This window comes from Triturus cristatus, chromosome 8, assembly GCF_964204655.1.
Source record: "Triturus cristatus chromosome 8, aTriCri1.1, whole genome shotgun sequence".
Lineage (NCBI taxonomy): Eukaryota > Metazoa > Chordata > Amphibia > Caudata > Salamandridae > Triturus > Triturus cristatus.
Genome location: NC_140591.1, coordinates 272,139,924 through 272,261,819, shown reverse-complemented (window position 1 = coordinate 272,261,819; position 121,896 = coordinate 272,139,924). Strand labels below are relative to the sequence as shown.

General features: G+C 48.5%; 1 long non-coding RNA gene across 1 annotated transcript; it reads left to right on the top strand.

Moving 5' to 3' along the window:
* The first annotated feature begins 2,810 nt into the window (after positions 1-2,810).
* LOC146801962 (uncharacterized) lies at positions 2,811-106,541 on the top strand. Its single transcript, XR_014968083.1, has 3 exons — positions 2,811-3,157; positions 38,339-38,437; positions 106,351-106,541. It is a non-coding gene; the product is annotated as an uncharacterized LOC146801962 (long non-coding RNA).
* The last annotated feature ends 15,355 nt before the right edge of the window (positions 106,542-121,896 follow it).

The following is a 121,896-nucleotide window of genomic DNA, read 5'->3' as shown; positions in this document are numbered from 1 at the left end:
GGCATACCAATGCTGAGGGAGATCGGGTCCAGCGGAGACTGCAGAGGAAGAGGCTGAGGAGGGGGCGGCGGGGGAGACAGTGAAAGGGCGAGAGAAGAGGCAGAGCTGAAGCCTGCCGGTAAAAAAAAAGCAAGAAAACACGAAATTCTGAACGGAAATTCATATCTTTACCGGACTTGTGAAAACTGTGCTGTACTATATCCTGAATCACACAGACGCCCTTTTTGAGCTAAGCTTGAACTGTTAGTCAATAGTTGCCATGAGAGTCTAGGAAACTGGATACATTCACTTTCTGTTGCAGCTGGGAGTCAAGTACCCCCGTTAGCAGGGAGCATGCGCAGCTTACAGACTCAGCCGATTGTCCTTGCAACTTGGAATGTTAGAGTAGAGCAATTAAGTTCATATTTTAAAACTTTCTACAGAAAGAATGCCTGAAGTAGTAGCAATGCTCGCATGCCGAAAGCCGTGAATGCTGGGCCAATGAATCAGCAATGCAAGGTTCGACAAATAAAAATAAAAGATTTCCGGTCTATGCATCTGATGCCCTTGTTAAGGGCCGACGCCCAGCATATAGGAGAAAGCGCCCCTGACACAGACCCTGTTAAGAACCACAGTGGGGCCCACGCAGCAACCCTTCCTGGTCTTGTCACCCCTTCTATCCCCCAGAGACCTTCTGCGGTCAATCTCAGCTGACCCCGGGCGTGACGAAGCCGCTCCTACTAAATGGACTGTGTAAAGTTAAAGCATATCAAACGGCCACATGCCAGAGTTTAAGAGACGAGCGTATATCAAGCAGAGCTCGGAGCTGCCAGGAGGCAGATCAAAAACAAACACGGCAATATGTTATAGCAAAAGAAAACAAGGCAGAGCAAAAGGCACACCACCGCCTTTCTCCGAGGCCAAGAAGAAATGCCTCGGAGAAAGGCAGTGGCATTTTCGGATTCGGGGGCGTGTTTGTCTTTTCTCTCCTCCAGCCATTGGCTGGAGGAGAGAATGCGAAAAGTTGCAAAAAACACGCCCCCCGATCCGAAAAGGACGGGGCATAATCGGAGTGACTGGACCTCTTCTCCAGTGGCTGGCCAGCATTTAAGAGGCCAGCCAATGGAGAACAGGAGAGAAGAGGGGCAGGTGCAAGCCCCTCTTCTCAAAGACATTAAATCTCCGGACTTCCGGTCTGCCGACCGGATGGTCCCGAGACCTAAAAACTAATCTCCTGGTTCCATATTTCCAAATAGTCCACTAGACCACAACTGGGGTGTCCGTGATTCTCATGGCAAGGCGAAGGAACTGCCCCTCCCAGGGAATCACCACTTTGTTATCGGTTCTGCTCAGCTTAAGCACAAGGTGATTATTTCCATCATAAAACTGAGATTAGATGTCAAATATCCTTGTTCCATGGTTAAAACGTGCCAGTTGAACCAGGTCCTGTGGCAGTGGATACTTGCTAGAAAATATGCAGTATGCTGGACAGTGGTAGATACTGATATTTCCCACTTCTGTTTCAAAGCTTAAGACTATTTCATCCTGTTTGAATACCAGAGTTCATTTTCTAAACTTGTCTCTCAAAATGTGCAATTGCAAGCAGTTAAGGCTTACTCCAGGAGGTGGTAAAGGGATTAGAACTCAAATATAGTATGACAAGTTATCACGCTCAATAAACTTAATCTCCAACTGAGTTATCTTTTAACATGACCCGTTTTAGAATGGGGATTTAGAATGAAACCCCAAAAATCTACTATGTGACTCTTAGTTCTCCTGCTCTCCAATAAACTCTGCACACAAAATGTGACTCCACACATGCATTGTTTTTCCAAAGGCATACATTGTCCTTTGAAGTGATAATGGAAAATTGCCCTCCCTACTTGGTTCTTACAGTGGTGGCTGGGAGGCCCAGGAAAGGGGTTCGCCTCCTGGTTCTTGCAGCACCAGACAGTGGATGTGAGGCCAGAGGGTGGGATAACACTACCATGGGCATTCCAGCTGGTAGGGTGGTCCATGGAAGGGAACATCCTTCCCCTGGGCTTGCTGTGCTATTCACAATTGTTGTGAGGGCTATGGTAGAGGGCTCCTCTAACCTGGGTCCCCTCTCCAGCGCCTCACAGCTCTAGACCATGATTGTGAGGCCGAAGGAAATGGAGGCCCCTAACCTATGCCTCATAGCCATGATGTAGTCTTTGGGGGGGGAGGGGGGGGGGCGGGGGGGGGTTCAACCCTGTTACACAATCGTAAATAGACTACTACTTCGTCAGCTGTGGGTTGTTTTTTGGAGGCAAAAAATACGTTTCAAGAAAAATATCGGCAGGTCAAACCTGCGGTTATTTATCGGTGAAAAAATCCAATTTTTCTCTGACCATGCGGGTTTTGGTGCGAAAAGAACTAACAATCCGCAAGTTATTCCTACGACAGCCATCATGGCTGCTCGGAGCTGAAGCTCCGTAGAAGCCCCGTGCACAGCAACCAAGAGCGGTACTTCAACACACCAAAACCAGCAGAAAAAACTCACTCCCTACATCGGAGCACTGGGAGCGCCTGACGCTGTGTGCGCCATTCCCCCAAACTGCCTTGTCGCCGTGAAATCGGCTAAAATATCGCCAGGCAATCGCGCCTCAAAATGGCGCATGAGGCGGAGTGGACTCGCTTTTCTGTGTAACAAAGCGGGGGCCACGAAATCAGGAGCGGGCCCCCGGGAGACTACATCAGAGGAGCGACGTGTCCCGGTGCTACATCCTCTGCATCCCTGAGAATTTGCGCCGTTCGATGGGGGGTGTTGCTCCACTGCTTCGACTAGCTCAGTGCATGAAAAGCACTTCCCATTTAAGTATTTTTAGACTCCGGTGAGGCTTCCGATACTCCGGTGTGAGCAGATGCTGATTCCGACCCGAGAGCGGAAAATAGTGTGGCGAGGACTTCCGTGACGCCTGGAGTATCGGGAGAAGCGGGAGGCGGTGAGCCCAGCAAAGAGTGCCCTGTGCGAATTGGTGCAGAGAAACGGCCTGATTTGCAATCTAAAGAGGCTGGTGCGGGCCCCGGCGTGGACGGACAAACGGGAATTGCTGCAGCAAGTGAAGAGGGCGGCAGGGGGTCCCTCCACTGGCAGACTGTCTGAGAGACCTAGCGCGAACTCACGGCTGACACTCACCGAGACACCACATCGGAGGTGAGCTGGTGGTAGAGCGGCTTTACTAGCGAGAGGTTGTGCCAGTGGAGTCTAGGACCCCATCATGGGGCTTCCGGGGCCGTGCGCCAGCGGTAGAGACAAGCTGCTGACAGGAGCATAGAAAGGAGGTGGAGTACGACGACAAGCCTGGGAACAGTGGAGGAGGGTAGCCCTGCAATACAGGAGATCCCTGCATCACCAGAACACACAGGGTAGAAGAGACCTGCAGAATGGGGGTGAAGGGTAGGACGAGAATGTGCATTTTACAGGGGTATATGTGTGTGTGTTTTCATCACCTGGAAGCTGAAAACCTCTCCTTTGGTTGAGGTGCGATGGGTCTTTTCCTCTTACTACAGGTGCAGACAGTGCAAGCTCCTCACAGTTCAAACAGGTATACCACCAAAATGCCCCTATGAACAATCATTTTTACTGCTAGTGTGCCCATCTAACTCATCCCATTCCTTCCTTGGTGAGATGCAACACTTGACAGAACAGGTATTCCTCGGCTGTATTCATTTTAATGAAGATTCATGTTAAGCAACTAGCTCACTTTTTTCTGCTTATGGATATACCCAAAGCCAAACACCAGTGACAGAGCTTCATGCATATCCACCTGACGCATAGTATAACTGGCTTGGGCAGAGGGTTAGGCAAGAGTCGGTGACAACCACTCAAATACCCCACACTCACCACTGCTCCTGAGAATGGGGAAGATCTGCGGACTTTGGAACTGTCCCTTCCACCACTCCTCTCTCCATTCTTGACCTGGAGGCGAGCTGGAGGATGAGGCGGACGGTGTTTACCAGCAACACCATGACTGGTGCTCTTGATGGAACTTTAACGATGCCCCCGGGGCGGAAACCAAAAACTGGCTGATCTTACCGCAGGGCCTGAGGAACTTTGGGTGATGCCCGTTGGAGCTGTCACATGCAGCTATAGAGGAGTTTGGCTCTGGTTCACCCCTTGGCCGGCACCTACCCAGCCGAACATCGGACATCGTTTTCCTCGCCTCCCCATTGTGGTTTCCTACCTGCATTCCCTACCCCCGTTTACCACTCCCCCTCTTCCTCTTCACTCCCCATAAGCCGCATGTAAAGCGCTCTGATACCTCCGGGTCTAGCCAGCGCTATATACAACTTTGCAAATAATACCACGGTGCCCGAGCTACTTTGGCTGATGCCCGGTGGAGCTGTCATATGCACCCAGTCGGACATCGGACATCGTTTTCCTTGCCTCCCCGTTGTGTTTTCCTACCTGCATTCCCTACCCCCATCTACCATTCCCTGACCGTCACCTACCCAGCCGTACTTTGGGCACAGTTTTTCTCCCCGTCTCCCTGTCTCGCCCACCCCCCATCGTATTTCTGTTACTCTGCTTTTTCCTTGTCTCCTATCTATCTATCTGTTCCCATTCAGCATTCTTTCGCTCTTTGTCAACTTCCTTTGCACCTATACTCTCTTACCTGAATCTTTCCCCTTGCCCGCTACACCGCCTAGCCTCCTGTCCTTTTGTGCCCTTTGACTAAGCACTCCTTCTCTCCTTGTTGGGGAAAGATCCAAGATATATACGCTGGAGTCTCAGCGTACCCGCTGAGAGAGTCCACAGCGCCAAGGGAGCCACTCACAATTGAGGTATGGTATGGCACCCCTTGCCAAAGCACTCCCTCTCCCCTTTTTGGGGAAGGATCCAGTAAGTAGGCCTTGGAGTCTCAGAGACCCCCTCTGAGAGAGTCCACTGCGCTTAGGAAGCCTCTCGCAATAGAGATGGGGAAAGGATACCACTCCCCCTGGTATCACAGCTTGCTGGTCTTTGGGCGCAGCTTTGACTCGTCTACCGGTTTGTGTCCCCGTCACCCTCCCCCTCCTCTTGCCATGGTGTCTCTCTCACCCTCCCCTCCTCTTTCCCTCCTCCATTCTCTGTCTACTTTCCCTGCTCTTATTCTCCCCCCCCCCCCCCTGGAATCTCTCCCCTTGCCTGCTTTTTCCCTTACCTATATGTTCCTTTTTGTTTGTCTCAACCTTATTTTTCACTATGTTGCCATGCTCTAATAACTGTGTAACCTTTGTAAAGATGTAACCTGCAGTTATTGTCTGATACTCATGTAAAGCGCTCTGATACCTCCGGGTCTAGCCAGCGCTATATAAAACCTTTTAAATAAAATAAAATAAATTGCCAGGCCATGGGGAGGGCCACTCTTCCCTGGGCCTTGCAGCCATGCTTATGTGCTGCGAGGCTCATGGGTTAGTGGGCTCCATCCCCAATCCTTTCAGCACACACCCTGTCTGAGAAGCCCAGGAGGTGGGGGGTGCCTCATGTGGGCTCCTCCCTGTGCACCACTGAAACTGTCTGACAACTCTGTACCTTGGCTCTGTGCATAGGTGGATGTCAAGGTCCATGTCCTTTGATGCCATTTCCTGTGATTTCATGTTGCATGCAAATTAGAGGGGCCTAACACATTCCCTTTTTGAGCGGGCATAGCAATTGGTCAAGGGTATAGCCATCAGTAGTGCAGCAGGTGCCCAATTCTTCCAAAATATAGCTTTATTTTACTGTTCAGCCAGTGGGCAAGAGTGAGGGGGTGCTTTCACTTTTTACCAACACCCACGGCACCATTGCTGTGCTACTTGACTTTCTTCCATGGACATTGCAGCCATGTTCTAGAACTGCGAGGCCTGGGAGAGGCCCTTCCTCCTTTGGGCATTGCAGCCAGCCATAGTTGGACACTCAGGAGAGGAGCCACCAGTCCATGAGCTTAGCAGAGCAGGATTATGGCTGTGAGGTTCACTGGTAGTGCAGCAGGCGCAGTGGCACCAGGGCTTTTAGATGTTCTGGACCCAATGCACCCAGATTATAGCTGCTTTTTACTGCGGCATTATTTTCTTGCATCACGGCCCATAGCTACCTTACTATACCACTGGTCCCTTCTCTCATGCACCGCACAGCCATGATCCAGAGCTGCAAAGTCCATCCTCGGGGGCTTGGCCAACCAGGCCAAGATGGTAGACATGCATGTTAGTGATCTGCAACATCCACACTGTAATCTTAAATCCAGACTCTGGGCCTGGCATCAGCACCAACTTACCCTCTGCTAAGGCAGCACCCACCGACACGGGCCATCTTTGTTGGCTGGGGTGCCCTACGTGCCCTCGATGCACCTCCAACAGCTGTAGGAGAAGCCGCACTGGGCAGGCAGTTGTGGCCTGCACTGGGGCCTACTGTGCTGATGCAGGAACAGAGAGCCCCAGCCCGAGTGGGACTGCGTGCAGCAAAGTCAGTGCCTGGATCGTGGCACAGCAGGAGAGCCCGCCGTGCCACCAGCCGTGCAGTGGAGGCCTCATTGCTCGGGGCCGCACGGTGCCGCGGGCCAGAGATTGGCAAGCTGAGGCATGGAACACACCACAAGGCCAACTTCCAATTATCTTGATGGTTACCTCTCATGTCCTGTTTGGACGTACCACCAGTTGCGGTAGGCTCTACAGGTTTTTGTTCATACCTGTTAGTACCCGTACAAACCTTCTCCCCACATGAGGCACTGAAAAATACATATGTCAGACAACACATGTAGCTCAGGGAGATGGGGGTACCCGCCGGAACCCCATGGGTTCTTGGAATTTAGTTAGACTAATTGTACACGTAATGGCTTAGCTCACTTATCACTAGGTTCCTCACTTTTAACGTCATGGGGATGCACACCGTACGGAAACACTACTCAACATTTTCCTATATTCAGAGACAACAGGTGCAAATAGTGTTCCTGCAAGAGACGCACACTACAACTGGAGAGCTGCTGCGACTTTTAAACCGATGGCGGGGGTCCAGACATGCTACCACATACTCAGCATATGCCAAGAGGGTCCTAGTCTGGATTCATCTAGGTCTTTCAGGTGCTTGACATGACCATTGGCAAGAAGGGATGCTTTGTTCTACTTGAGGAGTGGATCGATGGCTCCCACGTTCTACTGGGGAGCATATATGGCCCAAACACCGACCAGGAGACGTTCTGGACAACGCTCTCAGGAGTATTGGCACATAAAACCCAAAGTCGTAGATACAAGGGGGCGGCTATAACTGTGTACTCGATGTGCACCTGTACGGCTCCCGCCCACTTATTCCGTGCACATTCCCCTACACACAGGTGGAACGTTTTGCAGGGTGGGTGAGGCATTGGGCACTGGCAGATGTGGAGGGCCATAAATCCCAACTCACGGGTCTACTCATTCCACTCTGCACCACAAAACGTATATGTGTGTCTCGACCGTATCTTGTGCTCACTCCCCCTTCTGCCCTTAGTCCGCAACACGGAATATCTTGGCCGCGTGCCAATGTAGTTGATGTGCAATGGAATGTCCCTTGTCCACCAACTCCCATGTAACGACTTCCCCCAAGACTGCCTGGATGAACCCATATTCAGGGATACCCAAGAACTCCACATACAGAGCTAGTTTACAGAGAATGGAAACAAGGCCTCCATCAGACCAGTCGAATGGGACACCTTCAAGGAGGTCACTCGAGCTATTTGCATACAAGAAATCGTGGGGGTCTGAAGGACCCTTGAAAAGGAAATAGCAGAAGCAGAGCAGCGCTTACCATCAATGGGGCGAGTGGCAGAGCAGGATGCCTCCCAACTTCCTGCGTTGGACGATGCCAAACACCAGCATGCGGCTCTTCTGGAGTGCCTGCCGTGCTTTAACCGCACTGTTCATGTGGCTAAGACCCACAGAGAGGGAGACACATCTCGCCGTCTCCTTACCTTGTTGATTCATCAGGAGCAATGACAGACTTCCAGCCTGGAGCTCAGTTCCTGCTCCAGCACACCGCTATATGCACAACAAGTCATTCTCCCGAATTTTTACTGGTATTACTCTGGAGTTTACGAGGCTCCCCCCCAGGAGCTGAGGTACACGAAGGAGCGGTTCCTATTGCTTCTTCGCCTCCCTCAGATCTCTGCAGACCAATGGGACAGCCTTAATACTATGATCACAGCTGCAGATGTAAATCAGGCTATTCGGGAACTCGACAGGAATAAATCCTCAGGCTCAGACGGCCTTCCCACGGAGTATTATAGCACTTTTGCTGGCAGCCTGACGCCTCGATTAGCAGAAATGTACAATGTTTACCGAAAATCTTTGGAGCTACCACCTTACCTCCAGAAGTCATTGTTAGTGTCCATTACTAATCCAGACACAGACTTCACTTGCGTTTCCCCATATCGACCGATTGCCATACTAAAAGCAGACTATAAATACTGGAAAAAAGTTATCCATTAGATACACCCAGGTCCTTCCAGAACTCATCCGTTCAGACCAAAAAGAATTTGTCCCGGTATATAGTACCTCACAAAACATTAGGCGTCTCTTTCACATCCAAGATCAGGTCCGGGTGGGGGGGCGTGGCCGAGCCGAGCTGCAAGATGGCCGCCGTGTAACGGGGCTCTGCCGGCCGGACATCTAATCCGACAGACCATCCGGCTAATGCATTGATTTTTGTGACGGGGTAATACAGCGGGAGGTGCCCCGGCGACGAGGATTCTAGCCGTGCTGCTGTGGCGAAAATCGGCGGCGGAGATCCGAAGCTACGTCTCCGAGCAGATCAGGCGGACGGGAGGCACCGCGCGGGGCGGCGTCCTCTACTACGCAAGGCCCTGGTCGCGGGCCGTGGACCGTCAGGCGCGCGGAGGCTGTCGTTGACCCTGGTGGGACGTTGTACGCCTTGCAACTGGCGCCCGTGTGACTGCGTTGGGCCCCTGATGGGCGGAGGACAGCCTTCGTTGAGAGACTGGCGCTCGACATCTGCTGAGCTGACGGGCGCACTGCCTGGGCCTCCGCGGCGTGGCCGTGCACTGCTCTGCACCCTGTGCCGCTGCTCCGGCTGGGGTGAGACGGCCGGGGACGGGAGCTGCGGCGCCTGATAGGTGAGGCCCGATCCCACCCTGCAGCGAGTGAAATCTGGCTGTCGGGCCTGTGGAAGCCATACTCTGAACACTGTATGCCTGCCGGCTGGGGAGCTGATGAGGTGGTGGTGAGGAGAGCGCGAGGGGCCGGCCGGGTTGCCTACCGGGCCGCTGCCCGAACGCAGTGAGACCGTCATTGGTACATGATTGACGCAGGCCCGAGACCTGAGTACGCCGAGAGCTGGCCTGGACTTACCTACTTGGAGGTGAGCTTCGAGGGGCGTGGGCGGCGAGAGGGGCCGCTTGGTGGTGTGATCACTCGGCCTGCACGATCCTTGCGCTTGGTGAGGCCTGTGGCCTGCGGTGTGCCTGCTGTCTCCCGCCGTCGCTGTCGGTGGGTGGCAGCCCCTCGCAGGAGCCATGGGGAAGTCGGACACCAAACAGAGGAAGCTCCACTTTGAGAAGCAGACTTTGCGCGGCGCCGATGCGGTGCCGGCGTCGCAGACTGTGGTCCCCGAAACGCAGTTAGACCAAACACCGGATGATGATGTCAAAAGCATGTTCCGCGACCTTAAGGGCTGCCTCAAAGAAATTTACGGCAAACTCGACTCCATGGCCCGGCGGCTTGATGGCATATCGCACAGGGTCGACCAGCATGAGGAGCGTATCACGGTGGTGGAAGCGCGAATTGCCGACTGCGAAGAAAGCCATGGAGACACCCAGGAGAAGTTACTTCGCATGGACAGGGTCCTGGAGGTGATACGAGGGCGCAACGAGGATTTGGAAGCTCGCTCCCGCAGGAATAACGTAAGAATTATTGGTGTTGCGGAATCCACCAACATTGGAAATATGGAACAATTCGTTGAAGGTATGTTCCGCGAACTGTTTGGGGAGGACCTGTCGGCCATGTTCTTGGTCGAACGTGCACATCGCACGCTAGGGCCGTGACCTGTGCCGGGAGCTCCGCCACGACCGATCCTGGCCCGTGTTCTAAACTACCGCGACAGGGATACTATCCTGAGGTTGGCTCGTGAAAAGGGTGAGCTAACTTTCCAAAATATGGCCATCTCCCTATTTCCGGATTTTACACAAGCTGTGCAGGCCGCGAGGCGAGAATTCATACCGGCTAAAAAAATCTTCCAGAAGGTGGGAATTAAGTATGCAATGCTGTACCCGGCCAAGTTGCGGATCCACAGTAAAGGGAAGCCAATGGTATTTACAGCGGCGGCGGACGCGCTCAAATTTGCTAGACAGGCGGAACGATCGCAGCGAGAGCAGCGAGATGAGCAAGATACTCCTCTGATGGGCCAGTTAAGTGACATTGAATAGCACAACACTACAACACGATGAGACGTGCTGGGACGCCGGACACCGTGACTGTCGGGTGCACGACCTGTACCCACCTGTGGGGGTCCCCGGGGCCTTCAGAGGGTGATGGATCTGTCCCGGAACTGTGGGAGAAGTCTGATCTCGCATGGTTAACATTGCCGATACCCTGCGGAGCACTGTAGGGGGAGGAATGCAGGGCCTCCCTAGCTGTGAGTTGAGGTACTGCGTTAGTAACGGGCAGAACTGTCCGGCCACCCGGTCGTCTTCAGACTGGGGAGTGAGCCGATGACCCCACGCCCCTGTGGGATGATTCCCGAGATACTATTGCAGGACAGTTACAGTTGGATGGGGTGGCGGGGGGGGGACGGTATCTCAACCCGATTGGGGGGTTGGAGTGGGTGGAGGGGGGTTGGGGTTCTTGTTGGTTGGTTCTATTACATTGTACTTTATGTCTACACCACTGAATGATGATGCAGTCTTGCCACATGCCGACTTACTATGGTTGCTGATCCAAGGGAATGTGGCGAGGGGTAACCACGGGTGGGCCCTCCTACGGGGACCGTCGGTGACCGCGCCACTACATAGGACACACGCATACAAGCCACCCTGACCGCACTGCGCTGCCTTACATGGAATATCCGTGGTCTTAACGATCACCGGAAGATACGCTTGACCCATGCACATCTGTCACGACACCAAATCGACATATGTTTCCTACAGGAAACACATTTGACTCGCAACGCCGGGGAAAAGCTTAGAAGTGCTCGGTGGGGCGAGATTCACACCTCTGGTTGCTCCAATTACTCCCGGGGAGTGGCGATTCTTATCCGTAAAGGCCTTCCCTGGCAAACAGTTAAGGTGCACGCTGATTCTGAGGGGCGATACATCATACTGCTAGGGCAGCTATTTCATATGCCGATCGCATTAGTTAATACATATGGCCCCAACTCGGATGACCCTGGATTTTTCCGGCATGTCTGGCACCTGACACAATCACTGGGCGTAGGGGCATGCATGTGGGGAGGAGATTTCAATGCCGTACTTTCGCTGGAGCTAGATAGGGAGGGGGCCGCTCGCACGCATCACCCGCTAGCTGCTGGTCTCCTCCGTGGCCTAATGGCAGACTACACTCTACTAGACTCGTGGCGCGTATTGCATCCCGCGGTTAGGGAAGGCACCTGCTTCACCCCGCACAGAGGAGCCTGGTCCCTCTTGGACTTTTGGCTCTTGACCCCACAGGTGCATGCCTGGGTGTCTGCAGTCACTCACAAGGCGCGCACCCTCTCAGATCACTCCCCGGTTGAACTAACTCTAAATATCCCCAAGCCATACATTACACCCTTCACGTGGCGGTTGCCGGCACATGCCCTGTCGGATCAGGTGTTTCGGGAGGATATCCATCAACACATACTAGATTACTTTGAGCTTAATGAGGGCTCCGTGGCATCGTTGGGCACTTTGTGGGACGCATTTAAGGTGGTGATCAGGGGCCACTGCATTGCGGGTCAGGCCAAAGTCCTTAAGACTATAAGGGGTACGCTAGGTAAATTGGAGGATCGCCTGCATTCTCTAGAGGTGCAGTACTGTTCGGACCCCTCGGCTGCCACCTTGGCTGCAACTCGCACCACGCTTACTGAATATCAGGCGGAGGCTGATAGGGAGATTAAGTTCCTGTCTAAGCATGCTGTGGCCCGCAGATATGGGGAGGGGGATCGCCCGGGTAGGACGCTCGCCCTCCTCCTGCGCTCACAACGACCCTCTCCCTTCGTGTCCTCAGTGATGACGCAGGGAGGTGATAGCGTATATACCCCCCCGGAAATACTGGATACATTTCGGACCTTTTACAGGGACCTGTACAGGGCACGGGCGGCCCACTCGCCGGCGGAGCTTTCTGAATATTTTGATACGGTACAGCTTATATGGTTCAATGCGCACCAACAAGGTTACTTCGATCGGCCCTTTACAGCGGACGATGTACGGGAGGCAATAGGGTCGTTGGCGGCCGGCAAGGCGCCGGGACCGGACGGCCTTCCGGCGCAGTTTTACAAGGAATACGCAGATCTCCTGGCCCCCCGACTGTTGGCAGTGTATGCTGAGGCGGTCGAGTCGGGCATACTTCCAGAATCAATGAGAGAGGCTGTCATCATTACCCTCCTGAAACCGGACAAAGATGTCCAACAATGCGACTCCTACAGGCCACTCTCTTTAATTAACACTGACGCGAAGATCTTTTCAAAAATGCTTGCAACTCGGCTACAGCCGGTGTTGCCCCTCATGATCCGCCCGGATCAGTCGGGCTTTGTGCCGGGCCGCTCGACGTCCCACAACCTCCGCACCCTCTTCGGGGTACTGCACTATTTGGCCCCACATGTTAAGGCTGCGGCGGTACTGTTGGACGCCACCAAAGCGTTCGACTCCCTGGAGTGGGGGTTCCTGTTCCCTCTGCTGCAGCGCATGGGTGTGAGTGAGGCCTTTATCAGATACATTAGACTGCTATATACCGGCATCACTGCCAGGGGGAGAGTGAACGGGCTCGTCTCTGCGCCATTTGCCATTCGGAGGGGTACGAGACAGGGCTGCCCCCTGTCGCCTCTGCTCTTTGCTATCGCCACAGAACCTTTGGCTGCTCGCATCCGGCAGCATCATGCGGCCAGGGGCATTGGTTACTCGTCACGGGCGTTGACCATATCACTGTATGCTGATGATATTACACTATATGTTTCTGATCCTCAGGTGAACCTCTCCCCTCTGACGGGAGAACTGATGGAATATGGTCGGTTGTCGGGAGTGAATATCAATTGGGAGAAATCGGTCATTCTGCCCCTGACGGCCGGGACTCCCCGCTTTACCCCGGACTGCCCGCTGAAATGGGCGGACGGCCCGGTGCGGTACCTGGGGATTTGGATAAGCACGGACAAGCAGCAGATATGGACGGAGAATTATGGGCGGGTAATGGGCTGGGTGGAAGAGAGGGTCGGCCGCTGGAAGCACTTGCCCCTTTCTCTGGCTGGCAGAATTGCTGTGGCTAAAATGGTGATCCTGCCTAAACTCCTATACTTGTTCGTGAATGTCCCACTGCCTCTGACTGCACATTTTTTGCGACAGATACGCTCGCAGATGGTGGAGCTGGCCTGGGGGGGTAAACAACCGAGGGTGGCATGGGAGACTCTTACACTCCCACAGCGACAGGGAGGCCTGGCCGCACCGGACTTCTCCTTATATGCCTACTGTGCACAGGCACAGTTCCTACACTACTGGGCACACCCCACACCGTTTCAACCGCACGTGGCGGTAGAGACTGATAGAGCGGCCCCGCTGCCGCTGACTGTGGCACTCTACTCGCCACACACCCGGAGATGCACGGACGTCGACCCGGTGCACGCACTCAGGTGGGCCTGGGATGGGCTGCGACGGAGGGCCGGACTGGACCTTCTTTATACCCGATCTGTGCCTCTGCGCGGGAACCCGATGTGGCCACCGCTGCGAAATATGCGGACCGGGGAGCGAGCCGCGGAGCTGGGCCTCCGCACGGGGGGCGATTTGTTTCCAGGGGACACCTTCCTCACGCCGGAGCAGATGTGTGGCGCGGAAGCCCCGACGATACTGGACACGCTTCTTTATTATCAGCTCCGCCACTCGTGCCGGAGGTTGTTCCCCACGTTCCCGGCGCCGCCGCCGGATCTACTTGCCCTGGAAAATGTGCTATCTGTGGAGTCCGGGCGCAAACTTGTATCCAGATTATATGTGCGAATGCAAGCGAACCACCCCGTGGCTCTTCCGGCGGCGCGGGGCTTGTGGGCGGCAGAACTGGGTGCGGATATTTCTGATGTGCATTGGGACTTGTGTTGTAGGACTCTCGAGATTTTATCCCCCAACTACAGGCTATGCCTGATCCACTTCAAATATATACACATGATGTACCGCAGCCCTAGCCGGTTGCACCGCATGGGCTTAAGAGACACAGATGATTGCTGGCGCTGTTACACTCATGGAGCCACCTTTCTGCATATGGCATGGGACTGTCACACATTGGCGTCCTTCTGGATAAGGGTGGTGGAGATTATATGCGAAATCACTGGCCTACAGATCCCATGCACACCACAGGTTGCGCTGCTGGGAATTCTACACATGGTTGAGCCCAAGCACCGTAAGCTGCCAGCGATGCTATTGTTACTGGCCAAAAGACAAGTTGCCATGCATTGGGGAGTTGTTACGTCACCTAGCATTCGGGAATGGGTTAAAAGCGCGGTCTATTGCCAGACACAGCTCGCCCTGTACTGGGAGCTTATGCCGATGCGATCAAGGCCTAAGGACATATGGGGGCCCTTCACACACTGGTTGGAGCACGCTCTGATACAGGCGCTGTAGCTCGATGCTATCCCCTAAAGCGGAAAGGAGATGGCGATGATTGCACTTGTCAGGGGGGCATATTGGTAGACGTGGGGGTTGGGGGTGGCGCGTGCGGGTGGGGGGAGAAGATGGACTGCTGGGTAACGAGCAGATTGTCCTGTGACACTGAGTTGGTATCCTCGCAACCCCATATTTGGTGATATGTTTGGTGGGGAGACGTATCGGCATTGTTTGTCGTATGTACACGAAAATGAGTGGTACTGTTTTAAGTTTGTTCTTGAAAAATGCAAATAAAAAGAATTAAAAAAAAAAAAAAGATCAGGTCCAGGTGCGGTTTCCTCAGGCAGTGTGCATAGTGCTTGACTTGGAAAAGGCGTTTGACTTGCTAACATGGGATTACCTGTACCAAGTCCTAGCGCAGATGGGTGTGGGCACATGCCTCCTAGCTTATACGTGGTTATTATGTACTGGTCCTTTCATCCACATTCAGTTGGGGTGCTACATTTCATCCACGTACCTGGTAGGGCGCAGCACTCGACTGGGTTGACCCCTTATCCCCCTGTTATTTGCAATATCAATAGAGCAGCGTGCCACTATGCTATGGAGGGATGGTCAATCCTGGAGTATACTTCTCGCATTCAGAAGACATGCGGTGTCACCGTACGCCGATGATTTGCTCCTTTACCTGTTGGTTGTCCTCCATCCAGAATGTGCTCAGCCCTCAGTGTCAATGGAGGGGGAAGTCCTCCGTGTTTCTGTTGCACCCCGACTTGGCCGCACACAAAATATGCCTAGGAGGGTCACTGCTCTGCTGGGGGAACTCTGCCGTCCGAAACCTATGGGTTTTCTACTACCACTCCCCGGCAGACTTCTTTGATGGCAACTTTTATTTATTAATTTTGTGGCATACAAACTTACGCAGTACATTTTGTGTCCAGCAATATTACAAGCATAATTAGTGCATATCAATCTCAAGTACAAACCTAGATAGAGGCTCTGTAAGTACAAACAGGGATGTATGATATTACAACGCGGGTTTTTACCACGCGTGCAGTTACATCGCATGCGTTACAACGCATGCGATGTTACAACGCTATGCCATTAGAACGCAAGTCTTTACATCGACTTGCGCTAGATGGCGTGCTGACATTAAAAAAGTGTAATTTACTATTCCAACTCCAGTCCACTTAACAGTAGGGAAGGTGTTGGGATAGTAAACTACACTATTTGTAATGTTAGCACGCCATCTAGCGCAAGTCGATGTACAGACTTGCGTTCTAATGGCATAGCGTTGTAACATCGCATGCGTTGTAACGCATGCGATGTAACTGCACAGCGTGGTAATAACCGCGTTGTAATGGCTGTTCCCCTACAGTAGTGGAGAGAACATGAGTTCAAAGAAACACTTGATGATTGTTTCACACCGTACTGACTACGTGGCGTACACGCCTCACAGGTCTGTATCACGAAGGGGTACTTACCCGTTTAAAGCATTCAGAGTGTTTATACTCACTTTTCCCGTACAGCCGGGACGGAATTACAACCGGCGGAGAGATCATCTGTTCTTTCCCTGGTAGCCTGATAGCCCTGAAGAAGTCGTGGGTTCACACCCTGACGAAACACGTGTCGGCTGGGCAACGGATCCATATTAAAACAAGAAAGATACACCTACTGGATTCATCAAGTGTTTCTTTGAACTCATGTTCTCTCCACTACTGTTTGTACTTACAAAGTATTACTTGTTAACGTGTGCATAGGCATCCCATGTTCAATTGTTATAGACCTTGGTCTACTTAGGGGGTTTAGGGTTTGGATTTTTCCCCCGTCCTTTTTGCACCGTTGGATTGTTCGCCTTTAAACTCCTACGCACACACCAGTGGGCGCCGTCGCATACCGCAACTCTTAAAACCCCCCTCTAGTATTTATTCTAGATAGAGGCTCATTGAGCGAACAAAAACATCCAATTTTTGCAGTACATACAGCATTATCAGATTTTATGTCAGTGTAGCAGCCAACGAGCGTGTGTATCCTGGAGAACTTCTCCCAAATCTTAATTTTTTGTTTCTCCACTAGCCGTTTGGTCAGTAATGTAGAGACAGCGACTAGCCTCCTGTTGCAGGGTTTTAGCGGTTTAGTTATTCCCAGCAGACAGATATTCATAGGGCAATTCACAGTTTCCAACACCATTTATGTTAAACTCGACGTTACTTTTACCCTCTTTGATGGCAACTTGAGGCCTGCGCTGACAGCCCTAAAAGGAAGTGGCTGCCGCTTGCTACCTTGGGGAAGATAGCATTGTCAAAGATGGTGATCTTACCCAGGCATCTAAACTACTTCACAAACCTACCCGTGGTACCTCCCTGGGGCTTCTTCCACAAACTAGTTACATTACTGGGAGAACTTATTTGGGGAAAAGGGTGCCACCGCATGACTCTGAAATAACTGCAGCTGCCCACCAGGTGGAGGTCTAGGTGCCCGTCGTTTGAAGCCATCTACCTGGGGGCACAACTGCAATGGGTTGCTAGGTGGCTGGTGAGACGTAACCTGGAGAGGAAGTACTATGGCCCGCAACCTCCGACGACCTTCATAATTTGCAACTTCCTGCTTCCTAAAGTTTTGTCTAACTACCTGCGATCCTTGTAGGTGCAGGTGGCCTAGAGTGCAGCTTCTCACGCAGCACATATGCTACGGGGGTCCATTACTAGGCCTTCCGCGATATCCTGGGACGTAGTCAGCTGCAGAATAGCGTAGCTGGCAAGACCGTTCGCTGACCTCAGTCGGAGACCTTTTCTCAGATGGCCACCTCCTTTCCTTTGAACAGCTCCAGTCAGACTATGACCTTCTGCTGGGACAGTTCCTTACATGCTGCCAATTACATGATACATGTCTCACTCTCTGGTATAAACGGGATGAGGAGCCCATGACTGACGCCATCCTTCAAGCGCTCCTTACCATGGGGGAGGGAGGTCATCTTATCACATGGCTTTACAGAGCAGTACAAAGCCAGACAGGCACTTCCCTAGGGCCCGTATGCACTAAATGGAAGACTGACTTGGGGAGGCTGCTGAATGACCCTGAGTGGGATCAGGATTTAGCATTTCCACAAGAAGTCTAAAGAAGCACCAAATTTAAGAGTATACAATTTTCCATACTACATCGCAAGAACTTGATCCCTGCACAGCTCGACCAATATTTCCCCGCCACAGACCTGCAATGCCCCTGTTGTAATTCGGGGGACTTGAATCTCCATCACGTTATGTTCCTGCCCAGCCTTTATAATCTACTGGTGGGCAGTGCATGAGGCACTGCGAGAGGTCACATCACACACAGACATATACACTTGGGAGGATTGGGCCTTAGGTATCTTCAAACGTACGAAAAGGTGGAAAGTATGGTTTTGCTTCGCAGGCGTATCCCTCTTATTTGCTAAAAGAACACTTACCCTCTTGTTGAGGACTCCAGTTGCCCCGCCGGTGGTAGCATGGCAGGGTTCAGTACGCAAATGGAGAAAGGCAGAGGGTGAAGCCCTACGACATGAAGAGGTCCGCCACCTGCGCAAGCGCCCAATCTCCCAGGAGTGGGACACACTTTTAACTAATTTCCTATAACTTATGTCCCCTGATGATCTCCCCCCATGAGCCTAACGGACCTGAAGGCTGACCCTAGGCGGTCCCCGCAGCCCCTCTCATGCAGGTCACCACAGCCCATGAGGGCCCCGTGCCCCTATCCCCCCTCTCCTCCTTTGCCCACAGGCAGTGAAGAGCAGACTTCCAAGCCTTTCCGCCAAGCCTTCTTCGGTTGCTGCCATCACACCATTCCTACTGCTAGGCACTAGAAATCCTACGTCACAGCATGATCTACCTCTAGCAAGCTTTGTCTTCCCACACCCCCCCCCCCCCTCCTCCCACGTTGCAGAACCCAATCCGCTGGGTACTTAAAAATTTGCTGCAGTTACATGTTCAGTTTGTTGTATTCTGATGTACAATGTCTGTTCTTACGCCAATGGCTATAAGGTGGAGACACGCTAAGGATACCTTATTAATATATTGCATACTCATTCTTGTAACTCTGTACCCAGGGATTTATTCTGTACTGCTATATTCATATTTATTAGTAAACTCCAATAAAAACATTTATAAAAAAAAAAAGGAAAAGTCCATCCTCTCTCATGGTCCAGTGCTGGGATGGCCAAAGTGAGCTGTTCTGGGCCTTGCGATACCAAAGGGGATGATGGACAAAGCGTTAGAGCAAATCAAACACTCACCCCCAGTCAACTGATCTGGGTTTAATCCATCATCATTCTTTAGCTCACTCCACCACCCCAAATCAGACATGGCCATATGCAAATCAGTCTGACCCTGTGCCTCATGGGAACAGTCCAGCCCGAACTGCCAAGCCATGTCTTCCCTGGACCGGAAACAAGCATCCTGGGACCGGTTTCGGGTTCATAACCCTCGTCAGCCAGGCTATCTGGAATCTAGTGGCAAAGTGAGCAAGGGACCCACGTCTGGGCATACCCTGCCAACTTAGGGCGATCAAAGCGATACCAAAGGGGATGATGGACGGAGCGTTAGAGCAAATCAAACACTCACCCTCAGTCAACTGATCTGGGTTTAATACATCATCATTCTTTAGCTCACTCCACCACCCCAGTTCAGACATGGCCATATGCAAATCAGTCTGACCCTGTGCCTCATGGGAACAGTCCAGCCCGAACTGCCAAGCCATGTCTTCCCTGGACCGGAAACAAGCATCCTGGGACCGGTTTCGGGTTCATAACCCTCGTCAGCCAGCCTATCTTGAATCCAGTGGCAAAGTGAGTAAGGGACCTACGTCTGGGCATACCCTGCCAACTTAGGGCGAACAAAGCGATACCAAAGGGGATGATGGACGGAGCGTTAGAGCAAATCAAACACTCACCCCCAGCCAACTGATCTGGGTTTAATCCATCATCATTCTTTAGCTCACTCCACCACCCCAGTTCAGACATGGCCATATGCAAATCAGTCTGACCCTGTGCCTCGTGGGAACAGTCCAGCCCGAACTGCCAAGCCATGTCTTCCCTGGACCGGAAACAAGCATCCTAGGACTGGTTTCAGGTTCATAACCCTCGTCAGCCAGGCTATCTTGAATCCAGTGGCAAAGTGAGCAAGGGACCCACGTCTGGGCATACCCTGCCAACTTAGGGCGAACAAAGCGATACCAAAGGGGATGATGGACGGAGCGTTAGAGCAAATCAAACACTCACCCCCAGTCAACTGATCTGGGTTTAATCCATCATCATTCTTTAGCTCACTCCACCACCCCAGTTCAGACATGGCCATATGCAAATCAGTCTGACCCTGAGCCTCATGGGAACAGTCCAGCCCAAACTGCCAAGCCATGTCTTCCCTGGACCGGAAACAAGCATCCTGGGACCGGTTTCGGGTTCATAACTCTCGTCAGCCAGGCTATCTTGAATCCAGTGGCAAAGTGAGCAAGGGACCCACGTCTGGGCATACCCTGCCAACTTAGGGCGAACAAAGCGATGCCAAAGGGGATGATGGACGGAGCGTTAGAGCAAATCAAACACTCACCCCCAGTCAACTGATCTGGGTTTAATCCATCATCATTCTTTAGCTCACTCAACCACCCCAGTTCAGACATGGCCATATGCAAATCAGTCTGACCCTGAGCCTCATGGGAACAGTCCAGCCGGAACTGCCAAGCCATGTCTTCCCTGGACCGGAAACAAGCACCCTGGGACCGCTTTCGGGTTCATAACCCTCGTCAGCCAGGCTATCTTGAATCCAGTGGCAAAGTGAGCAAGGGACCCACGTCTGGGCATACCCTGCCAACTTAGGGCGAACAAAGCGATACCTTGCAGCACAGGTCCATGGCTGCAAGGCTGAGGACAAGAGGCCCCTCTGAAGGGCATAGCTATCAATAGTGCAGCAAGTACAGGGGGACCGTGGCATCGTGGGTTTATGGGTCCTATGCGCCCAAATTATTGCTGTATTTTACTGTACAAGAAAAAGCTATGCAAAAAGTGATTGATGGAATGCTTGGATTCATCACAGCAACTGGTATTTACTCAGGCTGCATCCCACGCCATAGTTATTTTGCAAACCATGCAACCTCAGTTTGGACCCAGCTGTATGCAAATCAGTCCTGACCCTGCTCCAATGTCCAGTCCGAACTACCAGGTCAGGTCCTCCCTGACCCAGAATACAAGCAACCCAGGACAGGGGTCCAAGACAGGTGTCGCCCTAGTTAGGGATCATCAGGCAGGTATAGCTTGGTTCCAATGATGCAGTGTGCATGGAACCCACTTCTGGGCAAACCTGTCCCACTTAGGGCGACTCACTAAAGTACACAAAAAAGTGAAGGATGGAATGATTGAATTAATCGCAGCCCTTGGTCAAGCTGATGCCCCTATGATAAATAGAGGTCCACCAGGGGAGCCTCGCCCTAATTTGAAGACCTCTGCCTACACCAGTTGTCTTTATATTTTGTGCACTTCCAATTTGAAAGATTTTACTTAGCTGATGAGGCACAGATATTCTGTTCTATAGTTTTATAGCCCATGAAGATCTATTGAGATATTTTGATCTTTTTTAGACATGAAAACACGATCCTTGACGGTAAAATACTGACCAGACACAACCCTAGAGGCTTGGCCTCTTTCCCATGGGCCTTGTAGCCATAGTCCAGTGCTCTGAGGCCCAAGGAAATTGATCTGTTAGTGGGCATGGATCGCAGAATTATTTAATTGAATTTAAACATGTGCTTTCCAGGCTGTGTTCAAAATTAGGAGAAATCAAATGAGAGGAGATTTATCACAATCTGTTAACCTATGTATTTATTTATTTATTTATTTTGAGTATTATATAGCGCTGGCTAGACCCGGAGGTATCAGAGCGCTTTACATAAGGAACAGCGAGTTGCAAGTTACAAACATTTTACATAAGTTGCACAGTGATTACATAGTAACAACAAGAGTTACTAGCGAATAGCACATAAGGACACATGATGAAGCCACAGTAGTATGCAGCTCTAGTGCGTGGCATAACAGAGAGAGGGAAAGGAAAACAGGGGAGGGGAATGCCGATAGTCAAGGCAGGCAGGAGGGGAAAAGTCCATCAGGGGTAACCAAGCAGTCAGTGTGAAAGACAGATAAACCAAGAAGAACCGTGGAAAACAATGTCCGATGTCTGGCTGGGTAGGTGACGGCCGAGGGGTGAACCAGAACCAGACTATATAGCTGCATAGGACAGCTCCACCGGGCAATGGCCAAGGGTACTCTGTCTCCGAGGTAAGTACAAGCAGTTTCGGTTTCCGCCCATGGGGCAACGTCAGATTTCCATCGATGGTAGCAGTCCCGGTGTTACTAGGAAGTGCCGTCAGCCTCATCCTCCAGCTTGCCCCATGAGAGGAGCGGTGGAACGGACAGCTCCAAAGGTAAGCAGATCGACCCCAATTCCCAGAAGCAGAATTGAGAGTAAGGCAATTGGGAGAAAGGCAATTGAGAGTAAGGCATTGTGGCAACGCTCCATGTGTCGGCGTTGTGAAGGAATTCGGTCCCAGAGTAGGTCCCCCCCAGTGTCTCAAAACTCTGAGTGCTCCGCCCTTCTCATGTGGGCTCTCTTTCCTGAGGGGATGGAGTGATGGAGTCGTGTTGGCACCGTTTATTCAGGCCCCGCCAGATAGGAGATGCCTCTGCCCACCTAATCTGCATTATGCTAATTTACAAAATGAAATGCATTCTGGAACCATGTAATTTTAGACTTATTATCAGAACATTTGAAGGCTTCAGAGGTCAATAATAGTGATGTTGTATTCATGGCTCATGACACATGACATTAAACCCTTTTAGCCTACATAGGATTGTATTTTGGTGATGTCTGGGATTTTTCAGTGACTAGGGTGATGCCTTTAATAGAAGTCAAGCTGTTTTCAACTGTTTTATTTGCTTTCATATCTTTTTTGCACATACCCTATCTTGCAATGGATATCTGGGAAACCATCTTGGAATTATAATCCACACTGGTCCTCTTAAGGGTATTCTACATGCCACAGCACACCTCACTAGGGCATGAAGAAATATGACCACATTATAACACCGTGATGGAACTCCACAGATCCTTCTTGCCGGCCCACACCACCTTCAAGCTCCCCTGCATTTTCTGCAAAGCTATCACAATGCGTTAACAGTCCAAAAACCAGCTACCTTTCCCATCCGTCCTAGACTTTATGCTGGTTATTGACCCTGTATAGAGCTCTGCTGCTTTTGGCTAGGTTTGCAGTATACAACTGACACCCCTGCCTTCAGCAGTGGCTCTCCACACACCCACAGCAAGGATACCTTCAGACAGAAAGAGAAGAAGATGTGCTAAAAAGAGATAAAACAAGAAAAAGGTCTTTCCTGTCTATGCACCAAGGATCTGGAATGTTATTCCCAAATCCATCCGGACCGTGCAAAGTCAGCTTCAATTTAGGAAACAGTGAATACTCAACTTTAAAAAAAACAAAATTATGATGACGTCACGATCCACAAACCATCTACTCCTCCTACCTCATGTTGACTTTGCCTTTGACCCTTTACAGTTCTTAGCAGCTTTTCGACTTGGTTTGCGCTATATAAATACTGTATACACATATACATATCTAAGGCACTAATCTGGAAACAAATTGTTAACATTTGATTGAACTTATAGGTTTTGGAGAGACCTAGGCCAAACGTTTCCATCCAGTGTAACTATTATAATGTATTTCCACTTAATTGAAATTTAAAATATATGTGCTTATTTTATTAGCGTTAATATTTATGTTTTTGCTTTACTGATATCCGCACCAAGAAAGTTGCTTCTTGAAAAGTCGCTCAACAGTAGTCAATTGATGGCACTTCCTATGATGTAATTTTCTGGGATTTCAAGCTTTATGCAAATTGGGGGGGCTTTACACATTCCCTTTCTGCCCAGGGCCCCAAAAGTCCTTGGACCAGCCCTGTCTCCTAGCCCTCAGGTGTGCAGGGTAAAGGCAAAAAAGAGCCTTCCACTACTGAATGACATTTGTCAGCCCTTAACCACACAGCCTCACCAACTGACCCATGACACATCAGTGGTCTACGCAACCTTCCTGAAAGGTCTGTGAGAGACCTTGTTGGCCACTTCAACCCCCAGGCACCTATTCACATCTTGCCAACTTGGATCTCAGCTGCGGGGTCTCTGGAGGAACAATCATCGCCTCTTCCTCGATTAACCCTCTTTTACCAGCTGCTGGACATCAATGAGGAGTTACCTTAGTCTCTGCCTCGTAGGCAGCCCAGCACTGAATCATACCAATGTCAGGTTTCCTGCTGAGTTATACCTCTTTTCAGTCTGCTGCTGTTGCACACCCAGAATACCCATCCACCTGCTCTTCATATAGGGAATACCTTTACACAGACTATCCTTCATTGCTTCTCCGAAACGTTTCTTACTCACAGCATGGGGAACATTAGAAGGGCAAACCTTCAAACTCCAAATGAATGTTGGAAGTCACAGTTAATTATATCTACCCACAAGGTGGTCTTGATTAAACTATTTTTAACTATAATCGAGTAGTTCTATCTGATGGTAGAGTTCACCTTATAAGGACTGAAACGAGGAGGAGTGATGTGGAAGTAAAATGAGTATGGAGGTTTACATAGTGTGAAGCTGTAAGTATAAAGCAGTTTATTGTATTTTAATTGAGTAGTGATGTGCTATATTTTATGGACAATTACTGTTGCACATTTTAATGTTTATTTTTAGCAGAAAGGCTGGTCTCACAGTTCGGCATGTGGGCCCATGTTTTTACCTGTTTTTGGGCCTGTTTAGTGGTCTGGTAGTCATGTACGTCATTTATGTGTCACCAGGGGTTGCAGCTGAGACCCCTAGCTTGCACTTTGCAACCCCTGGCTCTGCCTTTGCGACCCCTGAGCTCAGAGGTGACAAAATCAGGGCCACAAACACAGGGGCATCTTAGCATTCCTTATTTTTAGCCTGTTTTTCTTAATATCAATAGTGAATAATATTCTATTGTTCACTATCATTGTAAAAAAAAGAAGCACGCTTGGCTGAAATTGGACATTTTGTGGCAGCTGTGGTAAGTACAAATGTTTGTAAATGTTTGTGTGCGTGCTTGCAGGTGAGAGTGTATTTATGTGAGAGACTGTGTATGTGTGAGCATGTCTGTATTTGTAAGCATGTTTGTGTGAGTGAGATTAACTGACAAATAGTGAGTGAGATTTTGTGAGACAGAAGCCCTCGTTTACTATTCTTTGACGCAAGGCAACGCTGCAGCAAAGATGCTGTGCTGCGTTGCATCAAAATGAAAGAGAAACCTGTGCGTTGGTGCACTTTTGGCAGCCATACACCAAAGCACACACCATTGCGCCATTGTGAAAAGGTGTGTGTGTTCTCTGAAGCTTAGGTTTTGTACTGGAAGAAGACTATGCTTTAAGGCTTCTCCCACTTTGTATGTGTTCTGTTCAATGTAGCACATGTGCAAAGTTGGAAAACAAAGAGAAATTAAAACATTTTTCCTCATTATGCCTGCCTCGAGGAGTCATAAGAATTTGCCACAAGTTCCTCTCTGTCAATGTTGTAGATGGGGATTTGCATCAAAACCCACGTGTTGCTGCATGAGAGCACCCACGCACCACCCATGGAACGCCCACATTAAGCAAAAGCAGTGTATAGCATAATTGTTTGTTACTTTGGGATATTATCCAACGGAAAGTGACACAAACACCGTGAAAAGCATTAGTAAACTTGAGCTTGAGTGTCAGTAATTATGAGTGAATATGAGTGAGATTAAGAGTGAATGCAAGTGGGTGAGAATGAATAAGAATGAGTGTAAGCGTGAATGTGATGTTATGGTCATGTGTTATGCTTTCCTGGAAAAAATCAGGGTCAAGGTCAAATGATGTTACTTCCTGTGATGTCACTACGGTCACTTCTGCACTCTGGCATTTTAGTGAATCGACGCCCATGCTAGTAGACCGGTTTTACTGTTGATTACCACAAACATTGACTTCAGCGAGCACACATGCGTGCAGTCTGTCATACCTTGCTAAACACTTATGCAACACGCCTCTTCAAGTTCCAAACTGCACCGATTTGCAAGTGTGGGACAGTTTTTCTTATCTATCTGATTTGCTAGTGAAGGAGCACGTTTATTTTGGTGCCCAGTCCCATTTTCTGTCCCAGCCCTACCCGACATGTCTCCGTGGGGATGTCCTGTGCATGACGAAACGAAATGTTGTGTACTTTTTTAATCATCCACTCACCCCGTGCCTCCATTAACCGGCAGGCCCACTTAGCTGACAGCAATCTGTGTTCGCCTGCTAAGGTGAACCACTGCTTCCAAAATGGAGTGCGCGCCCAGCATGTGAAATCGCCTGTTCTTTTGTAAAACGAAATGCTGCCTTTTAAACTAACCACTCTACATAGCAGGGGTCGGATTGCTTGGCTGATAGGATTGGCAAATATCACTGTAACAAATTGCCAGGGTGAAAGGTGGCGAGAGACTGAAACGCGAATGGGCCACAGTGACAGGAGAGATAGCAGAAAGGACGCCCGGGCAAGCAGGAGATCAGGGATGCGACTTTGTCGTTTCACCGAAAAAAAGCTCGCGCAGATGGCGACGCTGCCGCTTCTCTCCTAATCGCTTACGTTCCACCGTAGGAAGCAATTCGCATTTTAGACCGTGTCTAGTGGAGGAGCTCGACATCTGATTCGCTTTAATGGCTGGCCCCATTACATCTCCCTGCGAGATCATTTCGCAGCCTGCCCCAGCCTCACTGTTCAATCTAAGTGTCGAAATGGAGCTTCCATTTGGCTCATGTGTTGATAATGGGTCTCCTCGCGCCACCTGCTGACTTTTAAACTCGGCGTACAGCGTGCGCTCAGAAGCCAGGAGTCATTCAGAAAGTTGCTTCATTTACAAAGTTCACATGAGACGCGTAATTCACTGCAGTCCGAAATTCGTTCTCTAAAAACATTGATGGACTAACTGTTCTGCTTCAATGCGGGACATTTATTAGGAGTCCCAAGGCAGACGCAGGATACTGGGCTCAGATTGTGACCATCGGACATTTTTACTATTGGTGTTGTGGCGCTTGACCAAACATTTGAGCTCGAAAACTGAGCATCAGGTTTACCCCTTTAACCCTTGACCCTCAGGCTAGCGAGGCCAAGCACCGCAATGTTTACTCGGAGACGTTGTGTGGGGTTAGAGACTTAGAGCTCAATAAACCAAGCACTATCAGTCAATAAATCAATGTTCAGGCAGTTCTTTAACTTCTGCACACAATACAAATGGTAGGTTATTGAGTGCATTTCATGTAGTACACTGATCTCTCATGTAACAGTCACAACCTCTGCTGTTTCCCAAAATCACCTGAATTAAGCAAATTCTGCTGATTTGTGCCAGTGCAAAAAAGGACCTTTACTCACTAGAAGGAGTTTTAGGGAGAGCTTCTTCCTACAGGCCTCCTGCGGTATGGCAAGCCCCTTGTATTTACACAGTGTCATAAAATGATGGATCCTTACATCCCAGAGCCACAACTGCACAATGCCTCGTATGCCCTTTTTGGAGTTTGTTAGGCACAGAGCCAGACTGTGGGTGTAAGCAGCAGATGAGGCTCTCGCAGTTCCTGGTGGTTTGGGACCTTCCACAGGCTGCTGAGCAGAGATCACCCCCAACTATGCCACTGCTCAGCCAACATTGACAAGACCCTCGCTCAGTGTGCAGCATGTGCATAAGTGGTTCTGTCAGCACCAGTACTGGTGGTAGACCGGCTCTGCTCGGTTGTATGATGTTACAACGCATGCCATTACTCCGCATGCTGTTGCAATGCAAATCTTAACCCTGACTTGCTGTCGGGGTGCGCTGGAAGTTGGAATAGTTTAATTTAATATTCCAACTCCAGTTTGTGCAACAGTAGGGAAGGTGTTGAAGTTAAATCCAACACCTTCTACCCCCTGCTACACACCTTTCGTGTTACAACGGCATGCGGGGTAATGGCATGCGTTGTAACGGCATGCGTTGTAACGCTTGCGGTGTATCAGCTGTTTCCCCTCTGCTCAGATTGTGCTGCTCATCTGGTGGATCTTACCATCAGCCGTTTGCACAAGAAGTGACATCTCTTATTTCCCACCAACACCATCTTTAAAAGAAGAATCCAGGGGGCGTGGCCTGAGGCGTCAAGATGGCGGTCGCACTCTGAGAGTGCTCCGGACCCCCTCCGTCATCCGCCTTGCATCCGCCGCTGACAGCTGCCATCTGCCCCTGTTTACTGCTGCCAGAGACCCTCTGCCCCTTTTGCTGAGTTCTGGGCTAATTTTTGTGCAGATTGGAGCCTCCATCGGCCAGTTCTGGCTCTGCCCACCGCTGAGTACACAAAATGGCGGTTCCACCGGCGGTCCACTCCGGCGCTGTGGGGCCTGGGCGCCGCTGAATTCTCTTCCTTTAGGGCCCTCCCAGCGGCCGGGGTAGCAGCTGCACCTACCTGCTGATCGGCGCGGCTGGAGATCGAGAGGGAGAATAGACGCGCTGAGACCTGAGGCTGAGAGAGGAGTCGCTTCGTCTGCGCTGGGGAACGGGCGCTGCTCTCCGACCGGGACCAGTCCATCTCTACCAGCCTGTGGTGAGTCGCAGTGCCCGGGGACGAGACGGGGCTCGGCTGCCATTGTCGGGCAGCAGCGCGGGGGGAAGATCGTGGCCAGTGTCCCATCGCGCCTGGAGCCTGCCCTGCCCTGCGGGCCCTCCGAGCGCTGCTGTTCGAGATCTGCCTGCTTCCCTCTCTTTTGACTCTGCCTGGGCCAACGGGGAGTACGGCCTGCTAACTCCTGATGAGACCCGCACAGGCTCTGCCGCCATAACCCTGAGGTGTCCAGCCCCCTGCCTGCGGTACAAAAGGGGGTGGGGATGGACGGAGCATCAGAACCAATCAAACACTCACACCCAGTCAACAGATCCGGGTTTGATCAATCACCGTTCTTTAGCCCATTCTGCCACCCCAGTTCAGACATGGCCATATGCAAATCAGTCTGAACCTGTGCCTCATGGGAACAGTCCAGCCCGAACTGCCAAGTCATGCCTTCCCTGGACCGGAAACAAGCTTCCTAGGACCGGTTTCTGGCATTTCAGCCGTCTTCAGCCAGGCTTGCTTGAATCCAGTGGCAAAGTGAGCAAGGGACTCACGTCTGAGCGTACCCTGCCAACTTATGTCGAACAAAGCGGTACAAAAGGGGGTGGTGATGGACGGAGCATCAGAACCAATCAAACACTCACACCCAGTCAACGGATCCGGGTTTGATCCATCACCATTCTTTAGCCCACTCTGCCACCCCAGTTCAGACATGGCCATATGCAAATCAGTCTGACCCTGTGCCTCATGGGAACAGTCCAGCCCGAACTGCCAAGCCATGCCTTCCCTGGACCGGAAACAAGCTTCGTAGGACCGGTTTCTGGCATTTCAGCCGTCTTCAGCCAGGCTTGCTTAAATCCAGTGGCAAAGTGAGCAAGGGACTCACGTCTGAGCGTACCCTGCCAACTTATGGCGAACAAAGCGGTACAAAAGGGGGTGGTGATGGACGGAGCATCAGAACCAATCAAACACTCACACCCAGTCAACAGATCCGGGTTTGATCCATCACCGTTCTTTAGCCCACTCTGCCACCCCAGTTCAGACATGGCCATATGCAAATCAGTCTGACCCTGTGCCTCATGGGAACAGTCCAGCCCGAACTGCCAAGCCATGCCTTCCCTGGACCGGAAACAAGCTTCCTAGGACCGGTTTCTGGCATTTCAGCCGTCTTCAGCCAGGCTTGCTTGAATCCAGTGGCAAAGTGAGCAAGGGACTCACGTCTGAGCGTACCCTGCCAACTTATGGCGAACAAAGCGGTACAAAAGGGGGTGGTGATGGACGGAGCATCAGAACCAATCAAACACTCACACCCAGTCAACAGATCCGGGTTTGATCCATCACCGTTCTTTAGCCCACTCTGCCACCCCAGTTCAGACATGGCCATATGCAAATCAGTCTGACCCTGTGCCTCAAGGGAACAGTCCAGCCCGAACTGCCAAGCCATGCCTTTCCTGGACCGGAAACAAGCTTCCTAGGACCGGTTTCTGGCATTTCAGCCGTCTTCAGCCAGGCTTGCTTGAATCCAGTGGCAAAGTGAGCAAGGGACTCATGTCTGAGCGTACCCTGCCAACTTATGGCGAACAAAGCAGTACAAAAGGGGGTGGTGATGGACGGAGCATCAGAACCAATCAAACACTCACACCCAGTCAACAGATCCGGATTTGATCCATCACCGTTCTTTAGCCCACTCTGCCACCCCAGTTCAGACATGGCCATATGCAAATCAGTCTGACCCTGTGCCTCAGCCCCCTGCCTGCTGCTGCACTGCTCCCGGGACGCCGGGGCCTTGTCTTGGCCCACTGGGGATTCCTAGCCTGCAGGGGGCGGTGGGCCTTGGTCAGGCCTTCACTGCTGGTCCCCCGCTTTGCTCCTCTCGGCGCCCTGCTTCCCCCCTTCTGCAAGTGACTGGTTCACCGGGAGTGTGGCCCGCTAACTCCTGCCATGACCCGCATGTGCCTGCCGCCACTGCCCTGAGGGGCCCAACCCTCTGACTGCTGCTGCGCTGCCCCCGTGGCGCCGGGGCCTGGTCTAGGCCTGTAAAGGGCTTCTAGCCTGCGGGGGGTGGTGGGCCTTGGCTCGGCCTTCGCTGTTGGTCCTCTGCTTTGTTCTCTCGCCACCCCCACGCCTGCCTGCCGCTGGTGAGGCCCAGCGACCTGGTGGCACATCGACCTTGGCTACCAGAGCGGGTGGCGGTGAGTGTGCCCTTGGCCCAGCTGGGAGCCACGGTCGGGCTCCCGGGGGCTCTGGCTGGTGTGGAGCAGGGGCCGGAACCCTGCTGATAGTGCCGTGGGAGTCACCAGTGAGTGAGACTTGGGTTTGGGGCCACTATGTCGGGTGGCGGGGCGGAGGGGTGACCTGGTGCCCCCACCCCCCCTCCATTGTCCCCCTGCTCTCCCACCCTCCTTGTAATCCTGGGCCTGCTCCTTCAGTCTGCCATCATTGCTGGCCACCGGCCTATCTCCTGACCGGTGTGTGGCCTCCCCGGTCGCGACCGACTGGGCTGCCCAGAGTCTGATCCCCGCGCCACGGTGATACCACGTGGGAGCACCGGCACACCCGATGCTGCCGGGACATCTGGGCCCCATGGTTGCGAGTGACTCTCTTGTCGCCCCGCCGGTGGAAACCTCCGGTGAAGGGGGTCCGGGGGTGTGGTTCGGCCACCGCATCGGGTGGCAGCGAGACGGCGCCTCCACCCCCCTCCTTCTTGGCTACACTGATCCTGCTCCCTTCCACACCACGCTCCCTGTCGGGGGGTGCTTCTTCAGGTCCGACGGGAGGAATCAAAGGGGGCCCCTTCTGCTCCGGACCACGGGCCTTGGCTCCCCCTGGCCCGCTGTCTGATCCAAGCTCTAAAATACTCCCTTGGAGGGGAAGCCGCTTTGGCCGGACTTGGGGACTGGGCTTGGAGACTGTTGCCGTGGCTGTCGCCTGGTCTGACGCGGCCGCCCTCCTCTGTATCATTTCGCCAGGTCCTGCCGTTGGGACTGAGTCACCGAGCTGATCTTGCCTTTCTTGGGGCCTGTGGGGGGGTCGCAGGCGCCCGGACTTGAGTATTGACGGTCTGGGTGTCGAAGGTTCCCCCTCCTCCTCTGCGGGACCATTGTTCGCCCCTGCCTGTGCTAGTCGGAACCTGCCCCTGGTGGCAATGGGCAGAAACCGCACCCTGCAGAATCCTGCCCCCCAAACTCAAACAAAAATGGACCAATTCACCACATCGGACGGGGATCCTGGCGGTGGGACGCCCAACGTGTCTGGCGCCACCGGGGGTGATCTCACCACCATCCTTCAAGCGATAGGCACGTCGCAAGCATCGGTCGAAAACAAGATTGGAGAAGTGAGGGTAGATATGGCTCTCATTCGCCAGGACCTGCGCAATGCGACGGCTCGAGTCACGGAGGCGGAGGCCCGTATCTCCACGGCGGAGGACGCCATTGACCAACTCAAGACTCAGGTGGCGCGTCTCCAGACCCAGGCCTCGGAGCTCCACCGACGGGCTGAGGACGCCAAAAACAGGTCAGGAGGAAACAATCTACGCCTTGTAGGTTTTCCCAAGGGAGTGGAGCAGGGTCACGACGACACATTAGTGGAAACCTGGGTGCGCTCCTGGATGCCCAAAGATTCCCTCTCACCCTGGTTCGCCGTTGAACGGGCTCACCGCTCCTTGGCTCCCAAGCCTCCACCCGGAGCCCCTGCCCGACCCATAATCCTGAGGGTCCTTAATTTCCGGGACAGAGACACCATCCTCAGGGCGGCCAGGGCACAGGGCCCACTGCAGTTTCAGAACGCCAGGATCATGGTCTTCCCGGATTACACCAGGGAGGGACAGGCCCAGCGTCGAACATACAATGAGGTTAAACAAAAGCTCCGTGACATGGGTCTCCACTACGGCCTTCTCTTCCCGGCCCGGCTCAAAGTTATCTTTCAAAACAAGACAGTCTTCTGTGACAGCCCTCAGGCAGAATGGACCTGGCTCACGGAAGAACGGCCCCTCATGAACCGGCCGTTTTCTCCCCCTGTATGCCGAGTCCCCTCACAGCCACTCCCGACTCTGTCTAAGCCCCAGAGATGCCGGACTAGGTCCCGCAAGAAAAATGACCATCGGGGGAGGGGGGGCATCCCGATCACCAGGTGCACCACCCCAGCGCCCTCTCTCCCAGGCTTCAACTTGGGGGTCCGGCACCCCCGGCCCGACCACCTCGCTGACTGACTTGAACGGTATTCCGGGCCCCTCGAAGTCCTTGCGTCAGGCCGTGTCCGACTCAGACCTGTCTAGGAACCCTGCGCTCCACAGATCCGGTGAAGAAGAGGATACTTGAAAGAGGCCGGCATCAGACACTTTCCATTTCACTTCTCAAAGCACCCACAGCAAGACTGCTCTCTTAATCCTTAAGCTGGAGGCGATCCGACTTCAGTACATCTACCGGTTTTGTGATCTATTTCCAAATTCAGTCCCTGGACTCACGGGCAGTCCTTGTTGCATATTAGTCCCAACTGTCTTTGTCCAATGGGGGGGACGATCCGACATCATGGCTTCCTCAAGCTCTGTGACTTACTTCCTACTGCACTCCCTGGACTTACTTGCAGTCCCTGTTGCCTAACTACCCTATGTGTAACTGCAGCTGTTGACGAATCTTTATCTGAACACATGGAGGGGGGTCCATCTCTGCCATGTCCATGTTCCGCTAACCGTTTTAGCTTAGCACCTAGTAATATTGTAGGGTTGTTGTTTTGAATTGTTTTTCTTTCTCAGGGCGACAGATGCTTCATTTTCAGACGTGTACGGTGGGGGGAGTTGGGGGGTGAGGGAGGGGGGGGACCGTTGTCTCCCGAATGTTTGTTGTTTTTAGCCGCCCACAGGCTGCTGTTCCCTGTTTTTATTGGTAGCCACACATGCACGCATGCCTTTGATGACGACAAGAGACTCACCAGATTGCGTGCCCTCTGCCCAGAGGTCCCGGATACGGAACGTTGTCTCCCTTGGGACCCGGGCTTACTTGCGCTTGTGTCCCCTCTCCCACACACTACCCAGCAGGATAGGGTCTACTTTTCATAGGGCCCTCCACATCCTCTCCTGGAACGTTAGCGGTCTATTGGACCAGATCAAACGTACAGCTGTTCTTCGTAGCGCCCAGCGTCACGCGCCAGATATCCTGTTCTTGCAAGAAACACACCTTCTGGGCTCACAATGTCACTTCCTCGCCCGGTATGGGTTTGACAGGGTTTGGCACTCCGGTTTTACCCGGGGCTCCCGGGTGGTGGCCATACTACTTCGGAAGGGGTTTCCCTTCACCCTGGCACAGGCTGAAACAGACACACAAGGCCGCTATGTGGCCCTGACGGGCACGATCGAAGGGCACCCCCTCAATCTTCTGTGTACATACATTCCCCCCGCTACCATGGCCTCTGCCCTCCACCACTTTACGCTTGTTCTCACCTCCTTTCCACAGGGTCTGACGGTTGTTGGGGGCGACTTTAACGCTGTCCTGCAACCCTCGCGCGACACGACCGGTGTTCCATCGGCTTCCCGCCTAACGTCTGCAAAGCGACTGTCTGACTGGTCCTCCGCCCTGGGTCTCTGCGACGCTTGGAGAGTGTGGAACCCCTGCAAGGAACAGTACACACACACTTCAGCAGCTCACCACACTCACTCTCGTATTGACCTATTCCTGCTATCCACCACAGATTGTCACTTGATGTCCGTGGCCACGGTCTTACCCAGGGGCATCTCAGATCACTCCCCTGTCTCCCTCCGGCTCGGGAACACTCCTAACGGCACTCATACGGCATGGCGGATGAACGCCTGGTTCCTGCAGGATGCAGACTTTGTCGAATCCCTCGGGCTCAGTCTCCTCGCCGGGAACCCTATGGGAAGCCGGCAAGGCTGTGATACGAGGGGTGGGTAGAGGATGGTACACGCGAAACATATGGAATAGTCCGCCTGGCTCACACAGCTGGAGGCCCAGGCGGCACAGCTGGAAGGCGCCCAGGATACCAATGATGACGATGACTCCGCTCGACAACTCACACTGATCCAAGAAGAGATTTGCCAGATCTCGCTGGAGTCCGCTAAAATGCTCTGGCACTCCTCTGTGGCGCGCGTGTATGGCTGGGGCGAAAAAAATGGCAATTAACTTAGTTTCCTATCCCAAGGCCAATCGCATCATTCCCGAGATTCGGGGCGAGAACGGAGCCCACCACGCCACTTCCCAAGCCATCGCCCGAACGTTCGCAGACCATTACGCGGCCCTCTACGCAACCCAAACCCTCTGGTATTCCCTGGCGACCTTATTGTCCGAAACCGGGACCCAGCTGCCCTGCCTTTCCCAGACGGATTTGGAGACTCTAGACCTTCCTTTCACACCGGAAGAGATACATGGGGCTATTTCACTGCTACACTCCGGCAAAACGCCCGGGCCCGACGGTTACCCTCAAGAATTTTACGCTATCTACCGGGACACATTGGTCCCGCACTTGGTGGAGTTGTTTAATTATGTAATAGACAAAGGGTTCTTCCCGCCTGAGACGGATGTGGTCACTATTGTAGTCCTCCCGAAGACACAGCCGCCCTCCCTTGCCTGTGCAGACTACCGCCCCATCTCCCTTCTCAACACGGAGGTCAAAATCTTCGCCACTGTGGTGGCACTACAACTCAGCCCCCACTTGCAGGCGCTGGTTCACCCTGATCAATGCGGCTTCATGCCTGCCCGGGGTACCCGACATTGCATACGCCGCCTCCATCTCGCTCTTGCACATCGCCATCACCTCACCCCGTATCTGGCCTTGCTCTTCATAGATTTTGAAAAAGCCTTTGATATGGTAGATTGGGGCTACCTCGAGGATATGTTGGAGAGGATGGGTCTTGGTCCTGCGTTCCGACGCCTCATCCGGGTCCTCTACTCTACTCCCAAGGCAAGGGTCCTTATCAACGGCGTGTTCTCTGAGACATTTCCTATCCAGAGGGGCACTCGCCAGGGCTGCCCGCTCTCGCCGCTTCTATTTGCATTAGCAATGGAACCCCTGGCTTCCCTCATCCACCAACACCCCCTCATCCGGGGTTGGGCCTGGGATCCTAACCAGATCGACAAGATTGCCTTGTATGCTGATGATGTCCTCCTCTTCCTGGCAGATCCCGAGAGCTCCAGCCCGCGATGCTTGGACACCCTCTCTGCCTTCGAACAGATTTCTGGTCTTAGGCTCAACCTGGCGAAATCCACGCTGGTCCCCCTGCACTCCTCCTGGGCGTGCTTCGACTTGCAAACATCCATCCCCCTGCATAGGCAATCATTCAAGTACCGGGGGGTATGGATCGCCCTCCTCCCAGAGCTCGAATGGGCCCTGAACATCAACCCCCTTGTCACCAGGGCCAAGGCGGACCTCAGAAAATGGCAATCTCTCCCTCTCAACCCCCTTGGCAGGAGTGCCCTTTTCAAAATGATGGTCCTCCCCCGCTTCCTATGCATCTTACAAAACATTACCATTCATCTCCCAGGTAGCTGGTTTTGGGAACTGGACGGGGTCCTTACCTGATTTTTGTGGGGAGGAAAGAGGCAGCGAATGTCCCTGGCACACTGTTGCATACTCCCTACGACGGGGGCATGGGGTGACCAATCTTCCCCTTTACTACCTGGCCACGTGATCCACGATTGGTTCTCGGGCGGTTGGGCCAACCCGGCGTATCGGGTGGAACTCTGGTCATTGGATTTTGCGCAGCGCCAAGCCTACCTGTACGGGTGCCCCGTGCCGCAGGCTCTTCCCCCCGTTACCAGAACAGTGCTTATGGTCTGGCGAGCCGCATTAAGACACGTAAAGTGGGACCGGAAACTCACCAGACAAACACCTCTGTGAAGTGGGACGTGGCTGGCGAAGGTCTCGTCTCTCCGGGACTTTCACAGATTGGACCACATAGGGATCTCGCTATTGGGAGACGTCTGGGTGGGGCACCATGTCAGATCATTTGCGGCCCTATCGCACCGTTACTCACTCCACTTCTCCCAATTCTACAAATATTTACAGCTGAGGCATGCCCTCCAAGTTCACATCCCATCCCCCACATCCTTCCCAGAATTCAGATCCCTGGAGGCCCAAGTGATGATGGGGAACCTGGGCAGAGGGGGGGGTATCGCGGATTTATCGCTCCCTAGTGAACAACGGCCCGCATCCCTAGACCTGCTTCGTGTCCGCTGGGAGGGGTGGCTGGGTCCCTTGGAGGATGCGGATTGGAGGGACGCCCTTATGGCTCCCAAAACATTGACGACCTCCTCCAAGCTGCGTCTAGTCCAACTCTACTATCTCCACACGGCATACCTCACCCCAGCGCGCCTGTACAGTGCCCGCCTACGACCCTCCCCACCCTGCACGCGCTGCAGCGGATTTTTACCACATGGTGTGGCAATGTCCCACCCTCGCGCCGTTCTGGGCAGGGGTGGAACTCGAGCTCACACAAACTCTTGGGTGGGAGGTTCCACACGACCCGCTGCGCCTACTCATGGGGGTGTTTGATGGCCTTGATGGATCCCGGGCTGATAAGCGCTCCTGGGAACGGCAGTGGCGGTAGCGAAATACGATATAGCGGTGCTTTGGTCCCAAGCCAAACCCCCTAATATACGGAGGTGTAGGAGGGGAGTGGATTGGTGTGGAACCCAGGAGGAGCCCTCTTCGAGGCCCAGGGATGCCCCGAACCTTTTGGCAAAATATGGGGCAAATGGTTCAACTTACTGCTGGTCTGAGGGGTTCGTGATTGTCCTGTATATGATTATCTATAGCGGTGTTGTACTCATCCCATGAATGCCTTATGAGTCTCTGTCGTCCCCTATTGATTGTACTGTGCTTAAATAATGTGTCAGATTTGCTACCAATGTATTTTTGTTCTCTTAAAAATCCAATAAACTTGATTATCAAAAAAAAAAGAAGAATACAAGTAAGAGGACTTCACTTTCCATCATCCGTCTGCACAGGAAGTGACATCACTGAATTTCCCATCATCATCTGCCCTAGAAAAGACATCCTTGGATTCCTGCTAAAACCATACTTAAAAGAAGCCAAGCAAGAGGACTTCATTTCCCATCATCCATCTGCACAGGAAGTGACATTTCTGCACTTCCCATCATCAATCTGCACAGGAAGAGATGCCACTGGATTTCTTATCATGTATCTGCACAGGAGGTGACATCTCTGGTGTCCTGCCAAAACCTTCTTTAAAAGAAGAAGCCAAGCACATAACTGCCAAATTTTCTATTTGCATATGTGTAACATTAACATACTTTCAGGGTGCTTATGTTTGACATTTCAATGACTTATGAGTGAGACATTAAGTGACACGTGATCACGAGAAGAAACAAATATTTATCTACGTGTAATGTGAAAGCTTGCAGAAATTATCACTATCTGCAATACAATGGTTTATAAACTGCCATTATTCCCCTTTTGTGCAATGATGGTTTGCAAACAGTCTTTAGGAGGATTACAATGCAAAGTACGCATGACTGAAAAACCAAAATGGACTTAAAGAAATGTGCAAAGAGGACACAAAGCAGCTTCACGGCTATTTTAGGGACAATTTCACCTGTCCATATCCTCCTCCTCCACTCCCTCAAGACACATATGTCCATCTCTCTCTCTCATAATAGGAATCACAATTATAGTAATAGTGCTTGTTTTATTGACCTCTGATGGATAAAATGCAGAGTAAGTCCTACCAGATTTGAAACCTGACACCCCCGAATTATGAGCTACTTTCTACAGTGAAGGGTTAAACTATTATGCTACTTAACTATAAATAAACATGCACACTACTCAGCATATATATAGTCACCCCAAATATCACTTCAATGGCAAGCATCACACATATTCCTCAGATTTATTTATGAGAAGAACGAGCACAAACACGGATGAACTGCAATGTAAATTGAATATCAATCCTGTATGAGCTGAAACCTGTTCGGTCTGTTTTTTACAGTAAGGTAAATCAATCTGCTTTTCCTGATGTGCTGCTGCCATGTGATGTGCAACGCCCACCAGTCCTGGGTTTTTTGCAGCTCTTACCATTAGGAGACAGGTAATTTTGCTTTTTCCATTAATGGTACCTTGTACACTGTCCCAACATACAAATTGTTATTGGACTAAAAGGCAGCTATAACAGTGGGTGTCACACTTACAAACCTGAAAACATGGAAATGGTCTTACTGATTAAAAAGACGCTGCTGTTTGAAAAAAAAACAGCGCACACAAGTTACAGAAAACAATGCTGAACATCTGTATCTTCAGAGAAATTGATAATGTGCCAGGTAAAATTGGAAATACAGGGGCCTCCCCACCCCTACACACGTGACAAGAGCACAGCATGTGAGGGCAATGTTATTGAGGGTGGTGATATTTAACAACACATCTGGCCAGGCAGCCATGATTGTGCCCGGAGGGCAGGGGTCCTGCTGCAGAGATGGGAAAATATCCTGCTCGTGCACCGGTGTCCACCAGCACAATTTCACCCCTAGAGCTCAGTGAGAGTTGTGTACAGCACCTTGGTGGGTGTGGCAACAGGAAAAAAAAGTCCTGCAGCTGCCAGGGGGCCAATCACTGCCTGCGGCGTAAAGTCACTGGTGCCGTGAAATAGGCTTGGTAAATTGCAAAACCAAACCTGATTGTACCTAACAATTTGTGAAAGTTTTTGCACTCACCACTCCCAGTCCAACTGAGTGAGCTGTGGCTCCTGGCAGCTGGCAACAGCACAGCCAGAGCAAGCCGACAGCGGACTGGCTGCTTTTGTTATGCAGCTCCCTGAGTGCCTTACAACATTGCCATAGGGTCCATAATGCGTGACTAATGAATTTTAGTGTGGTGATGCAAACAAAATACATTAGTTGAAACCATTATGCGTGTACTTGGCAGGGCTACCAGCAAGAGTACTTCTTTTCTCACCATCCATCTGCACAGGAAGTGACATCACCACACTTCCGATCATCCATCTGTACAGGAAGTGATATCACTGGATTTCCCATCATCCATCTTCACGAGAAGGGACATCACTGTTTCACTGCACACGCCCCCTGTGCTGCTCCCCTTCCTAGGACCTCCTTAATGGCAGCTGCAGCGTGGATGAACCATTGGCATGCCAAAGACTCTCCAAAGGCAATCCCATCTGCACCTATCTGCGCCTGGTCCGGTTTCAGCACCAGGAATCCTGCCTTCGCCCTACCCATCTCTACCCTGCGGCGCTCTTCCACACTCTCAATCCCGGGCGCCGCTCGCCTCACTGCTGAGACACCGCACCACACAACACAGAACGAGCGCTCACATGCGCCTCCTGCAAGTTCTCATGCACTCTCCCAAACCCTACAACCACCATTCCCCTACCAACAGTACCCAGCACCCCAGTCGCTCATACTCACACAAACCAGTCACCTGGTCACACAGACCAATCACCACCCTCACGTCACGCCACATTCACATTCATGCTCCTTAACACCCGCTCACTGAACACGCCATGGAGATATGGGGCCTATTGCATGACCACACTCCTAACCAGGTCTTCCTCATGGAAATATGGCTAAACCAAACCTTTGCACAGGACATCGCTACAGTCATACCCACCAGCTACAAGATTACCAGGCAAGATCATCAGCATAAGCCCAGAGGTAGCGTTGCCATCATATTCAAAGATACCATCAGCTGTGCCATCTACATGGACACCCCACCAGCTAAATGGAACACCTCATGTTCAAGATATGCATCACAGCCAACTTCTCTTTGGGCAGAACCCTTGTATACAAACCACCAGGACCCTGTACTAAATTTGCCAGCAACATCACAGAGTGTACCCCTCATCATCAATGCCAGCAGCTTCATCTTCCTCGGAGACCTTAACTTTCACTTAGAAGACTACACCGACCCAAACACTACAGCCTTCCTAGGAAACCTTGGTCTCACCCAACACGTTACCAAACCCACTCACACAACCAGACACATATTGTACCCAGTTTTTTACTCAATCATCACCATCACAGTCGACTAGCCAGCAACTATGACCTGGACAGAGCTGGCCCGCGTCAGTTTCAGCATAACCATCCAGTACCACCACCGATCTACCACCACCAAACCCACCGCTGCAGAAGGAAAAAGCATCACAGAAGAGTAATTGGCCTCTGTTCTCTCCGTGCACCGACCCGAACACACCAAGACCCTCAGCAGTTGGATCACCGCATACACGGACACCCTGACTCCCCTCAATTGCAACCCAACAGCAAGAGCCCAACCTCAGGCTAGCTGGCACATAAATGCTGACAAAATGGCGCTGCAAGCAAATGGAGCGCAAATGGAGAACTAGTCAAGACACCACGGATAAAGACATCTTCAAATCTGCCCTAAGACGCTACCACCAGCAGATACGGAACACGAAGCACACAGTCCTTACTGACCACAACAACACCAGCTCAAACTGCATCAAGGAAGTCTTCTCCATCAGATTTCACTGCCCATCTGGCACATCTTGCCACCTCCAGCAACATCACCCCTTGCAAGACCTTTGCAACAATCCCTCAGAATTCTTCTGTAACAAAATCTCCTCAATAAAAGGCAAGTATGACCCTCAAACAGGCTCCATCATCTTCGCAACTCAACTTCCCATCATGGCCAAAGAACAAACCCTTTCACCTCTGTGGAAATCGCTGCTACCGTGTACATTATCTACGTGGGGGGCCGTCTGACCCTTGCCTTCACCTCACCTTCACCAAAGGATCAGCGAAGCACAAACACCCATCCTTAATGCCTCCATCGACTCAGCCACATTCTCGGACACTTGGAAATATGCCACCATCACGCTCCTGCTCAAGAAACCATCCACTGACCCATCCATACTAAAGACCCCTCTCCTTTCTACCATACCTGGCAAATGTCTTAGAGAAACTAATCAACAAACGCCTCAACGACTGCCTCAGCAACTACCAGCTCCTCAACGCCACGCAGTCCACATTCAGGCCCAAACACAGTACAGACACTGAACTCATCCCTGCTACAGACAACATCTGCATCATCGGTGACACTGCAGCCCTCATTCTCCTGGGCCTCTCTGCAGCATTCAACATGGTCTCACACCCATCCTTATCAGACAACTGCTAGACGTTGGCATCCAAGGACATGCTCTCCTCTTTATCTACTCCTTAACAGATAGAACATAAGCTATTAGCCTGCACCTTACTGCTTGGAAGCCCACAATCTTATCTGCGTAGTGCCTGAGGGCTCATTGCCACTCTATTTAATGCATACATGATCCCTCTGATCAGCGTCATCCAAGCACACAACATCAACATCCTCTCCTGCGCCTATAACATGCAACTCGCACTCCCCCTCTTGGACGAGACCCCCAACACAAGAAGCGAGTTCACCACTTGCATGACCAAAGTTGCTAACTGGATGATAACGAGCTGTCACAAGCTCAACACCGACAAGACTGAAGTAGTGATCTTCAACAAAAACACCTCACCATGTGATTTGAACTGGACTCCGCCCAAACTCGAATCCACACCCAGCACCCACCCTAGGAACCTTGGAATCAATATCAACAGCAAACTGGACATGACCATACAAGTCAATGCCATCACTGTATCCTGCTTCCACACTCTGAAGATGCTGAGTAAGATCTTCAAATGGCTGCCAAGCAACACTAGGAAAACCATTACTTATACTCGACTTACCAGTAAGTTGCACTACACTAACAACATATACGCCGGAATAACTAAGCAACTCACCGGAAGACTACTAATCATCTAGAACTTGCAGCAAGACTGATTCTCAGCCTCCTACACAGAACCCATGTCACACCACACTACACCACACCACAGGGAGCTCCTCCGGCTCCCATTACACAAAAGCACTTATTTAAAATTCCTTATACATACATTTAAGGCACTACACAACTTAGTCGCCCACCTACCTGAACAGTCGCATCTTCTTCCACCAACCACACAGACAGACTCCTACTTGCAAACATTCCACACATACACAGAACCAGATCAGAAGGATGGGTGTTCTTTTGCATTGTGAAATGACCTTGCACTCCACATGATTATCTCCACCTCTCCTTAAATTCCACAAGAAGCTGAAGACCTGGCATTTCAATTAAATGAACCCACCATAGGCATGGCTAGGCACACACCTGCTCAGCTCCAGGATACACCGGTGACAGTACGCATTAAAAATACACAACATCTTGCTCTGCTAGATCTTCCTTGGGGCTGGCGTGGCCGACCATCCAAACAGAGCTATGAGTCAAGCCTAAGTCACAGCGGTAATAGAAAAGTATCAATCTTAGTCTTCTGTGACAACAGGGGATGCATTGGCCCAGGATTTCCTCTGGCACTCAAATTGCCTGGCTGAGACCACTGAATGCAACCATGATGCTTTCAGTTCCTCTCACTAGGTGCTAGGATTCTTTAGCATGAAAGCCCCCGGACTGTGTAGTTGGTCTTCATGCGTGCCACACCATCACAGACACACTAGATTTGGGAGCATGTTGCAGGCAAATATGGATCTTCCAGATCTCACCCTTTGGCTTTATATGTGTGTGTGGAGAGGGTTGGGGGGGGGGGCAGATCTGCCCCAATTTGACATGGCAGTTTCAGTACATCACTGCCTCGGGTCCTTCGCTGTCCCCCTCTTGTAGGCAGTAGATTCTTGTGCAAGGATGCTCCAATGCCCCCTTGGGAACAATCAGTCAACTCCTTCCTTCAACACTGGCCCCAAAGGAGTTTCTCCTGACAGGCTGCAGAACTCCCTAAATCACAAATAAGTATTTCAGTCACCAATGGTGTGGGACTCCAGATTCTGGTAGAGAAATCTTGACACACCGGCTGAAAGTTTGTGTCCCGTTTTTAGGTCGAGCCTGGGCAGCTCATGCACTGCCGCGAGGCATGCAGTATTGGAGTATGCACTTGAAGCCCCGCCCACTCCGCCCATATTTGTCATTGGCTTGTGTCATTGTCCTTTGTAAATGCTGGCTTCTGATTCGTAAATAGGCTTGTTAGTCCCTCCTTAGTACAGCTTTGTCTTTTTTGGAACCTCCCATAAGGACTGGCCCTTTTACTTCAGTTGTTACACTGTATGTGTTATTTAGTCTGTAAGCACTATTTTCTTTAATTAGTTTCTCTTACTGCAGGCACGAAATGCGCTGCTTCAGCTGGTTTTTCATGATGTTCCCCTATTCCACCCATGACATTGCATTCACGCTTTTAGTAATGTATTTATTTTAATCACAGTGCAGTCCACTATAACTACAGCGGCCGCGCTTTTTCACAAATGGGGCCGCACGCACCACTTGTGGGACGGGATGTGTTTTTTTTTTTATTTAACTGAAATCACAGCGGCCTCGCGTCTCCCGCAACGTAATGATTTTTTGTAGCTGGTATTTACCCCTGTGTTTCTTTAATTTGTATATTGCCATGTAAAATCACGTATGTAATGTTTCCAACTATTCATTTTTCCATAGTTTATGTTCCCAGGAGACTTTAAATTAAAAGAAATTCTGTACACCTAAAGATGGTCGATATGTTTGAGAAGCGATTTCAGATGCTCGCCTTTTCTGCCGGCTTGTTTACGATTGTTCCCGGACCTGTGAATCGCATGTGTTTTCAATGGCCTATCTTTAAGTTAACCGCAAACAAATTGCCCCTGTTTTGCTTCAAAACTGATTTAGTAGTGCCAGTGACAGCCTTTCAAAACTACACATTCTCCAAAACGTGAGTGTTGCATCAACATTGTTAGCTATGTAATAGAATGCAACAGAGAGCTTTCGTTTGTTTGTTTACTCATTTTTCATCCAGCGATTGTGCAGTTATGAGATGCTTTGCTCAAAGGAAAGACCACAGGTTTAGTAGGAAGGTGGTAGTTATGTCGCTCAGTTTACAGCCACATGCTCTAGAAAGTTCTAGTTGTGGTCACACAGATTCAAATGCAGTTGAAGCGAATTCGATTGTATGGAGTTTGCAAGTGCATGCTCACCTTCTGTAAGCGTGTAATCCAAGGAACGCTGGTAACCCTAACTTGCATTGCCTTTTATGCTTTGTTTATGCTCACATTTCTATAAGCATGCATCCGTAATTGGTGATCTAACCAAGTCCTCAAACCTGTCTTGTGCAATAATCTTCAATTAAAGCAAATAAATAGCATTTTGGAAATGCAAGATCACTAGCTAGACAATATCTTTTGAAATGGCTCCCAGTTTTATTCTCTTAATATGCAGGTAGAGAACTAGTTATGTCTCAAGGGAAGTTTGAACACAGGAAAAAACTGAAATAGGTAGTAAAGTGTCAGGCCCGTACCAAGGCAGAATGTTAGGAAGGAGAGTTTTTTTTTTTAATAAACGACGAAGTTTCGCAATAAAGCTATAAACAGCTGATGATGTGGGTGTCCTTTACTACAGTGCTAATATATTTATCCAAGTGTATTGCACATGAGTTTACAGCCCCCAACCCTTCAGGCATCCATGTGCTCGTGTATCTGTGTACATTAAATGAATTTCGGAGTTTGAAGCCCTGACTAAATGACAGCATCTGACAGACTATTTAGAAGGACTGGGGCCATAAACACCTTAAACCCTGCAATATTCTCTGCAGTCTTTGGTGGACTCAGACATCTGTTGGGTTCAAAGCAGTGACGGTGCTGCCGGACAGGGGTTTATGTCTGAGTGGCGGCAGGCCTGTGAACTCGTACTCCATCTGCACTTGCTCCGATTAAAATCCTGTTAGGAGTTGGAGCGAAAGATTTAATCATTAATAAATAATCCCATGCAGTTTTGTAGTTCAAAATGGCCTCCTATGCATTGCATCAAACCATGTGTAAAGTGCTGGGAGTTCCCGCTCTTAAAGAACATTTATAGAGGCCTTTCAGTGTTGTGAGGTCACAGCATGGCCTGTAGGTTAGGTTACCAGAGCAGGCCATGTCACCAAGGACACCATACTATAGTCCTGGATTTTTATTTAACATCATAATGCATTTTGGGAAATGTAGTGCCCGTGATCCAATAGAACTCCAACTCTATATCTTGTTTGGAGTAATTCGAATGATATACACATAGGTATAAGAAGCTAAAGCTGACAAATATGTTGGTATCCACTTCAAGATATAGTGTACATTACACTTTTATATTTTATGTTAAATCTACTGTTAAGAGGAATATGTTTTAAAATAAATGTTGCTATTAGCATATTATGGGCATCCCAGGAGCCTTACTGAACACCTGCCTTACTTTAAGGTTAATAAGGTTACTTTGGGAAGAGCAACCAGTCCCTCTCACACACTCTTCCTGCCTCTCTCATGTGGTTAACTTCATGTCTTTAATTACAGTTTCTTTCCTGTGCCGTTTCAAGGATTCCGTCCCTCAATCCCAAGCTCACCTTCTCTTCTTGAGGTGTCGTCTGTGTACACAAGAAATCCCTCTATATGCGTCCTTCTCTCCCGTTATTTCTGTCTTTCTCAAACACTCTTTCTGTTCCTTTGTCTGGATGTCATTCACCACTTCGTGCACAAACTACCTATCCCTTTCTGTCTTGCCGTCTATCTATTCTGTGCAGCTCTCACCCCTATCTATCCACCATACCACGCATTTCCACTACCAAATCTACTCCACACCACACAATTCCACCCACACAATCCCACAGCTAACAATTCCAATCCATCCCACATAATTCCACTCCAAACTACATACATCCACTCCAAACCAAAACAACATTCAAAGGTATGTCACTGACATACTACATATTTCCACTACACAACCTCTCACCACACATTCCACAACAAATAATTCCAGTCCAAGACATCTCTCTCTTCCACTTCCAACAAACCTGTCAACTCTCCCCAGACACCCACTGCCCCTCTCATCTCTCCCTCACTCTACCACTACCCCCTCTCATATTGCAATCCCACAGTCCCCTCTCATCCCTCACACTCCCTATTTCCTCTCTATAATGCCTGCTCACACATACTAAGCACAGTTTATTTCCCATGCCTTTTCATGGTTTCTGTCCCTCAAACCTAGGCTCTCCTCCTTTTCTTAATGTGTCATCTGCGTACACAGGTTCTTCCTCTTTATGTGTCTGTGGCCTGCTCTCCCCTTCTTTCTCTCTTTATTTCTGCTCCTCTATCTCGAGGTCATTCACCACTTTCTGCACAACCTACTTATCCCTCTCTATCTTCCTTTCTATCTCTTCTGTGCAGCTCTCATCCCAATCTATTCATCATGCTACATAATTCCACTACACAAATATATTCCACATCACAAAATTACCCCCACAGAAATCCACAACTAACAATTCCAATACAACCCACATAATTCTATGTCAGGACCGAAGGCTCAGATTATGCTTTACTCCCTCATGTTTTATTGCTCAGCAGCCTTAATAACAAAACTGCCAAAGACTACAAATCCCATGAGTCTTTGCGAAGAACAGAAAAACCATAGAGATAGTCCCATATAAGGCATATCAGAGGGCAGCACTTCCTCTTTCTTCGCTGCTCAGCATCCAGATAAGTGCCTCTTTGACATTCCTTCTTATCGTTAATGCACTGTTTAGCATTATTACATTATTATACTATTGTGCTTTTGCACTGATCCCTAGTGTACTGTCGTAGTATCATTGGTGTACGGCCCCCTTTGATTGCGAGTCGCGCACGCGTGGTTTTGCCCTGAGTATATTCTAGAACCTTCAGGCCCTAAACTATGCAATAGCATTTTCTTTTTCCTATATGCAGAAAATTCACCCTCACTCTCTTCTTCTAAAGCAGATATGTAATTAAGGAAGTATTCTTTCCAGTCTAACCATTTCAATACAGGTTCACCAGGACGAATAAGAAATGGGACAGGGGAGGCTAAGCTATAACCTTGAGTAGCCATTCTTAATTGTAAAGTAAAATGAAATAGAAATAACTGAAAATTTTGACACAAAGCAAGTCATAACATTTTTAGAAAGTGTGTTTTTGAGAGAAGGAATTCCAAAGATCATTCTAAGTGACAATGGACCACAATTTTCATCCAAAAAGTATATGCAATTTTTGGAGAGGAATGGTATTTGTGGGAAGAAAATCCCAGTTTATCACCTGGCAGGGAATGGTATCGTGGAAAGATTCAACAGAGTCATAATGTGCAGTGTACAAGCAACATTGAATGCTGGGAAAAATTGGGAAAAAGAACTTTTAAGTACACTTTGGGCTTACAGGATTACACCCACAGGTACTGGTTACAGTCTTTTTAGAATCTTACGAGGGAGAGAACCTTTTTCAAAAGACAATGTTGCATGGAACACCATGAAGACTTACGGAAAGTGGTCACCAGCTGTCGCCAGATCTAATTTAAGGAAAATGCATGAAACTTGTAAGGCCAATTTTGATAAAACACACAACACATGTGACATTAAACTAAAGGAAGGTGATTGGTTCAAAGTGAAACTCAGTTCTAAAGTGAAAAAAGGATAAAGTAAATATTCAGCACCATTGCATGTAGTTAAACCTTTTTCCAGGTCTGCTGAATTGAGTGATGAGAAAATTTGGCATTACAACAAGTTGTCTAAATATAGTGACTTAAACCACGATAAAAGAGCAGGAAAATTATCTTCTTCAATGAATTGGATGTGGGATGAAGTCACAGACACTACAGGTCGTGATCAAGATAATGTTCATTCCCAATATGTCAGGATTGCTCTCAGTGTTGATGTTCAACCTTTTTCTAAGGTCACGCAACCTTCCAGTAGCTCTGGGAGAATGACACGTGTTGGTAGAGCAATAAAATTACTAATGAAATATGGAAACTATGCTATGTAATTATTATTGTGTTTTTTTTTTTTTTTTTGCAAAGAAGGGGGGTAGAGTATCTGTATTTTCATATAATAGTTTCACATACTTATTCTTGCATAATGTTACTCTTGTATTGTGAAGTTTGAACAAAACCATATTCACATACGTAAATGCTGTCGAGTATCTTTTAGGATTGTAATATATTAGATATAATTGTTCTAGTTTGTTTTGCTGATTAAAGGAAGGAGCTATCTTAGTAACTATTACTATGGTTACTGTCGATGTATGCCTTTGAGTGAATGTTCTAGATCTCTGTGTGAACTGTTACAGACCAGGCATCGTGATGAGGAGATGTACCTGCTTGCTCTGAATAAATCTACTTTAATCTACCAGATCTGACTGGACCATCTTTACACCCTGGTGTCCCAGTTATCGGTATCTCTTCACCGCGACCGCGTTGCAGATCGCGGGCGCCTTGCAACGTTCTGGGCCAAATCATGTGGTGCAAATGAGGATATCAGTCAAGTAATATTGAGGGGGTAGTGTCGTGCATGGACGTGGCGTCTATCTATGCCAGTCTCCACCCTCCGTCTTCGCGTAAGGCGGTGCGGCTCCAGACTCTCTAGAGGGCATGATGCACATGTGCCTCAGACAGAGGGCGGAGGAAATTCATCGCATTTTTGGCGTGACTCGGCTCCTGTCCGAGTACGTGCCTGTCAATTTCAGGCACCATAGCGCGCTGTCTGTTCGTGCTTATGGCAGGACACGGAGACGTCCTTCTAGTGCCTGTAATATCTCTATTTTTGGCTCCAGACTTGCGGTTCCACCCGCGGAGCACAGAAATTTTGCTGACACACTATCTGCATCTCTCGGTTGGACCTTTTCCTCCCTGACAGCTCTGACCCCAATCGCATGGTTGCCATAACTTTAGCCCCTATTTGACGTTTATCTTACTGACCTTGGCACAGCACCTTGCTTTTCCGGGGGAGTCAACCTATTATTTCCTCGACCCTGTTACTAATGGCAGGTGAGATGGACCCCGGGGAACCCATTGAGGAAGACCAGCCCCTCCTCCCTATCCTCATGGGCTTGGTGGATGCCATTTACGCATCCCTGGAAAGGGCAGTGTCCTCCGCCCTTGAACCCCTAAGCCGCCGTATTATTGAATTATCGGTTTGGCGCAGGGTGGTCACCTCTACTGAGGGCGATTGGGGGGAACCCAGGGGGCCCCCGAAGGGCACCTCTAAGGCTAAACCTAAAGCCAAGACCCCGAACGCTACGGGCATTTGGTAGACTGTGCCAGGCATTCCTGAAGAGACGCCTGGAACCTAACGAGGTGCTTGAGGATCCCTAGCCGGTCGGTACCCCGGAGGACGATTCCTACCCTCCAGATGGGGCAGATGACGCTACTGGGGAAGACACAAACCCAGAGGGGAGTCTGACGACGATCCTGGTCCGAGCAGACCCTGGCGACCTGAAGGCAGCGCCAAAAAAAAACCCGGCTGGACGTACCTCATTCTCAGGACTCCACTGACCTCTCGGGTATGTTGAACCCGGAGGACATATACTACCCCGCTCTGCGGATTGGTTACCTGCCCCCCTTGTGGCATCCTATGTGTCTGGCCCTATTCGGAAGCCGATGGACCAAGAGGTCCGTGGTCGCCTCAGGACAGAGTGCCCCCGCTCATCCCTGCCAAACCAAGTGGACTGCACCCCGGAATTCGATGCCAGAATGGCCACGTTCATTAGTAAGTTTATCAAGGATCCCAAAAAGGATCTAGACCGTTCCTGGGGGGCGCTAGGTGGCGCACGAGCGGAATGGCTGCACTCTAGTGAGGCTCCCGCAGGCTGGCTCTTAAATCCGGCAATTATCCTGCTCCTCTGGGTGAAAACAAACAAGAAATGCGAGAAATACGGTCCCGCTAACTACTTGCAACTGATGATGAGCAGCGGTGGACACCTTGGGCTGACGGACAGCGAATAGACACTGGTTGATGTCCCTGGTCATGACTGGAGCCTAGCCTGGAGGCGTGCAGCGGCAGCGCTGACTACGTGAGCGGCGTGCTTTCCACGAGGCGGACAGGCCACGCAACGAAGATGGCGGTGAGAGCGGCGCGCTGAGTGTCTTCTACACTCAATTATCGGCTGATAGACGCTGCAGAAATAAAGCCCGTGGGTGCAGCGAGGGAGCGTGGTGAGGAGCTGAACCAGGCCATAGTGACGGCAGCGGGACCGTGATTGCTGGTGCCCTGTGGTGGTGATGGAGGCTCCATTGGGGCTACTGAGACGGAGCAGCGCCGCCCGTGGGAGGCAGGAACAGAAAAAAGCACATTGGCCCCCCAGCGGATGTTGTGATGGTAGCTGAGGGTGACCATAAGACCCTAATTACACGGTGAGAGGCAGCGTTGTGGGGGAGTGCATATCGGATCTGGGCCCCATGTGCAGCGCACGCGTGGGGACTTACATGCACGGAGCCTGGACCAGCTGGTGCCACCCCGGATTGTTTGAGGCCGGCATTGGAGCCCCCTCAGGGGTCCCCCAGTCAAGAGGCATGCGGCGGTGAAAGGGGAGCCTCGTATATTGAAAATACAAATTGCGCTGTGTGGAGAGCGGCGAGCGGTGGATCTGAGTGCTGTGCGCTGGACTGAGGAATTGCGGGGACCCTTTGAGGGAGCATAGGACTGGTGTGAGAGGCATTACGCTGGACTGTACTCCTGATGAAGCTATAAGGTGGAGAGAGTGGCGCTTGTTCCCTAATACGCCGAATGCGCAGATTGCCCATTGAAGACAGCTGCTGCGGAGTGACGGTCATAGATGCTGCCGTACTAAGGGCACAGTGATACTGGCGAGTGTATGGTACGTTTGAACTCCGTGGAGGCGATCTCTGCAGCTGGGAGTGGTGACATAGTGGAGGACTTTGCCAAATACTGGGAGGGGAGTGACGGGGCATTAATGTCTTCGTAGTTAGCGGCGTGGTGTACTGCATGCTCTGTGGCGCCCCTCTGAACGGTACCCCTGTACACCCTCGGTGAGGCCCAGTGGGCCCACAGGTCAGAGCGGACACTGACCGCACATCTAGCCCCGCTGCTCAGAGATGGGGAAGACGGATGCTCGTCAGCAAAAGCTGACCTTTGACGGCCGGAAACCTCCAAGGCAGCAGCAGATGGAAATGGGGTCAGGAGCAGAGTCCTCACAAGAAGAATAAGAAACAGCTCCAGGGGAGGACCTGAAAACTATTCTGTTGGAAATGCGACAGGGCTTCGCAGTCATGGCAGGTAAAATGGATACCATAACGACACAAATGGATGCGATAGCCCGGAAGATCGAGGATCATGAGACGCGATTGACAGAGGTGGAACAGCGTATCTCCACAGTGGAAGATGCCACTGATCAAGTGCAAAAAACAACTGCACAACTGGATAAATTGCTCAAAGTGATAGCTGCTAAGAACGAGGACATAGAGGCGCGTAGTCGAAGAAATAACATACGCGTTCTGGGAATACCGTAGAGAGCACAAACACGGGCAGGCTGGAGGATTATATTGAAAAGCTTCTAACAGCTGTGGTGGGACGGGATTCCCTCTCTTCTCAATTTATAGTGGAGCGAGCGCATCGTTCCCTTGGGCCTCGACCGCCTCCTGGCAGCACCTCTAGGCCTATCATAGCTCGTCTGCTAAATTACAGGGACAGAGATGTCGCGTTACGCGTAGCCAGGGAAAAGAAACAGCTGAATTACGAGGGTATAACTTTCATCATGTTATGTTATGTTATGTTATGTTAGTTTAGTCTTTTATAGCGCACGGCTACTCCATAGAGTGTCCCGGCGCTTTTATTGCCAACCTGTAGCAGAATAACACAACACAATAAAATAAAACGGGCCCAGCAGAAAGAAAGAAGAGCGAACTAAAGGGCAAAAAGCCAAGTTTTGAGGCCCTTCCTAAAAGTCAGCAAATTAGAGGTGCTGCGTAATGCCAAAGGCAGAGTATTCCAGCGCTGTGGCGCCAGCAGCTTAAAAGAGCGACCTCCAGTGCGAGCCCTTTTTACTCGGGGGACCACAGCAAGGAACAATGATTCAGACCTCAGAGATCGGGCCGGATGGTAAAAGGCAAGCCTCCTTTGGAGATATTTTGCTCCCGAAGCGTGGAGAGCCTTGTGAGCCAAGGTCAAGGCCTTAAAAACTATCCGTTTCCGGATAGGCAGCCAGTGGAGTGACTGCAAAAGACCGGAGGCTCTGGCTCGCCTATACAGGCCAAAGATGGCCCGCGCGGCCGAGTTCTGGACCACCTGCAACCGTTGCAGGAGATCTTCCGGGAGGCCAAAATATAGGACGTTGGAGTAGTCCAGTCTTGAACCAATTAAGGCCTGCACCGTCGTCTTCCTATGATCTTCTGAGAGCAGAGGAAGGAACTTACGGAGCATCCTGAGGAGGCCAAAACATGTTCCCGTAGGACCAAGGATCTGAGATCTTAACGTCAGACAATTATCAATCTTGATCCCCAAATTCTTTGCTAGCTGGGACGAGCACGCTGGAGGAAACATATTAACAGGCCACCATTCCTGCCAATCTGGGTCAGATGGACATCCGAAGAAGAGTACCTCAGATTTATCTGAGTTGCACTTGAGGCTGTTAAGCTGGAACCATTTAAAAACAGCCCCAAGGCACTCACGGATACTCTCTCCATCAAAATCTTCTCCTTTCCTGCACGTAAAGAGGAGCTGGGTATCGTCGGCATAGGATACGATCTGGGCCCCAAAAGTCTCCGCCAATGCCGCCAAAGGGGTCATAAAGATGTTAAAAAGAGTCGGGCTCAACACAGAGCCCTGCGGAACTCCGACTCCCAAAGGCGGCATCACGGCAGAGCTGGGTGAGACCCAGACCGTTTGTCGACGGCCAGCCAAGAATGATCTAAACCAGCTGAGCACCGTCCCCCTCAGACCGATCTCATGAAGTCTGGTGAGGATTACCCGGATGTACCCGGATTTCACGCTGCATGTGCAGGAGGAGCTTCACCGCTTTATGGCGGTAAAACAGAAACTGAGGCAGGCTGGAATTGATTATGCTTTGATGTATCCGGCTCGTCTCCGAGTGACTCATCAGGGAACACAAAAATTCTTCACTAATCCGCAACAGGTGGAAGACTACCTAAAGCAGCTTCGCAGGCAGAACAAGGCATCGGCGCAGCGGGATGATTCGACACGGTCCTCATCACCAGAAATTGACTGAGTGTTGCCGCACACGGAGTCGAAGGGCGAAGGTAGCATGCATTAAGACGTATGGAGATGGAACTGCTCAGGACTTTGTAAGTGGGAAGGGGCGAACACTGCTGCGGCAGTAGAGGGATACCTTATCAAGGTAATGAACTGAAGGAGGAGCATTACACAATGTTGCAGCCAGCCACCCTCAGAGTCTGTCCAGGGGCTGCCGGAGATGGTTGCCTGATCTGGGCAGATTGGAGGTATTTGTGGGCCACCTAGATGTATGGCCCCATTGGGGAATACCCAATTTTTCTGTTTGGGGGATGTTGTTGGATGCTGGGGTGGGGGGGGCATGTTTAATTCTCGCATGATTGGGATGCTTCAGTGGGTGGGGGAGGGGACTGGTTGGAAGTTTCAACAATGTACTGAATCACGGGCACAGAATGTTTTCAGATTGTTGTCAATGAGACGTATTGAGTCTGTATATATGGAACTGCACGAGCTCATGGCACATAGGAGAATTAGAGCCAAAAGACGGTGATGGAACAGGAGGATAGAACTATGATTAAAGTGCTGTCTTGGAATGTCAGAGGTCTGGGGGATTCGAGAAAGCAGAGACAACTTCTGGCGTATCTCGACAGGCAACAGATACAGGTGGCCCTATTGCAAGAAACCCATTTAGATCCCAGGGCCTTAAATAATTTTGCGTGTAAATGTGCGGGGCATAGACTGTTCTCCTCTTACTCCTCTTATGCCCGAGGGACAGCAATCCTTTTTAAAAAACAGGTTCGATTTGAGCAGGCTAGGGTGATCGAAGATACACGCGGCAGATATGTTATTGTGTGGGGGAGGCTGGGTAGGGATTCGGTAACGATCGCAAATTGCTATGGTCCTAACACGGATGATCCAGCATTCTTTACTGATTTGTGGGGTAAAATACTAACTGTTGGTTCCACTCACATAATATGATGGGGGATTTCAATGTCGCCCTACAGCCGCATCAGGATAGATCTAATGTGGCCATGCACCACTACACCAAATCCCAGGAGGCACTGCAACGCATCATTTGTTTTTTTTTTTTTTTTGAAAATTTTTATTGAACAATAAATCAATTACAAGCATGGGCCTACAACCACCAGGGCCGGCCGCTAGATTCAGAAAGGATCATACAGATGTTAAGGCAGTAGTCGACTCCCGGGGTCCAGCCCCGTACATGACTCCGGATAGTCCTAGGGAAGCAGGATACATAAGGTTAACATAAATAACAAATAAAAAACAAAAGGCGAGGCGTAAGGGCAAAAATTGTGGGTCAGGCTACATCCGGGGGACTCTACTTCTGACCTTCAAATAGTTATTAAAAGGAAGGAGTAATGATAGGTCGGGGGGGGGGTCACGGGAGAGGAACGTCTATATTCGATTCTTCCAAAAGTCGCAAGGAACCATCAAGGGTCAGGGGGACAGGGCAATATCGGTGTCCACTAGGGGGGGGTCACAGATACCCCCACGATACGCGTTCCATTGCCCCCAGATTCTACCCCATGCCCCCGGTTTACCACGAGCCACATACACAGTCTTCTCCCTGAACATGCACCAGTCCATGTTCTCCTTCCATACGGACACGGTGGGAGGCCGCTGGGAACCCCAAAGCTGCGCTATATCTCTCTTGGCAATCATGTTACCCAGGGCCGCCCACCGAGTCTGAGCCGCGTTATAATCATTGGGCTCCCACACATTCAGGACACAGCGACGCACCTCCGGCAGCAGCACAACCCCGGTGACTTGTCCCATGACCACATGAACCCGGCGCCAGTATTCCGCCACCTCGCGACACTCCCAAAGGATATGGAGAAAGGTGGCACTGAGTCCACATCCCCGCTTACAGAGCCCGTCTTCAGAAAATCCCATCGAGACCAAACGGGGACCCGTCACATACACCCGGTGGAGAATCTTAAGTTGGACCAGGCGGAGACGGGCTGGAATGGCCACTTCCTTGGGGGACGACAGAGCGGACTGCCAGTCCTCGTCGTCCAGTTCCACCCCATCTCCCGTCCACGCCTCCCGGAGGCGCACCAAGAGGTCAGCCCGATTATTGATAAGTTTTTTTATAGATTAATGAAATAGTACTGTCGGGGACATGACCATCGAGTATGCGGTCCTCGAGGGGCGAAGAAGCCGGGATATTGGTCCCCTTCCCAAAAACAGATAGCAGGGCATGCCGGATCTGGGCGTAGCGGAAGAACTCCCTTTCCGTAAGTTCGTATTCGCTCTGGAGCGCCGCGAATGTTTTAACAGCACCCTTAATCCATAAGTCTCCCACTCTACTAATACCAATCGTGTCCCAACGTTCAAACCCCTTCGTTGTCCAGAGGCTTCCCAGGCGGTCGGAGGCAAACAGAGGAGTAGCACATGTTAATCGCTCACTCCAGCCTAAGGCTACATTGGCCGCCTTCCAGATCCGCACCGCAATCTTAGTAGGGCCCGTAAGGGTCCGTCCAGCCGAGCTGGAGTAAAGTGCCCTGTTATAGTTTCCGCCGGGAAGCAGGAATCTATCCATCTCGTACGCCGGATTCAAGCCAGGCGCATACGTGGCATGGTTAATGGCCGACAGCTGTGAGGCCCAATAATACCTGCGAATGTCGGGAAGCGCGATGCCTCCGTCGTACCAGGGGAGAGTAAGCTTTGCCAGAGCGATACGCGCCCGTCCGTCCCACACCAGTCTCCTCTGCAGGCTCTCCACCTCCCGAAAGTAGGACACGGGAATAACATCGAAGGAGTTCTGAAGTGCATAGAGAAATCTGGGAAGGGACATCATTTTAAACAGTGCTGCCCGACCCAGCGGGGACAAGGGCAGCCTACACCACCGAGCCGTGTTCTCCCTCAAACGACGAAGTGGAAGCAGGAGATTCTGCTCATAGCGAGCCACCGGGTCCATCGAGACGTATATTCCCAGGTATTTAAAGCCGGACAGAGATAATTGGATCGGAAGCCGAGGCGGCAAGAGAGGGGGGTCACCGGAGATAGGATAGACACAGGATTTAGACCAGTTGATCGTTAGACCCGAATTTCTCCCAAAGGAAGTCAGAACATCAAAGAGAACATTAAGCGACTGTCGCGGCGAGGTGAGATACAGGAGAATATCGTCCGCATACAACGAGACCCGATCCTCGAAACCCGGGGCCCACCGGATCCCTCTGAGCGAGGGCTCCCAGCGGAGCCAAGCAGCGAGCGGCTCCAGGGCAAGAGCAAAGAGCAGAGGGGACAACGGGCACCCCTGCCTCGTACCCCTACCGAGAGCGAAGGGCCGAGAGACCCGCCCATTAACTACCACCTGAGCCATGGGTCCCGTGTAAAGAAGCTTCACCCAGCCAAGAAATCCCTCCCCAAAGCCGAATTTGGTCAAGACAGCCCAGAGAAATGGCCACTCGATGGTGTCAAAGGCCATCGTGGCGTCTAAGGAAACCAACACTGCTGGTTCGGAGAGGTACTCCGCCCTGGCGAGGGCGCCGTGAAGACGCCGCAAGTTAAGAGCGGTGTTACGGTGAGGGATGAAGCCGCATTGATCAGGATGAATCAAATCGCAGATGACGCTCAACAAACGATTGGCAAGGACTTTCGCCAGGATTTTAGGCTCTGCATTTAGCAGCGAAATAGGCCTGTAGGAGGCACAGCGATCTCGTGGCTTACCGTCCTTAGGGATCACGACTATCGTTGCCAGACGTTGGTCGTCAGGAAGGGAGCCTGCCTCAAGGGACTCCTGAAACATACGACGGAGGAAGGGCGCGAGTTTATCCGGGCGCAACTTATATAATTCAATAGGCAGCCCGTTGGGACCCATCGCCTTGCCCGAACGAAGGGACCGAATCGCTGTTGCAATTTCATCTACAGACAAGGGGGCGTCCAGCTGCTCACGGTCTTCTACAGACAGGCCGGGCAAAGCAATATCCCTCAGCAGAAGGCGAGAGTCTTCCTCGTCCCTATCAGTCACCGGGGAGTACACGGCCCGGAGGTGGTCAGCGAAACATTCCACAATCTCACCAGGCTCAGTCACGCACACTCCATCCGAGACACACAGCTCCGGGACCACACGGTTCACTCTCTCCTTCCTATCCAGCCACGCAATCAACTTTCCCGCCTTGTCCCCGGCATCATACAATCGACCCTGCTGCTCCCTATACAACGTTTTGGCGGCGTCAGTGACAAGAGACCTGTATTCAAACTGTTTCAGGCTGAGGGCATGGAGCCCGTCCGGAGTGACACCTGTCTCCAAGGCCGACTCCAGCCCCGAAATGTCAGTCTCCAGCTTCACCACTGCTTCACTCTTGAGCTTCTTAGCCACCACTATCTGGGAGAGGGCGTGTCCACGGATTACGGTTTTAAAGGCTTCCCACAGGGACATTGCGGACGACACCGACCCCTCGTTTTCAAGGAAGTATTGGTCCATAGCCTGAACCAGGCTGTCGCGAGTCATAGGGTCTCGCAGGTACCACGGGTTAATGGGAGCAATCCGCCCTGCAGACCGCGTCTCGGCGTCAAAGAGCAGCCACAGCGGGGAATGATCGGAAATACCCCGCGCCAGGTGCCTAACCTCCCGAATCCGACCAGTCTGTGCCGCGGGCATAAGGAAATAGTCTAACCTAGAAAGACTCCCATGCGCCCCAGAGTGAAAAGTGTACTGACATTGGGTCGGATGCATTAATCTCCAGCTATCTACCAGGCCGAAGGTCTCCAGCAGGCCACCAAGCCATGCCTGGGCAGCGGGGAGGGCCCTGGGTGGGTGACGATCCAGGTCACCCGAAACCACCGAATTAAAGTCCCCGCCCATAAGCAAAAGACCATCCGGAAGTTCAAGCAGCATTCGACCCAAGTCAGCGAAGGTGGAGTTCTGGAGGCCCGGGGGGACGTAAACTGAGACCAGGGAAAGGGGCTGCCCCTCCCACCTCCCAGTCAGACACACGTAGCGCCCTCTGTCATCCGAGACTACCCTAGTGATATCCAACGGAAGTGAGGATCGCAGGAGAATGCCCGCCCCCCTGGAACCAGTCGTGAAACCAGAGTGGGCAACGAGGCGGTATCCCCCCCTGTTCATTGCATGACAGACATTGCCCACCAGATGCGTCTCCTGGATAAACACCACATCAGGAGTGTGACGACGCAAATACTGCAGTACTATACCCCGTTTGATACGATCCCCCAACCCATTGACGTTCCATGACATCAGTCTCAACCCGTCCCCCCCCATCCCCTCCAATAGATCAAAGGCCCCCCAGTCAGTAGCACAGTTCCTGTATCTGGACAATAATCAATACCTCGCCCTGTAAACAAAAAACACACAGCAAAACAACCCCTCCCTCCCCCCAACCCCCCCCAAATCCAACTCCCCCCACCCTGCACCCCTGCGGGCCTAAAAACCCCCCAACTTGCAGTGTGCCTGTCGCCCTACTAACCCCATTCTACGAAAAGACCCCGGAGGAGGAAAGGGACCCGTCCCCGCCCGCCCCCCACACAGGTCCTGATGAGACAAAATGAATAAAAGAAATAAAACCCAGCTGAACAATGCAAAATGGCAAAATCAAGGACCAAAAGTCACTCCAAAGGGGGCCCGTCACCTTCGGCGCCCGCAGAGGGCCCGGGACGGTCACCTCTGTCCGGCAGCGAGTCCAGCCAGTCACTCACGGCCACCGGAGAATCAAAAGAGGCAGTCCGATCCTCATGTTCCACTCGGAGTTTTGCAGGGTAGAGCATAGAGTACCTTAGGCCCAGTTCACGGAGACGGCGCTTCACCCCCTGGAATCCCATCCGTTGTTTCTGGACAAGTTGGGTAAAGTCCGGATAAAAGTTAATGGATGAGTTCTCATGACGCACCGGGCCGTGGACCCGTGAGGCCTGCAGAATCGCATCTCGGTCTCTATAGTAGAACAGTTTGGCCACGATAGGCCTCGGGGGGGCCCCTGGCCGTGGCCGACCGCCCGGAACTCGATGGGCCCGCTCCACGGCAAAGAACTTACTTAGGCCTGCAGGGGCCAACTGTTGGAGGATGAGTTCCTCAACCAGGAGGTCAACCGGGCGGCTGTCGGAGGACTCCGGTACACCTATGACACGGATGTTGTTGCGTCGGGCCCGTCCCTCGAAGTCCTCCAGCCGCCGGGCCATCTGGTCGTTGACCGCCTTAATGTCACCAAGCGCGGCCTGCAGGTCCGACACATCCGTACCAAGGGTGGAGGTCCGCACATCGAGAGCCTGAACCCTCTCATTAGTTTTGGAGAGATCTGCCCGAATTAAGGTGACATCGATTGCCACCGTGTTGATTTTACGGGCCAGGGCCTCGTATTGCGTGGCGATGGTTTCCCTGATGCCATCAATGGCGCCCATGATGTCCTGCAGGGAGAGCTCCGAAGAGACGGTCGTGCCACCACCGACGGCATCCGGGGGGGGGCCGGTCGCTCCAGGGGACCCTCTGCCCTGAGTGTAGCGGTCCATGTTGTTGGCCTGGACCGGTCCCCCGCGGAGGGAGGCCTTAGTCTTACGCCCCTCAGGGCCCCCCTTGCCCCCCATGTGGTCACGGACACAGAAGGGGACCTCCGATCAAGAGTCGTAGGGGGCACCGGCACCGCAGACCAGCTTCTCACAGAGACCACAATGTAACGGTGCGGGGGGGACCCGAGGCGACGGGCACTCTAGTAGCAGGTGGAGACAAGGCCTCGCGCAGAGGCCAAGGAAACACCCCGCCACATCAATTGCATTCGCAGGCCAGCCCCCTGAAGTCCGAAAGTGAAACCGAAAGTGGTAGAGCGGCCACTGGCACCGCACTGCAGCCGCTGTTGTTCAATTACGACACGGCTCCACGGTTCACCCTCGCCCCGGGCACCTCCGTCGGGTGGGTCCCAAAAGTTCGAAGAACGACAACTCAGGATTCCCAGGTCCGATTCGAGTTCTGAAAAGAGATACGTGCTCAGCCGGTCTTCATCTGTCAGATTCTGCAAACCACATCAGGATATTCTCAGGATAAATTCCGAGGAGCAGCAAGGGTCCGGGGAGCCCTGTGCTCACGCGACCATCTTGGATGCGCGCTAGGCTCCTCCCAAGGCATCATTTGTAGCCCAGTTCTGCGCCTTCCCCTTGCCCTAATTGTGATCCCTTCTCTTCGGTTCCCGTGGTCGCCGAGTCTCCCCCTCGCCGCCTGCTTCCCGCCACCGCGTCCCGTAGCTCCACCCCCTCACACCCCATTGGCCGCCCCGCTCCCACCTCCCAGCTGCTCCTCCCTCCCTCTCCCACTCTTATGGAGGCCGCGCAGCTGGCGCGCCGAAGGCGCGACTAAGGCAAGCCTGTCTGCGCCCGTTGCGCCTGGCCCGCGCCCAGCGCCATACCCCCTGGCTCCCGCAGATGCCAGCCTACCCGCCAGACCTACAACGCCGCCACTCTCATCGCACTCAACACCGGCTGAATCCCCGGCTGCTGCCGCGCCGCCCCAAGATGCACCCACGGACCCTTTACCTGCCAATCCTGCAAGTTCTCATGCATCCGGACCCGTACCGCACCCGCCAAGCCAAGCATCAGCAGCAACCACCTGAAGTGTGTGGAAATATGGATTTTTCTGATCAGTTATGTCCCCTATCTTGGACCCCAACGGTTTCATGTATGAATCACAAGTACATGTATGTTCCCTCCAGTTCCAGTTATGAAGACGCAAACACATGTGCGTCCACCGTCAACATGTCCTCTTTCAGATCCGCCATGAATAGGCCGGATATTCCATTCCTAAGTATGAAAGGCCACCGGCTTTATATGGTTCACTTATGCCATTTTACAGTCCAGGCAAGTAGGCCCTGATTCTGTCATCAAGCTTTTCTTGCCTTCTGCCTCTGAAAGCTCCAGTCTGAGCCTGCATCTGTGACCATGAACTTTGTCTCATTCCCTGCGCGGCTCACGGTGCCTGACATCAGCCTGTTGCCTGCCAAAAACTGTATTTCACCTTCGAAATTATCTGCTCCGCTCCCTGCCCAATGCATTCCTGTCTAGTAGTTTAAGTAAACATTCTTCCAGCTACCGAGCAAAGGCCCGGCTTCTCTGTCTTTATGCAAGTAATTCATAGCCCTATTATTATGGAAGACTTCTGCCCTCGCATCTAGTGTAGACACTTAGACGCTTGTACACGCACTAACAGTCAGTATAGTCAGTATAGAATAAGATTCTACTCTAAGAGACCTCTCTTTTGGATAACATAGTTCTTTAAACATAGGATGTTAGATATGATTTGGGATTAGGTTGACTTGACCCTCCAGACTTCTGTCGCCACATGTAGAGCTAAATGTCAAGTCCCCTTCACCCCCTAGTTGCACGTCAATCACACGTCATGCTGCTGCGCGCGCATTTCTGCCAAGTATTTCTGCTGACATTGCGAAATTCTTTCATGGAACCACCCTATTATGACATCATACCTGATGACGTTCTTTAGTTACACCCAGTTACGCCCACTTTTGCTACGCATGTATGTTTTATCTTTACTATCAATTGTTACGCCTCCTGCATTTACTTCACTGTAATGCCTATTGTATAAAAGTGATTACTTATCAATAAAGTATGTACTTCACTTCCTGAACCTCCGTGGTGATGGAACTTGGAGTCCACGATTCGAATCGTCCATTGGAATAAAGCCCATTCCGAACCTCTAATACCACGGATGTTGCCTCTTATTTTACTGAGCTATTTTTATTATTTTTCTGTATCAAATTAAGTCCCGGTAATTAAATTATTTACCACATGAATGGCGCCCGAACAGGGACACTTTCTCATCTCACGCGCCGGCGGTGCGTTGCAGGCCCGGTCTCCTGCCACAGCTGGACGGACAACAACGCGTACCAGCAGGATTTCCTGTATCTCCCTCCGGTCAAGCGGGGGCGACTGAGGCTGCGATCAACACCCAGACGAGGCGGTGAGAAGTGCGAAGTATCCCGACCAGAGCCTAGCTGAGAGAGCAAGATCCGAGGTATACAGAGGCCCACCAAGTTCCGAAGTTCCGAGGTTTCCGATGTTCCGAAGTTTCCGAAGTTTTCGAGTCGAGTCCAGTCCGGTCCAGTCCAGTTCAGTTCCGTTCCGAGGCCTTCCGTTCCGAGCTACCCGGTGAGTACCATTACTGGGGAGGCGTTCTGACGTGCACATAGGTTGTGCCGGTCAAGACGGGTTTGGGTACACAAATCCGGTCTGCACTGTTTTAGCAGTGTATCTGTACTGTTTAGCAGTATATCTAGTATATCAAGTATATAAATTCAGAATAATTCAGTTAATGCCGAGTATTATGTTTAGTGATTAAGTTTCCTTAGATCGTCATCATCATTGTTGCTCATTTAAATGTTAAATGTTAAATGTGTTAATACGTCCGGCATATTGTGGTGTGAATGACTGTTCATTATTGTGTTTATTGTATTAAGTTTGTTCAAGATCAAGTATCAGATCAGTTCTCAATATGCCGCTCTTTTCGAAATTAAGACAGATCACAACTAGAAAAGGGGTACTCGAAGAAGCTGTTCCTATTCCTCCTAGGGACACTCCAGGGTACTTCATGTATCATAAACACGGCTTAGACGCTATATTATTTCTTGATTTATGGGTAGACTACACCAAGGAATTACCAGAAAGTCAGAGGTGGCCCGCAGCTGGGACCTGGGATGCAGAGTGCATCATGAAAGTAGAAGAAGAGTTATGGAAAAGGAAAGCTAGACAGTCACAGAAAGACGCCGTTGAGTTATGGCGTAAAGAATCTCATAGACGTACAGAAAAAGCACTCAGACAGGAAGAGAAAAATAAAGAGAATTCAAATAAAGTCCGAGAAAATCTATTAATTGAAGAAGGTACACGAGTGAAATCAGAACAAGTAGACAGACAAAGAAATGCCCTTATGAAGGGTATGTATCCCCTTCTGGCCGAAGGATTACCTAAGGCTACTCCGGAGATACCAAAAGACTTGCCACCCCCATTGTTCCCAATAAAAATGCATCCTAAGGGGCATCCTAGAACAGCAGAAGATGTTTTTCTTTCCTCATATTTAGATGACGCAGCTCCCGAGTATGCTAACCCCGCCCCACATAGACCGTCTGCCGGGGAGGTTCAACGCCAAGATCCTGTATCTGTATCTCTACAGCAACAAATCCTGACACAAGTTCCGGCAAGCACATCTGTTTCCACATCTGTTCCTACAGCTGCTTCTACAGCTGTGTCCACACCTATAGTTGCTGTATCGCGTTCAACGAATCCTTTCATGCCCGATACCCCAGACGGGGCTACCGGAGGTGCTACCAACATTTTTTCTACGCCACCCAGAATAAATAAACTTACTTTTCAAGAATCAGCACATCCACGTACGCCCAAACTCATAAATTCCCGCACGCTTAAGGAACTTCTTATAGATTGTAGATATGACCCTGTGCCCGGCAAAGAGGACGAAATGATCCTGGCATCATTACGTATCAGACGAGCAGCGGTGTATTTAGGGAAGCTACCAGGAATGACTGTGCATCTAGACAATATATACCATTTTGTCCAAACAGGGCGAGATTCTGAATGTATTAACAGAGCTATGGAATACCAGAAAGTGGAGATACAGGGGGAACTGTTACGTTTCCTCATAAATTGTGTAATCAGAAATCAAGACCGACCGGAGGTAGATCCGGAAATAATGCAAACTCTTACCAGATGGAGCCAGAATATATCAGAAGGGAGACATGATAGGCAAAAATGTATAATAGCCATGTGCCGAAAGATCCGTAAAGAAATAGAACGCCTACACGAAGAGAGATTAGCGGTAGACCAGTTTGAACAAAACGAGGAGGAGGAAGGATCAGGACTGCCCACAGGACAGTCAGAAACCATAGCCTATGTAGGTAGAGGAAGATCTTGTAATAGTACTAGATGTTTTACTGACCCGATACGTCCGATATGTCCAGATAATAACAGGAATTTCCAAACACCTATAATAAATATAAGGTCCCCCGAGCATTCGTTCCAAGCCGCTGACAAATTACTCCGAGAACGAAGGGGTTATCATTTACTCGATTCTATGGATGAACAAGAATTAGCCAGGTCAGCCGTTCATTGGGTTGACAGTCCCGGAAAATATGGTGATGATACAGTAGCACACACATTTTTGAACCTCACCCCAGATGAACAGCGTTTAGCTGGGATTTATATGATTCAACAACTTCTTATACTATATAAAAGCCAACATTCCGATCCTGGTCCCTTACCTGATATATTGACTGAACTACTCACGAATAGATGGAGAGGTTCAGGTACTAAGTTAATTAAAGAAATACTAGAATCAAGAAAGCAGTACATTCTTTTTGTATGCCCAGAACATGTCTCACTGCCCATCAAGGAAAGAACGACGTATTACATGGACAGACAGAATCCCTTACGAGAAGTACACCCAATAAAGGGCGAGGACAATCAGTTTAAACGTGTATTTGTATATACGCCCATATCAAAAATAGAATTGTTAGAAATGAAGAAAGTGGTACCCAGTCATGACAAAGACCCAGCGGGTTTTCACCGTGAAATTAAAGACATGTTACTCATGGGAGAGTATACCTATCCCGACATTATGACAATATTAAAGGTATTAATGCCTGCTGGCATTTATGAAAAACTCAAGGAAAAAGAGTGGGAGGTGGGAGACCAAAAGATAGACTGGACAGCATTAGAAGCAGAAGAAAAGGCCCGAACTGCAGGAGCAGGGCTTGGGGATAAAACTAAAGCACTACCAGGTTTACTAGTACAGGTACTGCCACGTTTATTAACTACGAAAAAGGAAGACTGGGGTGCAATCTCAGCCTGTAAACAAAAGCAAGATGAAGACACTAGTGATTTCTATGCCCGATTTGAAAAATGTTTTGGTATAAATAGTGGCATAAAAGCAAGTAGCGAATCATACCCACATCTGTTTGTGACAAAATTAGTTGAAAATTCCTTGCCCCAAGTGAAGAATAGAGTATTAAAATTCGAGAGTACCTGGCAAGGTAATACCCCATCACAAATGTTACAAATGTTACAGTATCATCACAATAGAATTAGAGAGGAACAAGAACATGAACAAAGACGCATGAAAGACACAAAAATGAAAATGCTAGTCTCCCAGACAGTTCCAGCTGAAGGTCGTAAAAAGGGTACGACACAGTCCGGTGATTCAGCAGGACCTGTAAAAGGGACATGCAACTATTGTAAACAACCAGGTCATTACATACACGATTGCCCAGTCCTGAAGCGTAATATTGCCACAGGTAAAACACAGGAAAGACCACGGCCACCTAGACAGGATCAGAATGAACAAGGAGCCCCGCAGCATGCACAGTCCATGCCAGCTCCACAACAGTCTATACAGTTTGTGCCAGCTGCACCAGCGCTGCCTGTCGCTGCCACACAAACCACGACACGACAGCTGTACCAGACCGCACAGTACGATTATCCTGATTATCAACGATACGCATGAACCAGCCTAGAGAGGGAAGTTGACTTACCCCTTATCGAGGTCCCTGTAGACCAAGAAGGACCTTATGTACATAGTGAACTATTAGGCCAAGATAGAAAATTTTTACTTGATACAGGGGCAAGTCGAACAACTATAAAACGTAGTGAAGTTCCAGGGGCACCCCTCTCAGGCTCACAGAATATTTCCCTTGGTTTTTCAGGAAAACCTATTGTTAATGAAGTATCACAGCCTCTTCCACTTACGATAGGACCCTTGACCCGAACTACAGATTTATTGCTTACTAAATCATGTCCAGAAAACTTGTTAGGTATAAAAACACTGAAAGCTCTAGGAGCTATAATATGTTGTTCTCCGGAAGGAGTAAGATTGTTTTTACGTGATTTCAAAGGTCACTATGTGTCTCGAGACATGGATCCCCGACTGCAGACTTTACCTACACATTTATGGGCACAAGGCCCTACTGATGTTGGTTGCATGAATATTACACCATATCGAGTTACACTAAAGGCAGGAGTGGTACTACCACCAATGCGACAATACAAGTTACCACCAGATGCTGTAGTGGCTTTACTGCAAATCATTGACGAGCTCATTGCCCAAGGAATGGTTGTGGAAACAGACTCCAATGTATGTAATTCCCCGATAATTCCGATTCTTAAACGAACAGATCCAAAGGCCCCGCCAGTATATCGATTGGTTATTGATCTGCGCGAATTGAACAAATGCATTGTGCCACAATTCCCTGTGGTCCCAGATATCTCGTCATTACTGACAGCTATTGATTCCAAAGCCACGTTCTTTACTGTAATTGATCTCAAGAATGCCTTTTTCAGCGTCCCAATAGATCCGGAAAGCCAATACCTGTTCGGATTTAGTTTAAATGGACGCAGCTTTAAATTCACACGCGCACCTCAAGGATTTACAGAAAGCCCCAGCATCTATAGTCAAGCACTGAAAAGAGAACTCGACAGTATCCACATGCCAGTCAACACTGCCCTGCTTCAATATGTCGATGATCTGCTGATCACCGCTAGAAGCGAACCTGAATGTGAGAAAGCATCACTGACAGTTTTACAATTTCTAGCCGAAAAGGGGCACAAGGTGTCCCCTTCCAAGCTGCAATTCTGTGTCCAGCGAGTTGTTTATCTTGGACACTCGCTGTCCAAGGAGGGAAGGCAGCTTACACCCGACCGCATTCAGCTAATAGCTAACATGCCAATACCCAAGACACAAAAGGAGGTGCGGGCTTTCATAGGCCTCACTTCATATTGTAGGCAGTGGATCCCTCAGTATGCATTTCTAGCAAAACCACTCATTCAATTGACAACACAGGAGGCAGCCACATCGACTGTTCTCCCTTGGACTCAGGAACATGCACAAGCTTTTGAAAGCCTAAAGAAAGCCTTATGCCAAGCACCGGTTTTAGCAACACCATGTTACAATAAACAGTTTACACTCTTTGTTACAGAACGCGAAGGTACTGCCTTGTCAGTACTCACACAGGAACAAGCAGGATCACACAAACCATGTGCTTATTTTTCTAGTACATTAGATCCCGTAGCTCAGGCTTTGCCTGCATGCCTAAAATCAGTGGCAGCAACAGCTTTAGCAATCAGACAAAGCGATGCCATAGTGTTAGGACATCCATTGACAGTTCAAGTACCACATGCAGTAGAGGTTCTTGTGAATCGAACGCAAACACAACACTTGACTATTGCGCGACTCACTGGGTACGAATTAACATTGTTTCAGCCACATATAGAAATCAGACGTTGTAACACATTGAATCCTGCCACACTTTTACCTGTGATCGGAACAGACCCACTAGCTCATGATTGTATTGAAGTTATTACAATCACGACGAAACCCAGACAAGACTTGACAGATGTCCCATTGTCAGACCCAGACCTGACGTTGTATGTAGATGGTTCATGTATGAGAACAGGTACAGGAGAGCTAGTGGCCGCTTATGCAGTCACAACAGACACTGAAATCATTGAAACAAATTGCATAAAAACCTTGTCCGCTCGAGCAGCAGAGCTCATCGCTCTGACACAAGCCTGTATTCAAGCCACAAATAAAAAAGTCAACATATACACTGATTCACGTTATGCATTCGGAGTTGTACATGACTTCGGCGTGCTGTGGCGAGAGAGAGGTTATTTAACTTCTCACGGTGCCCACATTCAGCACGGACCCCTCATTCATGCCTTATTAGATGCAATACATTTACCCACTGCAATATCAATTATGAAATGTAAAGCTCATACGAAAGTTACTGATATCATTTCTCAAGGCAATGATCTAGCTGACAAAACAGCTAAACAGACTGCTCAAACTCAAACATCCGACATGACAAAGACAATAGTCCCGACGCCAACACATTGTATGACGGTTAAGGATCCCGCTCTTGACGTAATTGACATACAGACACATGCTACACCAGACGAAATAAAGAAATGGACTGAATTAGGAGGGATCCAAACGGATCAAGGATGGATGACGAAGGAAAAATCTGTGTGGTTCCTTCCTGATTCAATGGTCCAAGTCATTATTAACACTGTACATAGTCCAGCACATCTAGGAGAAAAAGCTATGCTAGACAGCATTCAACACATTTGGTTCAACAAACATTTACGAGCAGCAGCTAAACAAAAAGTTCGTACCTGTATGATCTGTTGTCAGTTTAACCCAGGAAAAAGCATTTCCGTAGAACAGGGTGGATTTCAGCCTCCTGATCACCCTTTTGAAGTCCTCCAGATGGATTATATCCAGATGGAACGATGTCGAGGATTCAAATATGTTCTCGTAGTTGTCTGTGCTCTTTCCCGTTGGACAGAGGCATACCCGGTTCCAGATTACACTGCCCCGACTACTGCCAAACAGTTGGTTCGAGAATTCTTCCCACGGTACGGTTTACCACGTGTTGTCTACTCAGATAACGGCCAGCCGTTTTCATCCGAACTAATGAAACACGTTTCACTTTTGTTAGGCTATCAGTGGAAATTCCACTGTGTCCGACACCCCGAGGCAGCAGGTCTCGTGGAAAGACATAATCAGACCCTGAAAATTAGATTGTCCAAAATATGCAGGGAGAAAGGTGTCGACTGCGTAGTAGCGTTACCAGTTGCACTCTTTTACATGAGAATGGTAGCACACTCTCGAACAGGGCTATCCCCGTATGAGGTGATCTTTGGCAGACCACCAAATATGTGGGGGACGCCTATACCACGCAAAATAACTGATATTGACTGTAATATGCTGACAGATTACTTGGCTTCCTTGATGTCTGCACTACAATCTTGTCGTTCACAGGTAGCTGCAGCTTTTCCCGACAACACTGAGGTGAAACCCCATGACGTAATTCCAGGAGATTTAGTCTTAGTGAGGAACTTTGATCGGAAGTCTCAGCTGGATCCTAGGTGGAGGCCGCCTCAACTCGTATTGCTAACGACGAGGACAGCCGTGAAGATCGAAGGTCGCAAAGGTTGGATACATTCAAGTCATATCAAGAAATTTCATGGACTGTCGTCAGACGTAAACGACACACCTTGCGTGTCTTCCCCGATTGACTCAAAACTTCCTTTGGTTGAACTGAGTAATCACGAACAATACAAACTAAAACTTAGGTCTAACCAGTCAGGCAATTTGATTGTTTAAGTCCTCTCCAAGGTGAATCGGTCGAATTTGTCTCTGACATGTATCACTTAGACCTGTATAGAGAAAGAAACAGAAGGATAAAACTGAAACGACATGCGTACTGTAAATCACTGCGTAGTCATTGCACAGTGACGTTATTAATTTTGTTTTTCTTAAGTCTTTTAATAATCACTGCAAGTATATTGTTGCACATATATTATCCTATTTCTAGACATGTTTATAATGTTACTGCTGAACATTCTTTTAGTGAATTACCTCCGCATGAGTTGTCTTATAGATTTGCGCTGCGCAATAACACGTTTATCAGTATGTTACATCATTCCCATCAGGTTAGCAATGCTACAAATTGTTGGATATGTGGCCGACTCCCTCCCTATCAGAATTATAAAGGAATTCTACCTCTCTTTCCATACCCGTTCACACACAACGGCTCCTGTGGAGCATGGTTTAGTTTAATCAATTCCCTAGATTCGAATTCTGCAGTTTATCAAGACAACTGGGTATGGGGAAATTTGAACTTAGTTTTACTTAAAGTCTGCTACCCTAACAAGGAGGGACTTCCCAAAAGAACAGGAACTGATCTAGAAAATGAAGTGTATGGATTAGGTAATTTTACGCTTAATCTTATGATCCTAAATGTCGAATCCGAAGCTACTCCAATTTTGCCCGCTATGTTAATATTTCCAGTAAAAGGTGAATTATGTGTAAGAAAGAATGGTTCCATACATATGGGCCATAGTAGATGCACCACTGTAATAGAATTTAGTGATCAAGGCAAGTCGACATTTAGAGATTCCTATTTTATATGTGGTCAGACGGCATATATACGTCTGCCTCTAGATTGGGATGGTACCTGCTACATCGGATTCCTTTTGCCACCTGTTTTCCTAGCTCCTCCTGATTATCACAGAAATACTCATTTAGTACACAATAGAGAAAGGAGAGATCTCCCAATAGTCGATTACACTGAAACAGCATGGGAAAAATACACAGATTTCAATAAAGGTCTCTTTCCCTATATAGGTACCGTTACTAATAGTAAGCTGATACGTAGATTAACTAGAACCCTTGAAGCAGTAGTGAACGAAACTATTTCCGCCTTAGGCAATTTAACAGAAGAGCAGTCTGCTATGCGGATTGTTGTGCTTCAAAATCGTCTTGTCCTTGACGTCATCCTGGCCGATAGGGGCGGAGCTTGTAGGGTCATCGGATCAAGTTGTTGCATTTTCATACCAGAAAATTCGCCATCTGTATATAAAGCCATAACTCGCCTTCATAAGATTGTAAGCCAGATACACCAGAATCCAGGCACCTGGACTTGGTCCGGTTGGTTTTGGAGTGTATTATCTACCTTTGGATGGAAGGTCCTATCCTTCCTAGGTATTGGCCTTCTCATACTATTCAGTTGCTGTCTATGTCTACAATGTGGACCAGCGATCTGTGGTCTGTGTGCCACATCGTGTATTCCACCACCAAGATTTCATTCATCCCAGAAGAAAAAAGAAGAACAAATGATGCTATATGAACAGATCAACGGATTGATGAAGATTGATATCTCTTAACGGGCAAGTAGGGGACAAGGAGGGAATGTGGAAATATGGATTTTTCTGATCAGTTATGTCCCCTATCTTGGACCCCAACGGTTTCATGTATGAATCACAAGTACATGTATGTTCCCTCCAGTTCCAGTTATGAAGACGCAAACACATGTGCGTCCACCGTCAACATGTCCTCTTTCAGATCCGCCATGAATAGGCCGGATATTCCATTCCTAAGTATGAAAGGCCACCGGCTTTATATGGTTCACTTATGCCATTTTACAGTCCAGGCAAGTAGGCCCTGATTCTGTCATCAAGCTTTTCTTGCCTTCTGCCTCTGAAAGCTCCAGTCTGAGCCTGCATCTGTGACCATGAACTTTGTCTCATTCCCTGCGCGGCTCACGGTGCCTGACATCAGCCTGTTGCCTGCCAAAAACTGTATTTCACCTTCGAAATTATCTGCTCCGCTCCCTGCCCAATGCATTCCTGTCTAGTAGTTTAAGTAAACATTCTTCCAGCTACCGAGCAAAGGCCCGGCTTCTCTGTCTTTATGCAAGTAATTCATAGCCCTATTATTATGGAAGACTTCTGCCCTCGCATCTAGTGTAGACACTTAGACGCTTGTACACGCACTAACAGTCAGTATAGTCAGTATAGAATAAGATTCTACTCTAAGAGACCTCTCTTTTGGATAACATAGTTCTTTAAACATAGGATGTTAGATATGATTTGGGATTAGGTTGACTTGACCCTCCAGACTTCTGTCGCCACATGTAGAGCTAAATGTCAAGTCCCCTTCACCCCCTAGTTGCACGTCAATCACACGTCATGCTGCTGCGCGCGCATTTCTGCCAAGTATTTCTGCTGACATTGCGAAATTCTTTCATGGAACCACCCTATTATGACATCATACCTGATGACGTTCTTTAGTTACACCCAGTTACGCCCACTTTTGCTACGCATGTATGTTTTATCTTTACTATCAATTGTTACGCCTCCTGCATTTACTTCACTGTAATGCCTATTGTATAAAAGTGATTACTTATCAATAAAGTATGTACTTCACTTCCTTAACCTCCGTGGTGATGGAACTTGGAGTCCACGATTCGAATCGTCCATTGGAATAAAGCCCATTCCGAACCTCTAATACCACGGATTTTGCCTCTTATTTTACTGAGCTATTTTTATTATTTTTCTGTATCAAATTAAGTCCCGGTAATTAAATTATTTACCACAAGTGCATCCTGCTCAACACCCGCTTCGTCCACAGACACGCCGTGGAACTCTGGAACCTGCTTGACACCACATCTCCAGACGTCGCCTTCCTCACGGAAACATGGATGAACGCCTCCTCAGCACCCGACATCGCCATCGCCATCCCGGACGGATACAAGATCACCCGGAGGGACCGCGTCAACCAGACGGGAGGAGGCATCGCCATCGTCCACAAGAACACCATCCGCATCACGACCAACTCCGACGACACCCTCACAGCCGCCGAACATCTTCACTTCCAGATTCACACCGACCCCAAGACCACACTCAGAGGCACCCTCATCTACAGACCCCCTGGACCCCTCACACAATTCAGCGAAGACATCACAGACTTCATCAGCCCACATGCCCTCCCCTCCGCTGACTACATCCTCCTAGGGGACCTCAACTTCCACCTGGAGAACAACAGCGACAACAACACCACCACCCTGCTGGACAACCTCGCCAACCTCGGACTCAAGCAACTGGTGAACACCCCCACACATTACGCCGGACACACGCTTGACCCAGTCTTCTCCTCCAGCAAGCACATCTCCTTCAGCCACTCCACCGGACTCCACTGGACAGACCACAGCTGCGTCCACTTCAGCTTCAGAAGAACCACGACTCACCACCATCAGCAACAGGTTCCCCGCAGGAGCTGGAACAAGATCACCACCGACCAGCTCTCCACAGCACTGAGCCAGAACCCTCCCGCCAGCTCAACGGACCCCAACCAAGCAGCCAACAACCTCTTACAGTGGATCACCAACTGCGCCAACGACCTCGCACCGCTGAAAAACCATCCCAACAGGACCAAAACCAAGACAGCCCCCTGGTTCAACGACGACCTCAAGAACTCCAAGAAGAACTGCCGCACCCTCGAGAAAGCCTGGCGAAAAAACCGACTACAGACAACATGAACGCCCTCAAGCACGCCTCCCGCAAACACCACCAGCTGATCCACATCACCAAGAGGACAGCATTCAAGGAACGACTAGACAACAACGCACACAACAGCAAGGAACTCTTCAACATCGTCAAAGAGCTCTCCAACCCCAGTGCCGGAAACAACAACATCACTCCCTCACAAGACCTCTGCGACTCACTTGCCTCGTTCTTTCACCGCAAGATCGCCGACATACACAACAGCTTCGGTGCACAGACCACGCACCCAACCACCGAACCGACGCCCCCCCACCACCACCCTCCGCGCCTGGACCCCGGTCAGCACCGAAGACACCATCCACACGATGAACACCATCCACTCCGGATCACCAACCGACCCATGCCCCCACCACGTCTTCAACAAGGCCGACTTCGTCATCGCACCCCAACTCCGGGATATCATCAACTGCTCCTTCAACACCGCCACCTTCCCGGAGAGCTGGAAGCACGCCGAACTCAGCCCCCTCCTGAAGAAACCATCAGCAGACCCCACCGACCTCAAGAACTACCGCCCCATCTCACTCCTCCCGTTTCCCGCCAAAGTCATCGAGAAGACCGTCAACAGACAGCTTGCCACCTTCCTCGAGACGAACGGATCCCTCGACCACTCGCAGTCCGGCTTCAGAGCCAACCACAGCACCGAGACCGCCCTCATCGCAGCCACAGACGACATCCGAACCCTGCTCGACAATGGGGACACAGCGGCCCTCATCCTCCTATACCTCTCCGCAGCATTCGATACTGTCTGCCACCGCACTCTGGTGCAGCGCCTCCGCAACATCGGAATCCAAGAGAAGGCCCTGGAGTGGATCATCTCATTCCTCGACGGAAGAACCCAGAGAGTCCGCCTCCCCCCGTTCAGATCCGAGGCCACCGAAGTCATCTGCGGCGTACCACAAGGACATTCACTCAGCCCCACCCTCTTCAACGTCTACATGAGCCCCCTCGCAGCCATCGCACGCCAACACAACCTCAACATCATCTCCTACGCCGACGACACCCAGCTGATCCTCTCCCTCACCAACGACCCAGCCACCGCCAGAACCAACCTACACGAAGGGATGAAAGACGTAGCCGAGTGGATGACGAACAGCCGCCTGAAACTGAACTCAGACAAGACGGAAGTCCTCATCCTTGGACCATCACCCTCTGCCTGGGACGATTCCTGGTGGCCCCCTGCCCTGGGCAGCGCACCCAAACCAACGGACCACGCACGCAACCTGAGCTTCATCCTGGACTCCTCCCTCTCGATGACCAGACAAGTCAACGCTGTCTCATCATCATGCTTCAACATCCTACGCAGGCTCCGTAAGATCTTCCGATGAATCCCCACAGAAACCAGGAAGATGGTCACCCAGGCACTCGTCACCAGCCGTTTGGACTACGGTAACACCCTCTACACCGGAACCACAGCCAAACTACAGAAAAGACTCCAACGCATCCAGAACGCCTCCGCACGACTCATCCTGGACATCCCCCGACACAGCCACATCTCCGGACACCTGAAAGACCTTCACTGGCTCCCCGTCAGCAAGAGAATCACGTTCTGACTCCTCACCCATGCACACAAAGCCCTCCACGACCTGGGCCCCAGGTACCTCAACAACCTCCTGACCTTCTACACTCCCACCCGCCAGCTACGATCGTCCAGCCACGCACTCGCCGCCGTTCCACGGATTCGAAGAGCCACCATGGGAGGAAGATCCTTCTCCTACCTGGCAGCCAAGACATGGAACTCCCTCCCCATCCACCTCCGTCTTACCCAAGACCACCTCTCCTTCAGGAAGCATCTCAAGACCTGGCTGTTTGAGCAGTAGCGGGCCCCCCTTCCCCTAGCGCCTTGAGTCCCTCCGGGTGAGTAGCGCGCTTTACAAATATCTTGATTGATTGATTGATAGAGGAAGGAGGTTAATTGATAGCTGGAGGCATCTTCATCCACAGGGAAGAGAGGGTACGCACTTCACGTCCCACAGAGGAACTTGGGCACGACTAGATTACTGTCTTCTGTCTAGGGGACTGGGGTCCAACCTACGTGGTGTGTCACACTTGGCTAGAACATTCTCAGACCACTGTCCGGTTAGGGTATCACTCGCCCCACCAGGATACGACAGCCCTAGGCCAAGTTGGCGGCTGCAACCCATGGCCCTACTTGATGCCGTTTTCCACGTGGAATTGGGGTAGGGGATCCGAGAGTCCTTTATTAGGAATAAGGGATCGGTGGACAGTGTTGAGGTGATCTGGGAGGCTTTTAAAGTCACTATAAGGGGAATCTGTCTCTCTAAAAGCTTTGGAGTATTACAGGACATACGGCGTACGCTACAACGACTAGAGCGGGAACTGAAAGGGCTAGAAAGACAGATGGGGCAGGGAGAGGGGGGATCAGTGCACAGTACATTCCGAGAAAATCTGACGGAATATGAGGACACAGCTCAGAGAGAACTGAAATTCCGGGGGCGCTATTGGGTGGCCCGTAGATATGGAGAGGGGGAAAGACCCGGGAAGGCACTGGCAGAGGTGACGCGGCGTCCACGGTTCACTACACAAATATTATAGGCACGGGGCCCTGATGACACATTGCAACGGGATTCGCTAGATATCTTAGAAACGTTTAGCACACACTATGACACATTATATACATTCCAGAGGCGAGTATCGCTGGATTTGGAGGAGTTCCTGGGGGAGGTGGCGCTCGGCTGGCTGGGAGACACACAGCGCGAATTTCTGTGTCATCCGTTTGAGCTGGATTTAATTAGAGAAGCCATTCTGCAGTAGAACAATGGGAGGGCACCTGGGTCAGACGGTCTGCCTGCTGAATTTGATAAAAGCTATATTGATGTGATGGCGCCAGTGTTGAAAGAAGTGTATGAGGAATCTCTGGAAGTGGGGATACTCCCGCCCTCAATGAGAGAAGCCATAGTCACTTCCCTGCTGAAGCCGGGGAAGCCCCCTGAATTATGTGACTCCTATCGGCCGTTGTCACTGATGAATTGAGACACAAAGATATTGGCGAAAGTGCTGGCCAATCGCCAGTCCCTATTACTGGACAAACTCGTACTTCCAGACCAATCAGGGTTTGTACCGGGGAGTACGACGTCACATAATCTCAGGACTCAGTTTTCCCTGATGCAGGCAGTGGATCCCGAGTTCCCACTGGCCGCGGTGTTTCTGGATGCCACCAAGGTGTTTGATTCCGTGGAGTAGGATTACTTGTTTGGGGTTCTACAAAGGATGGGGTTCCCGCGCTTATATCTCTCTTGGCTCAAGTTGCTGTACCATCAACCCACGGCGCGAATCCTGATTAATGGTCACCTGTCCCGGGCGCTGACGATTTCCAGGGGCACCCGTCAGGGATGTCCGTTATCCCTCCTATTATTTGCTATTGCCATCGAACCGCTGGCTTCCCGGCTGCGACAGGTACATAAAGACAAAGCGTTTCGTTGCTGCCTGCGACAAATTATGATATCGTTATGTGCGGATTATATCACGCTGTACATTAGAGACCCGCAAAACAACACAAACCCAATACTACGAGAATTTATACGATTCGGAAGATTATCTGGGGTGAGTATTAACTGGGGGAAATCTCAAGTATTTCCTCTTACACCGGTGGTGGGTCCGTTTCCACTTGATTTTCCACTTGAATGGTGTCACACGGACTTGAAATACCTTGGGGTCCAGATCACTAGAGACAAGGATGAAACTATATGGGCGAATTATGGCACAGCCATAACGCGTTTAAATGCTAATGTCACACGCTGGATTTCACTGCCCCTTTCATTGGCGGGCCGAGTGTCACTTATAAAAATGGTAATACTCCCGCAATTTCTTTATATGTTTCTTAATATCCCTTATCATCCAGGGCGTGTTTGATAGGAAACAAGGGAACCCCAATATACGAACCTGGGGTGGTACAATGTGAAGAAAGACACAATGGTTCTAAATGGCCTAAAAGGTCCAGAATAGGAAAACCTTTAAAAGGTAAACGTTTAAATAAAGGATTTTAGAATAAATTTTGAAAAGAGAGAGTGATAGTTAATATAGAGCAGGGACAAGAAGGTCAAGGTATAACAGATATTTATTATACAATGAAGTAAATTCAGATGCTCACATATTCAGTGACAGTAAGCGTGACAAAAAAGGTGAAAGTGAACTTTAAAAGAAGACATCGCATTAACAACAGGAATTGAACCACTTTCTTTTAGACTTAATATGTGGGGTTCATGTTGTGAGCGGTCGACGACGTTTCGAACTCAGTTAGTTGAGTTCATCTTCAGGACAAAAATGAGCATCTATAATTGTCAGTGTAGATATAAAGTAGAATTTTAGTTTTTTACTGATCACGAGAGAATCAAGTGCAAGTTACTGCTTCAAAGTAGGGCCCTTTGTCATGGCAGGAGGCTTGGGAAACGTTCTTAAATCATTTTACCGGGACCTCAAGGATTCAGGTGCCGGGCGGATTTGGTAATTTGTCCGATCAGATTGCAATGAATGCGAGCCTCCCGGTAAGCAAGTCCTGTTCAAGTGCTAGCAGCAAGTTACTTTGAAGCAGTAACTTGCACTTGATTCTCTCGTGATCAGTAAAAAACAAAATACCCAATCCCAATGCATCAACCCAAAAGCAGAAATCGGTATTTAAGGAATCCTTAAATAGCGATTCTTTAAATAGGGATTCCTTAAATACCGATTCCTTAAATAGCGATTGCATTTAAGGAATCCCAAAGTGAGATTCCTTAAATGCAATGCATCAAAGTTAAAAAATTAGCGATTTCGCTAATAAGGGGAGCAAATTACCATGAAGATGAACTGCATGGTAATTTGCAAAAACTTTGAAAAATGCACTTTTGTGCATTTTTCAAAGTGTCATGTTGCGCACACACATGCCCTTAGAGCATGTGTGTGTGCAACATATGTGCACATATCATTTTCAGGGGTGCAACAGGGTGTCCTTTTGACACCCTGGCACCCTTGAAAGTGCTCCAGCTATTAGCGATTCGGTAATACCGAATCGCTAATACAGAATGGCTTTACATTCATTCCTATGGGCCTCCAAGCCCATAGGAATGAATGGGTAGGTATTCCTTATTACCGATTCGGTATTACCGATTCGGTAATAAGGAATGTTAAGGAATCGCCATTTGAATAGCGATTCCTACATGCATAGCCTTTTGCTATTCCTTATTAGCGATTCCTTATTTTTCGCTAATAAGGAATCGCAAATGCTAATGTTGATGCATATGCCCCTAAAATTCTACTTTATATCTACACTGACAATTATAGATGCTCATTTTTGTCCTGAAGATGAACTCAACTAACTGAGTTCGAAACGTCGTCGACCGCTCACAACATGAACCCCACATATTAAGTCTAAAAGAAAGTGGTTCAATTCCTGTTGTTAATGTGATGTCTTCTTTTAAAGTTCACTTTCACCTTTTTTGTCACGCTTACTGTCACTGAATATGTGAGCATCTGAATTTACTTCATTGTATAATAAATATCTGTTATACCTTGACCTTCTTGTCCCTGCTCTATATTAACTATCACTCTCTCTTTTCAAAATTTATTTTAAAATCCTTTATTTAAACGTTTACCTTTTAAAGGTTTTCCTATTCTGGACCTTTTAGGCCATTTAGAACTATTATCATCCAGGGCAGCATTTTTTCGCCACATTACGCACTGAACTCATATGATTATTGTGGGGGCGAAAGCAACCGCGGCTTACATGGTCAACACTGATTAGGCCATATGAGCAGGGGGGTCTGGATGTCTCTGACTTCAAGATTTATTTTGTAAGCGCTCAGGCACACTACGCATATTATTGGGTATACCCGCCTCGCTAAATGCCCCAAGTGGCGGTGGAAGATTGGCTTGCGGCCCCCATACTGCTCAACGGTATGTTCTATGGACCTAAACGCATGCGGGCGGTACCCCCCACCACTGTCACTGGCATGGTTGATGCATGGCACCTGATTGCAGATCTTCTAGGTGTGTCACATCTCTACTCCCCTAGGTTACCACTGTCTTATCACCAAATCTCTCACTACTGCAGGAAAAAGGGTTCAAAGGCCCGTGCAAGCCGGCAAACATTAACACATGGGGGGATTTATTTCATGAGGGATCGTTCCGTACATTGGAGCACTTCATGCAGGAAGTGGAGCGCACGCCCTTAGATGTTTTTTTGTATGTGAGATTGCGACAGGGCATGCGGTCGATCCTCAGGAGCCGGAGCCCCTCAAGCCCTTGCATCAGATGTTACGATCAAGTGATGGAAAGCATCTGGTGTCTGGCCTATATAATAGCATACGAACACACAGAAGGGGGATTGACAACCCGGCCAAAATACATTGGGGAGAGGAGCTGGGACGGGACATCACTGATGAGCAGTGGCAGTTTTGCTGTCTTCAGACCGCACAAATATCGGCCAGTAGTAGGTTACGGGTGATACATTATAAGTATTTGCATCGTTTATACTATACACCGATAAAAAAGATGCGCTTCAAATTAGCTGACAATGACAGATGTGAACGATGTGGGCAATCAGGGGCGGGTTTTCTACACCTGGCCTGGGAAAGCAGGAGCATACGGGAATATTGGGAACAGGTCTATTTAGCGCTGGAAGAAATGGTGGGTGGTCGAATGGAAAGGGACCCACTCTTTGCGCTCCTAGGACATACAGCACAAATACACAAAACATGCAAGAAGTTGGTAGCCATATCTCTATTGTTAGCAAAGAGAAAGGTGGCCTGTAGATGGGGGAGAGGCCGAGCTCCAAAATTTAAGGAATGGATGGCGGACCTTGTATATTGTCAGGAACAGAATACTATCTATGTCGAGTTGCTGCCACAAGCCTCTCGGCCCAAGGACATTTGGGGGCCGTTAGCGAGATACCTCCTTTCACATAGCCCTGAGGGCAGGGACTGCCATGACAGGTCGGCACAGAACTGATGGAGGAGTGGGGTAGATGGTGGATCCTTGTTTCTCTGTTGTAAACTACTATCACTTGGCTGCGGTATAATGCATAGGTACCAGCTGGAAAGGTTTAATTGCTTACTAGCAAGATGGGAGGACTTACTGTTCCTGACTTACTTTGTTCCTGAGGTGGAAGCCGGGAACCTCTATACGTGCTGAAATGGTATGCTCGTGTTTTTAAACTGTGTTTTAATCTCATTTTGCTGCTAAATCCGTGATATTATATGGGCTTTTAATACTTTGGTGCTCATACTACTTACCGCATATTCAGAAGCTCCGCAGTGCGAACCGCTACTCTTGGGTTCCCGGGGCTGACCGGACTCCTCCTGGGGACAGCCGCCATCTTAGGGCTACAAGGAGGAGGCGGTCTAGTGGTCAGAAAAATCGGTATGAAATGCCGAGCCAACAGCGCACGCGCAGCTTTGTTCCTGAGGCGGAAGCCGGGAACCTCTATACGTGCTGAAATGGTATGCGAGTGTTTTTAAACTGTGTTTTAATCTCATTTTGCTGCTAAATCCGTGATATTATATGTGCTTTTAATACTTTGGTGCTCATACTACTTACCGCATATTCAGAAGCTCCGCAGTGCGAACCGCTACTCTTGGGTTCCCGGGGCTGACCGGACTCCTCCTGGGGACAGCCGCCATCTTAGGGCTACAAGGAGGAGGCGGTCTAGTGGTCAGAAAAATCGGTATAAAATGCCGAGCCAACAGCACACGCACAGCTTTGTTCCTGAGGCGGAAGCCGGGAACCTCTATGCGTGCTGAAATGGTATGCGAGTGTTTTTTTTTTTTTTTAAGTTTAAGTTTATTGAAACCAGCAAGAAAATACAATGTACAATCAAAATCCGGTTAGACAACATGAGTAATTATGATATGAACAATAAAGGATATTAAGCATAAAGGGTACAATAAACACGGTGTCCTAGAAAAGAAAAAGGGGAGAAAGAGGAAGGAAAAAGGGGGGGGGGAGCAATATGAATTTCATTGGAGAGAGTTCAGAGGAATCGAGGGCAACAAAAGAGGTAAAATGAAGCATTACATTGCATGTATTTTAAAACTCTAAAACGCATATAGTGATATAATGGGAGGAGTACAGTATGCAAGAAGAAACAATAATAAATTATTCAAACAAAAGACAACGAAACTAAATCAAGGCAGTTTGCGGACATCGTCCGATGTTCTGACAATAGCAGTAATGGAAGTATTCGAAGGGGGGGAAGCAGATAAGTATGTAGTGAGAGGGAGCCATAACAAATCCCTTTTAATTGCTAGAGATATAGGGGTAACATAGTTGGTGTCAAGTCTGTGATTGAAACAGATGGCGTTCCACCAGGCTCTGTAAGTGACTTTATCCGCATGTTTCCAATTCAAGGTGATTAGATGTAAGGCTATAGCAAATAACAAATCTATTAACTGACAGTGTGGCGTAGGTTGAGGCCATGAGGGGGATAAGGAACCAAGGAATATATTTGAGAGGGAAAAAGGAACTTTAGTGTTAAATATCTTGTTAATTTGAGACCAAACTAAGAGCCAGAATTTAGCAATGTTAGGGCAATCAAATAGCATGTGTTTTAAGTCAGCCTTTAAACATGAGCAGGACCAGCAGTGTGATGAAGTGGTGGAAGAAAAGGAAGCCAATTGTGCGGGTGAATATAATGCACGCTGGTATACAAAATAAAGAGTCTGAGTGGTATTGGCCGCTCGTGAAGTTTTATGGATCTTTAACCATAGCTTATCCCACAAAGAGACAGGCCAGGATTGTAATAAGTCTTTTTCCCATGCCAGCTCAGTCCTTGTTTTGCACCGCGTTGCAAGAGATAAGAGACCATTGTAGAGGGAAGATGCAGAAGGGGAAGCGTTTATCAGTGGAAACAATGTAGAGCAAGTTGTAGGGAGATTTGGAGAAGGTGGAAGCGATGTAAGATATTGGCGAAGAGAGGGAAGCAGAAGGTCATATTGCTTCTTACAGGAATTAGGAAGGGCAAAGTTAGATTTGAGGACTGAGAAGGGTAGAGGTGCACCATCCATCAAGAGTTGGGAAACCCACTTCAAGCCCTTGGAGTGCCATATCTTCCAGTAGAAAGCACGATTTTTAATACGTAGTAATTTATTGTGCCAAATAGGTTGTTGAGAAAGCGAGTTAAGTGAGGGATAAGAGGCTGGTAGGAGAGGAGTTAAAAGTTTTCGCGTGTGAGAGATAACAGGATGACGCAAAGAAGAAGTGTGCGCAGAGAAAGCAAGGGATTCCAAAAAGGCGAAGGGGGAAGTGAAAAACTTCTCGATGTTAAGCCAAATTGGAGGATAGGTAGGAAGGTCCGAGGAAAGCCATGAAGAGGCCTGTTTTAAGGAAAATGCGTGGTGATAAGATTTAAAGTCAGGAAACTTAAGCCCACCATTTAATTTATCTTTTTTGAGAGTAGATAAGGCTATCCGAGGGTGCTTACCTTTCCAGAGGAATTTTAGTTTAGTGCGATCTAATATCTTAAAGTAATAATCTGGGATGTGTACAGGAATCATGGAGAGAGAATATAAAATGACGGGAGCAAGCATCATTTTAATAGAGTCTAACCTACCCCACCAAGAGAGAAAAAGAGGGTGCCACTTGGTAATAGAATCTTTTAGCTTCTTAGTAATGTAATCAAAATTGTGTTTAAGAGTTTCGGAGATAGATGGGGAGAACCATAAACCTAAATATTTTAATTTAGAGGATTGCCAGGAAAAACCGGTATGATCAAAATAGTGTTTGAGACACAAAACATTGAGGGGTAAGACTTCACATTTATCACGATTTAGGCGGTATCCTGAGAGTTTTGAAAACGCATCTACTTGGGAAAGGAAAGGAGGAAGAGAAGTATCGGGATTGGAGCAGTATAAAAGAATATCATCTGCATAAACAGACATTTTGACTTGGCGGGAACCTAAATGGAATCCTGTGATTAGAGAGTCCTGTCTAATTTTGGTAAGGAAAGGCTCTAATGCCACTACAAATAGGAGAGGGGATAGGGGGCAACCCTGCCGTACACCTCTTGAAAGAGAAAAATAATCGGAGAGCTTACCATTAGCAAAAATAGACGCCTTAGGACCAGAGTACAAGAGAGAAATCAAGGAAATTAACTTAGAGGGAAACCCTATCCACTGAAGAGCATGGAACATAAAGTTCCAACCAATCCTATCAAAAGCCTTTTCGGCGTCTAAAGCTATGGCAGCAAGCGGGTAGTCTAAGGAAGAGGCCTTGCTAAGAATGTTAAAAAATACTCTAGAATTATCAGAGGATAAGCGACCTTTTACAAAGCCCGATTGTTCCGGACCAAGAAGCTCAGGTAAGATTGGGTCAATACGTAAGGCAAGAATTTTAGCAAAAATTTTATAATCCGTGTTCACTAAAGATATCGGGCGATAATTTTTACAGAAAGAGGGATCTTTGCCTTCTTTGGGGATTAGGCAGATCATAGCATCTTGGAAGGTACCTTGAGATGTTCCGTTTGCGATAAAAGAAGTGAACAAAAGAAGAAGTTGTGGAAGGAGGAGTTTCGAAAAGTGTTCATAAAATTCAATGGTAAATCCGTCAGGGCCAGGGGTTTTCCCTCGCCTCAAAACCGATACGGCATGAGAAATTTCTGCTAATGTGATATCTAGCTGCAGTGAATCAAAATCAATATGTTGCGAGGGAGGAGAAAGGATGGATTGGAAGTAAGAGGAAAGATCAGATTGAAGAGGTTGGGCCTCAGGGGTGTAGAGAGTTTTATAAAAGGAGACAAACTCATTTAAGATATCTTCATCCTTGAGAAGAATGTCACCATTGGAATCCTTCAGAGACTCTATCCTAGTTCTGTCCCGCCGAGATTTTAGATAATTGGCCAGTACTTTCCCCATTTTATTCTGACCTCCATAGTAACGAGCACTACTCTTCAGAAGATAAGAAGAGGCCGCTTCCGTGGATGCTTTGTTGAAGGTAATTTTGGCAGTGATAAGATCTTTCAAAGAAGCTTCAGAGTACGAGTGGTAATAGGCATATTCTAATTTTTTAATTTTGGTAAGCAATTGAGCCGAATGTTTCTCAAAAACTTTTTTCTTCCGAGAGACAAAGTTAATAATAAAGCCTCTGGCAGCTGCCTTAAAAGAATCCCAAATCATAGCAGGGGAGGAATCATGAGTAGTGTTTATGGTGAAGAATTCCGACGCAAAAGAACTGAACTGGCTGGAAAAATTAGGATCTGCAAGCAGCGAATTATTAAAACGCCAACGTCCAGCACATGGGGTGTGAGGAAGAAGGTCAAAATCAACAGAAACCGGGGCATGGTCTGAAATTAAAATGGACCCTATTTCTGATTGAAGTACGTGTTGCGTTAGAGGTTTACTTAAGAAGAGGTAGTCAATACGAGATTGTGATTTGTGTGGGGGGGAGAAAAAGCTATATTCACGGAGATCAGGGTGACACAGTCTCCAGATGTCAACTAAAGACTTTTGACGAATGGTGGAAGCAAATTGTGAGTGCATTTTGTTGTTTACAAATCTGACTGGGGAATTCCTATCTAAAATGGGATCACAAACTTGATTACAATCACCCCCAAAAACAATATAATCGTCTGTAAGGGAGAGCAACTTATCAGAAATATGTAACCAAAAAACATTGTCAACTGAAACTGGAGCATAAACGTTGAAGAAAACCACTGGTATTTTGTCAATAAGTAATTTAACAATTAACCAACGACCTTCAGAATCAGTTTCTTGAGAAATCACCGATACATTAAACTTTTTATGAGTGAGAATAAGAACACCATTTTTCTTACCTAAAGCTGGAGAAGAAAACACATTACCTACCCAACATCTTTTTAATTTAGATGCTTCAGCCTCAGGAAGGTGGGTTTCCTGAAGGAAAGCAACATCAGTTTTTAACTTTGCTAAGTGGGAAAGAACTCGTTGTCTTTTAATGGGATTGTTCAATCCTTTAACATTCCATGTGATAACTCTGAACTTGACTGGATGAGATTGAAGTCAAAAACCATGAACATACAATGCGATAAATAGGGTTGAGAATGAGAAGAGTAGAGAAATGAGAACTCAGAAGTGTACAAAGAAGAAGATAAGAGAGGAAGAGATTAAAAACAATAATATTAAGAAATTCGGTAAGGGATACGAAACATAAGCAAGGAATATGGATTTGCGAATGACCAAAGAAAGGGAGAAGAGGATAGAATGAGGGAGGTATAAGCGGGAAGAAAAGAAAAGGAAAAAAGAAAAAGAAAAAGAGGAGAAGAACAATGGCAGAAGACAGCAAAAAAAGCATAAAAGTAGAATATGAACAAAAGGCATACTTACATGAAGAAGATCCAAGAGGACAAGGGGGAGGGGAAGAAGCCACACGAGACAGACAGCCCATCCAGGCTGACCAGACGGAGGACGAGGGGGAAAACGCCAATAAAATGGGATATCTACGGATGCGAGAGAGAACAAAAAACAAAAACGTAAAAACTATTTAGCACAGTAAGCGATGAAGAATAGGAGAGTTAAAACAGAACAAAACGATTAGGTACCAACTCAAATTAAGAAGACCATCCAAGCTACAAAAGAACACCAAAGAATACATGAGGGACGGTGATAAAGAGAAGCAATGAATGAAAGAACCATAAGAAAAATCATCAGAACATCAAGTAACATTTGAAGACGAGGGTCCCGAAGCTTCCATGGTCTCCGTCCTGTGAAAGTTTATGAAACTCTGTAACTGCTGCGGATCTTCATAGGATGTCGTCTTGTTATTAAACGTGACCTTAAAGAGGCAGGGGTGAAAAAGACCATAACGCGCTCCCATGGCACGAAGAGAAGGTCTCATATCAAGAAAGGCCTTACGTCTGTTGGCTGTGGACTTGGCATAATCTTGAGCGAAAAACAAAGTGGCGCCGGACCAGGTGACTCGTTGAGAGGATTTAGCCGCTGACAAAACCTTTAGCAAGTCCGTGTACTCCAAGAAGTACAAAATGACACCTCTCGGCCTCTGAGAAGAAGATGCACTCGATGGAAGACGTCCTAACCTATGGGCTCGTTGAATGTTGAGAGCGGTGCCTTCCGGCATATGGAGAATCTTGGGTAGAAAAGTTTTAAAGAAGGTAGGAGGATCCGACCCCTCTGATCCCTCCACCAGACCATAAATACGCAGGTTGTTCCGCCTATTACGGTTTTCAAGATCCTCGACTTGGCGTTGGAGGGCAGACACTTGAGATTGAAGGTGAGAGACATTGGTGTTAGTGTCTGTAAAGGAAGACATATGACTTTCAACTGCAGTAATTCGTGAATCAAGTTGAGCCCAAGTGTCAGTGAGAGCTTGTAGTTTATTATTTGTTTCCTCCATAAAGGGACGAAGGGCCCTAATTTCTTCCAGTAGTGTTTCCATGGAGACAGGCGAGGTCGATTTAGGAGGAGAAGGCGGGTTGTGCTTTAAACGCTTGGTGACAGACTTCACAGCAGGCACTGGCGAGGGAGAGGGATCCATATTCTCCGTAGGGTCTTGTGAGAATAACAGTGAATCCTCTAGTTTGGAGAAGGCAGTAAAAACTTTTGAATTTTTGATGAGGGTATGGTTAGGCGTAGGGTGTTTAGCAAGTGAGCCTTTCGTTCTCCCCATAAGAGGCAAGTCCAACAGTCCAAGTGAGTGAGAGGAGCAGAGACGTGGCCCAGAAGGAGAGTAGCACTGGTTAAATGGTTAACATCACTGACAGATCCAGCAAGTAACAGCAAGCCTCATTGAAGCGCGTGTTTGAACGGAATTAAAGAAATAGTCATTGAATTGACGTATCCGAAAAAATGAGGCAGTTCCATAGAACTGTTTCAATATCTGAGACAAGAACACTTGTCAAGAACAGCCATGAGTGAGGAAGAACTGTGTTATCTGAGGAGAACAGCACAGAAAAACACTCTCGTGAGGTGCATGCATAAAATGGCGGCTGGTTCGGAGAAGAAGACGCTGCACAAACTACGCACCTTCCGTATTCTCCAGATATGTATCATTAAGATTGTCCAAAGTTGGTGAAAAAATGAAGAAAAAGCCAGAGGTGAGCAGAAATAATAGCCAAAAGGGGGAAAAACCACTTTTGCAGCATGCTTCTTCAAGTCATCAGCTTACATTCTCCTCAGGCGAAAAAACAAAATGGCGGCCGTTCCGAAAACGGGGCCTCCGAGGGAATTAAGAGGATTAAATGTAGCTTACTGGCATAGCGACTGCAAAATTCGGTGCTCCGGATGTTCAGACAGCCTGTCCTCACTTTGTGGCATCCTCGTACTCGTAGTTACGAGAGAAAAAATCGGCGTTATCCTCCCGACCCCGGGAGCGTCAGGGAAAAGCCGCCATCTTCGTAAGGCGTTAACCACGCCCCCCCGTATGCGAGTGTTTTTAAACTGTGTTTTAATCTCATTTTGCTGCTAAATCTGTGATATTATATGTGCTTTTAATACTTTGGTGCTCATACTACTTACCGCATATTCAGAAGCTCCGCAGTGCGAACCACTACTCTTGGGTTCCCGGGGCTGACCGGACTCCTCCTGGGGACAGCCGCCATCTTAGGGCTACAAGGAGGAGGCGGTCTAGTGGTCAGAAAAATCGGTATAAAATGCCGAGCCAACAGCGCACGCGCAGCGGAAACGCGCAGCGGGCACGCCGCGGGCGCGCCTGAGGCGCGCCCAAGGCAAGCCCGTCTGCGCCTGTCCGCGCCCCGTCCAGCTCCAGGCCCATAACCCCTGTCCAAATTGACACCCCCCCCTTATGCCGCTACGCCGGAGCTACTCCTCTAAGGTTCTAAAGGAATATAGATTAGCTTATTCGGCACAGACTCCTCATAAAGCGGGCTGTCGGGAATCCTTCCCACACTACCTGGAAGGACCAGTCTCATGTAAAGAGTGTACCTATAGCAGTATTATTAACACCATAACCAGCCAAAAATCGGAGGTTGCGCCACCTATAAGCTGCCTAAACCCAAGGTTTATACTATGTAATACCAGGTCCTTAGCAAAACACCCCATTGAAATTTGGGATATGATTAATTCATACTCTCCCCATCTGTGTTTTCTCACGGCAACCTGGCTGAATCCATCTAATCATCCTCAGATTAGTCTAGCGATCCCAGACGGATATAAGTTCATCCATCTAGACAGGCAGGGGAAAACGGGGGGAGGAATCGCAATTGGGTTTAAAGAACACTTAAAAGTCCAGTGGACAGCCACACATCTTTCACCCACACTTGAAGCCGGCTTCTTCAAATTGAGCCTATGACCTACGGAGACCTGGAATGAAGCCCTGATCTATCGCCCTCCAGGCCCTAGGACCAATTTTGTTAATGAACTAATTGAATTGATCACGCTTCACGCACTAGCAGCTAGTAATTTTATCCTGCTCGGAGATTTTAACTTTCATGGAGAGGCCTCAGATAACCCACATACCGACAACCTTTTAACTAGTCTTAAACAAATTGGCCTCTCCCTCCTCTCAAACGCCCCCACACATAGAGAAGGACACGCTCTGGATCTGATCTTCTCTTCGGTGGAGGGCCCCTCTGCCTTTCCCCCCCTTCCCCTAACATGGTCTGACCATTTTTTGGTCCCTTTTACCCTTTGACCACAGGGCCCCACTAACTCAATGAAACCGGAACCCCGCTCTTCTCAATGTCGAAGACCATGGAACAACCTATCGCTAGAAGCCTTTACAGCTGCTTATAACACCCTACCCTTGGTCTCCTCCACGCCAGAAGCAGATACGTCAGAGCTGTTGGAATCCTTTTTAACCAAACTTACCACAGTATTTGACACTTTAATCCCTATAAAAAAGTTTGGCCCGACCAAACAACGAAAATCTGCCCCATGGTACACCGAAGACCTTAGGCTAGAAAAGTCGAAGTGCAAAGGTTTGGAGAGGTCCTGGCGAATAAGTCACTCTTCTGCAGACCGCAGGGTGTATAAACTCTCGCTGGCAAATTATCACCAGAAGATAAAAGCAGCTAGAAAAGCATTTATTCTAAAACAAATTGACCTTGCGTCCAATTCCGCAAAAACCCTGTTTACAATTGTTAAAGACTTCGTTAATCCCCAGGCGTGTATATTGCCTCAAATAGAGCCACAATCCTTATGCGACTCGTTAGCAACTTATTTTGAGGAAAAAATGAACTTGATTTACACCAATTTTGTCCCTACACAATCTCACACCACCTCTCTTCGCACAAGCCATACTGAATCAGAACCTCAGCCTACGAGTAGACTCAGACAATTCACACCATTAACAGATTCAGAAGTCCACTCCCTTCGCGCATCGGCGAAGTCTGGTTCACCAGCTGATCTTTGTCCTCCTAGGGTAATGGCCCTTATTGCACCTTGCTGTGCCTCGGAAGTCAGAGCGATTTTCAATAGCTCCATAGAATCAGGCACTATTCCTCCGAGTTGGAAGGAAGCCTTCGTCCGCCCTCTATTGAAGAAACCCACAGCAGACCCTCTTACGTTCGCTAATTACCGGCCTGTTTCCCTACTCCCGCTGCTGGCAAAATCCCTAGAAGCAGCCATAAACAAACAGCTGAGCCATTACCTGGAAGTGAATGAACAACTGGACCCTTCGCAATCCGGTTTCAGACCAGGCTTCAGCACTGAAACCGCAATTCTTGCGGTTACAGATTCCTTGAGGCTAGAAATGGACGCGGGGGATCAGCCATTCTGGTGCTCCTAGATCTCTCCGCGGCATTCGACACGGTGTCACATTCCAAGATGAAAGAAAGACTGAGACACTGTGGCATTCAAGAACAAGCTTTGAAATGGCTTGAAAACTTCCTGGTAGAAAGAAACCAAACAACCATGCTTGGTCCTTTCAGATCAAGCAAACATGAGCTTGATAAGGGGGTCCTCAGGGGTCTTGCTTAAGTCCTACGCTGTTTAATCTCTATATGTCTCCACTAGCCAAAATTGCCGAAACCTGTGGATTTGAGATTATTTCATACGCGGACGATACGCAACTTATTTTCAAAATCAATCCTAACGCCCCGGCCGAAAACCTACGCTTCGCAGCAGGAATGTCGGCCATCTCTAAATGGATGACAGAGAACCTCCTTCAGCTAAACCCTAGTAAGACGGCGATACTGCTAGTAGGAAAAGCCTCTCTCTCCTGGTCTACAGAATGGTGGCCTAAGGACCTGGGCACGGCCCCAACCCAGAGGGAAAGCGTGAAGAATTTGGGGTTCACACTTGACAAAACACTTTCTATGAAAGACCATATAGCCACAATCGCCAGCTCCTGCTTCTACAGTCTGCGGCTGTTGAGAAAGATGCTTCCGTATATGCCCACCAAGCACCGAAAAACATTAGTACAGGCCATGGTGATAAGCCGCCTCGATTATGGCAACGCAATGCTGGCTGAACTCGGCCCCTCCCTGTTAAGGAAGTTGCAAGTTATTCAGAACACGGCGGCTCGAATGATCCTTCATCGCCCGGCCGGCTCTTCTTCAGCCCCCATTTTAGCTGAACTACATTGGCTTCCTATTAGGAAGCGGTCCCAATGTAAGACCTGTTGCCTCATGTACAAAGCCCTAAACGGCCTGGGCCCCAAATACTTGGCCAATAAATTAATCAATAAATTTTCGATCGTAAATCTACGCTCCAACGCCATGGAATTGTTGAAAACGCCTAGAATTCGGCGGGCCCGGACCGGGGCCAAGTCGTTCTCCTGCCTCGCTCCGCGGTATTGGAATTTGCTTCCAATCGACATCCGGAAATGCCCAACCTTTGCTACATTTAAGAAAAAAATGAAAACCTTTCTATTCCTTGCTCCATAATGATAAAGAGGATCCTCCTCCTTCTCCTGTTCTTTTTCCGTCCTCAGAAACAATCAAAGCAAGCGCCGAGATGCCCCCGGGTGATTCGCGCGCTATAGAAAATCTCATAACATAACATAACATAACTGTGGACTATGAGTCTGTTACATTCTCTAGCGGCTTGGGATAAGCGATGTGCTGGAATTATTTGTTCAGATGTCTTATTCCTATTTGTACCATCATATGAATGCTTCGGAGCGAATGATATTGGGCTCACGTGATGACAACAGACTAAGAGTACTCATTGATATACTACTGTGCCTATTGAGAATATGTCTTACTTTGTATTGCCATAAAAGCATAAATAAAGTGTTTAAAAAAAAAAAAAGGATCTAGACCGTTCCTGGCGGGCCTGCCGGGATAAGGTCTTGGATTTACTGGGTCCACTTACCAAGATATTAGACATGGCATAGTAGACCAAGGAGACAGGTCATCTCATTGATCCCACGATCCTCTCAGGTTGGGCACAAAGAGCCCTGTGCTTTCTCGGTAAAGCGAACTTTATCTACCGAGTGTAGGCGCTTCTTATTGATTAAGATCGAACCTCGACTTGAAGAATTAGCATCTACTGAGGCTGGGTCAATAGCGAACGGAGGCCTTTTTGGCGATCCGTTTATACAGGAGCTATCTCGCTTTGTAAACACTTTTTCATAATTGGATAAGGCCCAACAATCAATCAAAAAGGTATTCAGTCAACACATTTTTGGGGGGCCGGTAGAGGTAGGGGGCGCTCTTCCAGCCCTCCTCCCAACACCAACCCCCACAGGGCCCAGACCAGAAGATCCATGCAGTGGCAGGACCAACGGAAATTCGGAGGCTTCTATCCGTCTAGAGGACGCGGCAGAGGCCGTGGAGGGAAGGGCAACCCCAGTGAAGCCAACAATGCACCTGGCGGAACCACCAGTAAGGATTATCCATTCTTTCCGACCAGTGGTGGGGGGAAGGCTGCAGTGGTTCAGACACAATTGGGCGGCAATTACAGGGGATCCCTGGGTACTACCGATGGTGATGTGGTTTCACATAGCGCTCCATGGAACCCCACATCAGATTTCTCGCCCGCACCCCTGGTGTTTTCCAGGGAAATGGCACAGGTGGTAGACAGAGAGATTCTCGACCTTCTGCAAAAAAGGGCTATAGTGCTCGCAACCCTTTACTCAGATGGCTTCTTTTTGTGTCATTTTTTATTGGAGATCAAAGATAGGCAATTTCATAGGATACAAAACAATATAGTAAATCATAAATCAGTATGTAACAAATAATATACATCTGCAATATATTACAGAAGAGGAAAAAGAAAAGGAAAAAGGAGAAGGGAAAAAGCTATATATAGGGAGGGAAAGAAAAGAGAATTAGAATTTCAGGAATCGCGAAGAAAGGGGGTCCACACCTGCTGGAATATTTGTTCTTGGTCTTGCATCCTATAAATTAGCTATTCATAGGATGCTTTCTGTATCATCGCAACCATCCAGTCCTCTTTGGAGGGAGGGCTAGGTGATTGCTACAGTCTTAAAACACATAATTTAGCAGTAGAAAGTGCAGTGAGCAAGAGTCGACTCTGACGTCGTGAAATAGTAGGAAAACTTCTAAAGTCATGTAGAAAAATAGTGGCAGGTGTGAAAGGGAGTGAAAGAGGAATAGTTTCTAGTAGTCTAGCTCCTATTTGCAGCCAAAATTGTTTTTATAAAAGGACATTCAAAAATTAAATGCAGGAGGTCACAATTAGCTCCAGAGCATCTCCAACACCTAGAATGCGATGATTATCGAGCTCGCTGCAACTTTAAGGGAGTCCAATGCCAATCATGTAAAGTTTTAAAAACACAGAAGTTCATTCGTGCTTCATGAGTGCCCTTATCCAGAGCTTCCAATATGTCTGGCCAGGTATCTTCGTCTATGGTGATATGAAGCCGTTCCTGCCATTTATCACGGAGAGTAGCAAGAAGTGGCTGCGAATATAAATAGTTAATCAGAGATCTATATAAACCTAACATGACACCTTTATGTCGGCCCCAGGTTTGTAGTGTCCAAGGGGGAAGGTCAAGACATCTCTTCAGAGAATGTTGAAGTTGTAAATATCTCAAAAGATTTCAGTTCACCACCTACTATAAGTTGATCTAAGATTAAGATTCTTCTTGAGATCCATTCAGGCCAGGAAAGAGCTTGTCCATTAATACGAATGCTTTCATTCTTCCAGATGGGAGCTTTAGAATGTAAACGATGGGCAATTCGCAGTAGACAATTGGCACGTTGCCATGTTTGATATGTGGTATTGAGCACAGGATGTGCAGGAGTAGTCCTAGGTTTACGAACATTGTATAAAAAATTAAGACCATCCTCACATTCAAGTATTGAGCGTTCTATTGTAACCCATTGAGGAGAGTCTGTTGCACCTGGGGGCAAGTAAGACAGCTGTGAAAGGTGTAAAGCTAGAGAGTAGTGCTCTATCGATGGTAGACTTAGACCACCATGGGAGCGGCGTGCTATTAGTTTAGCAGCAGACAAACAAGGTCGCATATTTCCCCAGACAAAGGATCGAATGCGAGAATTTATACTACGAAGTGTGGCTAAAGGTATAATAATTGGGAGCATTCCCAAGACATAAGTAAATTGGGGTCAAGTAACCATTCTCACCGCCTGTATTCTTCCCCACACGGAGAAACTCAAAAGAGACCATTTGGCAAAATCAACTTCCATTTGTGCTATGAGAGGAGAGATGTTATCTGAAACCATTGTTACCAATCCACCGTTGATCAGAATTCTAAGATATTTTAATTGAGATGATTTCCAGCAAAAAGGATAGCCGTCAATAGAAGCCTTTGTGGTACATGGAGAGAGTGGTAGAGCTTGACTTGTGTCCCAGTTCACTTTATAACCAGAAATCACAGAGAACTGTTTAATAATTTCAAGCAAATTTGGTAAGGAACGGGAAAGATCTTTAATCGTAAGAAGGATATTGTTAGATCTGGGGGTCTATAGTTGGCCGAGGTAGGTACCACTGTCCAAATAGGGACCCTTGCTTCTAGTCAGGGTAAGGGGGATACACTCTTTGGATAACCCCTGCTCACCCCTTGGTAGCTTGGCACAAGCAGACAGGCTTATCAAAGGCAATGTGTAAAGTATTTGTACCTTCACTCACAGTAGCACAGTGAAAACACCACAAATGGACTCCACACCAGTTTAGAAAAATTAAGTATTTTTATCTAGACTACACAAGACCAAAACGACAAAAATCCAACATACACTGTTCCAAAATAAGACTTTAAAAAGAGTTCACGGGTTTGCACCAAAATAATCCACCGTTGCGTCACTTTTGGCCCAAAGTACCTGTAGATGCGATAAGAGTTCCAAACAGCAGCTGCAGCGTCAGAAAACAAGCGATGCGTCGCTCCTGAGACCCTGGGAAGGCGATGCGACAACCCCGCTGCACGCAGCGGACGGGTTGTGTCGAATCCGGTCTGTAGGGGGAGCGATGCGATACCTTTTATGTATTCCGGTTTGCAGGTTCTCCGGTGGGAAGCGTCTCGCACAGGTACGATGTGACGATCTTCGGGGTGGCAACGATCTTCGGTGCAGTGGCGATGCGCAGCGCAGCGTTGATCCTCTTCAGTCGCGGCCCCTCGATGTGTCAGCGATGGACTCTGCGACGATGTTCGCAGTGACGGGTTTCTTCTCTCGCTGTCGATGATGCGCTCCACAGGCTAGCGGTGCGCCGGTTCTGGCAGCGATGACAGGTTCTGCGACGATGTTCACAGCGACAGGAATCTTCTCTCACTGGGGCGATGCGCTCTGCAAGCAAGCGACGCATTGGCTTTTGAAGCGGCAACCGGCGCTGCAACGATCTTTGCGGCGACGGGAATCTTCTCGCATTGTCGATGATGCGCTCCGCAAGCGAGCGATGCATGGCAATTGCAGATTTTCTACTCTTCTCCTTTACCAGCACCCCAATCAGCAGGAAACAACCTCCAGAGGCCCCACAACTGGATCAAGCACTCTAGGCAGGTCAGAACTCACACAGCAGAGTTCAGGGGGGAAGCTGGGGGTGAAGTCCTTTTGTTCCTGGGACTTCTTAACAGGAGGCCAGCTCTCCTCAGGCCCTTGGAGATCTTTTCAAGCAGGGGACACAGCAACAGGAAAATCCTTCCCCTCTCCTTGGCAGAATAGCAACAGCAGGTCAGCCCACAAACACACAGCAGGTCAGTCCTTCCTCTTCAGTCTTCCAGCTTTTCTCCTTGGCAGAGGTTCCTTCTTGATTCCAGGATGATCTAAAGTTCAGGGGTTGGGGGTCCTGTAGTTATACCCCAAAAAGTCTTTGATCCCTTTGTGCAGGAGGGCTCTGAGCCTGGTCAAAACCAGTTCTGGGTGTCTCCTGCCAGTGGACACCTTCTTCCTTTGAGAGAGGGGCAGGGTCGTCAGCCGCCCAGCAGGAGGTGGAGCCAGCATTGTGGAAGGCAGGCACAGCCCTATTCATACCCAGGTGCTATCCCCTCCCACCACTCTAGATGCAGATGGAGCTATTCAGCCTAGTGCTGACTCACCCAGCCTCCTGGAGCCACCCCAGCCCCTGTCACCCACAAACCAGACAGTCAATTATCTAACAGGCAGAGGCACACAGAAAGCTTAGACAAGAAAACAGCCACTTTCTAAAAGTGCTGTTTTCAAACACAGGATTTAAAAAGCATCCTTCCTAAAAGATGGGTTATGAAATTCTGAGTTCAGGGATACCAGACTTCAATTTTCCATCATGCTCCTATGGGGAGATATGCAGGTACACATGGGACACAGCATCCCCCATTCTGTCCTATGGGAAAGATGGCCTTTCAATAGTGAAAAACGAAATTGGCAGTATTTCACTATCAGAGCATGTCACCCACACTAGTACATGCTCATACACTGCACCCTGCCCAGGGGGGTACCTTGGGCCTTCCAGAGAGGTGTCCAACTTGTACAGAGAGGGAAGGGTTAGGCCTGGCCAGTGGGGACACTGGCCAGGTCAGCATGGCACTTAGCAACTGTGCACAGGCACTGCGGTGGCAGGCCTGAGACATCATTTTAGGGCTACTCATGTGGGTGGCACAATTAGTGCTGCAGGCCCACTAGTAGCATTTGAATCACCAGCCCTGGCACACTCAGTGCACTTTACTAGGGACCTATTGATGAAACAAATCTGCCAATCATGGATAACCAATAACAATGTACCCAGGGAGCACTTGCACTTTGAAACTGGTCAGCAGTGGCAAAGTGCACAAAGCATCTAAACCAGCAAAAACGAAATCCAGCACAGCGTCAAAAAATACAGGAGGCAGAGGCAAAAAAGTCAGGGGAAACCACGCCAAAGATGCCAGGTCTAACAGATATCATCAACGTATAAGTATAATTTGGATACTCCTCCCGGTTTCGGTATAACCTGAATCCGGGGCGAGTGAAGAATAAGCGAAGCAAGAGGTTCCATCGCTAGAAAGAATAAGAGGGGAGACAATGGGCAACCTTGACGGGTACCTCTTTGAATTGAAATAGGATCAGAAAGAAAACCTCCACAATTAACCTGAGCTGTTGGATTGTCATATAGTAAGCAAACCATAGAGATAAACTTCTTACCTAAACCTAATGCCTCATAGTGGTAAACAAATAAACCCAGTGAATGCGGTCGAACGCTTTCTCCGCATCTAGAGAAAGAGCGACCGCATACTCCGTCAAATCTCTAGCAGACCATAAGGTATGGGCTAATGTTCTAAGATGATTTCTGGATGATCGACCCGGGACAAAACCAACCTGCGAATGATGTACGAGAGAGGGGATGACTTTTCTAAACCTCGCCGCTAAGATACTTGCCAATATCTTGACATCTCCATTTATTAAGGAGATAGGTCGATAGCTGCCGCAGACTAGTGGATCCTTGCCTGGTTTGGGAATAACCGCAATTAATGCCTTATTCAAAATAGGACCAGGAGAAGAAGACTGGATAGCTTCATGGAAAGCAGAATGAAGAACGTCAATTGTTTCCTCTCCAGACCACTTGTAGTATTCTGCAGGAAAACCGTCTTCACCTGGAGATTCATGATAAGGCAACTTGGAAAGGACGGCAGCAATCTCCTCTCTAGTAATATCACCGCAAAGTAACTTCCTATCCTCATCTGGAAGATACGGAAGATCAGTATTTTTAAGATAAGTGGATATCTGGTCGTCAGTTACTGAATTTTCGGGAGTATAACGTTTCTTATAGAAGGTAGCACAAGTATTGGCTATTTCCTGCGGTTTAGTGAAAGATTCAGAACGTATTGCTAGGATGGCCATGGAGGCCTCACGTTGTTTAAGTTGTGCCGCAAGCAATCGGCCTGCTTTTTCGCCTTGCTCGTAATGTCTCCTTTTTAAACATTGAAGGGCATATTCTGCTTTGGAGGTATAGAAGTTATTGCGTTCCATTGCGATTACTTTTGGTGGATTGTGAGGTATATAGACGAGTTAAAGAGATGATTTGAGCCTCAAGTTTTTTTTAATTTATTTTTATTTTAGCGATTTCTAAAGCGCCTGGTGACCCAAGGGTATCCCCGCGCTATGTAACTTGAAATCCTAATGAGAGGGAAGGCGGTCGAAGGGAGTTATTTGGGAAACAGATGGGTCTTTAGTTTTTTGCGGAAAGCAAGGTAGTTGGATTCCAATCTGAGGGCTCGAGGGAGTGCGTTCCAGCCCTTAGCCGCCTGTACGGAGAATTGTCGACCTCCTGTGCGGGCTTTTTTGAATCTGGGGATGCAGACTAGATTCTCATTTTGAGATCGTAGTGATCTGGTTGCTGTATAAGGTGTGATCATTTTACTGAGGATCGCTGGACCAGATCCGTTGTAAAGCTTGTGTGTCGTACACATTGCTTTAAAGTGCACCCTTTGGCGCACGGGGAGCCAATGCAGGGTTTTGAGGGCTGGCTTGGTAAGTTCATTACAGCGTAAAGATGCTGCTTTGTTGGCCAAAGCTGCGTCTCTCATCAATTGTTCGCAGATAGTTGCCTTTGCAGCTGCCTAAATAGTTCTTGAAGAAGAAACTGATGATAAATTGTTATTTAGATAATCCATAAAATTGGAGCGTAACTGAGATTTGTCCTGAGGTGAACGGTACTTTTGGATATTCATGCGCCATGGTTGACCAAGTTCTAGGGCAATGAGAATGGGAGAGTGATCTGAAATTGCGGCTTCCAAGATATGGGATTCAGTAATAAGTGTAACTACAGGATGGGAGACAAGAAAATAATCTATCCTAGGTTGTGAGCCATGAGCGGAAGAGAGAAATGTATATTCTTGATCTGAAGGGTGACAGAGACGCCAATGATCTACTAATCCATGGTCCACTGTGATATCCCCCAATAATGCTCTGTCAGCAGCATTACATCTGTCTAAGGGACCAGTTTTATCTAGAATTGCATCACAAGCTAAATTCCAGTCACCACCAATAAGATAGCTGGATGCACCGATTTCAAAAAGTAGACGATTTAGGTTGAGAAAATAAGAGTACCTAGCACCTATTGGGGCATAAACTGAGCCAACACAGAAGATTTTCCCTCCAATTTTCAATTTAGCAAAGACGTATCTACCCTCCGGATCAGTCCAAGTTTTGATGACTGAGAAAGGTAGGGATTTGCACAAAAGAATGTCAACACCACATTTTCGTGGTTGATTCTTGTCAGAGAGAGGCTGCACAGACAGTCCGCAGTGAATGACCTTTCCCACCCATTCCCGTTGCAACTTGGAAGATTCCAAAGCATTAAGATGAGTCTCCTGCAAGAGAGCTACATCAGTTCTTTTAGTTTTAAGATAGGAAAGAACTTTTTTCCGTTTTATAAAATGTGTAAGGCCACTAACGTTCCATGAAATTATGCGCAAGGGTCGGGGAGAGGAGGATGTATTCACAGCCATATGAGCGTTGAAAACGAAAAGGTATTAGTTTGAATGAGAGAGTTGGTATAAGGAATAGAGAGCAAGGTATTAAGATAATAGAAGGAAGAAGCAAATGAACTATAGTAAACAGGATGAGAAAAGAAAATAAATAGAATTTATTGTGAGAGATGGAAGTAAAAGAAGAAGAAAGAAAGTATACAGAGATTATGTGGAGGGAGGGTGGGATAAAAGAAACTAGGGAAAAAGGTGAAGAGGATGGGTTTTGAACAAGAAGTAATCAGAAAATTATAGCGTTAAAGAATTACCCTTTTCCTATAAGATATAAGGGAGTCTAAGAATATAGAAGAACCACTTGTGATTTATATATAGAAAAAAGCAATAAGAAAGAGTAAATATAAAAAAGAAGGGGAGATTAATGTACTGTACTGTGCAGAATTAACACAGTGTCAATAAAGTGGATCTTTTAGCTACGAGTCTAGACTTGTGTGTTACTCGCGCCGGGGAGCCCCATTCGATAGGACTATCAGTGGTAAGGGAGACATCTACGAAATAATATGGATCACATTCCAATATATTCTTTTGGAATTTAGAGGTTGAAATGAAGAAAGAAAAGGAAACAAGTATCATGGGAATACAGTATAGGAGAAAGAAAGGTATAAGGCATATGTATGACATAATAAGGCGAACCAGACAAAATATAACAATATTATAGAATATTCACTGGAATAATTGTTAACTCATCTAACCAGAAACATATCAGAATAACATTATCTTATATGTAGACAGTGTAGAAAATAAGTAGATAAATCAATAATAGGTAACTTGCTTGTGTCAAAAGGTAGTCATATATTACTATACCAGTAATCCTATTATCTATAGTGAAGAATATAAAAATATAATATTTAAATATTACTATGTCAAGGAGCTATCATATCATAAATATTCAAAAATATATCATAAGTAAATAGCAGAACAAGTGAATATCAAACATTGAAACAATTAATTAACAACTAATTAATTGATTAAATAATTAAAGAAGAGTTGTAGAAGAAATTAGAATAAAAAGAACATACAGATAATAATTATAATTTACAACAGGAGAATGAACTCTGAAGATTTAAAGGATTCAATTTGAGAGTAATAGGGAAATTTGAGAAGAGAAAGTAGAAAAACGAGTAATAAAGATCAAAGAGGAAAAGAAGTAAGGAAATATAGTGTCATCAAATATACTATATAACAAAAGATGGTGAAAGAAAGTGTACATAAAATAAAAATAGACGAATGTGAATAGGTCTAACAAGAACAGGTGACAAAGACAGACAAACCTTGAAGGAAGAAAGAGAGCGAGGGTAAACTAGTTGTCATATGAAAGAATTATTAATATAGAACTATCATTATAACATCTATAATATGAAATAATAGAATATTAAATCAGAATTCAAGGTACGCCCTTCTCAGTAGATGAAGGAGATTTAGAAGAGAAAGAACTTATAGGTAATAATTATAATTCATCATAAGAGAAAAGACTGAAAAAAATTAAAAGATTTAGATAAAAAGTATTAGAGAAAATGAGAAGGGAAAATAGAAGAAAGAGTAATAAGAATTAAAGTGGAAGAAATATAACAATGTCATAAAGAAGGTATGCATAAGAATAAATGAATGTGAATAAATCTAGCTAGAAAAATTGACAAAGACAGACAACCCATGAAAGAAGGAAAAAAGAGATGTTAAACTAGTTATTATATCGGAGAAGTATTAATATAGAGCTAACATCATAACAACATTAATATGAAGTAATAAAATATTAAAACAGGGTTGATCCCTAAACGAGCAAATATTTTATCTGAATCTCTCCTTCTGTTGTAAGAACATTCTGAGTTACTCTGGACATCAAAGACCTTTTTGGTTGATGACGTGAAAAATGAAAAGTATATCACAGAGAGGGAGTCAGTGTAAACCATTTTTAGGGGAGAGACATTGTCCATTGAGCGTCTAAGCCGTCATCTGATACTCATATGAGCATTTACTTCGGTAAATTTTAATGGATGAATTTCCATTCTTTCGTGGATGCAAGAAAACAATCCATTGGTTATAGTTCAGGAAACAACCTTTTCGACTGAAACAGGCTTTAAGGGGGAATGAGATTTATCTCTGACTCTTTCCTTCATAAGGGTGGCTATTGCTTGAAGGGCCTGTGCTCGATCTCCCAAAGAACGTACAGGTCGGTCTAGGTCTCTTCCTCTGTTTTGAGAACGATCTAAATTATGTCGGATTTCACTAGAAGATGTCGTAGATTTCGAGTATGCAGGATGAGAGATAGGATCTGGATCGAATTCTGTACACTCCATATTTTGAGGAGAAATATTGTCTAGAAAATGACAAAGGTCTCCTGGGTCAAAGAAATCTTTGGAGAGTCCATCTTTGGTGATCCACAAATGTGCAGGTTCGAAAAGGCCATATTTAATGTCAAGTAGACGAAGACTGGTCTAAGAGACAGAAAAGCCTTGCGACGTTCGTTAGTTTCTTTTGAGAAGTCTGCAGATATTCTTATTTCATGACCTTCAAATATGCATGGGCCTTGAGTCCAAGCTGCAGCAATAAGTTGACAGGCCTGTTCATGTCGTAAGAAGCAGAAAATGAGTGGACGTGGTCGATTATTTTTGCCGGTGCTGGGTGGTCCAATACGATGGGGTCTTTGCATCTCCAACGGCTGTTCGAAAGTGAGGGCTGTGATCTTTGGAAGAATTTCTCTGAGACCCTTCAATTTTTTCGGGAAATCCAAGGAAGCGGACATTATCTCGTCGGTTTCTGTCTTCCAAATCTACAATTTTACTTCTGAGAAAAAGGAGTTCCTGATCTCGATCTGGAATAGCATCAAGGCGATTCTCTACTGTTTCTATTCGTGCTGTGAGACCGTCCATACAACTCTGGAATCCAGCAATATCTGTTCGAATAGATTTAGTTTTGTTCGTTAAAGTTGATATTGACATTTCCATGCCCTCCAGACGGCGACTTACAGCAGAGAGTTCTTGGAGTATACTCTCCATAGTTGAGTCAGATGATGATGAGGCGGTAGAGTGAGGTTGATTTGACGTCGAAGAAGTGGTACCTCTAACATCCGAATTAGGACGACCTTGGTGTAGGGCCTCAGAAAAGAGGAGTGGCTTTGTAAGCTTTCCATTTGTTTTACCAGCAGGCATTTTCAATTTAACTGCGTTGTTTCTTTGATATAGCACAGTTAAATTCTGTATGTGCCTAATGTGCCTCAATTAACAGATATAAATGTGTATAAAGTGAGCCAAACAGACTCAAGCCATGCTGTTTACGTAGTGTCAGTGGTCACAATGTCAGTGAGTCTTGCCAAAACGGAGTTCAAAATAGAGTTCAAAACATCAGATTGCAGACTCTATCTTACTGACAAAATATCAGGAGGAGAGAATAATTATAAATTGTTCACCTTATTTACCTCAGTGGAATAATACCCACGTTTTATGAGAGGTATTTCATTCAATATATGAGCTCAAATAAACCTTAACTTTAGTCTTTAGCTGTTAGATAAAAGTGAGAAAAGGCAGCACTACATTCTTAGACTCTCCACTGTGTAAAAATTATATTAAAGGCTGCCAAGGAAGACATACTAGGCTTCTTACTGCACAAAAGTGAAAGTATAAGCCTTGGAATACAATGTCTCAGTAAGTTCATAAATTCCACAGGTTTTCCTCAAAACTAGTTGAAACACATATTCAATTAAACTGTGTGCAAATCAAAACATCAGTACAGCCTCATGAGACAATCTACCAAGCAGCACAGGAGCTCCATAAATCTTAATTATAATTTAGCTAGAGCCATTTCAACACTTCATAGGGCAGTTTCGTAAACAGCACATGAACGTCACCAAACTTAATTACATCCCAGCTGGAGTCATTTGTCAGAATTAAAGGTGTTGCTGTTTCTACCTTCAAAGAACTCCTGTCAGCATATCAGGTTCCTCACTGCGTAGACATACAAGCCTAGATATACAATGTTGGAGTCTGTGCACATAAAACACAAATTTTCCTTACAAATGGTTAAAAACAATAATGCTATTAAACTGTGAAGTTTAACACTTCAAAACAGTCTCAAGAGGCAGTCTTCCAAACAGGATTCGAACTCCACAGAGCTTAATTGTAGCTCAGCTGAAGCCGGTCCGGTGATTCATGAGGTGATTATTTTAGCAGAACATGAACTTCACTTGAACTCCACAGACCGGGATAATGTTTCATCTGCCATGCGTCGGAATAAAAAACACCGCCTTTTCCCTCAGACTCTGCATTCCAGTGCCACCTTCGCAGTCTGTGAGGCAAACCTTTATAACGCAGTCACCACTCTTCTAATTTTGGGCATGAAGCAGGAACCGTCTCTGGAGACAAAACAGCTCTGTTTTCTCTACGTGTTTACGGTCCCGAAAGTAGATTAAAAGCCACTTTTGTCTCTTCAAAGAATGCCTGCCACCGTCCGGGACTCCCCTCAGCGCGGAGCTCCGGATTCAAGCGGCCATCTTCATTCGTGGCCAGACCACGCCCCCCCATCAGATGGCTTCTTAAGCAACATCTTTCTTGTCGAAAAGGAGGGCAAGGGTTTCAGACCGGTAATCACCCTCTGGGACTTCAACCAGTCGGTGGTGTACCGCCATTTCAAAATGGAAGGTGTCCACCTCACGGATGTACTATTACCGCACGATTGGTTGATTCGGCTTGACCTGAAGGACGCGTGCCTGATGGTTCCCATTTTTCCTCCCCACAGACGCTTCCTCCAATTCCTTTGGGGCGGCCTCGTTTACGAGTTCACCTGTCTACAGTTTGGTCTATCATCGGCCCCTTGGTGTTTCACCAAGTTGCTATGATCAGCCATGGAGTGGCTTTGGGCCTGGGGCAAATGCCTCATTGTCTATTTGGACGATATTCTTTTAATGCACCAAGAGAAGAGTGTGATGACCGCCCAGCTCAGACTGACTCAAGACCTCCTTCAGGGTCTGGGATTTATCCTGAACGACCAGAAATCGGTTCACATGCCAGCACAAAAGCTAACCTTCTTGGGGTTCAAGATAGATACGGTTCAGCAATGCCTCAGATTGCCCCAAAAGAAAATGCGTCTGATTCTCAGAAAGCTGCAACGGACAATGCAGCGAGAAAAATCCTTGTTACGACATCTAGCCCGGATTGTCGGGCTGCTATCCTCGAACATTCAAGCGATCTTTCCTGGACCCTTGCATTACCGGGCACTTCCACGTCTGAAGACGCAGCATCTGCATCGCGGGCTCTCCTACACACAGGAGATCACCCGATCACAGGAAGCCTGGGAGGAGCTGCAATGGTGGCTCGAACATATGCAGGCCTGGAATGGTCGGGCCATTTTCAATTCAGCCCCCGACCTGATCATTGAGCCAGATGCCAGTCGTCAAGATTGAGGCGCCCGCTGTGGAGACGTTACTACAGGTGGGCATTGGTCCGCGCACGAGCGGTCCATGCACATAAACTATTTAGAGCTTCTGGCCAGATCTTTCGCGATTCGGAGTCTGGTGGACAACAAGATCTCGTGTGCCATCCTCTTGAAAATGGACAATATCTCGGCGGTGAGGTATATCAACAGATTAGGGGGCACACGGTCCAAACACCTGGCGGATTTGGCAAAGGATTTCCGAAACTCTTGTCTGTCTCATGGGCTGACGGTCACGGCAGATTACCTGCCAGGGTCGCTCAATCAGACAGCAGATTGACACTCCAGACACCTTCAGGATTACAGTGCTTGGAAGCTGGATCTTGCGATTTTTCGGAGTCTTATGACTCGGTGGGGCCCCTGTCAGATGGATCTCTTCACATCTCGACTCAATCACCAAGTTCCCCGCTTCTTCAGTTGGCGCCCGGACCCACTAGCGGAGGCGACAGATGCCTTTCTGTAAGACTGGAGCCTGTTTCAGGGGTATGCGTTACCCCCAATCGCCATGATTCCCAGGCTCACTGCACTGGTCTGGAAACAGAAAGCGGAGGTCATTTTGGTGGCGCTGAGTTGGAAATCTCAAGTCTGGTATTCAGTTCTTCTGGAACTTTCTATGGATTTTCCAATCCAACTTCCTCAAACGCCTCGTCTTCTGACGGACGCGGAAGACAACTTGCACCCTCTGGTTCAAGAGGGCATCCTTTATTTAATGGGTTGGAGGGTTACAGGGGACGTATGGAAGTCCCGGGCCTTTCGGAGACATCTTCACCCCTTATCAGGAAGGCATGGGCAGAGCCTACTGTTAAGCGATATAGATCTTCCTGGAGGAAGTGGATATGCTGGTGCTTGCGACGGGGTTTTGATCCCGTGGGGACCGATTTGATCAATGTCGTCAACTACCTCGCGGAACTAGACGACAGAGGTTTGGCCTATCGCTCGATCAATGCGTGTAGGTCAGCGATTTCGACAGGTCACATGCTCGTCCAGGGTATGCCGCCTATTGAGAGGCATACGCCTTGCTTTCCCACCGTTGCCGAAGTATTCCTCTTTGTGGGATGTAAATTCAGTACTACGGTTGTTGCAGTCTTTGCAGGATAATTCTTATCTGTCTCGTAAGGAATTAACAGGTAAGCTAACAATACTCCTTTGTCCTATTTCGTGTAAACGGGTCTTGGATGTCTGAGCCTTGATTATCACGGCGCGCGTGTTCACACCGGAAGGGGTGTCATTCACTGTGGGCCATCGCACGAAGTCTAATACTAGAGTGGTCCACTACCCTGCCTTTCCGGGTCATCCTAAGTTGTGCATGGTCCGCTTTCTTCAGGCTTATGAAATGATGACGGAGGAATACAGACCCCCCAGGAGTCTCTCAACTTCTCATTTCACTAAAGAAACCTTTCTAAGCAGTGCCACCTGCCACAATTGCCCGCTGGGTAAGATGGGTGCTCCTAGAAGCTGGCATTGATACAATGACCTTCGGAGCCCATTCAACAAGGGGAGCCATGGCCTCCAAGGCTTTTTCCCTTGGTGGGAGATTGAAGGACATTTCTGAGAGCAGCAGATTGGTCCTCAGATTTTACCTTTAAGGCCTTTTATTTCAAACTCATCTTGGGCATGGCTTCTCTGGTGGTCAATCAGCTTTGAACTAGCATAATCTGAGCCTCCGGTCCTGACATAGAATATAACATTTCCTAGCTATCGTAACGGAAAGTTTCAATTCTATTAAGGATGCGGAAGCGAGGATTATCCCACCCTTTGGACTCAAGTCCTGTCCCTCTCGGACAAGTGCACTCTGCGTTATGGATAAGTATTCTATTTTAGGAGGTTCTTCGAATACTTTTTGCAGTCTGTCTTAATGCTCAAGCTGTCAATGTGTGCTGGTTAATAGACCTAATTCATTCTTGTTCATACAGGGATAGTAGATGCTTTCCCCTTTTCTGATATTACCTTTTGTTTTTTGCAGGATCTGACCAAAAACAGGACTATTGATGGAAACGCGGGATCTGGTGTTTCGCACGAAGGAAGAGGAAGTGCTGCCCTCTGATATGCCTCATATGGGACTATCTCTATGGTTGTTCTGTTCTTCGCAAAGACTCATGGGATTTGTAGTCTTTGGCTGTTGTGTTGTTTTGTTATTAAGGCTGCTGAGCAATAAAACATGAGAGAGTAAAGCATAATCCTCACCTCCGTGTCCTTAATAGAATTGAAACTTTCCGTTACGATAGCTAGGAAATGTTATATTCCACTCCACACCACATACATCCAACACACTCCAAACCAAAATACATTGGTAAAAGACATTATCATTTACAATGCCTATAGCTAAAACTCTTGCAAATGCGAGACCTTTTGCATTGCAAATGCTTGTTATACCAAGGTTGCAGACTGAGTTTGTGTATTCCAAGAGTCCAGCTCTGGGACTGGGTTTGTGCACTTCCTGTCTTTTGCTTATACATCCTAGACCTAGACTAATGTAGCCGTAGTCTTTTTATTCAGGTTTCAGTAGGAATATGAAGTGGAGGTGGGAGTCTGGGAACTCGAGGTGGGATAGAGTGAAGAGCCTATTTGCGGAAGATGAGTAGACCAATTCAAAAATAAAGGAGAGGCTAGTTGGCAACATCCTAGCAGGTGATCAATATAATAATGCCTGGTTCTGTAATCTGTGCCCTGCCATCACTGTAAATTCTCAGCATACCAGTGAGCTGACAGTAGTCAGGCTCAGCAAAAGGATGGTGCACATTGTGTGCCCCTCCTGCTCTGGATCACAGTCCGTTTTACTGGAGGACATCCACGTACGTGCATGATTATCATATCTGCTGAGACAAAAACCTACAGAATGTGCTCTGGGGAACTTGAGGCAGGTGTGCATGCTGCAGGCATAGGGGGGAGATCACAACTCCCAGAATGCATGACATATGAGGCTTGATTATATACATTTTCTACTAGCGTGAAAATGTATATATATTAACTATATATCTTTGCAATAGCAGACCCAAGCCTTAAGTGCCGCTTGATAAGTATAGTAAGTAATGTTAAGTTCACTCATAATTACAAAGACCAGGAATTGCATGGCACCAAAAACAACATACAAGTTACATTATTACAGAATGAGAATGATTTTACCAATTTGATTAATTAGATAAATTTACAATAGCAATCAGCTTATATTTTAAAGACAATGGAGAAAAAAATTGTTTTATACAATTCTTGTTTATTATAACAGATCACAAATGTAGAAGACATTGACTTTGAGCGTAGATTCCAGAAAATACATGTTTCACAGCTGTCAGACCACTTTCGCAAGGCTAAATCAAGACAAATAAAAGAAATAATTAAAATTAATATATTGAGAGCATCATTATATAGTCCATAATTTCCTCAATATTGGGTAAATGTAGATTTAAAATATTTAAACAAAACCTCATTTGACTAAATCATAATGATTTATTATCTAAATGTTATTTGTTTTATGCATTAAAGTATGTTTGAATATCTTTTTTAAAATAATAAATTATATTTAATGTCCCTTTACTTTCCGATAGAGAGATCTCCACCAACATGTGAAAATTTACTAGTAGTAACTTTGCACTCATAAATTATGTTAAGAGCTTACACGTCTTGATTTGAGGGGTGGTAGACATGTAAGTATACATATAAGTGCAAATCTCCACTCTGAAATGGTGAATAGCAAAAATGTTGAGAGTTACACCTAGGTGTAAGAGTAAACATACACAATCCGATTTACCTTTATGAATCTAGCCCTTCATCATGCTCATCCTCTATTGCAATCCCTACTCTGGCGCCCATTACAAGAATGTACTTTGTTCAAATGGTTGTGTATAGTTCACAAGACATTTTATTTGAATGTTTCTGCTTTCACTCGTAATTGTGCTCACCCTTATGTGACGGACCGTTTATTGATTGAACCAACACGCTTCAAGAAAGGTTGCACAGTTCCTCTGTGTTAGCTGCTAACACGGGAAACACTCTCTGAGTTAGCTTGAGAGCTATCACCTCCCTAAGCAGATAGAGCCTATTCTTTTTTTTTTTTTTAAATCTTTTTATTAACAAAAGCTCGAGAAACCGCATCATACAGAGACAATATCATGAGGATATTAGTTGTCATGTACAGAAGATCATGGTCAAAACATTCTCGGGTCGAGCAGGCCCCCTTGTTACCCCTCATCATATTATTATTCTGTCCCCCACAGCCCTCTGTACCTCCTCCACGGCATCCGCACCCTTTCCCATTTCTTGGCACATCCCCTGCTCTTATACACTGTTTCTTCCGCCTTCTGGCACCAATCGAGGTCACGCTTCCATTTCTCAATCAGCGGGGCGCCGGTGCCCCCGAATTTCTGGCAATATTACGCTTCGCCACCCCCACAGATAATGCCAGCCATAGGCCCACATATCTGGGCCAGTCTGCCTCGCCTCTAATCATTAGAAGTAGCCATTTTGGGTCTAGTGGGACAGGCTCGCCCACCATTTCCGACATGACTTCCGTAAGCTTCCGCCAGAACACGGGTACCTCAGGACATTCCCATAGTACGTGTATGAAGGTACCCTCCTCCCCGCACTCCCTAAAGCACTGCGCTTACGGGACACGGCCCCAGGAAAATAGGTGAGTGCGAGGATAGTAGACCCGATGCAGAACCTTGAGCCTTGAGCCTTGAACCTCTGAATCTGACGCGCATAGCCACTTCCCTTGGGCTCTGGAGCGCTTCCTGCCAGTCCTCATCATCCAGAACCCCAAGGTCGCCGGCCCAAGCCGCCCTAAGAGATACCAATGGATCCGGAAGGTTGTTAATCAGTTGCAGTATATCGTGGAGGTAGGCTTCCCCTGTATGGGGTCCAGCAATAGCCAGTCTTCAAGCGGGGAATATTCTGGAATGGAGACCCCCTGTTGGACGTGAGTGCGCAGAGCATGTAGGAGCCGCAGATGCGTGTGTCGCTGCGAGTCGTGCATATCTTACTCTTTCTGCAGGTAGTCAAACGCGTGAGGGGAGTACCCCTTCCAGACGTCCCCCAGATATTCAATACCAATCAGGCACCAGCCCTTAAGGCCCGACAGCCCAGTCACTTCCCTAAGCGGACTTCTGCCCGTCAGCCTCCCAGCCCAGCCCAGGAATTTTATTGGCGTCTTTCCAACATTGAACCACCACCTTAGTATGCTCCGGCCAGTCCGGGCGCGTCCGCCGGGAGTATAAAAGGGATTCACAGTTGCCCAGCGACATCAACGCCCTATCCACTTTGTATGCCGGCTCTTCCATCCCTACATAGACCCAATCATTAATCACCTGCATTTGGGAGGCTCAATAGTACAGCCTGACATCTGGTACTGCGATCCCTCTATCGAAGACTCCCCTATGTAACTTTTGTAGGGCAATTTTCGTTCCCCCCCCCCCGCCCACAGCAGAGACCGCACCTCTTGTGCTATGCGCTTGAAAATTGTCTGTGGTATCTGAAAGGGAGTGTTTTGCATTATATAAAGAAACCGCGGTAGCATCAACATCTTATAAAGGCCGCCCGTCCCATAAGCGAGAGCGGAAGCGTGCGCCAGTGGCTAACATCAGCAGTTAGATGACTCATTTGGGGCCCCAGGTTACTCGCCAAGAATTATTTTCGGTCCCTGGTGATGTACATCCCCAGGTATTTAAAACCATCCACCACCACCGGGGCCGCGCAGCTCTGAGGAGCCCTGGGGGGGGGGGGGGGGGGGGTCCTGAGAGAGGAAAGATCATCAACTTTGACCAATTGATGTTGGATCCCGAATAGCTACCAAACAACTCGAAAATATGGAGGACCCGCCCTATGGAGTAGTACGACCGTGCCAGGTACAGTACAATGTCATCCGCGTACAATGAGATGCACTCCTCCCAATCCCCCGGCGCCCGCAACCCCCAAATCTCGTGATCCCTCCTGACCCTGTGAGCCAGGGGCTCCAATTCCATGGCAAATAGGAGCGGGTAAAGAGGGCACCCCTGCCGTGTGCCCCTTCGAAGCTAGAAGGATCGAGACAGGGCACCATTCACCCTCACTCGCACCGTCGGCCCCTCATAGGAGTCTGACCCAGCTACAAAAGGAGGGGCCAAAGCCCAGCTGCTGGAGGACCATGAATAGGTACGGCCATTCGATGCTGTCAAAGGCCATTGAGGCGCCCAATGACATCAATGCCGTCTCCTGAGATACGTTACCCTCAGTCATGTGCAGAACCCCATAGAGCCTTCGCAGGTTGTGCCTAGTACTTCTACCAGGCCTAAACCCTGATTGGTCTACATGCACCAGGTATTTAATTACCAACAGCACCCACCCCCTTTGCCAGAACCTTGGCCTCCACATTGATGAGGGAAATAGGCATATAGGAGCCGCACTGATCTGCCGGCTTACCCTCCTTGTTAATCACCAAGATCGTGGCTGACATTTGATCTGCCGGGAGGTGGCCCACCTCCTGCGCCTCCTGCAACATATCCAAGAGCGAGGGGAGTATGATCGTTGCCTCCTTCTTGTAAATTTCAACCGGGAGCCCATTGGGCCCAGACGCCTTCCCCGGCTTAAGCAAGCTCAATGCTCTACCCAGCTCTTCTACTGTGAGGTCCGCTTCTAAATCGTCGTATGCTTCCTGGGGCACCGTTGGTAAGTTAAAATCTCTGAGAAATTCCTCACAATCTGCTGTCGACCTCGTGCTCACTGGAACATATACATGCTCGAAGTGTGCCGCGAAGGCCTCTGCGATGTCGGAATTGGTGGTTTGAAGCACTCCCTCTGCATCGCGGATCCCCACCACCAAGGACCTATTCCTGTCGTGCCTCTCTAACCACGCTAAAAGTTTAAGGGCCTTATCCCCGACATCATACAGGCGGTGCTGGGTGGCCAGCGCTAATGCCCGTGCCTCGCCTTCCACCAGGGCCCGCAGGTCTCGCTGTTTCAGCACCAACTGATGTCGCGCCTCTGTGCTTGATGCCATCTCAGCCTCACCCTCCATCTGACTGATCTCCTGCTCGAGTTGTCTACATTGCAGGGTCTCTTCCTTCTTTTGCGCCCCAATTAACGCCTGTGCCTGCCCCCTCAACACCGTCTTGTAAGCTTCCCAGAGCGTGATATGCGATTGTACGGACCCCTTTCTTTCTTTAAAATAATGCTCGGACCCCTCCCGAAGCTTATCAGTAATTAGCGGATCTCGCAGGCGCCATGGATCTAACCGCAAGAAGGCTGTCCTATCAATAATCGGGTCTCTAAGTGTAGCTCTCAACGGTGTGTGATCAGAGATCCCCCTCGCCATATTGTAAACGTTAGAAAAATCCCCCCGTATCTGCATGAGTGAACAGATGATCAAGTCTAGAGAAAGACCCGTGTCTGGCCGAGTAGAAAGTATGGTGCCTCAGTGTAGGATTGTGTGCCTGCCTTGGGTCCACCAGTCCCAAACCCTTGTGAAGTCCACAAGGCCGCGTTCTCCTTGTGTGCCCGTACGATGGCCAGACCTATCCATTTCTGGGTTCATTACTGCATTTGTGTCACCTCCAATGATTAGGGTGCCTGAGGGTAGGTCCGCTATGAGTGAACTAAGCTGTGGGAGGATCTCCGAATGGAGCCCCCGTGGTATATAACTGGAGCCAAGAACCAGCAGGTGACCCTCCCAGTTGCCTGCCGCCGCGGCAAAACACCCAGCAGTATCTGCCCACGTCTCTGTAATTACCAGGGGCAGCGCTTTGCGTGTGAGGATGCTCACCCCCCTGGCCCCGGACGTAAACCCCCATTTTATAGCCAAACCGATCTAGGGCTTTACATCTGCTTCCCCTCAAATGCGATTCCTGCATAAGAACAACGTCTGGGGAATGCCTTTTCAGATACTGCATCACTAGCGTGTGCTTGATCTTATGGCCCAGCCCGTTTACATTCCAAGACCACAACTTTACAGTATCCGGGTCTCCGATTGGCATCGTCACAAGCTATTGGCAATAGGGCCTCCCTGCTCCCCATCCACTTTCTTCGTGACAACCCTCATTCTCTGCTGGTTATATAGGTCTCAAGTGTAACTTTCTCCCCCCTATAAACAAAGACAAACAACACACCCAACCGGCCCCACACCCCTCTCCCTGCATCCCTGCATGGTGAGTCCCCAACTTCCCACCACCCGAACTTGCAGAGAGCCTGTCGCCCGTTAGAAAAACTAGAACCCATTGTCACAGGGTCGCGGTCTAGCAACCAGCTTGAAGAGAAGTCTAACTGCTATCAGGGATTCTATGGCCCACCGTTACACTCCACCGAGTCCACTCGTGCCATCAGTTCCTCACGACACTGTGTACACACACTAAGCGGCTCAGTCCATTGTGCTGTGGCAATAAGTCCCCTACCCTCACCAACTAAAAGTCCAGGCCCCACTGTTCTGGCAGCAGCACAACTGCCATCTTTCCTCTGTTAGCAGCCCCCCCCCCACCATAAGACTTCAACTCAGTCTCATCCCCCAGGAGGGTCTCACAAAAGTTACTCATCTGTCCTTTGCCGGTGCCTCTAGCTGCCGGACCGGCCTCCAGCCTCATGGCCCGACTCTTCTCCTCTCCCGTCCGTCGCCGTGGCCCTCCCTTGCGGCCCACAGTACGCCAGCCTTCCAGCCAGTCACTCGCCTCTTCCGGCTTGTCGAAAAAATATGCCTTGCCATTGTCCAGGATTTTGAGTCTGGCCGGAAAGAGCATCATGTACTTCACGCTTTGTTCCCGCAGGGCTCGTTTCACACCATCAAAGGAGCGCCGTTGGTGTTGTACATGGAGCATGAAGTCCGAAAAGAACTTAATCGTCGCGGAGGTCACCATGCATCCGCGCAACCTGCAGAATGGCATCTCGATCCCGGAAATTCAGGATGCGGGCAATAATGGTGTGTGGAGGGGGGCCCGGCTGGGGCTTTCCTCCCAGTGCCCTGTGGGCCCGCTCAATTGAGAAAAACTGCGACAGTCATTTCGGCTTCAGATGGTTGAGTATTAAGTCCTCCAGAAAGAGGTCTACGGCGGGTCCCTCCATTCCTTCCCGCACCCCCACTACCCGAATGTTGTTACACTGGACCCTCCCTTCCTGGTCTTCGAGCCGGGCGTATATGTCTGCCTGGTTCTTCGTGAGGGTCAACATCTGTTCCTCGAGGCGTTTCCTCTTGGCTTGGATGTCCCCAATGTCCGCCTCTGCCGCGGACACTTTGTCGGACATTTTGCGGAAGTCGGCCCGCAAGAGATTCACCTCCTCGGTGACTGAATCTACTATTTGTTCCAGGGTGCCCTTCAGTTCACAAATCGCCCTCATAATGTCTTTCAACCTCGGGTCTGGACTCTGGTCACCCGACTCCTCGTAGGGGTCTCCTCTGACCGCCCCCCCCCATCGCGGCCCATGGCGACAGTGTATTTATCAATTTGATTTGTTTGTCCTGGCCCCGTTCCTTTGGAACATCATATGACACAGGCCGTCATAGCCAACACTGTCCATGGGGGATGGGCCACTCGTGCTATGTCGCGGGTGCAGGCGACCCTCCAACTGGTCTCTGCCCCGTCTTTGGAGTCGCCTTTCCACTACAGTTGCGCCAGTCCTGGACTCTTCACAACCAACTAGCAGCCATTCACCTCTCTGACTTCCAGCCACCCGACCGGGCCAGTTTCTCCCAGCCGCCGTGCCTTCCCAGGGCCACAGTCTCGCACCACCAGAGGCTGCGCCCGGTAAATGGACCACCGGGAGGGGGGCACGAACCGCACCCTCACCACTGCAGGCCGCCACTTTGCACCGGCTTCGGCCGGCTCCGCCGTATCCAACACTGTCTGGGGGGGATTAGACCACTTGTGCTGTGTCGTGGGGACAGGCAACCCCCCAATCGGTCTCTGCCCCGTCTTCTGAGGCACCTCTCCACAGTAGTGGCGCCGATCCTGTGCCCTGCTCAGCCGATCAGTGCCTGTTTACCCCTCTGCCTTGCAGCCACCTGACCAGGCCGGTCTCTCTCAGCTGCCGCGCACTTCTCCAGCCCACAGTCTCGCACCATCAGAGGCCACGCCTGGCAAAAGGAACCACCGGGGGGGAGCTCGACCCACACCCCCTTTTTATAGCTGTGCCTCCCCTGCAGGCACTGCTCGCACCTCCTCACCAGCACGTGGGTGCTCCTAGTCAGCTAGGTCCGCCGGGCTGGGCCCACTTGTCTCCGGGATGCACGGCCGCCCCCCCATTCACCCGGGGCGGCCGCCTGGACTCACCGCAGTCTTCTTTCCGCTCTCGGTCGGATGCAAGCAGCCGCGCACCCCAGCGCCGCAGTCTCGCCACCAGCACAGCGCGGGCCACTGACCTTCCTTGCACCCGCTATAAGACCCGCGGCCTCGGCTTCTCCTACGACTCTCGAGGTGCCGCCATCTTGCCGCCTCTCGCTACCGCCTGTTGATCGTCTCTCAGCACCCCCGAGATCGTTTTCTGCCGGTTTTTCGACGGTGCACAAGCGCCGCTGTCTCCACGATCTATCGCCACTCTGAATCGGCCCTCCCAGCCAAGATTATGTCGGCTGTGTAGGGCAAATAATGCTGGTTATTAAAGCAGCTCTCTCAGCCTGCGGCCATCTTCCGCGGCTGCTAGCCGCGCCCCCCATAGAGCCTATTCTTGAAAACGTGTTTACTCTGCATGCACGATAAAAACTGTTTATTCACTCTTCTATAAGCTGACCCTGACGCTGTGAAGCATTTTGATAAATGACTGTTATGACAACATAACAGGTAATATGTTGCACATGTGTGCACTGTGGGTAAAGCATACTTAAGAAAGAAGTGGTTAAGGGGTATGTAAATAATTGGGTTATTGGTTGAGGTGGGTGAAACCCTACTCAAGCAGCAACCACAAACCTTGTCAGGGTGTCACTTATTTGTATACAATGCTTTCTACAACAGTTCTGTTGATTGGTACTACTAAAATTAACAGGAATTACTATTACTCGTTGCAGCATTACTGGGGCATGTCTACCCTCAAAGATGGCAATAGCATTTGAAGTGGTTCTCTTCCTTTTTGGCTGGCCGTACGTTTGAGGTGTGGGAAGGCCATATGAAATCTTCATCGGTTCCTCTCCAGTGTGGTGTGCCACAGGGCTCTTCGTTGAGCCCTACTTTATTTAACATTTATATGGCCCCCCTGGAGAATGAGATACTGCCCCTGGGTGTCAAGATTATCAGCTATGCTGATGATACTCAGCTGGTGGTAGGCCTTCCCCAGTCAACTTACCATCCCGATCAGCTGCATACGTGTCTGGATAAGATCTACACGTGGATGTGTAGCTCAGCCCTCAAGCTTAACGGCTCCAAAACTGAATTGATGATATTGGGGAATTCCCCTCCTACCCTGTCTCCGGGTAGCTGGCCCAGTTGCCTGGGAGTGGCTCCCACCCCCAGACAGGAGATCAAGAGTTTGGGGGTGTGGTTGGAGCAGGACCTCACCTTTAAGACTCACGCTAAAAAGACCGCAGGCGTGTGTTTTGGTCTGCTCCGCTCAGCCAGGAAGATTCTTCCTCTTCTCCCTGTGGTCTCTAGGAGGTTACTTGTTCAGGGGCTTATCATCTCCCGGCTGGACTTTAGTAATGTACTGTTTCTGGGGGCCCCAGAGTCCACCTTAAACAAATTACAGCAGGTGCAGAATGCGGCCGCGAGGCTCCTGATGGATCTCCCCAGGCGTCAGTCTGCCCGACCTGCACTGAAGGCGTTGCACTGGCTTCCCATTAGGGAGAGGGTGAAATTTAAGGCACTCTGCATGGCCTATAAAATCTTGCAGGGGAAAGGCCCTCCCATCCTACGGGATATGGTGCAACCCTACAAAGCCTCTCGTTCCCTTCGATCGGACCATCAACATCTGCTGCAGGTCACGAGAGTAAGGAAGGCAAGATCTGGGGGCAGAAGATTCTCCTTCAATGTGGCCACTCTGTGGAACTCCCTTCCACTTTATCTACGCTTGGAATCAAGTTTCCTGCGTTTCCGCAAGTTGTTAAAAACTTACTTGTTTCCTGCCTAACTCCTAGTGCCTCATGTTATGACGTCTCTTTCTGGATGAGCGCAGGGATGCCCAAGGGTAACCAGGCGCGTTATAAAACTCATTAATAATAATAATAATAATAAGTGTCAAGAACAGAAGGCAGTCGGCGAGGTGGGTGCGTGCCGTTAGGGGGCCTGATAACGATCTAATTACAGACCCTCAGGGGATTGCTGAGACTTTTGCGAACCATTACAAAAATGTATATGGTATTCCGCATAATTCACAAGCTTTGATGGCTGCGGAACTCCTTGCTACTATTTGGGTAACGAGTATCTCCGAACAGGGCAAGGAGGCGTTGGACGCTGATATCTCGGTTGATGAAATTCAGAAAGCAATTCAAGACATTTGCGCGGGTAAAGCGATGGGCCTAATGGGCTCCCTATTGAGCTGCTCAAATCTATGGCTTTCAAGCTAGCACCCATTTGCTCAATCTATATAATGAAAGTTATGAAAACACCCTCCTCCCGGCAGATATCCGAGCGGCTACCATCGTGGTTATCCACAAGCCTGGTAAACCGGTAGATGAGTGTGCCTCGTACAGACCAATATCTCTGATTACAGTGGAAGCCAAAATTTTAGACAAACTATTGGATACTCGACTGCTCCCCTATCTCGCCGACCTGGTTCACCCGGACCAGTCGGGATTTATGCCAGGACGGAACACAGCGCGTAATCTGCGTTGAGTACACGGTACACTGGGCCGTGTAGACACGCTGGAGGAAGAAGGGATCTTGCTTGCGCTTGATGCAAAAATGGCATTTGACACCATAGCCTGGGAATATCTGTTTGCAGTTCTTACCCGCATTGGGTTCGGACCCAAGTTCATTGGGTGGATCAAACTGCTGTACACAAAACCCATGGCACATGTTTCAGTAAATAACCATCGCTCCACTCCTTTCTCCCTGTGTCGAGGCACATGACAAGGATGCCCGTTATCTCCGCTCCTTTTTGCCTTGGTCCTTGAACCTCTGGCGGTTTGGATAAGGGAAGACCCAGGTATCAGGGGCATCAAATGGACAAATGAACACGAAGACCGCATATCACTCTACGCGGATGATATTCTACTTTATCTCGCCTCGCCGGCGCGCTCACTCCGCCGTGTACTGCATATTTTTCATACTTTCGGGGAGCACTCTGGGTACCAGATAAACTGGTCTAAATTCCAGATGTACCCCCTTTGGGGAGATCCTTCACAAAGTCCTCGAGGGTATGATATCCCAGTGGCGTCCCAGGGCTTTCGTTATTTAGGGATTTTTATAACTACCAACACAATTATTTTAACAGAATCTGTTGGGGCCGCCACAGAGGTTTCACTCGGATGTTACACATTGGAAGACGCTCCCCCTCACGCTGTTGGGACGTGCATCTTTATTCAAAATGCTCATGCTGCCGCGCTTTCTTTACGCTTTGCAAAACGCCCCTAATCCTGTTCCTAACACTTATTTTTTGCAGATCGAGGCGGAAGTGAGAGAGTTATTGTGGGACAATAAACCACCTCGGATAGCCACAAACAAGCGACATGATGATCCCAGCTTTCGCACTGACCATTGGCTAATGGGGAAGGGAGGCTACAACAGGGCGTTATACACTAATCATAGGAAATTACGCCTGACCAGCCCTACGGTGCGTATGGTGGAAGTGTGGCATGGGGTGCAGCGGCGGTTGGGTTGGCAGGGGCGCCTAACGAAGGCTACCCCTCTATGGAAACCAGACATTCTGGGACGACTCAGTACCTCTGCGGGGTTTGATAAATGGGACACGATCGGAATCTCCACTGTGGGTGATATGTGGGTAAAGGGCAGGAAGGCGTCATTTACGGATCTCCAAACTAAGTATCAGCTAGCACCGTTGGAAAATTTCCAGTATCTTCAGATCAGACATGCCATAGACTCCGCACTCCCAAAAGATACCCCCCTTCCAGACTCCTCTCCTCTTGAAGACAGGCTCTTGCTGGATCCTATGGCTCACAAGGCCATTTCCCTCACATACAAGAAACTGATCAATAATCGGACCGGGCGAGTTGGGAGGTTGACCTGGGAGAAATGGCAGATGAGGACGGGTCAGAGGCAGTGGCCTCACCCCGAGAAGTGGCCATCCCGATGCGACTTTGGTTGGTCCAACTTAAAATTCTCCATAGAGTATATTTCAACACCACACTGCTATACCGATTGGGCAGGAGACCTGATGCACTCTGCCTCCGACACTGTAATCAGACTGGTACATTCATGCATATCCTGTGGGAGTGCCCCCACATACAACAGTACTGGACAGACATCACCAGACAATTTACTAGGACTTGTGATAAACCTATGCATCCATCTCCCACACTATGTCTCTTCAACATCTGAGAAGCAACAGACCTCACACAAGCTGAGCAATCGTGGGCCACTATGGGGTGGAGTATAGCGAAGCGGAACATTGCTCAGACGTGGGGCGTAGATACCGTACCCAACTGAGAGACTGGGCGAAAGATATGGGCCATGCCATGATTGCCGAAAAAACTGTATACAAAGGGAGAGGATATCCACGGAAATGGGATCATAAATGGGGGCGATGGAATAAATATAGGGGAGAGATATGTGTATCGCCTACGGTGGAACTGAGGAGGGAGAGACTGTTGGCAGTTGAGGGAGAGGATGAGGCTACTACTGTGAATAACGGGGACAGCTATGATTAGGGTGGACCGGTAATGTTTCCTGACCTGGGGACGCAGAAATAACCCTCACAATGAATATTTTGATGTTTTCAGAGTGTACTCCACTGGGCTTGTGCGGGGTTGATGGTTGGTAATGCAATGCTGTAATCTTATGAACATTTGCCAGAGATGTCAATGTAATGTCAATGTTGCTGCAGTTTGATTCTAATAAAAATTGTTCACAAAAAAAAAAGAACAGATGGCAAATCATGTCCTGACGAGCACTGTTTATTTTCCGTAGCTTCCACTGGGGCTTGGAACAATCATTTTCAGTTTTGTAAAATTACTAAATTCAGCAGTGCAAGGTGCACTCTTCTGAATCGCTGAAAAAATTAAATTTACAAAATATATCATTTTAAACCAGTTGTAATCATGTTTCATTATTGTAAAAACAAGAGTTATCTGTTTGAATAAAGCCTCCACCTCTATGTTTACCACCAGAAGCGTTGTAAAAATGATAACGAATCAGTTAAGCCAAAAACAAAGTTCCCATGTAATAATATATAGTTCATTGGAAATAACGCAGGTAGACATAGCTATTGCTTTCAAATATTTCTTTGTACTCGTCTCCCTCTTATACATGTTCCCTTTTGATATACATTGTGCGGTTATATGTCAAAAAATAGCGTTTGCAAAATATCGTCACACCCTCATATCGTGGGCAAAACATTGTGGACAAAATCAACATTTAGTCCATGATATTATGGCAGGACGATAATCTGAAAACAATATTCTGGCAGAAAATCCACCAGGGTAACCTTTAAATCACGACCTTTGTGATATACATGAGTTCAGTTCCTGTTGTTTTCCTGTTTTGTTGCATGTTTGCGAAAAGGTATTTTGGTCTTGGAATTGCTATCATTTTGGTTACGCTGATCTCCCCATCACAGGTAGTGCGAGGTGCTCCAGAAATCTATGCTTTTCCGGATCAAGAAATTGCCTTCTTAATATTATCATCAATTGTATCTGAGATGTCTATGTAAATCTGTATTCCCAGGTATCTAACCGTTATCAGTTACCACCTAACTTATACAGGCCAGGGAGGAATTAACTGCTCCCCATGTCTCACCTCACAGGACATATATGTCAGTCATTGGTGTAATAAGTAACACTGTCGGTGACACCGTTGAGAAGAATCCCAGTTTGCGCCCATCTCTCTTAAAATAGCAGCAAAGGGTTCAATTGCCTGGATAATAGCGAACAGTCTAGTTCCTTTAGTGATGTTTCACCCTTCAGGCACTATTCTACCCGTACGAACCTTGATCACAGTTAAACATTATATATATGAAAATAACAATAGATAACAAAGCTCATGATTCTATTCAATATCCCTAAATAGTGGTTAAAATAAGATTACAATGTATTAAACATTTAAATATACAAGAACAGACGGTGAGATAGGAGGTGGCATTAAAAGAGTATCACAGTAAGTCAGGTTTAGATAAAATGCTAATTATACGTTACAGATCTGCTCCCAGTCTACTATTTCTGAACTAAAACATTGGCCAGTGATTAAATGTCACTATTTAAAGGTGATATTGGGTGGTAGTTTCTACATCGGAACACTTCATTGCCCTGGTTGAGGACCAAACATCAAGGATATCATCTCTTTACTGAATCTCTCTTCCACTATGGCGAGATCGCCACCTTTTCAGATAACTTGAATAGAAAGGGGTAAATAGCATCAGACCTATTTCATATAGGGTAGAAGACACCTTCCTCACCCAGTGATTTATTGGTATTCAAATCTTTTATCACTTTGTTGCATTCATCACCAGTTAAGGAGTGTCTTCATTATATGTAGAGCTTTGGAAGCCACTCATGAGCCGCAAAGGTTGTCTCATTCTTACTTATGTCTTCCTGGTTGGAATTGTGGAGCCACTGGAAGACAAAGACAAATTTGCCTTACAAGAAGAAACAACAGATGCTGATCATTGGTTTGAACAGCAGGATCCCGCACAGCATCTCCATCTTTTTTATATATGCAGCTGATGTTTTAAATTGTCCCCTCATTCATAGTGTATTAGGTTTTGACATATCAGAGCCTATTCTGTGTAGTGTGCAAAAACATATTGAGTCTTAATATTCCCAACATTTACTGTTGAAGTAAATCCTTGATGGCATTATTCATATAACGATATCAATATTTCATTAATCAGTTTGCTCAATTGAAATTATTTTCTACCAGTGTATTGGCATTGATTTGAATCCACCGATTCTTGGATGGTTGCCAGCTGTGATTTCTAGTTTGTCCTCATATTATGTTTACATATGGGTCTTTGAAGATAAAGGTATCACCCCAGTATCATCAATAAGATGAGGATATTTTACCAGAGTTGAAATGGACAATGATTAAATGCTCTGCCTGCTGGTAATGGAAGTATATCTTTGCCATCTCTTCATTTGTGAATAATCTTCTAGTCAAAAGCAAAAGTTGTAGGTTTATCTAAGTACCCCTTTGAAGCATGGAAAAGAACCCTACACATTGTCATTTAAAGTATTTTTGGGGCCCCACAGGAGACTTATTTTGGTGCTCCATTTAGAGCAGCTTCAAATTATTGCCCATTTCCAGCTAATTCAACCCCTCATGATGCCAAACAATACTGAATTGCATGTTAAACTTTCAAAAAAGGGAGAATATAAAAACAGACGAAAACTCAAGCTGCCAGGTATTCACCAGCCAAGTAGTATCAAAAGAGAGCTTGAAAGCTATTCCTTTTTTAGGTCTCGCCTGAGCCAGCGCATGTGCTGCTCTGGCGAGACATTTAGTGAGTGGGCATTAAAAAG